The sequence below is a fragment of the Buteo buteo genome, chromosome 8, assembly GCF_964188355.1.
Source record: "Buteo buteo chromosome 8, bButBut1.hap1.1, whole genome shotgun sequence".
In the NCBI taxonomy this organism is placed as follows: domain Eukaryota; kingdom Metazoa; phylum Chordata; class Aves; order Accipitriformes; family Accipitridae; genus Buteo; species Buteo buteo.
This window is the reverse complement of record NC_134178.1, coordinates 2164016-2308194: the sequence shown is the minus strand read 5'-3', so window position 1 is coordinate 2308194 and position 144179 is coordinate 2164016. Positions and strand designations below refer to the sequence as shown.

Below are 144179 nucleotides of genomic sequence, written 5' to 3'. Positions count from 1 at the left end.
AAACTCTGTTCCTCCGACTTTTCTGCTAACGAGGAAAAGCAGTTTTGGCCGCAGCGTGCCAGCTGCGGTGAAACAGGCACCGCGGCACCCAGCCCTCTGCCCGGTGCCTGCAACACCAGATACCTGGTGCGGTGGCTGTGAACTCAACGGGGCTTCGATGTTAAGTGCTGCTGCTCTGAATATCGCATTACTTCGTTCCTGCTTTGGGGACGCGTATCTGAAAGTGATGAAATTTCCCTTCTGCGGTCTAGAGGGCAAGGCACAGGTCATTGTCACCTCCTCTTCGCCGTGACTGAACAGGGGGAGAAGGCTCCGGTAATGGACGTTTACACTGACCCAGTGATGCCCTCGTAGCTTGTGAAAGGGTTTTGCAGTGAGCTGTATGAAGATTTTTTTTGCTTAAATTCTGCTAGTGCCGAAGAAGCAGCTGTAAACCGGCATCTTTCTCTATAAGTACTCTGCATCAGTTGAGCCAATTTGCAAATCGAAGTATCCTGGTTTGTCCCCACTGCCACTTCTGCTAGTTTAGCTGCGGATCTGAATATCAAGCAGAGTTATTTTGTTCCTTGTGGACTCATCGTCAGTAATACCGGTTCTCCATTAGCGAGTTTGTTAACAGAGCTGTCAGCGAGTATGAGTCAGTACAGTCATCAGTTCTTTCCCAATTAGCTGATTTGTTCCATAGGTTTTATAGAAAAAGGGGCGAGGGGTTGAACAAAAGGTTAGTAATAAACTGAAACAACAGGACACGGGCACTAAGCAGCAGGGGCACCGAGGCAGAAGGAGTTCTGCAACCCTGAATCCCAGACAAAACTCCCCAAAGTGCCCCAGGCTCAGAAAGGTGCTGTGGCAGGTTACAAAGCCGCCGTGCACCCCACTGTCCCCAGGCAGGGCTGCCCCTGTCCGGCAGCGATGGGTTTATCACCGAGTGTCAAAGCCTTCAGCAGGGAACAGATACAGCCCTAACCCTCAGCTGGAACCCAACGGCGTATGCACGTACTGATGGTAAACCTGAAGAGCCCGTTTGTAATTTATTCCGTTTTCTGAGAAAACAAATTTTCTCATGTGCATTTAAGTACATTAAATATCTATTTATTTGACCCTAACAAATTTTAGACTTGGGACAATATCCCTATTTAACATAAGGACAACTCTAGAAAAAAAGATGTGTTTTTCCCTGAAATGTCCCGAAAATCAGCGGCTGGCTCAGGGAGAGAGATGCTCTAAATGACTCCCTGGATGAAAAGGCTGCGGTGTGCAGCACCCGCTGACTACGTAGCAGAGGAACCAAAATAGAGAGACGTGCTTGGAGGGCGCCAGTTGCCTCCAAACACACAAGGCCTCGTTCTGCTCTCAGCCCCTATTAAATATTTGGGCATTGGACTGCAGATGCAAAGCCGAGGAAACCCAGGCTATATCACTGCTGCTGCTCATGGAAGTAGGTGCTAACTTTTGTGGTTATGAAAGAAGTCTTGAAAAACCTGGAGCAAAACACCTGAGACGTGTGACTTTTCCCATTCATCTCCATCAACTATTAATCCTGAAATCTAGAAGTGACAATTTAATTACCAATGTTCATGATTTCACTGCAAACAGTTTTCATCAAAACGTACAGTGATTTGCTCGTCTGAAAATCTTCACCTGTTCTATCCTTCCGCAAATCTTATTTTTGCCAAAATCCCTTTAACTGCTAGTTCCCCCATCCTCCATAACCCACAGCCTACTTGATTCTGAAAGGAAAGGTTAAAATATTTCAAATTTTAAATCAATATGAATAGCCTAGGGTGACTGGGATGACTTACCGCATTCATTGGCTTTTTGGTCTGCCACAGCAGAACGTTGTCCCCACCAAGGGCTGCAGAAAACTCTGGCTTCGAGATGCTTCTCAAGGCAGTCTGGTGAGTACTTTTTGCTGTCTTGCATGCAGCAGGCCTATTTTAACCAGTACAGGATTTATAGTCTATTAGTAATTTGCCTTTTTTTTTTTTTAATCCAAAATTGCTCTTTCTACACACATATAAACACACATGTACTCCGATACATGCCTGATTAATTCTGATATATTGTTCTCACCATGAAGAACTGTTTACTGGGAAAGATTTGGGGGAAAAAATTGCAATAGTATTCCCAGGATTCTGTATTGCCAGCTATGGCTAGAATGGGAATCCATCAAATAGATGCATCATTTTCCCCAAACACTATCAAGTATGATCATCACATCAGCCTTTCATTTATCATCACTCAGAAACAAAGATTTACTCCTAAACCCAACCTTTTATCATAAAAAATGAGTTATTTGCCCCTGTCAAATTGAGTATGGGAACATTAAAGCCATTAGTATTTTCCTCCCTTAAACTCAATGCGTGTGACTTTACTTGAGGATATGATCCAGTATCTCAGACAGAAATATGTTTCATCTTCATTGAGAAGAAATTAGTTAAGTTCAAAGTTAAACCAGTGGTTTCTTCAGCATAATTCTCTGATGACGTTAATTTTGGCTTGAATGAAATGTCATTTATCACCATTAAAGCAGAAAGTGGAAAACACACAAGCTAATTAGATAGTTTTCTGTAAAAATATTGCTATTGAACAAGTAAAGTTAAAATGTTTTACTGTCATAGTATGCCCATTTAAAATTAAGGTGAAATCAATGTTTACCATAACTCGAAGAACGTTATGATTGTATTTGGAGCTTTTGGGAAATCATCCAAAAAGTCTTGTTTTGGAATATTTCTTCAATGTGTTCTTGTTAATGCAGAAATAGTTGAGTGTCCTGGAGTTATGGGATGTCAAGGAGTAACAGGGTGATATGCTCCTTTCTGATCAATAAATCGCAGCTTTGTCTATTAAGAACAGAATAAAACCAATAAATTCAACACACATTCCTGTGAATGAATGGGTTTCACCCTGGATTGAGACTTTTCCTCACATTCAGACAAATTCAGATGATACACTGCCCCATTGCTTTCAGTTATATGTCTCGACACCCTCAGGTCACAAAGGACTGGGAATTTCAGAAGCAAGCCAGTCAGGATTTCTGCTGCAGAAAAGCAGCTCAGATCATTCACTCTAATCTAAACAAAATCTCCAACCTCAATTTACGACCGCTTCTGTTCGTTTGCCATTTAACACTCTTGGCAGAGCTCCACCGAAGCCAGCATCCTACCACATCCTAAGGTCAGACCTCATATATAGTTGATGATAACCCCCCTGAACAAACTGACGGCTGCACGGGTCTCCTCCCTTGTCAGAAAATAGCAGTTACAACGATCAGTCTGTACAATTATCCGTATAGTTATTTTATCTCTTTATACAACCGCAGTCACTAGCCCTGCTTCTTACATCCCTGGGTGACCCAGGCAGGCGAACTCAGGAGAACTCCACCAGAGCTCTCTCCAAGCCAGTAGAGTCACGCTGAGTCACGCCAACTGCTGACCTCACTTGTCTCCCTTTCTCTTTCTCCCCCTTTCCTTCACGTGTGCATCCACCGGACGACAGAAACTCATTTCTCGTTGCGTCTGCTCTTACGCACTAAATCCGACAAAGCTCAGCCCTTCCTCAGGAAACTTTGCTACCGGTAATCCACAGTTCCTGTCCTTCTCTCAGGTCTGTAGTAGCCAGCCAGAGGAGACAGTAACAGTCAAAGGGATTTGCCCTTCAGCTGCTCACATTTCCCTATTAAGTTGTTTTATTCAAGTATGATTTTACTGTCTGTTACAAGTGTGAAAACCTATCTATCTTCCCAAAGGCTGGATGCAGCCTATGCCTTCATTACAAATGACCCACACCATGTCACTTTTGGTTTGTGCGTGTCTCCCCCGGTCCCCTTCTTATTACTGTCTTCTGAACATTTGCTATTTATGACTATTTTCCCTAAACCAGGGATTGCTGGAAGCTGAGAAAATACATCGTGTAAAATTCTCACAGTATATTTCTCATTTCTTGCAGCCTTTTCTGGGGCATATTCAGAAAGAGCTGAATGGTCTTTCGGTCTTACCCAGCATGTCCATTCTCACATCACTGAAGTATGTGTTAGCCTGTAGCCCACAAAAGGTCTTTTCTATCTGTAACAAGGGAAGAGTTCCTCATTCCCTGCTCTAGAGGTGTTACTGTCTATGTGTCATGTAGTATGTAACACCTCTTTGGGCAAAAATGGCAAGCTGGTGTCAGAAGAGCATTTTGCCGCTGATCCGTATGACCTGCATGTGTTGGGAAAACGATATGATAAACATGAGTGATATTTTGAATGATCGATTTGTTTCACGTCAGGAAGTGAACAAATGGAGTAACTATGAAACTGGCACTTTGGCAGCAATGACAGATTAAACTGGGTGCGCCAATTTGTATGACAAGAAACATCACTAGATGCAGGTCAAGGCATCGAGTAACAGGAGAAACTTTTGGAATTGGGAGAGCAAAGTGACAAACATCCTTCCAAAGAGGGCATGGCAAAACGCTGCAGACAGCCTTAGCCTGTCAGAGTTATTATAGGAAAGAAGAGATGACCTGACAAACGCTTATAATTTTGCTGGCAAGCAGAGCTCCCATACTGCTCTGCTGTGCTACCTTGTGTAAAGTTACAGAATGAAGTGAAAGAGAAACCTCATTACCGCTCTCAATAGCACAGTTGCTAGAGTGGGTCTGTGCTGGTTTATACCAGCAAAGTCTCGCTGTGGAGCTCTTTGAGGGCTCCTTTTTTAAGTGCTTCCCTAGAAAGGGAATTCTCACCATCACCGCGTTTGGATAGTAACTGCTGAAAGGTAAATGACCTTCACAAGCACAAAGGACTCTCCACTGATGCCTGTGCTACTTACAGCTAAACTCACTGCCCATATATTTAGAGGGTCCGTTTGTTCCTGTGGGGGTTTCAGGACCTCCCAGGCAATCCAGAGCTGGACCCATTCAACCGGGTCTTTATTGCAAAGACTGAGTCTGGAGGTGAAAGGGAGTTCCTTAGAAGGAGCCATATGTGCCAATATGGATAGCACGGACTATTCATATTGCAGTTTCTGTCTTTATTTTAACCTTAATAGGTGCTGGTGGATCCCTGCTTCCCACGGTGGGCTCAGATGTGAGTTGTGCAGGTAGGAAGGTAGAATCACTTGAAGAAATCTCCTCTTGAGACTTCACCTCCTCAGAGCGTCTACACCACTCATTGCTAAGTCAGTCCATAGCCTGAAGATCATCTCTGACTGCCTAACATACCCAGGACCACAGTGTGAAATTGTAATTATGGCAAAAATAGTTTTTTAAAAAAATCCAAGCATCCCTCTGAAGTCCAAGAGGTCAAGACTCTTGGAATAATAGGAGCAATTATAGGACAAGTTCATAATATCATACTGTCACTTGCATTTGTATTCAAGGCGAATGATACAGTTTGACAGGAGCAATTGGTGGCCTTGGAAGAGGACCCCAGTTCTAGTGCAGAGAAAGCTCTGGCTGGATTTTGGCTCTGATACCAGCACAGAGATCCCAAGGAGCATAACCCCAACGCAGTGCACCTTGGACTAGAACACTTGCAGTGATTACCCACTGCAGTCAAAGAGCTTTGCTCTCCTGCAGGGAAATGACACCATCAGACTCAGGAAACAATAGATAAATAAACCCACATAGTTGGGTGAATAATCTCCCTATTGTATTTAGCACTGGGAAGATCTTGGCTGGAGTAAGTGGGACCGATATCCAGCATACATCAGTAAACCTGTGGGCTCTCTTGGGAGAATTTATTGAGCACTGGATGCAGATGCTGTACACGAGATGCTTGGGTTTATTTTTTTCAAAAAGGAGAAGGCTGAAAAGAGAGTTGATAATTATTTTTGGCTATATGATCAAGATATAGAATCAAAGCAAAAAGGAATTTTTTTCCCATCCCTAACAGGGCTAGGACAAGCAGCAGTGAGCTTAAACAGCAGCAGAGGAAATTTAGGATAGACGTGGGGTAATGTTTCCTGATGAAAAGGGCAGCTAACCATTCCACCACTGGAGGACTGTAAAGAGTAAATTAACAACCATGAAAGATCCAAGATCTTGCCAGGAAAAAAGACAGAGAGGGTAGGTAGTCTCTTCTGGCTCTGTTTTTTAAATTTCTAAGGGGTTTTGTGAAACTCTGTTGGACTGGCTTTGCCTGCTTGAAAATGTCTTCCTTAGTGAGCCACAAAGCAAAATTCTAGTGGAAGTGTCAACCAGAAAGCAGAGACTATTTACATGGCTGCAGAATACAGACATAGTGCTAGAAAATGCCAAAGTCTTTAGGATTTACAGCAAAGGAATGATCAACAAAATGGGTCCTAGGATTTAAAAATGTCACTTCTGAGCCTCAATTTTTCTAAATAGTACCTCAATCTTTCATTTTCTATTACATGTGTGTACAACTATTACACCTAAAAAAAATGAACAAGCAAACAAAAAAAGTGCTTCTGAGCAGCAAAGAGAAATGCACTTTATAGCATTATTGTGTTTGCACTCATGGGAAATGCAGAGATGCTACAGTGATTGCAGTGCAGGATGGAAAAGGGCATTTATTCTGAAAGTACGAGACTCACCTGTCCTTGACCCTCTCTTTCCAGGAAATCAATATCGTAGCTGGCATTATGCATACCACTAGATTTTTAGCTAGCTTTGACATCTAGTTATTTTCAGCTTGAATGGATGTCCTTCATTCACTAGTTCCAGTTTTCCCCAGGTTTTTGTACAGAACCTTTTTTTTCCCCAGGTTTTCTCATAATGAAAATTGTTTGCTGATTCACCAGGTAGCTTTCTGACAGCTATTGTGAAAGAACAAAAGGTGGCTTATCTCTTCCTCATTGACAATATCACCTCGACTTCAACATGTTTCCAAAGTGTTGTGCTTTGTTTTCTGTACGCTTTTAATTACAGCTCTTGTTCCTTTGGAAGAGTGGGGTTTGCTTCCCTCCCTCCCAGGGGCTGTCCTGTTTCCCCTAAAGCTTCTCTCTTCTCTTCTCTTCTCTTCTCTTCTCTTCTCTTCTCTTCTCTTCTCTTCTCTTCTCTTCTCTTCTCTTCTCTTCTCTTCTCTTCTCTTCTCCTCTCTTCTCTTCTCCTCTCTTCTCTTTTGTCTCTTCTCTTTTGTCTCTTCTCTTTTCTTGTCTCTTCTCCCCTTGCTATCTCGGTATTAACAGGATCTTCATTACTCTCTGATTATGTCATCTCTCATTCATTAAGGATGCTCTCTATCTGTCTCAGAAAAGCGTTTTAGGATTAGGGCTATCTCTCAGTAGGCGTTTTGGAGCAGGGTCGGTGCCATCCTCAGACCCCCACTCGCTGTGCCCTCACCGTGGTGCAGGTAAGTCCATCGTAGCCTCACTCCACATGTCAGGTGCCTCTAGAGCTGCACCAAAGACAAAGACAAGTTTGGATAACCTTAATTTAGCAATTAGTGTAGTAGTAAGGGCCAGGACCATTCCAAGGTCCTTCAGCAGCTCTCGCTGTTAGTAAGTGATATGCCTTAACTGCCAGGAGAGCAAGGACGGGCTGGAGGGTGGGGGCTTTGTCTCCCCTCATCCCCTTCCTTCTAGAAGCATTTTCTTGCCGTACTTCCTCAGAGCCAAAGTTAATATGTCCTTATTAAACATACAGCTACCACAGGATGATGTTTCCTAGGCAACATTCCTATGGAAAAGCAGGCTACTGACCATTCTCACCTCGCTCTTGTGAAGTCAAGCAATAATTTCATTTATTATTTTTCAAAAATGTGGTGGCCACTTTGGAGGTGAAAAAGAAGAAAAAGTAGCCACTGGTATTTAAGAAGAACCACAAGCTGGTCTTTACAGACTGCTCTTCAAGGCAGCACAGCTGGCAAAGTCCTCTGTAGGCTCATAATCATTCCTATGAAAATTAGCATCAGCTATCAGATCTAGGTGCTCCACAACTGAATAAACTACAACTAGTCTTCTTATCGAAACTAGCCGTAAACCCCACGTCAGCAGCCCCAGATGGAGGTGACGATAGTCTCCAAGCTCTGTTGCAGGAGGCTTGTGCTGACCGCTGAGGTCAAGGTAACGCACTTCAAACGCGCACAGCACCGCACGAATGCTAAGCGCTCTTACTGCAGTGCTCCCCTTTTCACCGCATCTGTCTCTAGGGCACCGTGAAATTCCTATTTATTTTTGTAAGCTAATTCAACCCTGCCTCCCTGATAAGCATGGCTTTAAACTTAGGGGTTTTTTTCTTTTTCGAGGAGGAGGAAGGAAGGAAGGAAGGAGCGAAGGAAGCATCGCGCACTGATGTAATCAAGCACGGGAGAGAAAAACAAAACCTCTCCAGCAACTGGTGGCACCTAAATGAATGGTGAACAAGGCAGTTAGTCGATACGCTGGTCCTGTGCTTCCTGGGCTGTCTTTCTCTCCTCAGATTCTTAACTTGATGGACCGTTGATTGCCAGTTTTTTCTCGAGAGACAGCACTAAAGCCTGTCAGAGGAACTTGCCGTGTCTATTCTTAGCCTCCAGATCTATTGCGGGAGAAGAGAGGTGGGGTTCTTCTGCTAGCTGAGACAAAAAAGATCCAGCTGCCTGCAGGCTGATAAAAGCAAAGCTGCAATTTCCATTTATTTTTCAGTTTCATATATATGGTGTTGGGCTGCTTCAGCTCCCTGTCCCTGCAAGATTGGGCTTATATTAGCAAAGCTCACACTGGGGGAAGCAGCAGTAGGTAACAGGAGAGCTACTGCCACTTTCTTTTTAGAAAAATCACTCCTAACCAAGAAATAACGCTCTCCCCGCAATCACAGCAATTGTATGCCAGAAGCATACAAAAGAATAAAACAAGTGACATGTTTTAGATGGTTCAGACACGGACGTGACACTAAACCGAGGTTGTTATTTTATACTGGGGAGATGGGGATTCCTGCTGTTCTACTTTATCCTGAACAAGCCATGGGAGAACACGGGCTGCAGAGGGCAAGGTGCTGGCCATCTGCCATCCCCAGGGGATTTTCTGCTCCGGCTCCCCCAGCCTGGCAGCATTTACCAGCACTGTAAAATCACACAGCTGGCTCTAGAGCGGAGTAGATCCATGCAACCCAGAGGCACTGACGGTGCGATCCTGAGTACTTGCATGAGGGAACTTGTGGACCTCATGCAGAATGTGAGACAAAATATCGTTGTCCTTATGGGTCTTGCCTATGACCCTATGCATTCAACAATGAGGAGGAAAAACTCCCTCCCCTCCACGGTCCCGGAGGGCTGATGCAGGTCACACGTGAATGAAGGCAGCTATTTCACACTTGGCTTGCGGAGGGCACGGTGTGCATGTCTGGGGGGAGGAGGGACCAGGGGAAGGAGGAGGAGGAGGAGGAGGAAGGAAAGCGGCGCGGTGGGACTTGAATCTGTCCTTGAATCAGACACAACACTGCTGGATCTAAATGCAGTTCACTGAAGAGGCTTTGTTTGGGTTGTTTGTTTGTTTTTATCTTTATAACTTGTCAAAGAAAGATTGGAGCTTTTATTACTTTGGGGTTTTTTTGGAGTTCTTACCTCATCTTTGGTCTCTCTCTCTGGCTCGGTGTTGTTTGAGATGACTGCTGAATTTATCTCCCAGTCCTAGGAAATCCCACAGGCTGCCCTCCCAGTGCCTTTTAAAGTTTTGAGGCCACTCATTAGATACGCTGGAAAGAAGCAAACTAGATTCATTTATTGATGACCATGCAAAACATACCTGGCAGATTGAACCCAGCGCAGATTTTGAAAAGATACGCCTACTTCAGCTTATGCATGCTATCCCTGATTCTGCTTTACACATCTTTAGGCCAGTAAAAGCCTAAAATTTATCCCAAGATCATCTCAGATAGCGGGGTAGTGATGAGGATAATTTTTCATGCCTCTTGGTAAGCGTGATTACAAGCCATGATGCTTGCATGAGACCAGAGAGATGCAAAGCAGGCTGAGTAAGTGAAAACTGCCTGCCAGAGGTACTATATTTAGATACATTTGCAGCTCAGGTTCTTAAAAAATTCCAGCAAGAAACAGAAACAATGTTCAAGTCTTGCTGAGGGAACAAGTTTTGAATCAAATAATCTAAAAAAATTTCCCCCTCATATTTTTCTGAGGAAAAAATACATTTGGAGAGGTGGAAGAATGTTCTTTAAAAGTGAGCAAGGGCAGCAAATGGATGCAGATGCATCGGTTTATTCCTTTTCTGCTTTGGGCTCAAACGCAGGGTTTGATATGAGTGTACTCGATAGAGAAAGGTCCCTGAATGCAGCTTTTTAAACAGGTTATGGTCACTGTCTTGAGAATTGGTCACAGAATGGTTTCCCTCACACTTTGGCACAGGAAGGACAGCTTGGGGGTGGTGAAGTTGTTGGCGCATATTTGGTATGGGTGGCACTAGGTGGGCTGATGGGTTTCTTCTTCTCAGGACCCATCTTACACTCCTTGCAGAGGCCGGCATCGCTGCTTATATCAAGCACACCCTGACTGGGACGTGTCCCTGCAATGCTGTACTTACAGCTTAATGTATCAAAGCCAGCGCACATTAATTTTAATTCCTGTGACTATGCCAAGCTGTAAATTGAGGTGGTTCATGAATCATTCAGCTGGGGAGGCAGCTTCCAGGACAGAGGCAAGGCAGACGGTTGTGACAGCTAAACCTCCCCAGCTATCCCAGGTCTAACTTACCCCTCTAGGGCAGTATTCTTATTATTTACTCTGCCTGCTGCAGTCCTGCAAAGACAAAATATTACCGCTCCCCTGCAGCTTGTTCAGCTTTCCTCCTCCCAGGAGTTACTCAGAGCTGTCAGCTCACCCCTGTTTGTCCCTAACCAGCTCCAGACGAAATGAGAAAGGAAAGCCAAGCAGCTTCAGCGGTAGCTTGCCGGTAAGAAAGCCCTGTTTGGACTGCAAGGGAGCTGAGCTTGTCTCAGCACCTCGGGCAATAATTCAGAGGGACGGGGACAAGCAAGGGCAGGGCACAGGCAGCTGAGTTTTCCCTGGGAAACCTGGCCAGAGTGGTATCAGCCAGACATTATCCCAGAAGCTGGGGAGGAAGGTGTTTTCTCTCCCTTTCTCAGTCAAGGAGCAGCGTACAGAAGAACTAGAACGCTCCTGGAGCCCGGAGAAACATGGGCCAAAGAGGGGATGTTGCCTCATCGTTGTATGGTGTGGCTCACACGCTAGCTCCTTGCCCCTGCAAGGGAGCAGTCCTGATCTGCCTTGTAAAGATTTTCTATTTAAGAAAACTCCCTTGAGGAGTCACCCCCGCCTCATCTCTCCATCTCCCAAATACAAAGCTCTCCGTCTCCGAGAGAAGGAGGGCAGCTTTTCCCCAGGCTGTGATGCACGGTGGATGAGAATTCAGGCAGGGCTCTTGGGGACCCCCCTGCTCCCCGGGTAAGGCAGCCCTCGCCTGGCTCCTGATCCCCGAGGGGTAAAGCACAGACACCCACACAGCTACAGCTCTGGGAAACGCTTTCCCTCTAGGGGATCCAAAATCTCGTCAGCGGTGCCAGGGTCCAGCTCTCTGGTAGTTGTCTGAAGCTCAGTAACCCAGGGCTCTCCTTGGACTTTCCTAAGGTTCAGCAAAAAGTGAGGCAGAGGTACGTACCCAAGGAGTGCCCCAAAGTGAGTGTCCGAGGAGGACGTGCTACTTCTGAATCAGCTCTGCGGTGTGGCAGGAGTCTTTAAAACCAGTTAACTGAAAAGCTGAGGGAAGCCTCAGAATTTACTTAATTTGCATTGTATCAGTTTTGTAAATACCTCAGAAGGGATACAGCCAGAAATACTGTTTCTACCATTAGATAGCACTGGCTTTGCATAGTAATGAGCAAAAAGTGAAGGAAAGGAGCAAACAATGTTCTACAGTTGTGTTATGTCTCCTGCAATTCAACCAAACAACTCCCTGTTTTGAGCTCATGAACATTTACTGTGCGTATATTTTATGGGCTTTGGGTAACTCTTCTCTGTCAAAGGATCTTTTTCAGCACATATGGGCTTCCAAATGTAGTGAAACCAATTTGCTTTGAAAAGCAATATATCTGGTAAAGGGCAGTTTTATTTTCCTTTAGGTAATGCACATCTTTTATGCACAGCAGGATCCTGAAATACAAAGCCCACTAATTGGGGGCACGGAGAGACAGCATACTAAAACTAGTTAAAAACTTGGTGACATATTTTAAAATCTCAGAGGATCCTGACCTCAAACTTTTTATAGCAGCTATTCCCAACTATTCGAGCTCCTGCCAGCACTTAAGCAAGAATGAGCAATCACTATTTTACTAGCTGTGTCTATTAAACAACAACAAAAAAATTTTTATACACTTGAAGGATCATTTGTAGATATTTCACTGAGAACACTTTTGACAGTGATTAAAGCCAAGCAGGTCTCCCAGGAGGTCTGCTTAGTAAAACAACAAGACCTCTTCTGCCACAGCTTATGCACTGCCCCATTCATCCCTGCCTGCCCCACACTTCAAGCTCTGCTCTCGTGAAGAGCAGAAGCTTCATTTTTAATCTTGCTGCCGTAACTCCATGAGTAAAAGCCAAAACCTGGAGTTCAGAGATATCTGGGGGTCTAGGTGCTGTGTCCGGCAAGCTGAGGACAGCAGTAACCAAAACCCTACAGTCTGAGAAGGAAGTTGCCAAGAGTTTGCCAGTGGGAAACCCTAGCAGTGAGATCTCGCTGGCAGGGTGTGATACCTAAAGCTAAGCGTGGTATGTTAAGTGTCAAGATGTGAACAACATGCCCAGACCCCGACTGTAAGCAGTGGGGCGTCAGGTCCCAGTCCAGGTCCCCAGCATCACCTCCTGGTGCCATCTGAGACACCAAAGGTGGCCGAGACACCCACACAGGGCTGGCTGATGTGATGTGGAGCTTAAGGAAGAGCTCAGCCTCCTGGAGGGAGGCAGGGCAACCCCAGAATAATGCTGCGTTTAAGCAACTGAACCTTGCCCCTACTCAGTCCACTTGGCAGGGTCAAGGGGGTTCACCTACAACAGATGCCAACTTTTGGCCTGGTCAAGAGTTCTCCTGGCTCAATTAACTCTATTGACAGTATGGTCCACTGACCATAATGGGAGCACGGCCGCCAGGTTCTTGTGTAGACAGCTACATTTCGGTGTGTTAAATTGCAGCTGAATCTCACTCTAAACATAGTAATGCATCCGAATTCCTACTCACCTCTGGAGCGTACATGCCTCCATCCACACGGGAACAGAGCGGGTGTCCTCTGCAGGAGGTAGGTATGGAGCTGAATGAGGTCCAGTCTCCTTAAACAGCTGGTGAGGCTGTAAAAGTGCTCTTCTTCTCCAAAGCGCTTGCCATGCACAGCCAAACGTGGAAAGGTCATGGGACGGAAGGGTCCTGACGGTAGATGAATGCGGTGAGCACTGCCATGGGAAAAAGGAGCTGGTTCCTGATCCTGGACTGTGGGGCTTGGGGTTTTTTTTTGAGTTAGTTTGTTCATTTTGCAGGGGGGGGGGCAGTTAGCTGTGGGACTGCAAAAATGCATCATCCATCCCTGTAACTGGAAGCAATGTCTGCCTCTTTTTCTCCCCAGGTGACTGACTGAGTAAATCAGAGGGCTAGAGAGCTCAGTTCCCACTTGCCTGCCCTTACCCTCTGTCATTAGTATCCCTGGCTTCATTATGCTGCAGCAGAAAAAGAAGTTTTGGAGGCTACTCCTTTCCTGGCCGTGCTGCAACCTGGTCTCATGAGTCTCACATTCACAGTAACACAGTGAGGAGGAAAAACTGAGAGAGCTCTTTGCTGCATAAGTATCCCTGTTTGAAGAGACTACCAGGGTAGAGAAGACATATATTTGCTGGTGAAGGGATTCCCCAGCCAAGAAGCATGAGCAGTGCCCTAGTCCATAGGCAGACACAATACTCACTATTATAAATACAGCACAACGTGCAAACAGGGTCCATGGAGTAATATTACACCAAAATAATATCCTGCAGGGATATTCGAATATTTAAATTATTATATCCTGAGGACCTCTCTATAGGATCTGCAGAAGCTTCTTCTCCAAATAATGCATCATTCTAGGCCCCAGAGACAGCTTTTATAGCTGTGTCAAGTGCTGACAAAATGGCACACACACACACACACACACACACACCCCCCAGTGGCTCCACAGCCAGGGCTTGTGCCACCTCCAGCCGGGACAGGTCCACCTGAATTGCTTCCAGAACATTAAAAAGCTGTTAAATTTCAGCAACAGCTCTTGTCTTCCACAGCATTTTGACCTCAGCTCATTGTGGGAGAAAAGGTATTTTATTACTATTCAATAGCTGCCACAGTAAATCAAACTCCATGTATTAACAGGAGGCTCAGAGTAAGTTAAATATCAATGTATTAATAAAATATGATGGATAAAGATTTCTAGCTAACACAGGCATTTGTAATTTTATTGCATGTTTTAATAAACAGTCCTCGAATTCGTTTCTGAGGTCGGTGGGTACTCTGAACGCATTCTTTCTGCCTTCCCTCGCCTGCCCCGCTGCAAAACGCATTATCTGCTGCTGGTGTGTGGTGGCGAGCAGCTCTGCATATGGAAGCAAGTGCTCCCCGGTTATCACAGACTGACATTCAGCAGCGTCGCTGATGTGTAGATAATGTCAGCCTGGAAAGGTGGCAGGCAGCATCTTGTCCAGCCTTCCCTGTGGTAAGGAAAGATAAGCATCTCCAGCTGTCAAAAACCTTCTCCTTCCTTCTGTATGCAAAACTTACATCCCATTTGTGGCAGCTGAGAATGAGAGATATGCCCTTGGTTTAACATGCTTTGCAGTTAATCCTCTCCAAAGTGTATTCTAAAGCCAACTGCAGTAACTCAGTATATTAAGGGATTTGGTCAGTGACCATATTTTAATGGCCATCAGATTGATGGTGCCCCTCTTTATATTGTAATTCTCTTGTGATACTTATGTATGCATTGCATGTACAAGCAAAAAGGGAGGAGGGAATTTAATAAATCCTGGGGCCTGAGAGAAATGCAACCCTGGCCAGGAACGAAATGTGCAGCATTTCATTAATTTTTGTATCATTACCTATCTCGATTTGCAGAAACAAGCTGCTTATAATTGTAATGAAAAGACTGATGTATGGTGGTTAATATTTTAAGCACTTTAAATAGCACATGATGATATAAGCTGGAACTACTGTACTTGCTCTAGACAGCAGCCTGACACAATGTGATGACACGGGGTATTGCAAATCTCACAAAAAAACCCAAACAGGCATAGGTACTATAAGATAAACTATTTTGATACTGCAAAGAAACGTTTTCAATCCTCGTTTCTTGAGGTTTATGTGATTGCACTGAGTGTGCCTTTGTCTCTATGTGTCTGAAACCTGTTGAGTCAGTAGCCAATTTCAACCAACTTTGACGGAGCTTCCAAGGGCATCATCCTGCTCTGGCCATCTCTGTGAACGCTGGGTGTCTGGGTACAGTTAAGAGAGACCCATTTAATACCCTGATGAGGGAAGAGAAGGAAATAAAAAAGGAAGGGAAAACCAAAAAGGGAAAAGGAGAAAAAGTTCTTGTCTTACTAGACATCAGCACGCTTGCTGCCGGACGCAGACCTTGGGGTATTCGCCGCTTGCCTTGCCCCGACACCCAGCACCGCATAACCCAGCTACAAAACCCAGCACCACATAACCCAGCTACAAAACCCAGCACCACATAACCCAGGTAAAAAGCAGCAGCTGGACTTTAAACCTGCCAAGCCCAGTTATGTTCAACGGCAGGAGCACACCTGGAGGTTCTGCTCCGGGATTCCCTGGGCTCTGCTCTGCTGCATGGGCCTCCGTGGGCTGGGGGAGAGGCAAATCCATGGAAAATGAGGGAGCTGGAAGAAAACGCATCCACCTTCCCCATCTAAGAGCTGATTACTTTTGGCCGCTACTATAGCTTGAGACTGGTCTCTCCTGAGTACTTGAGTGCAGTTGGGCTACGACCAAGAGGCCCCTGAGCAGCCCTCACTCGCACCCCCAGGCTATAAATCCCTTGGTGCCGAGGGAGGGACAGATCCAAATCTCCCACAGCCTGGCGGAGAGCTTTCACTGCTGAGTTATTACACAGCAGGACAAGCACCTGAAGGAAAATCTGCGGAACTCTGGAGTATGTTTTGCATCCCTCTTGGAGGCAGGCGTTTGGCAGCAACCAAAACCCACAAAGGGCCAAGTTTTAATATCCACAGTCATCCGCGTTCTGTACAGACTACCTGTGGTAGCTCTGTTTTTGGCACTTAGGTGCCACGGATCCTTTCTGTCGTACCTTACCTCGCCTGTGCGCTTCACGAAGGACCCAGGTACCACCCGCGGATTCCTCCTGCGAGTAGTGCCCGCGTGTCTCACCAGGGCTGAGCCACATCCCTCGGTCTGCTGGTGACGCTGGTGACATGGGTGCCCCGTGCAGCCCAGGGCGCTGTTGGTTTTCTCTGCAGGTAGGGCACAGCTCATGTCCAACCTGGTGTCCACCAGGACCCCCTCATCCTCCTCCGCAAAGCTGCTTCTGAGCCAGTCGGCTCCCAGCATGTACTGGTGCCTGGGGCACCCAGAGGCCAGGGCAGGAATCTGGTCTATTTACTACCCTAAAAGCAAACTTACGGCTCTAGACAATTTGCAGATGAACACCCAAGGTCTGAAAAGCCTCAGGTGTGCAAGCACGGAGACCATGCCCTGAGCCTTCTTTATGTAGCTCACCTTAAACTGTTAATATCTGCTTTGCAACTCCTTGTCTGAAACTGTATTTCAGCTGAACTAACTGCTGTGCAGGACCTAACCAATATTTTGTAGAGACGCATGCTTCATGCAGCAGAAACCACATTTCTACCTCCAACACAAACGCTTGCCTCCCCCATCCTTATGTTCGCTCAGGCCCAACAATAAGTCATCTGTCTTACATTGCTTTTTCTACTGGTAGCCACCAAAAATCAGTAGGAAAAAAAGACAAACGTGGGAAAACCTCAGAACCTGAGAATTTTAGGACAGTGCTGCTAGAAATATGGGTGTATTTTTAAGGCAGCTACATTTGGCTAGGTTCATGTAACCAAAAAGGAAGGTAAATGAAAATATAGTTGTTTTGTCAGCATTGTGACTGTCTGTTTTACCTTTCCACAAGCAATACCAGGTTCTAGAATGTTTTTTTGCCTGAACACATAGGATTTCAAATGTACTTTTACTGCAGGTGGAATAAACAGAAATAATGGCAGGTAAACAAAATTGCAAATGTGTCTGGGGGAAAGGTAAGGAGGCTGCCGAATAAATACTCACACCTCTATCAGCCTGGCCGCTCACAGCTCGGATGGCAGGATGGTGCTCTCTAGGTATAATGGAGATCTATAAATAGCTGCATCATTATATAACCCAGCGGCAGTCTCATTCCCTTGCTAAATATAGGCTGTGCAGCAAAGGACAGTCTGGTGATGTGTTGCTACTGATAGCGATTAATAGCATGACTCACACTGCCCAGCTAATAAAAATGAAATGTGTGCCTTGGAGGTACCGCACTGGGTAGGGTATATTTATAGGAGAAAAAAAAACCCACAAAAAAAACCACATTAGGTTTGGTTTTGTAACCAGTGGAGGAGAAACTGAAATCTAAGCAATTTCATAATGCAGGGCAATATTACATTATGATTCTCTAGTCATAATGCCTTCAAAGAAATGTGAAGCTGTCATTAATGAAATGTTTTATGTCTTGTGTTCTGTTCATAAAAACTTGTTTATTGCCTTTGAGTAATTACAGCAACCGCATTTCGGGGGTTTAATAACCTCACATTTCCTAGGTTAAGCTGGTTGGCGTGCATGGGACAGGAGTTCAAAGGTGGGTCACGTTCACCCAGGACACACGTGCAGAGCTCCCACTATCGACCAGGGCTGCACGTGCAGAAGTGAGGGACGGTTTTCTGTAATGCGCAAATAAAGAGCTTTGAGATCAATGCAGCAAATTGCAGCTAACACACACTTTGCCCTTCAGACTTTAATTATCATAAATAGTGGGGCGCGTATACACTTGTTCAGTCACGCTGCCTGTGTGCTCCCTCACACCCAGTCCGTGCAATCAACATTGCCGTTTCACACACAAGGATTTTACACCTACCTACCTTTTTGTATTTCCAGGTAGGGCGCTGCCTCTGGTGAAGCCCCTGCTGATGTCTCTAGTTCATTATTTGGGGACGGTGAATGTCTCACCCTAAGCTGTGAATTTAACTTGGAAAGTGCTGGAGTGGAGCCCCCTTATAGTTCAGGACGTTGGTCGCTGCTCAGGAGTGAGAAACAGCCTTCTGCAGCGAAGTGCGGCATCCTTTTGTACCACTGTCTCCACCAATTTATCCAGACTGGTTAGAAACACTTTGCCTGTCTTCCAGGGGCCTCCTTGTGCAGTAAAGCACCTCTCAAGGGGAGTAAAGGTCCCGAATCGATGTAACGTCTGTTACTAGAAAGAAATTACTTGGGGAATTGAAGTAACCCCCTCCCTTTGCACCCTTAGCTTGGGACGCAGTGCGAGGAGCTCGGGTCTCCCGTTTCTGTCAGTTAGGAGGTGGACGGACAGACCCCTTGGTACCCGATGTCGGGAAAGACGTCAGGTCTGGCTAAGGCACCGGTTCGGGATACCTCTGCACCCTGACACGGACACGCTCCAGCCCGGAGCCTTCTCGGCGTCCTTGGGCAAGCGGGGTATTTCTCGCTCACCTCCGGGACAGATGCTGCTGCGGCGGGAGGCTGAGGTTTCGTGGCTGGGAGGGCACGGGAGCACCGAACGACGCCGCCTGAAACTTGGGTCTCGACTTCCTTCTCGGATATATTCCACCCACCGCTTCTTCAGGCTCCAGCCCACGGTTCAACAGTAGATCGGCCATTTCCCCACAGCACCGCGTGGTATTCTGATGAGGAGAACCTTATTAGGTTAGCAAGCACCAGAGAAGAGGGAGTGTTAGGATCTGTTTTGCACAACTTCTCTGACTTTTCCTAGTCTCTTGTTTCAAGCAGCCAGGTGTTCAGTTTGCACCTCCAGCAGCCACAGTGTCAGTAATTCCTAATTTAAACGATTTAGCCGAGTTTCCCACCAAAACAATATTTTTTCCTCTTTCCCCTCAGGGTGTAGAGCTTTGCTCCAGCTGCTTCTCTTTGACAGATTTACAGTAATAAAAAATAAAATAAAAAAACCCCTTACTTTTGCTTTCAAACACAAATCTTTTGTGACAGATTAGACATGGAGGGATAACCTACCCAGCTGGAGGAGTCAGGTCTTTATCTGCAGGAGCCCACAGCAATATTCAGCAGTGACACGGTACCAGCAGCTCGATCTCGGTCACGTGAATAACCTTAAAACCTTCAAAACCCAGGGAAATGCTAAAGAGATGCTCAAAGGGAACTTGCACAGAAGTGACAAGCCTTGTCCCTCAGGAAGGTTTCTGCACCCAAAGCTTTGCTTCTGCTGCACAGCCCGTGCCGTCCCCACCACTTCCAGCAGCCAGCCCACGGCTGCTCCGTGCCCTGAGGGATGACTCAAATCACCAAAATACAACCCTGGGGGGGCTTCCAAGCCCACGAACTATCGTGAAACCAAAAGCTACTGTAACGTGAGGAAGAGCCAGACCCAAAGAGGAAAGCTGCTGCTCTGCTGAAAAGTCAGGTACGTAAAGATTTGCAGTGTTCCTGGGTATTTCTGTCAGGCTTGAATGGGGCCGGAGAGGTGCTAACCCCGATGGACATTCAGGCAGAAGATGGCTTCCCACCAGACCCTGCTGTAAGTCTTGATCTGTAAGGCACTTTTAGAGCAAACATAAAATGTATGGACACTTCGGGGTTTATGGTAAAGTACAGCAGCGCACTGCTGCTTGCATTTAAAGTAGGAGGAGGCAAAGGACCACATTTTAGATACTCTGTTGGAACATGAACTTTCCATGGAAAGCCAGACTGCTTCTTCAGGAGAGCGCAGATCCCATGGGAAGGCTCTGGGACAGGCATTCCCCAACACACCGGGCGCATGGCACCCCACGCAGCGAGGAAATCCAGAGTAAATAGGTCTGAAGGCACACGCAAAAGGTAGCCAGACGGCAACACGGTAATTAAGTCACCGTGCAAGCGCCAGGAGAGCGGGGATGCTATCCTCTGCTCTGCCCTCCGCCAGAAAACGCTTGCAGGTTCTCCGTCACTGGACACGAGCGTGGGCAGGCTGCCTCGCAGGCAGGATTTAAAACTCGCCCGGCTCTGGCATTTCCCCGGCGGCTGGGCACCGAGCCGGCTGCGGCGACGGCCAGCACCCTGCCCAGGCTCCTCTCTTGATCCTCCTGAAGGCTCTCGGGCTCCCCTCGCCCTGCCTGCAAAACTCCCAGCCGCCTGCACCCGCAGCTCGGCGAAGCCACTGTCGCTAATTTACAGTCTCTTCCCCGATTAATTATTTTGGAGTGAGTAACAAATCATTAAAGCCCAGGCCTTTTATTGATAATTTGCGAACGGGAGCGATGGTTCGGTTCTTGGAACTGATCATTCGTCACAGCCGCTTCCCCACGACTATGCAAAACATGGCATTTGTTGCTTGGATCATGTAGGTTAAAACTGCATCTAGGAAGAAAATATGCCTCCCTGTGGCATGCTGCAAAGGCATCTTGTCTTTTACAAAACAGCTGCAGGAGGAAAGGAAAAGAAGCAGTATGCTGCCTAAAAATAATGTGCTCCTGCTCCTGTGGAGAACAGATAGGTCCTCCTTTATTAGCTGCAAGAAAAAAGGTTAAGGTGCAGGACGGCATGGTGATTCAAAGCTTACAAGCATGGGCTGGAATTTGTTGAATCTTCCAAGCTAAGACACAAACAGCCAGGCCAAAGTAAAAAGACCTACAAAGCTAAAAAAACATTTGGGGCTTAATAAGAGCTAATTTACTAAAGCCGGGAATACCCATCCCGCCCATCCCTCTGTCCTGCCGAAAGAACCGCAGCGGCCCTGCCTGTGTCCACATCTGTCTCCAGGACCCCTCCAGATGTGAGACCCTCTCCCATCCCCTCCACTATTTTCGGCAAGATGCATCACGAGCCTGCCTGACCCAGAGAAGCCCAGACCACGGAGGGGTTTAATATGACGAAGCGGCAGACACCACAATCAGGTTACCCTTTCCTGTGGCAGAAATCCCTGACAGAGCATCTGACTGAGCAGCGGAGCAGGAAAGCGTGGAAGGAAAGCAGTCAAGGGGGAAAACAAACGAGGGAGCTGCTTGTGAAGGCGTCTGAAAGGCTCTGGAAGATGGCAGGCGACGTGACACTTCGAAAACACGTTGCCTGCGTAACGTAAGCAGGTCAAAGAGTTGTCATAAGCTCTCCCTCCTGCACGCATCCTGCTGGGGTCCACTGCACCCCCCTGCTGCCGCCTCTCACCTCTTACTGCTGCTGCCACGTCCCCGCGGGGGCACCGGCTGCACCGCCGCTCGCTCTGCACCCCCCTCAATTTACACTTTTGTGCATTTCTGGCTTTCTGCCTTACTTCTTCTTCTTCGGATGTTTTCACGCTGCAGACCAGCTGCCCTTCTCCCAGCATGTCCCCCTGTAACCCGCTAGCGGAGGAAAATCCCCGCCACGATCCCGGTTCCAGTGGGGTGGCAAATGGTGCTAAACACGAGGGAGACATCACATTTTCTTTCTGTGCTTAGAAATGGAATTTCTCTTTTTTGGCAATGAAAAACACCCTCCACGCTTTGCGTAGCCAAAAGTCATGCAGCAGAGACCACGTGCTAAACTGCACTAACCAAGCAAGCAACCTTTAGAAAGGTAAAACTTGAACATTGTACCCTTCATGAGCAAAATGCCATCACAGTTCAGTCAAATGTTGGAATTATTTAAAAGGTGATGTACATTAATCCACAAGTAACTCTAAATAGATGGCTCACTTAGCAGCTATATTCTGTGTTGAAGCCCCTGCTAAATCTAAAATAGGGTTTATTTTATTACAGTAATAACAACAAAATCAGACGCTTTAGCTTACATTTGGTGTTTGAATGTACTAATGCTATAGAAATAATACACTCTAAGATGGTCCTACGCTGTGCAGACCATGCCTTGAAGAGACAAGAAAAAAGAAACAGTTGTTAGGCAAAGAATTATCACCTTTATTACAGAGCTGAGGAACAGGGGCACTGAGTGATTAGCTGTCTTGCTCATAACACCATAGGAAGGCTACAGCTGCGCCTAACCAGACCTAACAGGGTCTGGTTGCCCCAGCCAGTATGTTCTCACTACGCTGCCATCTTTCTTCACTGATGTAAATGGCTTATTTTAAAAGTAGATTTTCATTGCCATCAACTTGGTTAACAGACACCCAAGTTCTCATGGCTGAATCATACATGAAAGCTGAATAACCCTTCTGCCACAGATGACTACTATGGACAGCTATAGTTATAGGCACTCTAGCTCTACAGTATAAGAAATACATTAAATTTAGTAAAAAAAAAAAAAATCATTGAGGCTTCAGGACTTGAAAAGAACATTAAGAAAAGATCTTATCATCATTAACTCTACGTGTTCTTATACTGTCAGGTGACAGGTATGTGAGTCTGTACAATACTGCTGTAAAAAGCACAAGATTAAAAGCATCAGCAATCTCCCTAACATACAACAGAAATATAATAACCCAGGGCACACTGTTCAAAGTCCATCTGAGTCCAGGCAACTGCGGTTAGAAGCGCACACTGTGTAAAGAGGTTGTTGTATGTTGCATTTGTTCCTTGGTGTTTTCCCTTTGCTGAGGAATTTTCTTTCATTGATGTGGACAGAGCTCTCACTGCGTGCTCAATTTAATTGAGCAAAATCCCTGTGATAACAGACTATAGCAGGATAAATCTTCCTTTATGCCAGCTGCTTTGTTTACATAGCCTTGTGCTAATGTTTCTGACACTTATGTATTTTATCAGAATATTTAATTGGAAATGTAACATTGGGTGAAGAGATTACAGACAAAGTAATGGTGCATTAATTATAATGTTTTTGCCTAAGTTGCATCCGGGCTTCTAAATGATAATCTAACTAAATTGAGAGGGAGACAAGAAAATGTGACTCACTGGAGTCTTATGAGCAGCTGTTAAGGAGAGCGATGGCTGGGCACTAAGACCAAAGTGGTGGAGGAGCAGACCCGATGCTCCAGGTGGTCTGTGTTCCTACAAACCACCAAAAAGGGCAAAGCAATCGCATCTCTGCAGCTCCCCGGGAACCGACCCAGAAACACATGCACTCAGACCCCATTTTTTTGTTGCAAAATATTTCCACCTGGAAAATGGCTCTCCCTGAGATTTCCCACTCTCTAAAGCCCATCCCCAGAGACTCCACGAACCACGGCTGACACCAAAGTTAGTGTCAAGACTCTGCTGCTTTTCCTCGGTGCCAGGTTTTCCTCCTGTGCTGCTGCTTTTGCCCCCGACGTGCTCAGAAGCTGCAGGAGCTGTATCTCGTGTTGGTGCCTCACTGTTGACTGACAGCAGGTGGGCACAGTAATGGTCTCTCCTCTTCCCATTTTCACCCAACCTTTACTTTCTCACGTTAGCTAGCTACTTTACTTGTGAAATAAAATTAACGGCCAGGGTGCAATCTATTCCAAGTGTTACCCAGGCAGCACTCAATCTGAGCGTCAGGGGCCCTGCTAACCAGTTTTCAGGTTCTGGTCCTCGCCAGGAGGAGCTGAGCCACTGCTGTCTTATTGTACATAGACATTGCTTCCATATTTGTTGGCAGCTAGAGACCCCAGTCAGGCAAAAAGGCATCACCTCAGAGAGAATACGGCTATGCATTCAGCAAAAAGGCACGAGTGATAGATGAAACAAATGTGGAGAGGATGAAGACAAGGCAAAGTGACAGCAGAACTCATCATTTCTTCCATTTTCCAAGCAGCTCCGAGAGCCGGCTGTGACCTCTTTGCAGCACCCATCACACTGCAAGCAGTGACTTCACTTGTGTTTAAAATAAATATTATTCAGACGAGAAAGGGTGTCATTCTTGTTCTAACTTTCCCAGCCAATCTACCTTTTGCAGCAGACATCTATGCTTTCATGAAATTGCTTTTCTTTTTCCTCTCTTACTAGTCATAACTGTAGATAAATCTTTATCACAGAAGTTTGCGACTCTAGTGAGACCACTTTCTGCAATTTAAAGAGCTGAGAAGCACATTACATTGTTAGTCAAAAGGGCAGGAGAAAAAAGATTTTAGATTTCTAACTTAATTTGAGTTGTTCTGTGCTTGTGTTGTGCGATAACGTTAAAAGTAAAGTGTGGGCGGACACTGGTTTTATAGTGCATGAACCTCCTCAGGCCCTCTTCCCAACAACACCGCAATAATTCACTTGCTGTACAAGCTACCGCGCAGAGAATGACGTTATGTTCCAAACCTGTGGAAGAAAATCTAAGCATAGTCAATAAGGAAATATGTTTTCTTCTGCGTGTGTCAAGGCTTGAAGGAAAACTGATTTTTCAGAGAAGTCAAAAGTAATATGTATCTCTCCAGTGTTTTGAAATCCAGGTCCGCTGACACTTTTTCCTTGTAACTGTGGCAAAAAGGCTGCTTTCAGGGTTTCCAGGACATTTTTCTCCTAGTGCAAGTCAGGTTGCTTCAATGTTTCTAATGGGGAAAAAATGATTTCTGGGGGAGTTGGGCAACTGGAGAAAGATCAGATGGCAGCATTTCTCTAAGTACAACATAAGAAACACTCTGAGTGTTCACATTTACAGAAGGCTGGATTTTTAGATTAACACGGACATTTGGAGAGGAACACAGTGATCTTGTAGTAGGAGGGTAGAGCAGCTCCTTACAAGGTAACACAGATGAAATAGAGACAAAAACTTCCTACCCAAGCTTCTCCCCTTCAGATCTAATTTGGATTCCCCATGGTACCCGAGTCTTGCCTTTCTGTAACATACTCTAAAGCTTGGGCCAAAGCCATGGTGTCTGGGTCTCTGCTAGGATAAAGCTAATGCAGATTTTTCAAGCTAGAATTCCCCGCGCGGGCAGTTTGCCGTCTGCCTTTGCAGACTGCTGCCACTTTAGATCAGACTGTCAGAAGGGAGCGTGTGTGAATTTTAGTCGTAGCTAAACCAGAAAATCACCTACTCGCTCTTTCAGGTGTCATGTGCATTGGACGAGTGCGCTCTGGATTTCAGAGCCTTCTGAAAGGGTGCGAATTTGGGGTGATACTTTGGATTATCCATTTGCTCTTTAATTCTTTTCCTCTTTTCTAGCTATGTGGCATGCCAGGGCCCATAAACCTCTTAATATTCTAGCTTTACCACACAGCTTTTACAAACAAGGTCATACAGAACAGAGGAAAAACATATAATTAATAATTATCAAGACCTACTGCTGTGTGGGCTGCAAGTCCCTGCTCAGAAATTAGAACCAAATTATTTCAGACTTTAAAAAAGGTAGTTAAAATATCCAGCATATTCAAATTAACTCCTCGGAGAGAGGTACACCAGCTCCATTAGCTCCCTGCCTGTGTTTTGCTCCACGCTAACACGTACCACACCTCAAATCACAGCAGCCGAGTTCCTTCCCACGGCGCTTGCCTCGCTCCCCACGCTCCCTGAAACATCGCTCCGGTTCCTCGTGCCTTGTCTCCCTCACTCCCCCTGCGTTAATGTCGGCTGATCTGGAACAAACGCATCTATTATTAGGCAAAGCAAGTCAAAAAAGGGAAAAGGTTTCAGGCAACTAACTGCAAAAATAAGTAGCGCAATCCTAGTCCCTTTAGGAGTCCTCCAGGTTTGTTTCAGTCCCTGGTGGAATGAAAGGGGAACTGCCAGGCAATGCAAACCCTTATCTAGGGTATTTCTGTACAACTTGATTTAAACAGTATATGGGGGCATTCATTACCAGGGTCTGAAAGTTAGCCAGTGAATTGTTAAGGATGTCTAGATTTTAAGACTAGGAGGCACCAGCAGGTTAACTAATCTGACCTTGCGCATAATCCTGGATGTTGAATTTGTCCCCTGTTCCCCTGGGAAATCCAGCAGTTTATTATTCTGTAAGGAATTATCTTCTAGGCAAAAGTGTTTATATAACAATTTAAGACTCGTTAATTTACCGGTGACTTCCAGAAAGAAATTTACTTTGGGTTTGGAAACTTGAAAAATTGAGTATACATCCCCATAAGGGCCATTTGGAAGGGGTGGACCAACACCCCCCTGGAGAACTACTCCCTGAGAAGGTCTGTCCTCTTCATGGAAAGAAGCCCCCATGTCTCCAAAGTTGTACATTCCCTCACCAAACACCGTGCTTGTCCTTCGCCCAGAGACAAGCTCTGTGGTTAGTCAAATAGTACTTCAAGGGCATCTGCTTCCTCCTAGTAAAATAATAAATTAGTGACTCTTAAATTGTGATATAAACACTTTCACCTAGAAAATAGTCACTTATGTTCTTCTGACAAATACTAAAAGGAACTCAGATTAAGAGCATTTATTCCATAAATAAAAAGTAAGATTGTATCCAAACATCTGTCACCAAACGAAATGTTTCTGCAGCTCAAATCCATTTGTTAATTGTCTCCTCTCTGCCTGGAATGCAGCTGTTTAAGTAATTTCTGAAGTAGCATCTCTGTCATTGACAGACATCTGTGCAGGATCAGTGATGTGCAGAAAATATTCTATTTATAGAGAGGCAATCATCTCTTTCTCTTCTTCCCTCCTCCCAGCCACAGCTCTTTGCAGTGATATCAGGGGAGTCCCAATCCTGGTATTAATTTCTTTTTAGCTGAAATGCACCCATAAACTTTAGTCAAGAACAAGTAAGATCTTTTTTTTTATGCTGAGAAATATTTTTAGATGCCAGACATGGAGATTTCCTAATGCTAGAAAAGGGCAGGATTTGCTGAAAGAGAAAGAACAGAAAAATAGCATTTTAACAAATAGTATAGTATCTATTATTTATCATAGCACTCTGTGGGTAAAGACCCAAAGTAAAATATGTGACTTTGAGGATGGAAGAAAAAGAGGTGCCAATTATTACAAAAACTTTTTGCATTTTCTTTGTGAAAATGTTTTATTGAAATATAGCCTTTACCTAAAACAATCTTGCTGAAAAGATGCTTTATTTCTTTCCAAATGCTAAGGCTTTTAAAAAAAAAAATATCTGTGTAATGTCTCATAGGTGAAAAGTATTTTGTGAAGAGACCAGTTCTACTTACCTACCTGTGGCTTTCTGTGGAGCTGGGATGCTCCCGTTCCAGCACGAACACACTGCCTCAGAATCTTATCCCACAGCAGTTCTCGTGTTCCAGCCCCAGAATAGCTGGATTTGATTGAGTACTCCTCAGGAAAAAGAATAGGAAAGCTCTTGAGAAACTTTGTAATGAAACATAGGCTAATAATACTATTATTTAAGACTAAAACATTTCAAAGTATACTTTACAGTTTGAGGCACTATTCAAATATTAAAGATCATATATTATTCACTTTTGAAGGAAATGAGTTATTACTCTAAAATGGAACTTACACAGCAGGGCAGACAACTCTGTCATGACAGACTTCTCTATCACCTGCTCTCACCCCCAGGAGAATGAGTTGTGAATTTGGAGGCATTCTAGCTAGTAATTGTTCCGTTTCCAAGAAACCTGTGCTCAACAATAGGGAATGTTTCAGTAAAAAAACCTCCTATGAAATGTTTTTAACACCAAACAAATGACTGCTCAGGTCCAATGTGAAGGGAAGTTACTTGGGTTTCTGCTTGCCATTGTCTTCAGAATACTGGTTTTGCTCAACTTTCTGCATTGCCTGAAATAAGCAAATCCCATACTCTGGCTTTCACCTCTCTGGTCAGAATAGCAAAGGATCTTAGGATGACTTTGTGGAAATCAGGGTAACTCGGTATAGCACATGGGTTCTCGTGGCTTTCCTGGGCCTCAGCAAAGGACATTGCACAAAATTAGCCAATCGTTCCATGATTCAACAATTTAATTTATATCTATGTTGTTATATGCAAATTTTTCATATGTACATTCTATGCTAACAACCACAACTTCCATTAGAAAAATTTCTAAATAATATGAGAAATTTGCAGTGATCAAGATATAACTGCTATTTGTAAACACCTATTCTATCTTACGTCAGTTCCTATCAAGGATAGTGTTAGCAGTATGCATAATGTAGGCTGCTAATTGGAATGAGTATCCTCTGCAATTAGCTGAAGACCTTTCTGCAGCATGGGTGGGGTGATCTGTTGGGTTTTCCTTGCCTAAGAATGATATCACAACATTTGAAAATCCTCTCCATGGCACCAGCTTGCCATTCAAGCTACACTAACAGACAGCACCGCAACCAGCTCTTCTGTCGACTCCCCTCTTGTTATCCACGTCAAATGTTTTTGCGTCTCATGCAAACAGTCAGGCTTGGCTCTACTACTGCTTCTGATCAACAAAACATCCGAACTAGGCTTGCATTGCTAATTCCACCAAGACCCTACATAAATCCACGAAAGAGAGTGCTTCATTTTTGCAGCCCTGACAAGCCATCCAGCAGACGGATCTGTTTTCCCCCAAGCTAAAAAGTTCAAGAGCCCAAAGTGACTTCTTGGATGTCATATAGGCTAAGTACTACACAGTTTAGGCGCAGCTTTGCAAAGTCTAAAGCGAAACCCTGACAAGTGCGCTGTTCACGAGGACTAGTCCTCACGGGAGAGACAAGCGGAGAGCCCGACCAGACACCCACCGATCTGAGAGCCCACCTGGCAGAGCAGAGCACGTCACGTCACAGAGACGGTCCTGACTCCCAAAGCTGCCCCAGCAGAAAGGCTGCCAGGAAAACATCTAGCGGAGAACAGCTGGAGGCTAAACTCTTGGTTAATTTGCTTCCCTACCGCAATCTTTCCCTTTTACTGAAGGCTTTTGCAACCCCTGCGTTTGTCAATGCCAGACAGATAAAACGCAAGGCAGCCAGGATGGAGACAGTGGAAAACCCGCCAAGGGTTGCTCCCTAGATTCAGTCAAGTCCTCGCGTCTTGGAGCACGACAGCTTAAATTTTTAAAAGCAGTTATGTAAAACTGAGACCGCATCCCTGTCGCCTGCAGCAGCGGGTCACTCTGCCCTCTGCCCTGGCCAGGAGGGCTCAACTTTCTGGCAGGGAGCAGAGAACATCATTTAAATGAGCTCCTTGCCTGCCCGTCAAGATCTGCTCCACAGCAGGCTGGGAAAGTGCCACGCCACTTCCGAAGGCAACCCCACCTGCTCATGATGAAGGACAAAAAGTCCAGTTTAATGCATTGTCCGTGTGTGTGGCTCGCTCTGGGCTTCACGTCTTTCCTCCTAAATGATGAGGCCACAGGTGTATTTGAAAGCCAGGAGGTAGAAAAATGAATTTGCTGTCTCCCTTTTTTTAAGTTTGTGTCAATTTTACTTTATTTTGCCAACAATCCCAAGAAGCAGTTCACTAGATGACCTTTCTTAGATGTGTTGTTACATGTCTGGAAATAAATTACTAGACTTATCTGTTGTCTTCTTTTTTTTGTTCCTGTAGCGCTTTGAAATGTGGGGGCTGGAAAGAGATAAGTGATGCAGGTTTGCTGGACTGGCAGAAACATAACAGGGTCACAATTTATGACTCAGCTCATTCATGGTAAATTGTACGCTCTTGAGATGCTCAATGATTTATAGCTGATGTAAATTGTGATACTTACTGTGCCATTAGCAAAGTCATTATCTCTGTCGTGAGAACTTAAGATCAATATATGTCAGCAGAGACAGAAACAGTATTGTGAGCTTGCCGATACAAATGGGTTTGTGGAGAAGCATTCTAGGATGCCATTTGACACAGTCCTTTGAGAATTTTGAGAATAGCAATTTTATTAATGAAAATCCTGAAGTCAGGTAGCTATGTCCTTTCCAATTATTAGGTATGTAATAATGGCCAGAGTGCACTAGCACACTCCCTCAAAAAAGAATTTTGCAAGTTGCAACAAATCCGTTTACTTAAAAAACTAGCCTGTAATGTGATGCTGGCAGCCATTTTCTAGACAATAACTAAGAATATGTTGAGATATTATTTGTGATCATGAATATTAGTTCCCAGAATTAATTAATTTTATTCTGCCATTAAAGAAAATGCATTGTGGAGAAATGCAGTACTGATTAGAGCCTCCTACCAAAGAGGAGGATCAGCACCATACATTCAGGCCACTGAACACAGACTGGGTGTCATACTGGACAGCCACATGTCTGAGCTAAAGCTATGGTGAGCAAGCCACTGACTACAGTCAGCCCACAATAAATAGCTACACAAACTATTTACTCAGGGTCAGCTTAAAAATCATTATACTTCAAGTGACAAGTCTGAAGATGAACTTCACTAAATAAACCATGTTTTAAGGTTGTTCACCTTGCTATTTTCTCAGGAAGGACTATTTGTACAAGAGCCCACCCGAAAGCACCACCTGCCCTTTCTCAAAGGTGTTGGTTGGGTCTAGAGTTGAACTTCCTTCAAAGCTCTGGAGCGTTTGATATGGCATTTTGGTCCAGCCCACTCTGAAAACAGTTATCGACCTTGAAGTGCTGATCTCTCTAACGAAGGGTGCTCAGATTGGTAATTCGTAATTTTATGTGCACGGCATTCACAAGCGTGCAACTATTCAGGATTCTCCAGGGGGCTCTTAACAGCACCACAGTCACTGTGTTTGGCCCCCGCTTCAGTTCCTTCCCCTACCTCTTGCAGGACTGGCTCGCCTCATCAAACAAATCCCAAAGTGCTCTCTTGCATCTACCCTTGCAATTAAAAAGTTCTCAGCATCCCCATACCTGAACTGTCTAATCAAAGCAGTTGGTCTGATGGTGGTCTCTAATCCACCAGCTTCTAGTTCCACGCAGTGTTCCTGTTAGAGGACTAACACTGTCCGAGAATCACGGAGTAATTCAGGTTGGAAGAGGCCTCTGGCAGTCTCCAGTCCACCTCCTACACAAAGCAGGACCAGCTCGAGCAGGTTGCCTGTGTTGCCTCCAGTCAAGGTTTGAGTATTTCCTAGGATTAGGTTCACAGTTTCTTTAGTTTTCCTTTTGCAATTCTGTTATATAAGCCCTTCTTCTCGTCCTTCACATCCCTTGCCAATTTAAACTCCAGCTGCTCTTCTGGTATCTCTATGTTTTCTTATATTACAGTAAATTAGTTGAATTCATCCCATTGGTAGGAAGAAAAACTCGAAGGAAGAACTCACTGGAGCCATTTACACAAGGGAACTAGCCAAATGCATCTAAAGTTTTCAAGACTTGGAAGCAGCATCCACATGGAAATGGATAATTTCCAGATGTCAACCCTCCATGGAAGATTTCAAGTCCTCAAAGAAAACAGCTCATAGAAAATTTATCTTATAAGAGACATCAGAGAGACAGAAAATTCATTGTTCTGTTTTGCTACCGTGCATCTCGAATCCTTTCCCAAACTCTGACTCTTGCTCTATATTTTTTTATCTCACAATGCACATTAATTACTAATTGTATTTTAACATTCTGCCAGCACATTATATCTATTTTCACTTGGAAAACTTTTGTTTTTTCCCCATGGGGCATTAAGATAAGCACTTTATTAATTAAGCTGCCCAGGATTGGATTCAGATGATTGGGAGTGCTACCACTTCCATCAAGTGTGAAACATCATTGCAAGGAAAGATGAAAGACAGCTCTGGGGGAAAAAAAAAAAAGAAAATGAAAAAATCCATAGTTGAGCAGACACTCAGGGGACAAAGCACTGTGTCCTTCAAATCTGTGCTCCCTAATGCCTTCCTAGGAGAATCTTGGTGCAAACAAAATTTTGGAAAACAATAAGGGTTATATTCCCATTCATCTTCACCATGAAAGATGACAGTGTTTCCAACACGTAGATACAGAAAGAGGAGAAGATAAAATATGTTCTTGATCTTTCCTTTAAAGATTCTAGTTCGCTGCTAGGCATTAATCTTCATATTTTGTGTGAACTACACTGTAGCTCATAGAGGGTTCAACACATTCACTGTCTTCACTACTGGAAATTTGTGACATTTTCTCACGAAACACATCAGGTGTGAAAATGGCAGGAAGAGAAAACAGTGACTATCAAAGGAGGTGCTGCCTGGACTCCTGTCTTTTTTTCCAAGTAGCTTTCCAGCCTGAGGTTGCCACTGTAAAGCTAAGAGAAGAGCTCGTATCAGGGGTTCATTTTAGATCTTCCTGTATTCTTGCTGCATATTTTGACCCAAATCCCACCCAGAATCTGCTTTCTTAACCTTCTCTCCTTTTGTCCAGCTTGCAAGAACAGCTTTTAAGTCCTTGCTTTTAACTATTCACGAGCTCTGTCATAGATTCACATCTCTGTTGTGCCACGCTAAAATCATACCGCTTGTGTGTCATCTTGACATGGAGAGCAGGGGTCTTCCAGTTCCTGTACTGCATAATCATAGTTAGTTAATTCCTGCCAGAATCATCTGAAAATTATTTTTTTAAATCGCATATATCAAACCCAACTATTTTCAGGACTTACGTGCCTTCTGAATAGCTGCAGTTGTTGGTGATATCCATCCTCTGCACGAGCAGAACCAAGCAAGTCTTGGGCACTCTTCAGGTGCCCTCTGAACTCCTGGGAAATTTTGGATGAGGAGACATTCTGTGTTTCTGTTCTTTCATTCGGGTTCTCTCCCGAGGATGTTTCACTCGATCACCCCGAGAGAAGGACCTGGACAGAGACCTGTCACCTTCAATTCCACCTGATCTGTCTTTGTATCCTGAGCTGTTGCCCGATATAGGCAACCGGTCCAACAAACCGGTGTGGAAATGCCTTAAAATGAAAGTTTCCCCCAGCAGGCATCACGCCCAGATCAGCCCACGTCTCCCGTGTGAAATGGTCTCTGTTCAGCTAAAACATCCCTCGTCCTGCCAGCTGGTTAGCAGTTAGGTGCTTTGGTGCTCCTGTACCTGGTGCGGGTGCCCCGGCGGCAGAGCGGGGCCGGGCGGAGGATGAACGGGACGCCCGTGGTCCCCAAGCCGGCGTAGGTCTGCCCCTTGCCAAGTTAAACGGTCCTCTTTGGGCTTCCCCGGGCTTTTAGCAATGTAAGCACTTGAATAACATTGCAGGCACCGGTCTTCTGAAAGTGGGGCTCTGAAAAGTTTTGACACTGGGGGAGTGCTAAAAAAAAGCACTGAATTTTCTAAAAATTCCTGGCTCCATGTCGTTTTGGTGGAAATGTTATTCCCTGTAGAAAACAGAAAATCTGATTTTTTTCAGAGGCATAGAATTTCATAAACAAAACGATTGCCCAAAGGATAGGAGAAGGCACAACAGGAATTATGCTTTGATTCATTGATTTCAAGGTCATAAGGGACCATTATGAATAACAAGTCTGAGCATCTGAATAAGGCAGGCCACAGAATTTTCCACATTAATTCCTCCATTAAGGCCATACTTTGTAGTTGAACAAAGGAACAGGTTTTAGACTGGCATCCAATTAAAGCCATTAGCAAATGCCACTTTTCTCTCCAATTCCCCCAAGTAATTTTTTTTTTAATAGGTACACTTAAAGTAATTTGAAATATTTTTAAATGAATGTTCAACTTCCCATCAGAGCTGGACCATTTACACCTCCTGGAAGAGACCATTTGCTGTGAAGAACACAAGCTCCCAGACTTGGGAAGCGGGTAAGAGAGAGATGAGTCCTGCAGAGAAAAAAAAACACAACTCACTTCCAGCTGAACACAGGGCAACCTAGGAGAGCAGAAAATAAATTAAGGAACCATTGTTGTTTGCTCCTGTGGTGCACCACGGGGAGGTCACCCTGCGTTTGCACCGCGGCGAAAGCTCCTGCTTGCGGGTGGTCTGCGGGAGATGCCGCGGGATAACGCATGATTCAGGGCTGGAGGACGGGAGAGGAGGCGAGGCTCAGACACCCAGGTGGGATATGCAGAAGGTGGCTGCTGAGGCAGGGAAAACGCTGCTGGTGCTTTGCTTTTGGCAAAAAAAACCTCACGGCGTCAGGGAGAGGGTGGAGGCAGGAGCAGGATGTTGGACAAATCCATCTAAAAGCATTTAGGAGTGACAAGTGGCAAATTCCCACCTCGCACGCACGCATACGCTTTTCTTTTTTAAGGAATGGTGTAGGGTGGCCACCAGCTGCTCCCAGTGACACGGCGAGGTGGCCTTTCGCAGCAGCGCGGCTCCGCGCTCCTTCCCTTTGCTGTGCCCGCACAGCCCGGCTCAAAGGATGGCACCGGAGAGTTGCTTTGCAGCAGCGACAGTGAGTACACCAGAGCAAGACGAGAACATCAGACCCTGAAATTTAGGGGAAGACTGAAGCAGAGCTGCTAATCCCACTTGAAAGGATGGGCTCATGTCCAATTACGGGGTTTTTCCAATCCACTGGGAAAGCCATTACACTGATGGCAATCGGATCGGTGCAGCCGTGGCAATCTTGAAAGCATTTAGGATATCTTTGATTAAATGATATAGTGGGCAAAGACTGAAATTGCTTTTGTAGCAAAACCCCAGCATGGATAGTTTTTTAATTAAAATGAGCTAATATTTGTAAAATCGCATGGAAGGGGGACAATAAAACTGAGGGATACGAGAGAGGGAGAACACCCCTTTGTTTTCTCTGCTGGCTGATTATCACCACACTGTTTTAAAAATCCCTTTGCTTCCCTGTGTAATCAGGTTGATTAAAATCCTCTAAAGAAATAAAACAGCTGCACAGACTTCCAAAATCACACTCTTCTCTACTGTGTGTGCATTGTATTCTTTTCAACAGCTTTGTTTTCAAATTATTCTTCTCCCTTCATTGCCTCTGAAAGCCTATTACTGGATTTATTAAAACAAAGCCGAATAAGCACGCTGCATACAGACACAATGATTGCCTCAACACATGTTGTTCTTGCAAGGAGTACTGTGCTAGCAGGTCTGAACTGCTGGCTGTTGTGAACTGACTGCAGAACAAAGGAAAACCCAGCTGAAATAATGAAAGTGTTCACTAAAGGAAGGCTCCATATTTTGCCCTTCTGTCACATGCCAAAGAGCTGAAATAATAATTATGAAGCTGGAGACAGACCATGACGTTTTACTTCAGCCCGGGCTAGGAGGAGAAATGTTCCTCTATCGTCTCCAAGATGACCTGACACCGTTCCACCGTCTCAGGCTGGGACCGGGTGATGCTGCTCCCTGCAAGCTGTGCCTTCCACTGGGTTAGCCCGGCTGGGCCGGCTTGGGAAGCGGCCACGCTGCTCCCTTCCCGCTCCTGCTTCTCCTTGTTTGGCTGAGATGCAGGAGGGAGAGGGGATGGGGAGAAGCCGGCAGGCAGGCTGGAGGCAGAGCACACGTGCATTGCACATACCCACGCTGCACGTGTGCACGTTACGTATAGACGCACGTTGCACGTGTGCACGTTACGTATAGACGCACGTTGCACATCCCTTCCCCGTTGCCGCTGCTGATGGTGACAACGGGCCAGCCAGGGGACTGGCACCTGGCCGGGAAATTTTTGGGGAGGGGGGAGGAACGCATGAAGCCTGGCAGCTGGTTCGGTGGCACACCTGTGCTTGCACCAGTCCTTGCACCAGTCCTTGCACTGGTGCTCGTGTGAACCAAGGTGTGCCCGACTGCTAAGACAGATCTCTCCGGGCCGAGCCCCTTCCTCCTCCCCATTTCACTTGGGTTTTTTTGCACAGGCAGGATTCCCTAAGGAGGCAGGAGGTTTAACCGAACGGGCTTAAACCTGACTCTGTGAGGAGGTGCGTTGCACCCGCTGCTGAAGGGGGAACTGGTGCTGGTGGCTCCTGTCTGGGCAGCACCAGGATCCCCATTTTCTTACCGAGCCTCCTTCTGCACTGCTCTCCCACTGGTGGGGGATTTGTGGTTTTTTCCCTCGCTGTCGTGGTTTAACCCCAGCCAGCAACCAAGCACCAGGCAGCTGCTCACTCAGCACCCCTCCCACCTAGTGGGATGGGGGAGAGAATCAGAAGGAAAAAGGTAAAACTCATGAGCTAAGAACAGTTCAATAGAACAGAAAGGAAGAAAATAATAATGACAATAATAACAATAATATAATGACAATAATAACAATAATAAAATGTCAATAACAATAATAAAAGGATTGGAATATACAAGTGATGCACAATGCAATTGCTCACCACCCACCGACCGATGCCCAGTCAGTTCCTGAGCAGCGATCCTCTCTGGCCAACTCCCCCCACTTTATATACTGGGCATGACGTCACATGGTATGGAATACCCCTTTGGCCAGTTGGGGTCAGCTGCCCTGGCTGTGTCCCCTCCCAACTTCTTGTGCCCCTCCAGCCTTCTTGCTGGCTGGGCAGGAGAAGCTGAAAAATCCTTGACTTGGTCTAAACACAACTTGGCAACAACTGAAAACATCAGTGTGTTATCAACATTCTTCTCATACTGAACCCAAAACATAACACTATAGCAGCTACTAGGAAGAAAATTAACGCTCTGCCAGCCAAACCCAGGACACTTACCCAGCCCATCCAGCCTTTTGCACCATCTCAAAACGAAGGGAAAGCCACACTTGCAGGCAGCGGTGGTTCTGCAGATGCCCACGGCTGGAGCACGCATAAGCAAGACGCCGGTGCTTTTATTACCGGCCTCAGTCAGTAGGATACCTCGAGTTTTCCCACCCTTTTGATATTCCCAAGAAATCTACTTGAATTTCTTGGTCAGGACAATAGTTGTCTTTGTTTTGCTAGGCGGTATCATTTAAATGTCTTGGGTGTAGCGCAAGGGGCACAGGGCAAGCACTTGCCCCCTTCTTGCCGAGCAACTTTTCTTGCCGGCGATGGACCACCCACCTCCTCCCCGGCCACGGGCACCGCCGGCTTTCCCCATCACTCCAGTAACACAAAACTTTTCTGTCTCATCATGGAGACAAAACCGCCTCAGTGGCACCAGTAAGCCTACGCTTAGTTTGGTAGGACATCCTGCATTTACTTTAATGGTTGCTAGAGCCTCATCTGGGAAAGTCAAGTTGAAAAAACTACTTTGTGATTCTGAAACACCGATAAAGTAACTCTTAGAGTGTTTAAGAAAGATGAAAATACAATACCTGCTTGATAAGAGCAAACAGAGTCAGTCCTATGCAAATGACAGAGGAGAGGGCAGCTTTTGAAAACCCCAAAGGCTAGAAATTTTTTTCTGGCTGGAAAAAAATATGTGTCCCAAATAGTTTTAAATCAGTACAGTCTATTTGCGGTTATCCAGACAGAGTAAAATGCTGGCCCCACAGATGTTAATCACCCAAGGAAGTCAGCGAGGTCAGAGTTTTATCCTGAGACTCTATTTTTTTTTAATTAATTCATGTTTCTGACGTTTTTATATACACTTACATAGCACAGACTTACAGACTTCCTGTGCCGTGCCCCATATATATATATTATCTTTTATAGCACTGCTTGTACTAACACTTTTTAAAATCTTTAATGATTTACAACACTAAAGAGTTTCTAGTTTCTCTTTATCATCCTATTCAGAGGTCACTCTGCATGTTGCTCTCCTCTCTCCAGTGCAAACGGCTGAAGCCCCATTCCAGCAGAACGAAATGAAAGTATAAGCATTAAGTGTCTGGTTAAGAGCAGCCCTATTCCACAAATATGCGGGTGTTTTTAAGATGCAGTGACGCTATATTGTTTTGCAGTATGGACCTATGAAGGCACCATTTTTTTTCCTTTAAAAAGCCATGATGTGGAGATTGGTTGATTCATATGACTGTTCTGCGTGCTTGGGGGAAAAGAACAAAAAGAAGTGCATCCAACCAGAAGTCAGTGGCAGAATTGCAGGCACAGCCTTCCTGGGGGCCCTGGACACCCTAGAAAAGGCAGATAGCCCCTCCGGCCCCGACGGGGTGAGCTCTGATCGGTGCTGGGACCCCCCAAAGGACTGAGCTGTAACACCCACACATTCCCCAGTGAGTTACAAAGGCAGACGCGTCTCCTGCGCTCAGGTTTTTCTCCCAGCAGAAATGATCTGCCAAGTTTGTGAACCATTCCCCTGGCCCAGTCTGGCAACTGCATCTTCTACAACAGCATTTTTTTTTAATTGTGTATCATGGCATATATTCATGTTTCCCTAATTGTTGTATTAGAGAAGATAATTTTTTTTTCCTGGTTTTACCCAAATACTTTCCTGGTGTTGAAGTAAGAGGATGTGACCATATTTTTTCAGATTCATGTACTGAAGTCTCTGCTACTCACATTTCAGAAGGAAAGTATGTCATTGATATAAAATGACCAACACTGTCGTTGCTCACTGCACCGCTGGTACGTTAAATAAACTCTGTGGTAGAAAATGTTTTGAAATCCCTCTTGAAGCCTTTCCCCACGCTTTGTTAAACAGGTCACTTTTTCACCACTTGGAACAGTAGTTATGGATGTGAGAAGATTTTTAGAGACATTTTAAAAAATCTGCATCTAAGTTCACGCCCACATTTAATGTATTCATCTGTATATGTGTCTAACCTTGTACGTAAAGCTGTTTCAGCTGTGGTGCTTAGGGATGATTAAAATGATATCATTGTATCTCTTTCTTTGATCACAAATTAGTGCAACGCATTATCTTGATTCTCAGTAACTTCCAACTTTGATGTTATATTTAATAAAACATAATGCTGTGTTGGAGAATCCCTCAGGAATCTTTAATTTCTTTTCTTTTTTTAATATATATTACATTTTAAATGGGATTAAATTGTCTGATTAGCGAAGCAGGCTCTTGCTGTAGCAGATAAACCCTGAATTCCTCCGGGCGATCTCTAGCCATTGTTAAAGAATCTTTCCAAGATGCCAGCAAGCTCAGCAAACCCCGTGAGAGTTAAGCAAAAACATTTTCCTCGTGCCGAGGCTGGTTTCACGCTCCAACCCCAAACTTTGCTTTGTTCCTTCATCTTCCTCCACGCAAAACCTTTGCTTTTGCCCACACAAAGCGACGGGCTTTGGGAGGCCGTGTCACCGCAGAGCATCATTCCGAAGATGCGGCAAGGCCATCTTCGGCCGTCGTCCCCACCGGGTACAACTGCTCCTCGCCGCTCACGGGCTTCGTGCTGCCTTGAGGTGGGCCAGCACCGCTCCTTACGGGCACCCCAGCAGTGCCAGGAGACTGGTCAGAGCCCAAGAAATCGGGCGCTTAGCCCCAAAGAGCCAAGTTGGTGATGCGTAAGGGCTCGGCACTAAGGTCCCCGTGCCCGAGCAGCCCTCGAACAAGCGCTCGGTCAGGCTCGTGAAGCCCCCGGTGAGGAAGAGCAGCAAGGTAAGCTACCTGCCGTCACCCCAGAGACTGGGAAGGCAGCAAAACCGGTTAGTCCTGCGTGCTGGCTGGGAAGAGACGCCGCTGGGCTGCCGCTCGCGCTCAGGCACGGGGCTAGGGTTATCCTGGTAAAAACGCTTCTGGAAAATGCTTAAACAGCAATGGAAAAGCGGGTGAGGCTACAAAGGATGGGCTGATGCAAGAACGGACCGGGGCAAGAGGAGAAGAGTGAGGCTGGTGGATCTTCTCCCACCCCTTCTCATGCTCCGGCGGCTTCTGGTTGGGACGGCTCTGCTGCCTGCCCTGCTGCAATTTCTGCGGCATCGAGCTCATCCTATGTTCATTTGAATTGTCTCCAGCAGATTAGTGGGGGCAAGCAGAGCTTGATAAACGCTGCCTGGAGGTGGCTAGACAACCCTCTGAGAGAGGAGGTCCTTCTTAGCCTGCCAAGCAGTAACGGTAGCCTTGAGAACCTGGGGCCATGTCATTACGCTCTTTATTACATTTTATAAAGACTATATATTACAGAAGTAACATTGTAGAGTTGGACAGCGACTGGCCAAGCAGCTTTTGCCATACTGCAAGCATAGGAAAATTCTTCATCACTTTGGCTTTTATTGGCTAACACAATTATCTTTAAAACAGTGAATCAACCTATTATGCAAGAAGAAAAATTAAAAAGTACAATAGACTGACTAGCGAAATAAAAATCTGGATTAAAAAGACATAGACACAAAACCCCTTTTAACTCACTATAGTTTGGCCTCTTGAGTTGCCAGGATTTTAATATTTCTTTGGAGACAGATATATATGTATATATATAACATTGCTGTGAGATATACCTCTAAGCCTGCAATTTGTTGAATAATACTCAATGAAAAGTTATACGTAAAACCACCTGATTATTTTATAAATATTTCAAACATTTAGCGTCATAATAGTGTTCCTACCTAAAGAATGCTGAAGTCCCCCTGCACAGGGCATGAGGCAGAGCTTTATAATGGCACTGGGTTTTTTGGTCCTTTGGCATCCAGACCCAGCTTGGACATCATTTACGTACCTAAGCAGTTTACACAGGTAAATAGCACAGCCACCTTTTCAGAGAGCTACTCGTGTGTAAAGCTAACTCTTTCACAATGTGATCAGCAGAACTACTACTCACAGTGTATAAGGTGGTGTTTTAGGGTTTTCAGGGTTGGGCCAGAAAAAGAAGGAATAGAATAGAATAGAATAGAATAGAATAGAATAGAATAGAATAGCATGTTTACATGTTTTCAGGACCCAAAGAAGGGGGCATGGGACAGGAGTAGAGGTTGTTTCTTTATGTCTACACAGTAGAAAAATATCTCTTCAAATTTAGACAGGTAAAAACGTTTCATTCATAGGTGATCCTTCTCCTCCTGATCACTAGAAGAGAAGATTACCAAGCCAACAGGAAGAAATATCTCACAATATTACTGGCAGTTAAAAAAACCCAACAATTTAAAAGCTGTGGGAGAAGAATATATATAATGAAGGATCTGTTTGCATAGATGCAATAAGTGAGCCTGATAGCAGCAGAGACAGGCATTACCAGCATAGACCCAGGAGGCACAACGTGAAAACGAAGCAGGGCCAGGGAGTCTGATAAAAGAGGCAACGGGAAGAAAACCTCAGAAACCATCACCATGTTTTGGCTATCTTTGGTGACCGAGTGTCAAGAACGCGTTTGATTACCTTCTGCTTTGCTTTCCAGCTGGTACCTAAATACCTGGCTCCAAAGTGAACTGTAAATCGCGTCATCAGCTGTTCGGTTTGAGGTGGAAAGCAGGCGGGTGAGGCAGGCCAGGATCCTCCCGCGGGCACGTACGAGACCAAGGCACTGAAAACCCGAATCGGCAGCAAGGCTTCGCCGAACAGGGATGCTACCAATGAAAGTGCCAGTCAGCAGCAAGGACTTCTGGCTTTTCTGGCAGCACGTAGGTCCCCTCTCAACTGGTAAAATCAGGTACAAAACCTGGTGATGCCCTCTCTTCCTCCCTCCCAGTGCCCCCCTCCCGGCTGCAGGAGATGCCCCAGCACGGATGAAACAGTTTTGCAGTGGTTCCTGTGCTGTTGGGAATATGCATACCACAGTTCAAATATCCTTGGTATTAAACACAAAGGGAGCAACAAGAGTGACATTTAAGGCAGCAGACATCAGGCATTTTAGAAGAAATTGCTATCCAGTACAGAGAAACAACCCCATAAACCAAAAAGTGACAGAATCTGTCCCACTGGAAAATAGCCATGAGAGAGGAGCTCTTGCAAATGCATCTCTGATCTGAGAGAGAAAATCAGAAAACTTAAAGATGACTGTTGTGAAACTGGCTTTGCATAGTCCAGTAATTTAGAAAGCTTAGGTAAGTGTTTGAGTTGATGTCCTGACTTTTCTGAGGACAACGACCCTATTGGTACTACCTGTAATGGGGCCAGGATGTCACCCCTGAACTTCGTGCTGTTGATCCAAAGCAGCCAACGTCAAGTCGTGTCAGTGCTCATAGGAGCACAGGAATGAATTCAGTACAGTATTCAGTTTGCTAAGGAACTATCCCATTAGCAGGCAAACGGTATCACTTTGCTCAAGACCCATACCTGCTTGTTTGAGGGAAGTGTCTGTGAAAATACTGCCATCACAGTTTATGTGAAAAGTATCTCCAGGAAAAAAATTTAGTAGTGGCAATTCAAATGACAAACTGTAATCCATGGAACTCAGGAATAGAGCTGGCTTGAAGGAAGCAAAAGTGCTTTTCCTCTTAAGAAAACTTTGACTTTTTCAGGGAAAAATTGAAAAAAGAAAGTCCTGGTCCCACAACATAATACTTTGTTTCTAAGAAGTGGCAACAGTGCCTTGAGTTCAGGAGTGTCTGCTTCCTTCTCTCTGGAAGGCAGCTTCAGGGCCTGTTTCCTTCCATAAATTATGTTTCCATGATGTCCCCCTTCTTTATAAAGAAGCATAGGAAACTACCCTCATTTGCAAAAACTTAGCTGCAGTTGAGCCTTCCTCCACCTTGACTACTGGACAATATTTGACCAATCCTTGTAACAAAAGTTTATCTTACTAACATTTCTATACTGATAAAATAAAATTTAAGCAAATAGAAGAATTCATATTTTTTTTGTGTATATCTATATATAAAAGTATATACACACAGAGACGTATATAGATTTGCACTAATTAAATCAGTCTAAAGAAACTCTCTCTCCAATTGAAACAATTCCACCATGTAAGAATGAATTAATGCACCAGGTATAAATAAATACCAGTTAAATATCTATCTTTCTGTTGGGGAAGAATGGGCTGGTCTCTTCTGCCCTCCCGCCCCCCAGTAATAGTTATGTGTTAAAGTTTTTCTGCTGCAATAAAATATGTTTTTTATGAATATTGTTAGAAACCAAATAAAAAACTCACCTGGCCTGCATGCATACTGTATTTAAAAGTCCTCTACTCTTGAATTGCTCTTTTTATCCAGACAAGTCAAATGCTGCTGGTACTCTGTTTTTCAGTCACACATTCTTCTTTCCTTAAAATCACAAGTCACCCTGCCCTGTCCAGAACGTGAGGACAAACATGCACACTACTTACATTCTCCTGTAAGACCCAGGCACTAAGAAATCCCTAAATTAAAATTGGTATAGTATTTCAGGCTTAAAAATAAAGGTAGGTGAAGCTACCTTCAGCACAAGGTAAAAATCACCCCTTGGGAAAAAAACTGCCCACACTGTAAACAGGAATAAGTGTCGTAATACTGTGGCTGCTGGGAATTCCCTCTGCAAGCCTCTGATTTTCACCATACATAGATTTTTATCATAAGCTGTTCTAAAATTAGAAGAGGCCATGATCTGACAAGTATCCTTTCTGTTTAGTCCTAGCAGATGGAAACCATGAGGTGCTTTCTCAGCTTGAAACTGTTCCAAAACCTGAGGCACTAATCTGACATATTAAACCGAATTTATATAAAGTCTTGTGTCTTTACATCATGGAACATCATTTACGGCATGCTGGGCAGTGACAGTTTAAGCTATGAAAAAGCTGTATCACACAGCAGATCAGAGCTGGCTTTATAGCAGGTGTCATGAATTTCTTCATCCAGAAAGAATAAATTTTGTGGGGGAGCATTCTGCATAGCACCCCTGCAGAGCAATAGATTAAAACTGGATTTTAGCATTTACCTCTTGCTCAACTATAAATCAGGAATTAGAATCGATAATGGCACGTATCCATCAACAGCAGTACAACTGCAGATGAGCAGGAGCAGTTCTATGGATAAAAGGAGTTCCTTTTCTGTTATTATTGTTAAAGAATATCTATTCTCCTCTATTTCAGATGTTTCTAGGCTCTGAATAGAGAGTGATTAGATCCATGCAGGTCATCAGCATGGGTAAGGAAGATGCATTTGAAGTGACACCCCTCCAGGTTGCAGACCGTTACTCCAAACTCTAGCAGTGGGCGTGCAGCAGTCCGTATCGCAGACCCCTCTGGACGGAAGACCTGGAAGGGACGTCTACCACAGCCGGCAGGATTCTGCCCCTCGGTTCATCGTCGTGTTCGTTGGGCAATTGAACGCTTTACGGAACTCTTCAAAGTTGCTCATGGCACCGATAACTCTGCAAAGAGAAAAGCGATCGACATGCAGCTTGTCTTCTGTTAAACGCTACAGACCTGTAAGCGTTTCGGTGTGTTCACTTCAGGTTGAGTTTTCAGGCTCTCCCTGTAATTTTTCCACAAATAAAACCAAAAAGTTCAGGATAACCGCTGCCATTTAAAGTTAATGTGAAGACAACCTTGTTTCATTCGGTGCTTTGAGAAGCATCTTTGCTAGTAACTCAGCGAAAACCCACTGCATTTTGTGGCTGCTATGTCATTTAGAACAACTTTCTAAACCGACCCTTGGCACCAAAGGGGGGAGATCAGCGGCAGCCTGGCGTGGTGGAATCCTTCTTCCAGCCCCTGCCAACCCGCTGCAGCCCATCCAGCGGTCGGGAGGATGGAGGAACCCACCCCGGCTGTGCTGGGAGTGGGTTGTTTTGGCTCATTCCAGCCAGGTTCTTCGAACACCCCCCTCTGCCCACCCACATACACACACACGTGTGCAAGTTGGCTCCTGGGGGCTTCGCAGCCTGAAGCAGGGGGAGGACCCCAGGCAGAGCTTCTCTCACTGGCCACCTCAGCCTTGCATCTGCGAGCATCTCATCTCCTCTGATCTGTTGGAAATAGCTCGCTCTTTGTATGCAGTCATCCTTGGCTCCTGCTTCCATGTCTGTATTATTTCACGTTGTCAGAAATTATTATTTTACCATTGCTAGACTGGGATTGTGTTGTTTGCTGATTTTTTCTTATGCTTTTAAGCATCTTGGAATTTACTAACCTAAAATTTGCAATGGTATTGAAGTAAACAGCATCCTGAGTTAAAAGCAGAAAAGTATCTACTGATACATTAACTGTATGCCTTTCCTCCTTTGTTATGCCGTGGGAAGGCATTTTTCTCCATTACAGACAATCAGCTTCTCAGCATAGCTCAGCGTGGTAGAAAACATTCTTATTACATTGATTAGACTTTCTGTGGGTAAGGAAATTTGCACTCAGCTGGCACAAAAATGTCTAAAGGTCAGTTTTGTAGGGAGAATTACAAAATGAGGTTAGGCTTCAAGTAAGATATACAGCCTTACTCTAAAAACATTGCAAATATATATTCAGGGACTGAACAGCAAGAGCTGGTCATGCAGAACTGCTGCTGAAGTTGGTGGGAGTTCTGCCTGCCACGCCAGGGATTTCACTCTGAAACCAGCATTCAGAAATAGCAAAGACACATGCTAATACTGAAAATCTGCCAATTAAAAGTAAATAAAACCAGAATCTAGCCAGTGAAAGATCTTTATGTGTCCATGCACGTGACTTTTCTACGCATGGTTTGATATTGCCACACATTAACTGTGGAATCAGAGTGGGCTGTCTGGATTTCATCCCATTGAACTACAGGAGAGACACCTTCGTCTGAACAGGTCACTCTGGGCTCCCTTGGCAGTCAATAGAAAGATGTATTTGCAGAATCTAAGTCATCTAAATTTATTATTTACAGAAGGATATTACACACACACACACACACACACACTCTCTTACTTTCAAAATGCCTATTTTTCTTTGTGAAGAGAACCTGAGGTGACTAACTCAGATACATGCACCTATGCTCAGGATGTGTGTTGCTCATTTCTATCTTCTTTTATAGTTACTTTTTATAATTACTTTAAAAAAGGCTGTTTTGGCTTTTTGGATAGCAAGAGCTGTCAATGTTGAAACTAGCTGTACTGCTGTTATACTCATAATGGTCTTGGGACATAAAGGAAGCAAAGTTGGGAGAAATAGATAATATAATTTGTTAGCCCAGTTGATATGATTTGCAAGAAGAGATAAGCACCACAGTTTCTCTTTAGGTCTGAAACAGATGCCTGTTCTGAATATCTCAGATAAAAGCTAAGAAAAAGTTTTGTCTGTATTTTCTAGACCCCAAATTCCTCTAATCTTCTCTGGATTTTTCTTTCTTAGCCTGATTCCTTCATGAGTTTTCCTCATGAATACACTATCTCCAGGCTTCCCTGTACATTTTGGGATTTGCACCATCTCATGGGAATGTAGCTATGTAATGATTCAGAATATATAAATATACATATAGGTATATAAATATACATATAAGTATATAAATCTGAGGACTTTAAAAGTCAAGAGATGGTTATTTTACCAAAATCTTAACAAGGGTAGGAGTTATAAAAAAATTTCACTCTGCAGGCTGAAGATCAGCCTGATAGTCCTGTCCTCATCGCCGTGATGTATTTTCAATCGTTAAAAGGCGTGCAGATTTGCATGCTGCACCAGTTTTACCCTCACTAGCTGGTGCAACAGGTATTGCAAAGGTCAACTAGCGCAGATTTCAATCCAGAGTATAGAAGCCTACCAAGACCAAGCACACGCATCTGCAACGCTAGCTTATATTCAGTTTGTGTCATCCTGTTTCCAGCTCCATTATTTCTTAACCCATTCTGGTTATAAGTAGCCCAAGGTGTGTTAATGCATGCCGTGTTTGTATCTCCAGCTTTGGCGTGGCTGTGTCCAGGGAACACATCCGAGTGCCTGTGAAGGAACATCACAGCTCCCCTGGGAAGCCAGCGTTGCTATTTTTCACTTTACCCAGAGAGAACTGAGGCAAAGGGGGCTCATATCACCTCAGTTTGGCCATGGAGAAGGTGATGACCCAGCTCCCTCTTTAGCCAAAAGAAAGACGTAGGAATCTCCAGAAGGCAACTAATCCAGTGTATCGGAGTCACCTCCATTATGGATCAGCTTGTGGAGTTAACGTCCTTCCCCCAAATATAGGGGTAATGTAGCACTTGACTGAGGACAAACACACAATTCTTAGCAAAGTAAATGCAACCGACGTGAATCCCAACAGAAACAACTTGCTCTTCGTCACACAAACTCTGTAGAGAAGCAGAGAAATAAACTCTGGCTTCCTAATTCTTATGTAGTCTTTAAACTTTCCCCTTCTCCAGCCTCTCCTTCTTGGGGTTCATCGGTGGCTGTGGTTAGGGGAGCCTGGGGGATGCCTTTTGGGCAAAGACACAAACACTCTGTTACGGCAGGACTACCACAGCTCCTTCGAGCAAAGCGTTTCTTGAAGGCCAACTGTAGAGTTTAATCTCAAACTGAACCTACAGGGCATGTTTTGCTTTGTATTATCAATATAATTCATGGTACTCACTTTAAAGCTTTTAATGAACTCAGGAAGATTAAATCAAGGACCCTCCTAATAGTCACTGTTTTCTAAACTAGAATTGCATAGGGGTAAAAAAAAAGTGATAGATGAGGCATTTTAGATACTCAGGCCATGATTACAGGACTTCACAGGGATCAGAGTGTGTTCTGGTTCAACCGCTTTTGAAGGTAGAGGCAAACCCCTCGTTTTTACAGAAGAGCATTTGTAATAGCGAAAGGTAAGCTAATAAAAACAGTTCAATTTCAATCCAAGCCAAGAGCACAGTCCAATTTTCTGTTTGCTCTTAAACCCCTCTTAACATGCTAAATTTCTGCACTTGTGTGCTGCAGTGATTGATGTATACTGAGTAAATACATTATTTGCACTACCTGAACTGAGGAGGGCTGTGAGCTCCAACATATATTTGCTCTCTCGCAGATTCTGGTCTAAAGGAGTTGCATCTTACCTAATAAAAGATAAAAAGCACGTTATCTGGGATGACTTCATAAGTAAAGCAGCATGTAATGTCACTGTTCTTAGGAAGCCTATTACTTACAGAATTCACAAAATGGAAAGACGCAGCAAACTCCTATTTTGTTTCACCTTTGCTAACTTGCAGGTTTTTCTTGGTATATTCTCTTGTTTTTCAAATGCCTTAATGGATCCAGTCTCCACCCACTGTTACTGTCCACCCACTTGTTCCCATCATCTAATCATAACCACTTTACTAGGTCTTTTTTTGAAGTTCTCTACAATGGTAGCTTGCTTTTCAGCTTGTGCTGCAGCATCTCATGCCTTAATAATTACCAAGCATACTTCTTGGTTTCAAAGCTATGTAATGTGTATAAAAGGTACACATAATGATACTTATCATCTGTAGAATTGCAGCTATATTACCTGACATATTTTTTCCACATTGGAATGATTATTTCTTTTGAAATGACACAATTTTCAAGTTTCCATCAGTGGTCCCCAATTCACTATTCCTAATATGATACTCAACCCAATTGTAACTGACCACAAAACAGGGTAGAGAAAAATATTTGCACAGCTGAATAATCCCTCTTATGCTGCATCCATTGCATGAAAAATCTCATTTAAGCAGCCTCTACCTTGCCTAAACTCCTGTGTTGAATGTTTCCTATTGACAAAATCCTTTAAGCCAGACTGCCCATAGGACATGTGGACTTCAGTGCAAGTTTGTCTGGCTGAAGACAGCCCTGGCAGTTTGAATGAGTCTGTTGAGTGTCTTGAGCTCTGTGGAAACAGGCTGAACTCAGGGGTACCTGGCATACACTGCTCTCACTGTGCCTGTGCCTCCCCTCAGAGGGTCCACTGGACACACCATTCCTGCAGCGGTCCTGTAAGACCCCCAGATCTTCCCTAGGGCTTCAAAGCTTTCTGGGAGAAAAACTGGCACAGCGTGAAACTCAGCATAAATGACCAAAGTGGAGTCTTTTCCTTGGTCAATACTGTCAAACTGAAATGGCCATTGACCCATACGCTGCTACACCGATTCTCAGTAGAGAAATGATTTTCAGCCAGGGTTGGTTGCATTGGATCCTGTTTCTTCAGTTTTAGATGATTCATTCCTTCAACTGGTGGGCAAAGTTTTATAGCCCAACTTCTACTTCTCATATAGGGAGTTTGTCCCAACTCTTTTAACCAAATAAATAATTTCTGATTCTCTCCCTCTTTCTACATGTTTTTCTAAAAAACTCACATCCCCTAACAAAGTTTTGCTACAGCTTATTTAGTGTACAGCAAAGAAAGATAGGAAAAAATAAACAAAGATTTTCTTCACTGCTGCCTGGTTTCCTTGAACACGCTTGGTAACAAATTGTGGCGGTACCTTTGCAACAGGAATCTGTGGTGGAAGCAGTCAGAAACTGCTGCGTATTGCAAGGACCAGAAACCTGGGAAGCTAAAATGGAAAGAAGCTAAGGAATCAATACATGCAAGAAGACCCTTGTAGTGGAGGGAAGCAGCAAGAGGAAAGTAAGCTGCTGTGACAACACTGCAGAACCAAGAATAATTTCAGCAGTTCTGGCACCATGGATAGATGAGGACAAAGAGGAAAACAGAAAAAAAATTAATAGTCCTGGGAGAAGAAGTCTCTGCTTATACCCTGAAAAGTCTGGGTTTGGCTGGTGTAGATTGTTGAAACAAAGCAGTCTCATCTCTGCACCGCACGTTGTGCAGGTTAACAGATGTGGGCTTGAAACACATTTGTACTACTCACGTGGGCATAACTCAGAAAGAAAAGCTGGTTGTGTGTGAAATCAAGGCCTGGCAGTAAAGGCTCTTCTTCTCCTCCCCTCTTTTCTGTAATCCATCTCCTGTATGCCTGATAAGAAAGAGATACTAAGTGCCTTTCAGCAACACGGAGCCTGATCACAGCTATTTCTTTTCTTTTTTTTTTTTTTTTTAAAATAATACTACATTTCAGATATTTTTCATCTACTTACCCTGAAAGCCTCTCGCAAACCTCCATTATCTGCAATGTTTTCTGCCAAAGTCCTCTTGCCTTTCACCTGGCAGAATGAAAGAACATCAGTCATTTGATCCATTTCTGAACTTCCTTCTTGATCAACTTCAAGAAACAGTGGAAAAAACAAAGCAAGGTGACAATGACCTCAGCCAATTTCAAGCATCATATCTCTGGTTAAGAAAACTGTTTTTCAATGTGAAAACTTTCAGTAAACAATTCTCCGTGATAAGTTATCCTGGCTCTTGTCCTAGATCTCTGTAGCACAAAATATAGTAGATAAAATGCACTCAAGAATCCAGTCCCTGATCTTTGATCTAAGCCTCAATAATTTTCCCCTGAAGACTGTTTTTATCTGGTTACATGTGAGATCCAGTAGCCTCTTTCTTAAACTTTTATCTAAAAGGTTACATTTGTTTCTGTACATAACTCTTAATATACTCGTGGGATGCAAAAATAACTTTTAAGTGATAACATAAACCAGCGTAATTAGAAACAACTGTCAGAGACAGAATTGAAATTGATAGTATATTCAGTGCTCTAAAAATACCTGCAAAGGAGATTCACGTTGCTTTTCCCCAGTATCGATTCCAAGAGCAAGAGCAACAAGAACATATTGCGAGAAGCAGCGCTATCTAAACTTTGTGAAAAAGCCAGTCTCCTGGTATTACCAAGTGCAATATCATTGTGAAGAAATCCTCATTTCTGCAAGTGCAGCATTATCGCTGATCGCCCAGCCTGCTAAGGTCTTAGTGTTCCCAAACTGTATTTGTAATTAAGCGGTTTTGCTTTCTACGCCTCGAATAAGCAAGGTAATCGAGGACAGTTTTGAGCAGAGCCCTGAAGGTCAATGCTGACCTGCGGATCCTCCAGCGATGGGCTCTCCCGTGCCGCAGGGATGAGTGCGTCACTTCACCTTCTTTTCAGGATGGTAAAAGAGGGGGAAATGGGGGAGAAGAGGTAAAAGGACCTTGGGGACACCCAGGTACCTGTAGACAGCCCCACTACTCAGTGCAGACGAGCACCCGACTGGACTCGGGGCATCTTGCTTGATGCCTTGGGTCCAGTGTTACACCCGAGGGTGTAAAAAAGGAGAAACGGGAGCAGCAGAGGAAGGTGCACCCCTTTCCTTCCAGCCCTCCCTCCCCTCTGGAGGCTGGAGACAGAGGTGGGAGAGAGGTTTTTAGGAGAAAAGGTGCTGGGACGCCAGGGAACATACACACACACCGGCTGCCTGGTTTTTCTGGTCTACCTACTCATACATTTTTATTGCAGTGGGCTGGCGAAGTAGACTGATTTAGAGCATAAGATGAGAGTAACCTAGCAGGGCACTTGGGCCATAGGTCATTTTAATAAGTGGAAGAAGTCTTTCCACTGATCGCGGGCAGCTCTGGTCAGGGATCTGAGACTACTCTGTGCAGACAGTTCGTGACGGCGCTCAGGGACCACAATAAGCCCTTTATTTGATCAGATGACTTTATCTGATTACCACACTTTGAAGCTACTTCTCTATCCACTTTTTCTTTCATTACACTTCTTTTCTGGAGATATTTTTATTGTAAACCAGACGAGAAAGAAGAAGAGTAAATAGGCTTCTCGATCCACAAAAAATATTCATACAGGGTAAAAACCTGCAGAATATTGATGTAAATGAGAGGCAAAATAAAGCTCTTTGCATGCATAGCTCTTCATACATAGGCTATAAAATATGGCAGAAAATACGAAGATTCTTCTTCTATCATCTAAAAAGTGCTTTAAGTTATCCCACAGAAATCGGAGGAAAAAGCCTTGTGGATGACAAGGCTGTGAGCACCAGGATCTCTCTAGTAAGCCCATCCACAGACTTCAAAGGCAGTAGTTACACCAGAGGGAAAATTTCAGCTCTACCCCACGTCAAGAGACACCACAGAAGATAAAAGGGATGGCCGAGACAATGGCAGGAGCATGGGAAGGGCACAGCCACATCCTTGGGGAAGGTTTTAATGACCTTCTTTAAGAGTTATTTTTGTATTGACAGTTTTTGTCCTACAGATATTCAGGAATGAGCCTGAGAATTTTTATTTGTAAAATAGCCTAGATGAAGGACTTCAAGTCTGAGTTGTTGGACTTCAGACTGGCCCACAATATGGCTTTTTTATCTCTGAGACAAATACAAACAGCCTGGGGAAAGTGTTAAAATTATTTCTAAGCATTCAATGTGACCTCTCTGTTCTTAAAAGACAAAGACATAATTGCATTTCTGATTCTAAAATGTAAGTAGAGGTGCTAGAATTGAGTAGGGGCTGGGGTATGTATTTTATCCTGAAAATTAAGATTAAAAGCATGTCCCAGCCAACGTTACCGGAATTTTAGCTATTGATTTCTGAAGGTCTGGGATTTATCCTATTTATCCTTCATTTTGGACACTTACATAATGTGCACGTTTTCAGGGAAGCTCATAGCTCTGATAAACAACGAAACAGAAACCATTCCCTTGCACTTTCTTTCTCAATCCTTTTCCATGAGCTACTGCTATCATACTCCCTTCATTTGAGATACAAATTGGGTCTGCGTGCACACATGGAAGAAATAGCAAGAGTTGAATCTGAAATAAAGTAGGGTTTATGCATCCATTTTATAGCTGTAATAAATAACAGGCGGAATTGCTAAAGGAATCCATAAAACATGCTATTATAGTCTTCTTTTTAAAAAGAGTGACTGCTCAGTTTTCATTACGGACCTCATCTTCAGAAGACATTTAACATGCTCACAGTAATTAGACCAGCCCTGCTGTGTGGCTTCATCCTCTTCCCCTGATTCCAAAATGATGTGATGAGGAGAAGTAGTTTAACCCCATCACCAAGGTGTGGGTAGTGGTATTTGACTGGACTAATCAAATCTGACAGACAATTTTTATCACAATTATTCACTTCAAAAAATGATTTGTTGTGAGAAATGAAGTTGGTAGCCTAATATCCCAATATGTTGGGATTTATAAAAAGACAACTCTAAAAAAAAAACCCCAAACTCCTAATGCACCACTGCTTTCAATCACTGGTGATTTACATACATGTAAGCCAGCTCTCTTCCAGTAGTAATTGCTGTATTGATTAATCATGCATTTTGTTTTCTCTTTAAATTTTTCTTCAGAGTCAGTTGTCCACCAAGGGTCTAAATTTCCATTTTTGTCATATTTCCGACCTTAAAAAAGAAAGAAAACAAATATTTATGTAGGAGAAAACCCCACACTTTCTCAGTTTTGGAATCTATCACCTGCACAGAAATGAGAGGTGAATGTGCTCATACAAGTGTGTGTATAAAATGGATAAGATCAGTGAGCGAAATCTTGACCCCGCTCAAGTCAGTGGTGAAAAGCTGGCATTCTATTTATTGTCATAATTTCCATTTTCAGAAAAAAATAGTAATGACTAATGAGTTCTATAGTACATTTTATAATTACGTAGTGCAAGAGGCATATGAGATTTCTTGTAAGAATAATTGTGAGTATTTTTCATCCTCAGCCCATATGTCTTTGATTCTGCAGACATGGTGGTAACTAATTTATTATTAATTAATTATACGCTTGACCAGAAAGAAAAAAAAAAATCCATTTCATGGAAACTTCTGAAGTTTCCATTTTTCACCTTGGAGCAAAACCAGAACATTTGAACCCTATTCATGGAAGCAAGGAGAATACACTCATCCCATTCCCCAGGCTGACGGTTACAGCAATGGCTGGTGGAAGATTCAGCCTCAGGTCCCTGCTCCACCTCATCTGTAGGAGAGCATCTAATCTCCACCACGTCTCCAGCCAGTCAGACACAAGACGCGTTCGGGCTTTTTTTGAGAGCAGGTTTAGCTGCCCGTGGGGATGCAGCCTTGCTCTGTGATTTGATTCTTCATTATGACTGCAGGAAAGAGACCTAGGGAGCAACCAGGAGACACAATACCAAGTACTGCAGATGCTTTCTTTCATCTTTTTATTTCTTTATATTTTCCCTGTGTGTTGTCTTGTTCAAGATGACAAATTCCCTGGAGAGGTACTGATTTCTATATTTGGAAGGTAAGAGCCTGGGCAAGAGGTAGTGGTCTGCTTCAGGAATGAAATCTTAGGCTCCTCTCTGACTGCCTGGAGACATGATGGAGATTAGATACTCTCCTAAAAATGAGATGGGAGTTTGTGAAGGAAAGCTTCTCCATTCCGGAGTGTTTGCTGACACAAAATGTTGCAGAGCGGTGCCAACAGAATACAAGGTTTTCCTTTTATTTTTTAAAAGGTATTCAAAGTAACGCAACATAAGCAACCTAACTTCAGTCAGGCAGTGAGCCAGAAGCTTGCTTTTCCTTCAACATTCTGTATTTTCAGTGGAAAGAGGTTTCTCTAGACAGTAAGTCAGAGCGGGAGGTCAGTCAGATACTCAGAATTGCTCCCTGGAGGAGGAGTTTCATGTTTCTCACTGTCTTCCCCCTCACCGCCTTTCTCTCTCAGAAGCCTGATTTTAAAAAGCACTTTACTGAGATGGCCAAGTGAGATGGTGGTAATGCCCAACTCCACCCAGTTTTTCAGGACAGTTGGTTTGACATTCTCAGACCATTTCTTTTTTTTTGATATTTTGCAGTAAGTTTTCTGTTCCACTTCTGTTCCAGTGTTGTATTTTAGTATTTGTAAGTAATTGTCTTTTGAAAAAAGTCAAAACTGAAATGAAAAGTTTTCTTGGAAGTCATTTTTGTCAATCAGAAGTTATCCCTTTGCCCTTCCCACTCCCTCCCTGCCAGGACTTTCTAAGTCTGTTGCTGATTTAGTTTCCATTCAAAAAATAGAAAGCGTCAAACTTGTGGCATCCCTTACCAAACAAATTCTGGTTCAGACAAGCAAGATTGCATGTAAATAAATTAAAAAATGCAATTCAGCATTGTTAAAACCCAAACCAATAGAAAAGCTAAAGCGTATACAAGTCAGCTTTCTAATCTGTCAACTCTGTTAAAAAAAGAAAAGTTATCAACCTATAGAAGCATACTCACCATTGCTATCAAATCCATGAGTAAACTCATGGCCAACAATTACTCCTATGGCACCGTAGCTTAATGACCTGCAACACAAAGAAGCAGTTTCCTTAGAAAGTCTCCACACTCATGAACATTAAAGGACTGAAGACCTCAAGAAAGATCATTATTTATTTAAACTGGGGAAGAATGGGTCTAAAAATCATACCTGCACAATTTTGACTTAAAGTTGTTGGAAGTCTGAATGTTAAACTCCTACTTGTTTAAAAGCAACCTTTCATATAAAACTTTAGAAAGCATTGTGATGGTTCACTCTTCTAACCAAATCCCTTATTAGCACAGGAGCTCCAGAATGTCTCCTTCAGCTGACTGCGTTGTGTATATTCTAACTGCAAACGGGACAAAGTTATAGGTGAAATTATTCTCTTAGCGGCGTCATGAAAAAAGGATAGATCAAAGGTTGCAGTGGGCTTCCGTAATGCCAGCTTCAATCATTCTTCACTGGCGTGCAACAAACAGACTTGCAAATGACTGACTCTCGTTTGAAAAGCATTAAACAGATCTCCCTTCTGTTTAAAAAAAGAGGTCATACAATTGCCTTGCACTTGCCCAGGCATAGGACATGACCTACAGTCAGATCTAATGCACTGGAGAAACAGATTAGAAAGAAATATTTCATATTCCTGATTGACAACTAATTGTATTTTCCTCATTATATCCAAATAAACAAAATGCATCTGGGAGAAATAGGGATGAAAGAGGAAAAGGTTCAGGGCTTTTTATATCAAATGCAGTGGATATCGGGGGGGGGGGGTGATCTACTAAATGCATCTTTCATTCATTAAATTGTTCTTTGTGATTTTAATTATTTCAGTTATTGAGATGCCATACTTCAAAGTAGCTTATAGTATTTCTAACACACTGTATTGAAATAGGAGAAAGGCAGAGGTTTGAAGTAACATGTTATTACTGGACCTAATGATCCATAGCACACTAATTGCTCATCTCAGTTATGCCCAAAAAGTATTATATCATTTAATTCCCCCTGCTCCCATGACAATTCTTCACTTTGTTTTTTTCTTTCCTGAAAGGTAATTTGCATATGATAAAATCTTCCCTACTGTTTTTTCCCCCCAAGTACTATTGCAAACCTTCACTAAAAAACACTGGTTAAAATTATACATTTCAGCAATGGAAATATCATCCTTTGGTGTGACAAATTTGTAATCTTGTGTAGCACACAGTGATAATTACCCATACTAAATGTACTATATTAGACTTGTTTTCCACATCTGAAGTAAAGGGGTTATACAGGATTTTTTTTACAGCTGGAGAAGTATAAAAAGAATGGCACAAAACATGTAAAGAGATCAAGAGGAACCAATAAGCCCTATTACTAAATACATCTTATTTTTCCTCTAAGGGTCGTGATCACCATGAATGGCAGGGACATGGTACCTGGGCACTCCTAGGGCCTTCCCCAGCTCCAAAAGAGGGGATGAAGTTTGGGGTGAATTTTGGCCTTTGCTTCTGTAAACCCCCCTCAGCATTTTGTCCAGCTCAACAACAATTTTGCCAGAAATGCTCCCAGCTCTTCACTTCTGGGGCACAGCTGGATGGAGATGGAGGGCATTAGGTGCAGCCCAACGGGTACCAGATTAAAGGGGAACATTCTGGGACTGGGGAGGCTCAGAGGACTATAAGGAAGCCACCAACTCAGGTAGTCTGAAGTCTCTATTTCAACATATCTGGCACTGAAGACTCATAACAATGAATGGTGCCATTTGAATGGTATTTTACTTCTCGCACTGAGATGTGAAGCAATAATTTAGCTTCCCTTTAGGCAAATAGATGCAACTGTTCTATAGTGGTTATGCTGGAACTGGACACTAAAACGCCACTAAAAGTTAAATATTTGCTAAATCAGTTTTCCAGCAAGTGCTGATGACTTTTTGATGATTTTTCTGTTCCAGTGCCATGTACTGTTTCTTTTAAGCAGACAGAAGACAGATCCAGAATATTTCAAGGACAAAAGCAATCTGTTGTCTGATATAAACCAGCTACATTTGTTTACTAAATTTCATTTTGATACGTACTCAAGCAAAACCAATTTAAGCTAAGGTAACCTTTAAAGAAGAGAAATGAGCAAAGTATAATTCTTTGAAAGAACCACAATTTTATCGCTATGGCAGAAGGTCAGGGTACAGAGAAATCTCTTCAGAAAGCAAAGCTGGAAACAGGTCTGCAATAACCACAGCAGAAAATAAGTTCACCTTAACAAGAAAGGACTTTCTTCTATCCCCAATTACCACTTAGAAAGTCACTTGGCTCATAAGAATTCTCTTTGAATGCAAATTTATTTGTTCCTAAATTGAATGTGTCTCTCTACATATATTGCCAAATTTCCTGTTACAAGGACATATCCAGATTGGAAGATGGCAAACCCAAAATATTCAAAAAGTTTGATTTTTTTTTTTTAAACAAAGATTTATTAAGGATACTTTCACCAGTAACTGGCTTTATATAACTGCAAAATAACTTTCAGAAACTGCTGTCAGAAACTTTTCACGGTCTTACCCTGCCCTAAAATAGAAAGATATTGAATTGCACAAAAGCAGTGATTTTTATGTGACCTATAATTACTCTTCCTCAGCTACAGCAGCACATGGGCCTGCTCAGGCAATCATTTATGCATATGGAGATACTCTCAAGCACCTCAACAGGCACAGGCAAAGGCCCACTGTTAATCTTAGATATTAGCAGAAAGTGAACAATAAACTGATAATAAATGGCTTCTCAGGGTATTCACTTCTGTTCAGGAAGTGTTAGCTACCTGATTTACAATTCCTTTTAATACCTGCCATGTGCACACTGCTGCATCTGCATGCTACAGCATTGAAACTCTTCCACTCAGGTGCACTTAATTAGCAATTCCTGTGAGAGATCAGTCATCAGTTTAAGATGAAAGCAACACATACAGCTCCCAGGGGTAAGAAAAGTTATTGCACAAAGCAGCACTTTTCAAAGTCTGTTTTTTCAATAGTAAAAGCAGGACGCAGCAGAGAACACACAACCCAAGGGCCAAGGTTTCCCTACAGAAGGACAACACAGTATTCCTCTGCACTACCTGTTGGTCATCTTCAGCAGCGTAGACTTCTTCTCCATGCCCTCATCTTTGTCTATATGTCTTTCCAATACCTTTCCCTGTCATTCCTCACTCCCAGGTGCACGGGGTTCCCTGGTGCAGTACTTACCTAGGATACTCTGCTCCCCAAAAGAAAGGCTTTTGCAGTTCTCCTGCTGGGAATCCTGCAAAAGCAGAAACAGTGGTAGTGAGGTTCCTAGCTCACTGCAGCTGAATAAAGATCACAAGGCCCAAGGGTTTGGATTTTATGACCTTTTTTGTTTAGTTTCAGAAGATTTTTGCTAAAGGAGCTTTCCCTCAGGTGGTAGTTTCAGAATGCAGTAGAGGATCTTTGGAGAAGCAGAGATCCTCCCTCCTTCAGGACCACAATGGCAACAAGACGCTCCACTGCAAGAACTTCATTTCATTCCGTGGCTACACACATGTCTGTGTGTGTAAGTGCACGTGCTCCTGTGAAAAAATGCCTCGTGTTTCCTGTGAAGAAAACTACTGGATTGCCCTCAGATGTGTTGACAGATCAACAGACAATATACAGGTAAGATGCAACAAGGACTCAGAAGGTGTTAGCTTAGTGAGGCTTCAGTGCAGCAAAAGGCATGTGAAAGTGCTAAAATGTAAGCCTAATTCTATATAGTGTCTGAAAATCAAAGGTAAACAAACATTCTTAGGCACTTTGGTAACGGAGAGCTGTAGACTATTAAGGCTGTAGAGTCAGTCTAGCTACAGGCATTACCTGGCTCCTTCTGGTAGACTAACTGGTCACCAAAACCCTGTCAATGGAGACACTCTAGTGAGTGATCATCTACTGAAGTTGCACATAGGAACCAAAACTGTTCCTCAAATTCAAAGTCACAGGTCTATTTCTAGTTCCTGGATGACCTTTCAGTGCCACAATTCTGAAGACAGTGGGGCTGAACATGGTAACAGGTTAACAACCCAAAGAACTGCTAAATAAAGCAGATGTCTATGGTCAAAGTTTTTCTATGCTGGTGAAGTGTCAACCTTCCAGGCCCAAATGTGGAATTTGCTGTCTCATGTCAGGAATTCCCGTCTATGAAGCAGGGGCTTGCACCTACTTTGAAGATTGCCCCACATGGACATCACCTTGTCAAGGAAGAACCAGTTTCCTCAGGTGATTCTCTTCCTTTCCCAGGAACCTCTGCTGCAGCTTATGGGTCTCTCTTCAAGAAATCACCTGGCCACTCACATCAAAACAAAAACCACATTCACTTGATTCTAACCTTATTCAGTTTTTTGTTAATGTATAGGACATGGATTTCTTTATATCTGAGCTAAATCGTCAGGCAAAATTTTTGTCCTTTCCTTACAAAGTCTTTAAAGACAATATGCTGAGTTTATTTCATGTCGAATGACGTGCTAAGTGGCATGTCCTCATGGCCTGCCCATCTGCTTTTTTCTGCTGCTCCTCCTTGGCTGCCTTGACTGCCTATTTGCAATCAGTTTACAAAAAGTGTGTTTTTCAAACTTATTTTCTAAGTGCTTTTTCTCTTACTTCTCCAGATGCTGTTTTGTTGTTTCAAGCATGTTATCATTTGCTTTTCCAGTACTACAAAACACAATTGTACCAATGTCAAGGACAAAGTTTTCCTGATCTAACTCTCTTTGCCTCCCAGCGCACACGGAAGAGTATTTACCCTGTATGTTTTTAAACATCTCACAGCAATGGTACGCTCACGCAACCTGATGGAAATTGCTTGCTAGTACACTAAATTAAGAGCTGGAAATCTAGTCCGAACTACATTGCCTGGTTCATTCCAAATACTGAACCTCAGGAAAGGGTTTTGGACATGCCAAAGAGACCATTTAATAAAGGAATCATTAAGGTCCACTCACCCTGACTGATCCTCTCCCCACAACAGCAGACGAGAGGAACTGTGGCCAAAAAGAACAAACGAGCCCATACTGAAGGCAGCACAGTCACCCCACAAATCACGTTTAGGGATCACACCGTCCTGTGCGTTGTCACCACACCAAGATGCTATCAAGATCTCGTAAAGAGCTGCAATTATTTTGTCCATGTATAGACTTGTGTAGCGAATTTGCACTTGTCTGTGTGCCAGGTAGAGGTAATATATGTTATTTACAGTAAACTAGGTGCAAACCTTCACTCAGGCTCATCCATCTAAGAAATATAATCTAAAGGTGTCTTCACAACACGTTGCTGAAACAGTCAGATGTGAGTTAAGCCATGAGATAAAGTTTTCACTGAACAAGGCGTGTGAATGAACGGGAAGAAGCTCCAATCCTGAATCCATACAACAGGTTGATAATTATTTTACTCCAAGGCAGGATCCATTTTAGGTAAGACATGCCCGAGCATAGAGCTTGTTGAAGGAGTGATTTCTGCTTCTGGGCAGCTGTGTGAAACACCTTTGTAGTTTGATTGCACTAAAGGAAGCTTAGGAAGTATTTTCAGGCCAAAGCAGAGTCAGAGGCCACTAGAATGTAATACACTTTTAAGAAAAACTCAGGAAACTGGAATGTATTACCTACAATAGGAGTTTTTTTCTTTTTTAAGAAAAAAAATTATCTAGTTTTGAAAGTGATTCTTGGGCAGCTAGTAAAGCAAAGGTGTCCTGTTCTCCAGAGATTAGTAGCACTAAATGAGGGAGAGTGCTTGTCTACTATTGCAACACTACAAGGAACAGATTCAGACTTGGCAACACAGGGAATCCCTCTGTATGCAATGTGTCCCTCAGGCAAGCATCAACCAGATCATCCTTGGAGGGAACAAGGGTAACAATGTCCTAGGCCTAGAATCTCCTTTAAATTATAACAGGAGATGGATCACCTGACAGTTTCTTATTTTGTGCTGTTCAGAATGCCTCAGTTTAGGCAATTCCCTTGTGAAGACCGTTTCTTGCTTGCTTGGCATATTGTACCTAAAAGAATTAATGACAAAACTCAGAGAGCTCATAGTAGGCTGTAGAAGCAATAAATGTTAATGGGATTATTTATATGCCACTGGAGTTCAAGCAAGCAAAGGACTGATCTGGAGGAGTAAGTCAGCCAGACTTCAGAGAATTTCACATCTTAAGGAATGGATACGGGCACTGGGAAGATACTTTAAGCTAACACTTCCCCATAAATTTAGCCTGTAGTGCAGCTTTTCATGCTTCCTTCCTCCACACAGCCCCAGAAGAGGGATATGGGCAGAAAGCCTCTCTCTCTGTACACTTTATTGCTAGTGCAGGCTCAGAGCCTGTGCTCAAGGCCATTACTCACCAACAGCACACAGAAAGAAAACTGGGTTGCCTTAGTGCAGACCCCACACAAACCTATCTGCCACATGTAGGACCTGGACTTGCAGAATCTGCCTTGCCTACCTTCCTACAACCTACCGACTTCTGGAGCAACGTCGTAGGACCGCAGCATCGTTCTGAGACAGACGCTCACGGCTCACATGCCGTGAGAGCACTGGAGGTCTGTGGACAGCTGAGTTCAAGCTGTCCCAGGACAGCACTGATGCCCTGTGCCCATGCATCTTAGAGATGGCAAGGTGGGACAGCCAGGCTAGATTGTCCTCCAGACGGACTTTGTGCCACTGATCACAAGACTTTAGAGCCCAGCAGTTCCGATCAGAGCCCTTTAAGCCCAGCAGTTCAACCAGTTTTCAGTCCACCTGGCTATCCGCTTGTCTAGCCCATTCTCAGCACCTTGTATTTGTGAATGTTAGGGGAGACAGTGCTGAAAATCTTGCTAAAGTCAAGATGAATCGTATTCACGGCTCTCCCCTCATCCACCGAGCTAGTCATCTCATCATAGAAGGCTGGTCAAGGAAACTGTTTCCAGGATTTACTCCACCATGTACGCAGGGACTGATGCGAGGCTGACCAGCTTGTAGTCCCCTGGATCCTCCTTCTTGAAGGTAGGAGTGACATTTGCTTTCTTCTAGTTCTCAGGAACCTCCCCCAGTGACCACAACCTTTCAAAAGATAATCAAGAGTGGCCTCACAAGGACATCAGCCAGCTCCTTCAGCACTCGTAGGTGTGCCCCGTCAGAGCCCACACTGTGTCTGCCCACTCTGTTCAAATATTCCCTAACCTTCTCCTCCTCCACTGAGGGTAAGCCTTGCTCCAGACTCCCCTCTGGTCTCAAAGGCCTGGGATTCCTGAAAGCCAGTCTTACCAGTAAGGACCGAGGCAATGAAGGCACTGAGTACCTCGGCCTTTTCCATGTCATTTGTCACCAGGTCCCTGCCACCGTTCCGCAGTGGGACCACATTTTCCCTAGACTTTCTGCTGCTGCCACTACGCTTGCGGAAAGGTTTCTGGTTGCCCTTCACATCCCTCGCCAGATCCATCTCCAGGTAGGCTTTGGCTTCCCTAGCCCCTGTGTCGGGACCCTTGGGCAGTGACTCTTTGCTGAACTTTCCTCTTACTCCCCTTACTGCTCCGGTCAGTCCTGTGCAGGTAAAGACTGCTGTCAGAGCTTCAAGATCAGCGTAAATTCAGAGTGATATATTTGAAGTAAACCAGACGTACTCCACTGCTTGAAATGCCCCTGCGTTCCGGACAAAGAGGATAGAAAACATAAATTGTGTAAGGATAGAAAAAATAAACTGTGCAAGGCACAGTAGCTGTTTCCTGCTATGCATGCATACAAAGCTTAACTTTCCAAGGAGGAGTGAATAAATACACTAACAGATAAAGAGAAGCAATGGTCTTAATGCAGAGGACTCAGCAGCCTCTGGTTCAATTCTTGGCTCAGTCTCTGCTTCACCTGACAAGAGGCTCTTCGCTGCTCGTGAAAAGAGAGAAGTCAGAATTTCCCAACCTCAGTGAGGCAACATGAGGAGAACTGTGAGATGGTTTGCGAGGGAACAAGGAATACTGTGTCCTAAGGGACTAGGAAACCTGTGGAAATACCTGTTTTTACAAGGAACTTTAATCTTTATTGTCTAAAGGAAAAAAACTCACTAAATTCCCCAGAAAAAAAGAACAAAGAAAAAGTTATCGTATTTTATACATTTATAGATAAAAATTTTAGGAAGAAGAAATAAAGAATGGATGTAAGGATCATGCATCATCTCACCTGTGACCGTAGTTAAATAAAAGAGAATACTAGTCATTAGTAAACAGGAAAAATTGAAAATGAGGGCTCACTTAAGAACACTTAAAGCTTACTTAATAACAGGGCTCAGAAAGTGTTCAGTCCAAATCTGTTATGATCGTTAACCTCCTGGAAACTAATGGCGCACTTGAAACTACTTCATCAATAACCTTCTAATTAGTCTCGTTCTTAAGGGAAGAGAAAGTGCCCCTACGCACAGCCCACTCGCCCTCCCCTGGCTGCAGCACCGCGTGCCGTTTGCCGGCACTTCCCCGGCTCCTGCCAAGGGAAGAATTCTCCCGTGCAGCTCACAGCACCAGCGAGCCGCCAGAATCAATACCCACATGCCGCTTTCTATAAAGATGATACTCGTTGGGTAATAGGAGTTCTCATCTGTGGTTTTCTCTATGGATGCTAATTCGAATACAATTTTAAAATTCTGGCTTAGATTGTATCTTCTTCCTGTAACATGTAATGAAGCCGCTCTCTAAAGAGGCCTCTTGACTTTCACTAGAGAACTGCAGTACAAGCACGAATGACTTGGAAGAAGCATGGGTATAAACTTACAGAGATAATATCAACAGTAGTTAATTATCCAATACGTCTATTCAAGCTTACGCCTCATGAGTGTGTTGCTTATATTTGCCTCAGTTCACTGTAAATCTCCCTTTCATTACTGTTCACAACCCACAAACGTTACTTTTTTTGATATATTCTAGAGGCACATATATTTACACTTGGAAAGAAAATTAAATACACCAAATGTCTAATGAGCAGCTCCCCTCTGTCCTTAACATATTCAAGGGCCGATATTTTAGTGCTCTAAAGACATAAAATCTTTTCTGCAATAGAAGTAGGCTAGCATACTTTGATCACCGCTTGTATCTATTTTCAGCACATATTTGTTGACTGCTCTAGGGCTCATTAAAATAAACAGAGCCTTTCGGAAAGTGTTTTTGTGTTCCAATGATGATAATTAAAAAGATAGTATTCATGCTGCTTAGATTATATGAAGTGTACTTAGACACCTTTTCAGAATCTAAAGGCAATGACATGTACCTGTTGTCCTCGTTAAGTACCTATAATCGAGGGGAAATTGATGAGCAAATGCAAAGAAAATTGAAAAATGATCCACACTAGGACGGAAGAATGATTAACAACCTTTATAAACATGCATGGTTGCTAATCTAAGGCACTTTGAGTTACAGAAAAAGAGGAAATAAATAAATAGAACTCATGCAAAGACAACATCAGGAGTAAACTTCTATAATACTTTACTCTCATGTAAAGAGAACATCAGGAGTAAACTTGTATAATAGTAAGATAAATTATTTGTACCACATTTTTTTAAGTCTGCTCTTTGCAGCACATCTTACCTTGATACATCTACTTATTTCTCCTTTGGAGATATTAGCAGAATTGTTGGCCATTCAAGTTATCAATAGTTTAGTAATGAAAATGAAATGAAGCAATAGCAAACATAAGGATGTTTGTACTGAAGTGCAGCAAAATTTGTTACAATCTACTGCATATGCAAGTTTTGCTGTATTCTCCCAAATCTAATAATTTTCTAAATCATCTAGTTTCTACTCTCTATTAATTTTCATTTTTAGTGAAGAAAGACCTTTTCTTTCAAGTAATTGAGTAGTCAAGTAGTCAAGTTAGAAACACTAACAGCTTGCCCGTGTATGAAGATTGCATGGACTTGTATGGAGATTGCAGTGATTTCTTGTTTAATGCCTATGTCAGTGATAAAGGCTACGGAGACAGAAGAATTTGTAATCCTTCCATCAGGAGTGTGCCAGAGACCTCCCTGTGCTCTGAGCACAGAAAGCAGAAGCATCTTCCTAAAGTTCAGAAGAGATCAGGACCTTCAAGTTCTCCTCCACTTCTGCAGGTATTCGATCACAGCTGCTTTTCAGAAACCATGGCTCAAGGCACTGATGTTGCTTTTTCTCTGAAGTCTTTCACGAAGCCTTCAGTGACTAATCAAGTTTGGGGATGCTGTGGTTATGTTGATAACATCACACAGTAAATTTCCATTTCCAAACTGAACGGTCTTAATTTTTAGAATCAACTTTGGAACTAAGTATTTTCCTGTTAATGTAGAGGCTGCTTTCCAGAAGCAATTTCTATTATGCATTTTAAAATTCTCATTTCTTAAATTCTCCTTCTTAGTAAACTCATTTACCAAAAGCAAAAATAGATGGGCCTTGAACACACTAAAATCCAGTTTGCTCACTGAAGACCCGGCGCACTCAAGCAGATGAAGAGCCTGTCTGGTTCATTCTCTGATTTCCAGCAGTAATCAGCAGTAGATGTGTAGGGAAAGAGCATTGGGCACCTATCTGTGAGGTAATTCTTCTATTAGTACATCTTTCTACCTTCCAGCAATCAGTAGCAGAGGGACCTGTCCTCCTGGACTGAGTTTCTATCTGTCTGTTCTTTTGTTCAGAACAGAACACCCTCTTTTCCAGATCATCTGCTAATACAGTGACCAGCACAGATCCTCCTAACACACCCCTCCCACTATTTTGAAAACAAGTCATTTGTTCCTACCTCCTTTTCTTATCTCTAATCAGTCATTAATTTATGAAAGAACCTTCTGTCTTGTCCCATGACAACTTCCAGTTAATAGCATTGGGAAAGAAACTCATCAAAAGTGTTCTATGGAAATGAACATAGTATATCAAGGATACTTACTTGCTTCTGAATTTCAAAAAAAATCTAACGGACTAAGAAAGCATGATTTTTTTCTAAAAGAAAAAGCAAAAGCCAAGTCACGTTGACTCTTCCCCATTATATCATATGCTTATTCTTTATCTCTTATTCATTCATGTTGTGGTCATGAACAGTTTCCTTCACATAGGGGCTAGAATGACTTTTTATGCAGATCCCTCTGGATTCTCTTTTGAGAAAAAAAAAAAAAAAAGGATCTGACACTTGCCACACCTATTCTTCCTGTGCTAAGGCCACTATAAGTGATAAGCTATACATCAAAGCTGGTTGTTTGGCAATTTCTTTTCTAAGCTCCTTTGAAATACCTGGGAGAATATTATCTGGTCCTTATATTTGTCACAGTTCATTTTATGAATTTCTTCTAAAGTACCTTCTGTTGACACTAAATTTGAAAGACTTCCTGGGGCTTACCTCCCATAAGAAAAAGCTCCAGGATAAGAACTTCCCAAACTCTTCCAATGCAAAGAATCATCTTATTTTTATGCCTTAGAGACTCTCCTCTTTCAGTGTATTCGAAAAAAGGTTTTATTATTAGTTCTTATGCTCTTAGAAAGTTGGTCCTCAAAATCTTTGTGGGCTTGCTATATCACAACTTTACATTTAACTTGCTGGAGTTCATGCTTATTTCTTATTCTCAAATAACTCTCATTTGTAGAACTTTTTTTCTGTTGTTTAACTAGGCCTTTAAAAAGGCCACAGTTTTTGTAGCGTATCAGCAGCCCCTACAGAACTTTGAATGGATAACTACTGAAAACAGCTGCAAAGCAGTAAGGTAATAACTGTGGGGCACAGATTTGCGCAGCAGACACATCACACAGTACGAGTACACATAGGCTCGCAGGCTTCAGCCTCCCGCAGGGCAGCTTTCCCAGCAGCATTAATGGGAACTCAGTAGTGATGTGTCAAATATTTATATCAGCAACTTTGGACCTGAACATGTTCCTCCCACATCTCGTGGGGCCTCTTCCCCTGCAAATCACACCAGCCAGCAGTGGAAGGCTGTTTGCACTGCGCCTTTCTTTGAATCTTCCCTCCTATTGCGCATCGTTTTTAGGGCACGATTACATTTCTACCTCTCTCTCAGGTAGGAGAGGTTCAGAAAGAGCCACCTGAATCCTGTTCCTCTTAGGAACAGCCCTAAAAGGACAGTGAGCAGCACTACCCGAACTTCAAGGTCAGATGCCAGCAGCACAAGAAGGTCAGCCGTTGTGATAGAAAATACAATTGCCTTTACACCCATGACTGATTATTTACGTCTGACAGCTCTCTGCTTCGTGACACCGTTAGACACAGCCAGTGTGAAATTTAGCTTCAGTGACTCCAGCCTCTCAGTAGAGCTTTCTCTAACGTGCCACGGCAGAGAGACCGAGAGCTGGGTGCCCCTGAAACTGGAAAGGACCCGATATTAAAGAAGACGTAACAGCGATGGTTCTTGTTTCGTTAAGCAGCAGTGGTGGCCGGTGCTGAGCTCAGCAGCAGAGCGGCTCCACAGGTACCTCAGCGCCGGGACGGGCTCGGGGCAGTCTGCCTTCACCGCTCCCTCAGATGGTCAACAGAAACGTCGAAAATGCTTAATGATGGCAGCCCTCTAATAAAGGGACAGCCGTCTAGGCCTAGAACTGATTTTAATCAACTGTCTAATTATCACACACGACTTTACAAATGAGCTCGCTTAAACAGAAAAGAATTTAAGTGAGTGGTTTGAAGGCAAAAACTGTTTACAGAAATTGGTAGAACAGATACCAGCAGACCCAGACTGCCAGCCCTCTGCTGTAACCTCTTTGGTGTGATACATTCCTTTTGTGCCTTTCAAAACCTGCTTCTCTCTGTGACCAAAAGAGATTCAGGAGAAAAAGGGGGAGTCACTCGGGGATTTTTGATGTGCCTGGCCTTGAGGACTGAGACCACAGAGGTTATGGCAGCCACCTTCCAGACCCTGAGGGCACAGAACAAGAAGGCTGATTTAACTTGCGAAACTAATAAGAGCGAAGAGAAGTGTCAGGGTAAAGATCACACTGTTGTACGCAGAAACGCTGGTATGGATTTTTAAAGCCAGTGAGAAATTTTCTACGCAAAGTCCCATTAAAGCAAATGGAAATGAACATCCAATTCTATACACGTCTTTAGAAAGACTCAGCTCTTTTACCCATATGCTTCCAAACCAGGATTTACGCTCTCTAAAAACAACCAGTAACTAAAATTAGCATAAGACAGGTTGTCCTGTACGTACAAGATAATTACATCAAACTATACAGGTAAGAATTTTAAGTTAACTACAGGTACTACTCCTTGTCCTTGAAGGTATTGAACAAATCCGCTGGACACCACTTCTTAGGTTTTCTGGTCTGTATCACAGTCTACTCTAGTCACATTCATTGCTAAATATTTATAAATGCTAGAGGACTGAGTTGCTACCACTTAAAGAGTTACTGTATATTTATGGAGGTATGTGTACACAGGGGTTTGCTACAGAAAACAGAAGACAGAAACATAAAGCTTTAATAAAAGTGGTTTAGCTAACATTTGCAAAGGCAGAGTAGACACACACACAGTCACTGCAACTCAGCTGACACAGGGTAACTCATTAAGCACCAGTAATCCAAATTTGTGGGAGCCATTGGTTTTCCAGAACTGTCCTCTCACTTAAGCCATCTCTCAGCTGGATTACCAGGTTTGAGCTTTTGATTTTCAGCCACAAACGCACAAACTGTACAGATATTATCTGAAGCTCAATACATACGTTTCCCAAACAGGCACTTTATAAGGAGGCTCAGAAGTCAGATACTCACTGATCTGGTTGGTAGATGCACTATAAAAGGCGTTTACAGTAGTTGGGCTTGTAAACCACCTGTAGTAAGAGCAAAAGAGAGCGGCTGTCAGTACACTTGCACATCTTTATGAATAGAATGAGCAAAGACAAAAAGTGAACGCAGTGGAAGGAAGCACAAATGTTAAAGACCTAGGATACATTAAATATTTCTCCATTTCAACACATGCTGCCTACGCTTTCCAGAACACTGAAATCTGTTGTTTAACGGCTTTAAGTGCATACAGTCAACAAATGTTCAACAGGAGCGATTGTTAAGGTTCCTGTTACCTCATCTCTTTTATTTCTAAGTGACTGTTGTGAGGTCTGCCGTGCTGACAAGGTGAAGTTCACCCCACAGAGGCTGCAGCACTGACACAGCTGTGAAAACTCTCTTAGGTGTCTTTCAACCACGTGTGGAGAAACTCCCTCTTGAAATGAGAGGAGAGCATTTCGAAACGTGTGCAGTGGCTTCAGATGCTCTGCTGAACAACTACTTGAACAATTAGGATGATGCCAGCAACAGGAGCAGGTGCTTTCTGGGAGCCTAAATTCAAAATAAACAGCTTCACATTCTGTAGCCTACACAATGAACGTGGCCATCAGTGTGCTCATAAACAAACAGACCTCTTGCAAGGCAAAACAAATTTAAAAAGGAATATTAGTATTTCTTCTCATAGTTAGATTTCTCATACATACTGGAGGGAAACCTAGATTTGAATAGCAAATAGGATTTATGAATCTCCTTAGCCTAAGCTCATCTATATTGACAGTGGTTTCACCCATGTGCGTGGAAAATCTCAACTGGCTTCAGCAAGATCCAAATCCCCTCTGATGAAACTCTGAGTTCAGCGAGTCCAAGTTTTCACTTTATGATTTTATAAGGAAGAACAGAGATAAGAGAAAAGTAATAAAGATGATGAAAATTAGTATTTAATTCATTATAAATTAGAAGCAACTCTAGTAAATGTCCAAACAGGAACATCCTGATGTCTTTAGCAATGCATTACTCAGAAATTTTGTAAAGCCAAATGAACGCAATGCAATTGCTTTGGAAAATTTCTTTCAAAGAGGAGAGACGGGAGCTGCAAAACAAAGAGTAAGACAAAGGAAGATCTATCAGAACATGGAAAATGTGTGATGCGTGTCAGTGACGTTCGCATACACTATCTGTGCTTTAAAATAGCACCATCAAATGAATGAGTTATCTGCAGATCCTGACTGTTTTTCTGGCGACTGATGTCCTCACATAAACCATGCAACAAAGGGGAGTTTTAGAATGGCAGCGTTCTGTCTTTTACCAATAAATTTATCTGCTTCTCTCATCTTCAAAGCTGAGCAGCTTATTCTACAATGCAGCAATTAGAAAAACTAACCAATGAAAGCACAGGGTGATGTCACGTAAATATCTTCACCATCCATTACATTATGGGCTCTAATTGCCATAGATAACTGTGCCTGGTTTGTTTACTAGGAGATTCTGAAGGGGAGGAGCAGGGGGAGGTTGTTTTCTGGTGTGTTTTCTGTTTCCTCTATAATAAAGAAATTAAATTTTAAAGGTAATGTAGTGAGCTAATGGAAAATAGGAGAAAGATTGCTTACAGTGAGGGGATAAAGAAAAAATTAGGGGGCTTAATTAACTACATTTCAATGTCATGTTTGTTCACAGCAGCAATCAGTCAAACTGTTTTGAAGGATGCAAGCCAGCCACTTGCTCTCCAGGCTTAGCAGTAGCTCTGGAGGACTCTGTCCCTTTTTTGACAAGGAGACGACCCACCTGAAAGGGACCCATCCGAAACACTCAGGACTTTAATTTCGATGTCACTGTAAGTTTGAACAAAGACACACAGCGTTGTGGCTTCCACCTCACCCTGTTGGCTTGTTCTCCTTCCAGCAGCCTTTCTGTTCTCCCAAACAGCAACTTTTAAGCATGAAAAAGGCTTCCAGGACAACAAATCCTCCCTTCTCGCAAATCCTTCTTAGAGAGAGTGTCTTACAGGGCCTCTCATTTCTAGTCACAGGATCAAGGGCCCGAGACAGATAACAGCTACTTCAGAACAGACTGATGTGCTTTGCGCTTCTCCCCGTCCTCTCCGCCGCCGCAGCCCAAGGCCGTGCTTTCGTACCCATGAGCTCACACACCAGCTGCTAAGGCTCATCGCAACGTCCCCATCCGGAGACGGATTCTTCCCTCACCGCCTCCCACCGCAATAACAGGGCCCATCCCGTTTCCTGAGCTTAGGATGAGCCAAGGATGGAGAGCAGCCTCGATTTTCTCCCTGTAAAACTGAACTGAGTTATCTCCAAGTCGCTCTTTCATAATGAGCCCTCAGGAATGACCTCGTATGGCATTTGTTACGTTTTTAAGCAGCTAGGAACAGGAGACTTAGCAGCTGTACCGAGGAGTCAGGAAGAACAAGAGTTCTCTAGTGACAAGCAGAGTATACTGCCGAATTTCATACTTGATGTTCAGACACTCGGCAAGGAGCATATTTACACTCCAGCATTTTGTTGTACCATTCTGAGCCACTCGCAGAAAGATTTAGGAAGCGTTTTCCACAAAAGAGCGGAAATAACCGAGACTGCTTCCATTCAGACTAGCAGACCTTCACCTCTCATGTGTCATCCTCTTTCAGTAAGCTCCTGGAAATGACTGAACCTTCAGTGACAGACCTTAACTAATAACACATCAAATTACTATATGAAGGTCTGTAATAAATAGCTGTCGCTGATAAATTTTAAGGCAAAGCAAAATTTGAAATAGGTCTCTCATTCCTGTTTGAAGTCAGGTTGCCTGGGCATTTGCTCTAGGTCTGGTTACAATTTCAGTGCATTTGATCTGTTAGCTAAAGGATAGGAAAAAAAAAAAAAAGACAGGCATAACAAACTCTAAGCTCTTACTAATTACAAACTAAACAACAACAACAAAATCCAGAATTGTTTACACTGTTTCCATTTGCTATTAGCATGTGGAAAAGGGACAGCTTTGAATGATGTCCTGTAACATTACCTACCAACTCCTGCAGCAGCCAAAACCCAATGCTGCAGACTTGACACTTGTATGTTTGAGATTTCTGTTGCAGAAATAAAATCTGACACCTGCACTGAGATAGCAAGTGGGGCAGACACTCTCTTAGGTCTGTGTTTCTTTAGGCTACAGTTTTCTCCATGATATCTTCCTTTCTGAGTTAAGAGTATAGTGTGCTGCATTGCCAGTCATGAAGAGGGGTGACTGGAACATTCGCAATACAGGGAAAACTTATTAATTAATTTAATTCTCTGTAAAGCACAAACTGAATTTGCAATTTGTTCTCTCAACTTTTTGAGTTAGAAGAAATCACTCAGGTGGAGCAGAATTTGGTGTTCAACATCGCAAGTAAGAATTTAAAAAAAACCCCAAACATATAAGTAAATGAACTTGTGAATGTAAAACACACTTAAGCTGGTTAGAAGTGAAAGGCTGTACAAACCTGCTAATGAAGCTGGAATCTGGAAAATCTCTTCCCAAGAAAGGACTATAAAGAAAGACTTCTAAGGGGAGGCAATCTTCAAGGTGACTTTCCAAAGAGTATTTCCTATTCTCATTGTTAGTCTGTTTTATACATTTTCTCATGTAGAAAACAGAGGATTAGCCTCCCAGGTCAGGCTGCCACCTGTGTTCCCTGGGGCTGGGCAAGAAATTGGGATAGTAAGGCTGTGCCCAGCCTCCAGTGCCACATCGCTGCTTAAAATGAGTTTCAAAGAGCAGGAGAAGGCTCCAGGAGGCTCCTTCCCAGCCTCTCCTCTCCAGGGCAGGTCCACCCACAGGATTTCTGAGCTCTCCAGCAGCATCCCTCCAACAAACCACAGCCTGCCCGGTGTCTTTCACAGCTGCTTTTCCCTGTTTGCAGGAGCTTCTACACTGTCCTTAAGGGCATCCAACCTCTCAGAGCTGCCCTCCCCTGCGGTGAACCAAGAGCCAGGGCTTATGAACAACAGTGTGTGGTCAAGAAACGGTAATAGGTCCTGGAGGAGACTCGAGAATCTTCTCGTAGTACACCTCCTCTGCGTCCTCTTGTAGGGATACTAGACACCTGCATCTCCAGCACTGAGAGTTGAGTGAAAAGTGAAGAGAGATTTGGCCAGGTCTAAAAATCTTAGAGGAGGTGTCCTGATTTCAAAGGAGAAAGATGAGTAATAATGAAGTGGTACGCCAAAGAAGTCCTCTGGTGCCTTGCTACTTGCAAGTATGGTATCAGGGTTAATGAGGATAGATTCAATCACTGTTAAAAAGGCGTGGGCGTGTGTTTATATATACATACACATGCGTATGCATATTTGTATGTATGAATGTATACGGCTCCATGGATGAATAAGCAAACGCCACTAAACCCCTGATTCTCCTTTATCTCTCCCTTCCCCATGGCTATCACTTCCCCACGCGCTGCCTTTCACCTCCCTCTGCCCTAGTCATCTCTCACCTGGGTTATTATAAGTGTCTTCACGCCTGGTCCCCTTCCTCCCACGCTCACCCTCCAGGCTCACCTCCTCCATCCAGCCCCCTCGATCCCACCCGCGCCGTTTCGTGCACCACGTTCCTCAGCTCCTGCCACAAATCCCTCGCGTACGTCTCCCTCCTGATACCCGAGCACTTCTCGGTCGATAGAGCCAGCTGTGACGACGACAGCCATCTCCCCAGCCAGCTGTGAGGATTGCAGCTGGCATCCAAAGCGGGTGCTGAGGACAGCAAGCTGGGGTGAAGACACCCCAACGCCTTGTCACATCCTCTGGGTGCCGGTTGGGTACATCCCCTCGTCCTGGCACCAGCTGGGCCGGGTGCCTCTCCCCATCCATGCCCTGAGCAATGCCTCCCCTGACTCGCTCCCTGCTCCTTTTCCCCATAAGGCAGATAACTGCTAGGGAGGGAGGGAGCAGAAGAGAGGACAGAGATCCTGATAACTACTTCTGCTTTGGGGGATTTTTTTCCTCTTTTTAGACTTCAAAACTGTTGATTTTCCCGAATAACTTATTTCCCCTTTGATATCCATGTTCCTCCTTGCTTTATCAAACTCCTTTGTCAAACTCCCAGCTCCTCTGTCTGTGCCCTGCTGGTGTTTCCCTGATGCTTTGAGTAAGCCATTATTTTGATTTTTCTGTTCAGTTAACTACACTGAGGAAAGTGCGTCCAGTCTGAAATAATATTGCTGAGAAATCTGCACTGTCTGCTAAATGAATATAGCATTTTACCTTTTGGAGGTAATTTTACTAGCTAGTAACCTATTTCCTTAAACACTGATTTTCTTATTTATCTTTTTCAGTCCACAACTTGGACCATCTTATAATGTCTATCTCTAAATATAAATGCTATGCTAAAAGCTACCGAACTAGGGAAAAGAAGAAATGAAGCACACAGAAACAAAACCCCAAGAGTAATTCTCTATTAACACAGTGCCAAGCTTCAGTGTAGACCAAAGATCTGTGGACTTCTATGAAATATAAAAGCTTAAAGAAACAAAAACAGAAAAAGAAAAGAAAGAAAAAAGAGAAGTAAAAGCATCAGAAAGCAGTAGAGTCCAATAGTTAAAATGTGGCAAGTACTGATATTTTTTAAGGCCAGATTTGACATGCCTCAGACTGGTGGGTGGGCGTTATTGGTTATTTACAATAAATTAAATTTATTGTAAATAAATTATTAATTTATAAAATAAATAAAAAAAAAATTACTGGAGGTGGCAATGACTCTCTGTGCCTTGGTAGCCCTCAGCAGACACAGCAAAAGCGGACAGCGTGACACTGCTTTCAGAGCCCTTCTCCATCACCAAGCAGGTGCAAAGGCAGAATAATTTCCCAGCGGTAATCCAGGGGGATTACCCCCAGCCCCGCAGAAGGCAGAGCATATCGCTGTGCTGGTAAAGGTGAGACCCCCAAAATCAAACTGGGATCCTCCAGGCCAGAGTGTGCCCCGCGGGATGACAAGAAAAGCAAGACAAAGGTGATGAGGGGGCTGCTGTTAGCTGCTCCTTGAAATAAGGTGGTAAAGGCAAGCATGAGAAAGTGTTCGACCTTGTAGTGGGCAATCGGGTAAAAACTTCATTTTTTTAAGCATGCCCATGAGACAGTTCTCAGGCCACAACCCTTGAAGTGTACAGACGGGGATTACCTGCCGATGAATTTCCTTACAGGGGCGATTTTCCCATCGTGCCAAGAACCTACGTGCTCTGCGTTAGTGCTGCCCCGATGCTGGCGATGAGGAGGAGGTTGCTAATCACCATTGCTATGGAGAGGCAAGAGTTATTTCCCTGCTCGCATGGAAGCTGTAGGTCTGAAGAGAACACGCTGTCGTGATCTAGCCCTGGCAGCCGGGGCTGCAGGAAAGCCCGTAAAATCATCCCCCGAGATTAACCATCGCAATGTCAGAGAAAGGTGGGACAAGAAGGTAAAATTCGAATTAAAATTAAGCTATAAACAACCCCTGGAAAATATGGGGTGAAATCACAACACTCTAGCGAGGAAGAGCCCGTGCTTGTCCTGCCGACAGCCTCTACCTGCCTCACAGGCAGCATAGAGCCACCCCCGAAACAAGATACGGTGCCGTTTGAGTAGGAATTTCTGGAGCCCTAAGGAAGTACCACTACAGGAGCCAAGCAGCAGCAGTGATTTCAAAGTCGCTGCGAAGAAGGAGTCATTTTTAAGTAGCATGATTAGGCTAATTAAGTTCTGTTTAGGTTTTAATTTGCATTTTAAGGATTTGATTACCCACCAGTAAGAAAAGAGACTGATTCTCTCATGTATTTTATGACAGTATGTGACACATTCTGCACTCTCTTGTTTACAAATAAATAAAAATAATCTATGTAAATTAAATTATGTTTTATTCCATATCATTGCTATCAACGGCAGGTAACTAACAATGCTGATTGCTATTACTAATAATAACATTATCTCTTACTAATGGTTCCATTCTTAGAAAAATTATTTCTTAAATCCCTGCTGTACCATTCCAAATTCTAACTGTGACCAAGAGACATAATCCATTTTTAATTGCGATTCAATTACCCCTTTTTTCATTAAACTAAGTTTAAGCTGCAAGCATATGACTACTGTGCATTAGAACAGGGATACCTAACACTTACAAAAAAAATATCCACAGGAGTTTCTGAATAACTGGGGGGTTTACCCATAGGCTTTTTGTATCATAATACGTAGCTGTGTATATAATTCTATTAAAACATAAATTGTATAAATTAAATAATAGAAATTAAAATATTCTTAGAACATTGTGTGTGTTTCCCTTTGGTCTACTCACTCTGTTTTTGGAACTTCTTTTCTAAGCCAGTAGAAATCAGACTGGGCTGCGTATTTGCGAGTTTGCAACACGTTGCCAAAATAGTCACTTTCTGTAAACTTCAGCTGTACGGACAAAACACAGATATTTTTAAAGCATGTCCAAGGAAACAGAAGATGACATAAAACAATCAGAACTTTTATTTTAACAAGATAATCACCTAATTTTTTAGCCATTATCAAAGCAAGTAACACCTTCACACTTGGCAGGAAGAACAAGTATTTTGTGAGCTTAGTTAAAAACCAGTGGCTGGACAGATCTACGCAGGGGACTGGAACGTGGGAAAAGCTCTTCCCTGCGCAGAGAGGAGCTGAGGAAATCTGAAGTACCCAGGGAAGAATTGCAGACTGCACATTCCTACAGCTATGATTAAGACAGCCTCTTTTCCAGAAGGAAATAGGTCTACTTTTATTTTTAGAAGTGCATTTCAAAACCACTTTCAAAAACATAACAAAGCCCTCCCTTTTCAGTTTGTTTTGCATTTTATTACAAATACTTCATGCTATGTGCCCTACAAGGGTTCTGCTGCTGCTTTCTTACTGTTTCTCACATTAAATGTTTACAGACATAGGGCTCCATGCTTCCATAAACCTCCAAATCTAATAGCAACTAACCATGCAAGAAAAAGTTAATATTTTATAACTCCAGATGATATCCCTGTCGCCAGTTTCAAGCAATCCTAAGACTTGTGAGGAAGTTGCACTTCAGGTGTAAACTATGGTTTTGCAACTGTGATTAGCAAATGTTTTTCTCTAGACATTACCACTTCTCTGGGCAAATAATTCCATATGCTGAGTGATAAAGTTGGTTCCATCCTCCGTTTCATTACACTGCCTTCACAGCACCATCGCATCCTACTCGTTCCAGGAACAAGGACTAGGCCGGCAGAGTTGGTTCTTCAAAGTTTTCCCAAGAAATTATGCCTATGTTTAGTGTTTGTTCATGTTCCCTGGCAAAGATGACTATCACTCTTGTATTTTACTGGTTCAGGATTGAATTTGTGGTTGTACTTTGCCTGTGACTTTCAGTAATACAATTCATCGCATGCATGCCACACTTTGGAAAATGGTAAAATCTATTATTCTTCATCATCTGCCTTCCTGCCTTAGTTAGGCTGAACAGATCCTGGGTCAGGAAGGAGTGCCCCCCCAGTATCCTTGTCCAGCAGCCAGCACAGTAGGCCTATACATTGGTTATATGTGATTATAAGCAACAATCATAAATAAAATTCATAGCCTGGAGAGATGAGGAGAGCCTATATAGGGCATCATAAATTTTGATATTCTGAGGAAAAATGCATTAGTATTTTTGAAGACCATTACGTTGAGGAGAAATGCTTTTGTTTTGTTTCATTTTTATAACTAAATGCAATGACAGTGTATGTTTAACCTTTAATATCCTTAATAGCAGGAAGGTTCTTGGCACCCAGGAACATTTTACTCCCAGCAGGCCTCATGGTCATCTCGCTTAGCCACACCGGCATTGACAATTTAGACATGAGAGCTAGCATACTTAATTCAACATCTAAAAATAACCAGGCAAGCAGAACTCCAGATGCGTGCCAAACAAAAGAGGAGCTTTGATTTTAGACAGCAGCAAAACAGAGCAAAGAATGGCTGCAATATGTAAAAGAAGAAAGCTGCAAGTCTGACACTTACTGTTTTGATGTCTTCATTAATATATGTGTCATTCATTATAAACTGAGGGTAACCCACTTTTGCCATAACTGCTTTTGCCTTTGAAAAAGAAAAAAAGAAATAAAGCGTTGGCAGATATAACCATTTCTCAGCGTGTGGCTTCCCCACCCCCACCCATTTTATTTCCACTTTTTGTCATTATTCCTCTCTGAAGGCATCCTAATTTAACTTCAAACCAACTTGCCTACAAGGTAAACTCAGTGCCGCAAATGAGCTTCGCATCACGACGTGGAGGGTCCACGTTCTGTTGTCAGATTATCACAGTGGGTCTGTTGTTGCCTGTAGAGCTTTTGCAGACTTACAGCAATGTGTTTGAATGCAAAATCTTAACAGCTGATTTCTCCTACTGGTTTTTTTGTGTTAATCAGATGGTCGAATGCCTGTTTTTACAGTGTTTTCCAAAAGACCCCAGGAAACGGCCCGTTTCACTATAGCACAGTAGCTGGTACACATCCAACTATTACAATGGATTTGATACACAGATATGGAAGAATCTGGGTCCCAGCAAGTGCGGACTGGTGTGTTTCCACCGAGGGTCACTTCCATTTACACCTGAGGATGGGTGCACACTTTTCTGAAGGACACTGTACTTTCCTAAAACCGCAGGGCTAATCTTTGTTCTGTTCTCCACTTTCGTCCCTCTACTTTGCAGTCTTTGCCCTCTCCCTAATGTCAAGAAAGGTGTTAAAATAAGATGCTTCACTTTTTGTTAACTTCGGGGTTTTCCCTCTTTCTGTCATGACTTGATCCCAGTGTTTATGCACAATCTGTGTAAACACTCTTGTGTGAAGTGATAGTAGCTGTAGATGAGTATTCCCATTTGGTAAATCATGTTGTAAGTATATAAACAACCTTAGTAATGTCCTCATAAAAACACAAGCAGGCCACCCAACATCTCTGTGGAAACAACACGTTTCCAGAAGAAAAGCAGAAGGATACAAATGGATAAGGTGGCATACCAAGAAGTGAAATATGACAAGTCCACAGAATGAATTAAAGCCATAGTGGACTAGGGTTTCACTTTGTATATTTTCAGAATGCTGAACATAATTTCTCCTTAAGTCTTTGGAATTCCCTCCACCCCTCAAAAAACGCTCTTCTGGAAATTGGTCTTCGAACTCAGATGTCTAAACTCAAATGAATATTGCAAGATATGAAGTGCAATAAATGGATTGGCCTTTAAACCAACTGCAGCCATACCAACCCTGCATTCTGCTCTCTGCGAGCAGAGCCGGGACCTCTCTGGGGTCCACCGACCTCGATTTCCCTCTTGCTGCAGCGGGTGACTGTTCAAGGGAAGATTCCACCTCCTCCCCAATGAAATCCTTGCCCCCTTCTCCCCCTCCACAGTGTCTCAATACAACAGGGCCTCCTATAAGAGTAAGGATTAGAAACATCTGTTCCACGACTGTAAGAAGGAAGCTGATGGAGGACTGCCCCCGTTTAACCAAAATTATTTTGTGTGCTCTTCCACTTTTCAAGAAGAAAGGCCTCTTTGCTTCTTCAAATTCCTTCCATTTCTCAATCTCATTTCCAACCCAAAGTCATAATCCTCCATTTGTGACATCACATTTAATTGTGTTTGAGATAATTAAGATGTCACAAACAGAAGATTACAACTTCAGGTAGGAAATTAGCAGCAGGAGCAGATGATCTCTTAAGCAAGAAAGATCCCATTGTCATGCAAATATACCTAGTGATAAAAAAAAAAAAAAAAATCAATGGAAGACAAATGCTGAAGAGGAAATATGAAATGAGCCAAATTAACTCTTAGCAGAATGTCTTCTCAGTTTTCCAGAAGGTAGAGCAGCCTTTCAAGATATTATAAATGCCTAGAGGGGGATAAAAAGCGGGGGGGGGGGGGGGGGGGGGGGCACAATTCATCTGCAAGTTTGTATATAATCAAGAGCATCTTTGTTTTTTTCCTGGTGGTGTTGTCAGGTCCAGCTGACTGAACTTTGCAAGGAACTGGAAAATTTTCTTTTCCATGTCCAATGTTTTAATCCTAGTTGAAACTAGTCTAGAGAAAGCAGAGAGCAAAACTCATCAGTTTTAGTTTCTACTATGTCAGCTGCTTAAACAAGTTCAGTGATTCTCAAATGTTCTGCACGTGTTCCAGAGTACCCATCTGAATCACTCACAATAGCCTCTGTCTTGGATCTACTTAATTGAGCCCCTGAGTGTTTTGATTAAAGAGATTTAATTTAAAAACTAACTTATATGATGAAGAGTAAACCCTTTAAGAACAATTTATAGTGCAACCTGCAAAAAATCAAGTGGCTTTTAAAGAAAAAGTAAGGATTAACTGTGTCAGTACAATGGAATTTCACTAATGATTTAGCCAGTACAATGTTGATCAAAATTTGTTGATCTTGTTTTGGCACATAAAAGAACATTTTTGGGTTTGAGCTATATTATATCCTTTAAAAACACTCTTAATTTCTAGACCGTCTTCCAAATAAAAGCAAACAAATTCACGCCTTATTGGCTGTAAACGCAGAGGACTATGACACCAGCCTAATCTAGGAGCACTTTGCTGAAAGAAGCAGAGATGGGCCCTGCCCTCAAACCCATGGCGCTAGTTGTCTGGTTGTGACCACAGTATGTCCATCTCCACTTCACCGCATGGACATTCTGGGGTCTTTGTGGAATATCTGCCACATCCGCCTCAGCCTCTTCTTCCAGAGGAGCCCACTGAGAGCAGCGGCTTGGAACTGCCAGGGTTTGGCCCTATTAGACCCCACTCCTTAACCGAACATCTCTAAGGGTGAGGATGATTCCTCCAGGCTCCTTAATAGCAGGTCTGACGTAGGCCACCAAATATTGGAGATAATCATATAATATCATAAATAATAATATAATTAATATTTAACATTAATTTTTTATTTTAGAGACACTTAAACCCTTTGCTCTTGTCATGGCCCTGCTGCATTAGCAGAGGAAGATGGGAAGAGTTCTCTCAACCAGACCACCTCAGGAGGGCTGGGCTCACTTGTCAGGTCACACGTACTCTTGCTTTGTGACTTTCACGATTGATGTCGTGAGATTAAGATTTCCAAGCACAAGGAAAAAATGGTCAGACACTACTGAGATATATAAAACCCTGGTAAATAACAGAGTTTGTCTCAAAGAGATTTTTGAAAGTAAACTCAAAGGTAATGCTGTTCCTAGTACTTTGATGTTTTATCAATGGCTAAAGCTGTCTGTATTTTGTGAGATAGATACATATATATAAGGGGAAAAGGTTATTTTATTGCATTTGTTACCGAAAAGTTCTTACCACAATACGTGTGGTTTAGAAGACTGAGCAAATAAGACAGACAACTATATACTACTCTGTAATGACTAGACTCAAAGGTAGACCTTACTAGCACTGTAATTCTGATGCCTTCTTAAATGTTCCACCAGTCACGTAGGATAACAAAAATTCAGAAAAGTACACACATTGTTACTACACCACCAAGTTACTTTGCTATTAGAAAATGTAAGTACATGTTTAAACCACATTACAAAGCTTCTAGACCAGCTAAAATGACCAATGAACAACATCCTTTAGGAGCCTTTTTGAGAACATCTAGAGCAAGAGCTGATGGAGAGCAAACAGGTACAAGGTTGCCACATGCAATCCATGCCTCGCTATACAGGTTCTCCCAGAAAAGGGATGTGTCTCAAATTGGTTCTAATGGTATCTATAGGTTCCCTGATGCCGCCAGTGAAGGACACGTGGCTTGGTTTCCTGTAGCCAAAGCAAAACCCGTGAGAGGACATATCAGAAGCCCTCTCAAGTCCCTGGGAGTCCCTCCAGCTGGGATTCCTCCCAGGGGCTCTGCATCAGGTCCAAGCCTGTCCAGCTGAGCCCAGCACACAGCCCAGCTTATTTACACAACAGGCAAGTTAGAAAGCAGGTTTCTGAATTTCAGTTTTGGAATTCTCTTGCTTCCTCGGCTTTCTTTTCTGTTCACTTGAGTAATATTTAACAGCAGTTTGAAGACTCCTTATTCATACAGCACAGGAAAGTGGAAAACTCTTCTGTGACTGGTTTGCTCTTTGATAATGAAGTCAGTATTTTCCCCTTGATAAGATTAAAAGTATGTTTAAGAGACCAGCCTTCCAGGAGGCATGCACACACATACGGGGAAAGCAAATTAAATGTGACAAATGTACAGGAACCAGCCATGTGGTAATTGCACATGAATCCGCGGTAAACGCACCATGCACAACTTTTTATGGTTTAAAAGCTCATCTAATTCCTTTCTCTAATTTGCATATTAAATAACCACGTGCACAGGAAGAAAAGGGGCAACGGGGTATTTCCCCCAGCTATTGTTAAGTACTCAGCCTACCTTAGGCTGTTCGGTAAATTAAGAAAAGTCATCACCGCAGGCTCCCTCTCCTGCCACTGAAAGCAAGAGGCTGTTGCAGGGGGTGACGCAGAGAAGCAGCAGGCTTTAGAGTAAATCGTGATGACTGTTTTCTATCCCAGCAGGCTCTGAGGCAGAGGACCCGGGCTGGGACTGCTCCCTCCGCCACCAGTTACACATGGAAGTTTCCCCACTGACTTCAACGCAGTCGGGATTTTATCATCGGTGTGTCTTTCTGTCACGATGAGAGCGTTGTAACTTAGTTTACTACAGAGACAAAATAATAAACGATCTTTCACTCTTGACTTAACAACTTGCCAACGTGGGAACGCGCACACGTGTTTCAGTGCTACAAAGCATCCCAGTTTCCAGCCTAGTCAAATTCTCACCTGACAACCAAACTTGCCACATGAAGCTTCTGAGAGCCTTTTTTGCCCATCAGAGTACGCTTTGGATATTTTGTAGGCCTGCTAGCAACACCAAGTACTGACATATTGTACTTACTGTAAAAAAAAACAAAACAAAACACATATCTCACCCTTGACAAAGTTTTATGAGTCTGACACAGATCTGTATAGCAACTTGACTCACAACAACTTTGTGGAGATCATTTTCAAGCTTCTAAAAATATAAAAAATTAATACAATTACAGTTCACTGAAAAATTAGCATGAAATACATTCTGAAAGCTAAAATCATTCACGGCAAAGTAATGTTCCATTTAATTAAAAAGATTAATTCAGCTTTTATGTACGTGTCTGGTCTTTTCATTTTTCATTGAAAACAGATGATTCAGGAGCCATCTGGTAAAACTGCTGCATAAATATCACTGCACCTCTCCAGGTTTTGCGTATAGAAAAACTAGGAAAAATAGAGTGATGGATCTTGGTAAAACACAGAAAAGTTCCATCACAGGGCTAAAGCCCAATCCTACAGATATCAGTAGGAAGCAATCCACTGATTTGAGTGGGAGATGGACTGGGCCCACCTTAATGATGTATATTATTTATTGTGCAGGGGTCACATGAAATGTCCAGGATTTGCACATCATCAACTGCAATCAAAAGCAAAGTGGCAACTCAAACACAATCACTTGGCCTGAAACAATAATTTTTCAGAGTACTTGATCTGCAGTGAACTGGCTGTAATCCACACTCCAGAATGTAGCTAATCACCAAACTATTTATTTTTAAACTTTGGCTTTAACTTTCCTCTTATATTTGCATATCACAACAATACAAACTGTGTAGACTTTTCAAGATTTTCAGAGCTAGTGTTTCATATAATAACAACTCACATACCACCACCTCACACTGCACCATAACCCTCCGCTCCATATTTCAAGAATTGTTTTTAATGATCTAAATTAATTGATTATGAAATGGAAAATACAGTTATTGTTCCATTCTTGTAATAGCTTGAGGACAGGGGGGGTAAAAAAAAAAAGTGACTTAGGTGAATAATCACACCCATCAAGTACACATAAAATTTTTGCCCACACCCGCAGCCACCAAAGGTGGCCTCAGCTCCTTGCCGCATCTTTCTGGGACACTGCTTCGCTCACTAACATAGCAGAAATCTATCCAAGTTTTTCCCCACCTAATTTTCCACCAGATCAGTGAGCTGAACCACTCACTACACAGAGGGACCCAGCAAGCGCTGGAATTAGCACAAGACAAGTGCTGGGAACACATAATGTGGCAAAGCGGAGAAGGAACAGCGAACGGGTTAGGTGTTACATCGGTTGACCTCTTCCTCTGAATCGTCTTTTGAACCCAAAGCCTCACTCAAAGAAAACATCCTGACGAGAAAACATTACCTAGTACACTTAGAAATACCACGCCATACATTACCATCCTAGGAAATGGAGGGGAAAAGGGACACAAAATTTTCTAAGCAAACTGTTGGTTTGTATTATACATTCAGTCTTAATATCCACCATCTAGCAAGACAATATCATTATTACTAATCATAAAGTTGCAGTCACCCAAAAGTTTAGTAGGATTGCCATGCACAGAAGAGTCAGAAAAAACAACAATGTACATGAGAGTGTCACTCTTTCCTGTCCCAAATCCCTTTTGCTTCTGGCTCTCTGGAAGACAAAGACTCAGTCATTGGTTCAAAGCACTGTGATGATGATTTCACTGGAATTAAATTTTTGGTTTTAACTAATCCTGCATTAAATTTATTTATTTATTTAGCAATAGAACGGAACTAAATCACAGAAAACATGAAAGAGTTTTACTTCTATAAAAATACAAATTCACTGTGATATTTTCACAAGCCTAACTCCTTAGTTCAATGCAGCAGTATAATTAATAGACCTACTCATATTTTCTCCTACCAGCTTGGTTCCAAACTCATTCTGCTGCCAGCTTTGCTTTAATTTTGCTAAGAAAAAGAATTCCTTTGTCCATTTTATTTTAATTCCATTTTCCATTTGTAGCCTCTGTGTGACAAGTACCACGATTCCATTATTTTATACATAGAATATTATAGATGACAGACATAAATGCTGTCTTTCATGAACAGAACCACAGCTCTGTAAATTAAATACATTTCTTTGTGGCACACAGTAAATATCTTCCTCTCTGATTATTCAATACATAAATGCACTTATACAGCAGACCAGCACAACTGAGTACCTGGCAAAAGAGAAGCGAGAAGCAAGTGTTGTGGTCTGAAGGCTCAGACCGTCATTAGCATCATGCCGGTACATACGTGCCCCATGGTATATGCTGCTAAGCTGCCTTTCACTGGGCTCTAATAACTCATGCACCTGAGTTAAGCTTGGACACATCCTTAGCACTGTAGAAGACTGTACCTCCTCATGCCTTTATTTTCAGACAATGCTCTATGTTTTCCAATACAACTGTCTCTTAAAACAAACAAACAAAAAAACCCCAAACCCCAAACACACACCCCCCAATTCAAAATTCTGTTTATCTGTCTTTCTGAAATTACATCAGATGCCCTGACCAAACAAATTTTGCATGAGAATCCTAAGGATTTGCAATGACACAAAGAAAAAAACAGCTTTGACCAGGCTTTGGCACGTTAGTGAGCTGCAGAAATTATTACATTGCATTTTTTGTAGAAACCCCTTCCTGGACTCATTTCGCTGCTCACCGCCGGAGCTCCTCATCAGTCAACCCGTGCTTACAGTGCCATGCCGCCTCTTGCTAGAAACACACCCACCTTGCTGCAAAATCTTTTCTGCTGTTTTTAGTTTAGCTCTGGGAAAACAGCAGGTTTAACAAAACCACTGCGCTGACAAAATAAAAGCCCCCAAGGACCCAAAAAGCCCAGTGTGCCGAAGAGATCTCGGGCATCGACCACTGGGAGCGGGGCAGCCCCCGGGACCGGGAGGGGGCAAAGAAGCTCTGTCCCCATCACAGCTGGATGGGATCTGAGTTACCACAGCATTTCTTTTGGCAGTTTTATGCAAAACTCTGAATAACCTGTTCCAGAGAGGGACAACTTCTGACCTTAGCCTCTGCTTGCATCAGTTTATATTCATTTAACATTTTCAAGGTTATCTTTGCTTCAGCAAAGGTTGCAGAGCAACTTTTTTTTTTTTTTTTTATGAATAGGATGTGAAAATTCTCTTTTCATTTCTAGCCACAAGTGAGCACCAGACCCAGTCAAGATACAGCAGAGACCAGACATGGCAGAGACTTGTTCTTGCACTACTCTAAAACTGAAATGGGACTGAGGACTAAACACTAGCATCACTCAGCTCAGGACTTCTCTGGGGAGAAATTCCTTTTGCTTGAACAGGGACCCCGACCAGCAGTGTACCAGTAAGCATGTCACCGTCAGTTGTCCCATAATATATGGGAGGAAAGCAGATGCATACACAGACAAAAAAATAGGCTGCAGAATATAGAAAAACCATATGCAGGAAACACTCTATTCTCTGCTCAAGACCAAATCCCTCTCTTTTCTAAATATTTACATATTTTCATTTTAAAATACATTTTATGTACACATTTATTTTTGCATTGATGGAACTCACCACTTACCCAGAAAACTGAGCGCAAGAGACCTCACAGCTCCCTCGTGAAGGAGGGCAGCTGAGGAAGCCTTTACCCTTAGGCATAGCGTCCCACCTTCTGAAAGGCCACCAAATTAGCAAATTCCCGAGTCTGACGACCTCCCTGTGGCAAAGCTCCTCTAAAAGTAAACTCCAGCAATACCAGTAGCTGAAGCCATTTGAATATTTCACAACTTTGCTTCGGGCCTCCGTGACTAGAACAATACCTGCGCAAGTAGATGCCTGCGGATGCCCACGCAGAGAGTGGGTGTCCCGTACCGCAATATCTGTTACCGTCGAGCTGGGGGACCACAACCTCTTTGTAACCGTGCCTCTACAGAAGGCAGTTTTACTTGGTAAAACAGCAAAGATAAAGAAAGTTAAAGCTGAAACTGTCTGAGGCTTCCAAGGGTGGTGGAGGACTTCCTGCCCTTTGGAAGAATTAATCTGTCTTTTAGCATACCAACGCTTCCATGCTGCATTTCTGCCACAAAAGCTTCAGACTGACCCTGGGCCCTGAGCATCTGCAGGTGTGTCCATCCATCTGTCTCCCTCTTTCTATTTGAAGCATGAGATTTGTCACAAATGTTTTGATGTCACGCACCCATTCTGGCCTTATGGATTCATGGTGGAGCCTGAAAAATGACAGCTGTGAGATCAGGGTTAAATACAATTTCCTCTCCCTTCACCTGTTTCCCACTATCTGTTTGCACGGTGCTCAGGTTATTAATGGAACTGACATCCCTGCACAACTGAGTGAGCAGTAGCAGCAGCCAGATAACAAGGGAGAGGCTGACAGCAGCGATCTAACCCCAGAGATAAGAGATAAGCAAACATGCCATGGCTATTAGTTTCAACTCTGGCCAATGGAGAAGAACATCTCCTGTATTTACCGAACAGGAAAGCCCAGTCCTCCTAAGAAGGTTAAATTAAATTCAGGATGTGAGAGAGATTACTCTTTGAGTTCAAAAATTAAAGTTTGTGATGAGAAATAAACATTTGACTTTAACAACACTTTTTCTTTTTTTTTTACCTGAGGGAAAGTGAAGACCTATTTTTATTCAGAAGAAAGCGTGGAACACTTCTACACTAGAAGGAGAGTACCTTGCATTTTCTCTGCCTTCCAGGTGAAAAACATTACTCTAAACATCGGCATTTTCCAAACAGCTATATCAGGGATGGTGCGGGAGTGGTAGCCTCAATGTCCTGACCAAATTCCAAACTAGGTAAGTAGAGCAGACTTTTCAAATCCCCTACATCATTTCGGAGCTGCGCAGCATCTACTTCACTTGGCGCTTCCTACCAAGTTCTCTTCACATGTCCACACACACGGTAGGATAAAGATGAGTTACACCACAAAGATAAGCTCCTGGTGATATATTTAATGCCCGTGGGAACTGTAGACATGTTGGGAAAGAGTTAAAACATGACTCTTCTGAAGTCCAACCCATGTTTCAACTTTATCAGGAGACTTGCTCATTGCTCCTTGCAATGCAACTGCTGCAATACAGGCCAGACCTGAAATTTTTGCATCCAGAGACCACCCTCATTTCAGAAAGTTTACTTCCACAAAGGAAAAGTGTGGCCAAGGTTCAATTGGCACTAAGCAGAAGTACGCTTTCCAGTTTAGAAACAACAAGGTTGTTTCAAGAAGATCTGAAGCAAACTTTCTAGTAGAATCAGTAAATTTGGAAGTCTGCAGTCACGCCATTGGCTTTTGAACAGGAATGAAGTGCCTAAAGGCAATTAGAGCCTTTGGAAATTCCTTCCTCTTTTCCTAGTTCTTCTGAAGGGAGGATGGCAGCTTCTGTTAGTGCTCTGAAGCAGTCTTAACACTTTGTGAAGTTCTCCAAGATCCTCAAAACAAAGATATCAAGTCATCTTAAAAGAACCTGTAAAAGGTGTCTGGGGACCTTTGGTTTTGAAACTCCATCCCCCTCTTTTACCAAGTGTTGTTCTGTCAGCCTTGTACTGGCCTTAATTCCAGAAAAAGCCCACTTGAGGTACAGGAGGTCCTGAGACTCACGGCTGGTTCCTCTGTCATATTTTTGCATTATTTTACATAGGATGGGTCCACAGGCCCCACGAGGCACAAAAGGCATTTTTTCTTTTTGCAGAGCGCCCAGTGACCACTCTCAAGATTGGATGATTTGTCATCTTTGTGCAAAATTAGCATGGCATTAAGCAAGATTAATTTCAGCTCCTGAAGCTGTAGCATCTGGCCTTTTTGTCTGGGAATGCCTCAGACCTCAATAAAAAGTTATTTTTCAGAACTCTGTCTAGTGCACACCCTGGACCGCCTATGTGAACGAACTCAGGAGGCTCCATACTCCCTGGTGTATTGCTGTGCCAGGGTTATACAGAAGAAGAGCGGGCAGAAGAAAAGAACAGGCAAGGACGATTCGGTGGTTTCCCCACTACAATAACGCAGGGGGAGAAGTGACATCTTCCGGACAAGCAAAAGGAGATGCTTTCTCACGCAGAGGACAGGGAGGCAGTGGAACTCACTGCCTCGCGAAGTTGCCGATGATAAAAATTGTCGTGGCTTCAAAAAGTCATTAGACAAACTCACAGCAGAAAAATAGGAATAAACGCAAAGACACCGCTTCTGGCTCTGGAAGGGACTGAGCTGCAGGCTGTCAGAGGCCAGGAGAGGATAGTGGGAACGCATCCCTTTATGCTTGCCCTGTCCTTCTGCTCGCCTCTAAACATCTGCTACTGTTTGGCCACTGTCCGAGCCAGACATTGGACCTCTGGTCTGAGCAGTGTGGCTGTCATGTTCGTAGTGAAATCACCCAAATGTGAAGAGAGAGGGACCACAGAGAACCAGGAAAGGCGGCAGGGGCTCAGCTAATGGACTGGAGAGCTGGGTACAGCCAGTAAGTTCCAGCTGAGGAGCGAATGGCTTCAGTGGGATAACCCATGGACACCTACCTCATCTAAAGTACCTATAATTTGTTAAATCGGGGCTTGTACAGATGGCTCTTGATTTCCTAAGGGCTATTGGCCTAAATTCCACTGCGTTATCGAGGGAGGTTTGCTGCAGCTCTCTGAAGCAGCGGAACAAACCCTGTAGGCTAAACGAAAGTACCTAACACTGTCTGAGAGAGACACCTATAGCTAGGCACTGGCCTTATATTTTTCCTGCGGTCCTCTCGCCTCAGCCTTCAGACTCAGGGATCTGCGAAGAAAACAAATGTTGCGTATACAACTTCCTTAGAGAGAAATAAAGCCAAGCAGCAGGCAAGTTCAGTAGGCAAAAAATGATTGCACAGTGACCTTGGGATTTGTGCTCCATGACCTAAAGAGGTTAATAATGTTACAGAAAAATCTTATTAGAGGAAAACCAAGCTTTTTTTGGCTTATCATCCATGCTTTAAAAACAGTATTGCAAAGCAAAAAAATAACTTCCTAAAACACAGGCTATTTTACAGGAGATTTGCAAACTTTCAGAGAACAGGCTTTTGTGTAAAACTCTCTTTTTCAAGCCTCCAGTTAAACCCAAGCACAAAGGGAATTTCTGGAAGGAAAAATAGTGATTACTAAAATAATGGCTCCTGCCCAGGAAGGGGAATAATTTTACATCTCGGTGATGATCTTCCACAGAATTATCCTTTGAAGAGCAGCAGCAATAAATTACCATTTTAAAAATGAGAGCCCCAATCACACAAGTCAAGCCAACGGAGTTCCAGTGGCGGGTTCTCCCCTTCCCCTGTGGCCCACCGTTCCAAAACACAGCCGTCCACACCATTCGGCTGCCGTAGCGGGCTGCGATCTGCACCTTCGTTGTAAGGGAAACAGAAGGCTCTCCTCTCTCCCCCTCTCCTCATCTGCCATCCTTCTCAGAGGCTGCAAGGAGGCCCAGAGCTCACCAGGTGCCTGGGCAGCCGATGAGGGATTTTTCGGCACGGCTTCTGGAACTCGCGGACCACGTACGTGAAGACTGTTGCCAGACACACCCCTGGAGCTGCAGCCATTTGACTAATTTCTCTGTTATTCAAATGAGGGCAAAATTTAATGGCCCTTACAAAAGGGAGAGGCTAAAAGGGAAGAAGAGGAACGTTTTGCCTTTTTTTTTTTTTTTGCCTTTTTTTTTTTTTGTAAATCAGAAACCTCCATTGAAAATTCGGGAGGTTAACAGGCATAGTTTAAGCAAATTTCAGATGATAGTCAAAATAGAGCAATAAAGCAAGGCTTGCATAAAGCAGAGGAGGAAGGACAGGGCAGAAAACAGAGAGCATCACCGCACAGAGCTGAATGCTTCTCTGGGATTCGGAGCTCCTTTGGAAGCAGCGTGAGCTCCATCCAGAGAGCTAGGCGAGAACTGCGGGTGGAGGCAGAGCGAGTCACGAACCCTCTTTAAAATCTTTCTTTGCAACATTGGCTCTCAGATGGTCTGGTTTAAATCCATGTTTCGATCACAGAAAGAGAGGAATGGAGGGAGGATAGAAGGAAATTATTAGATGTTATCTCGTTATATTGTTTTGTTACAGAGGGAAAGTCAAACCTCAACTCCGAAGTATACGAGGGCTAAAAGGGTGATTCTCAGAAATCAAGGCTGCAAGACCATTGCTCCCTATGTCACATGGACTAGTTGATTTGATCCTTTTAATACGATTTGGGCTCATCAAATTAGTCGTGTCCCCTCTGAGTGACTTAAAACAAAACAGACACAAAGAGAGTCACAGACGGAGAAACATTTCAGTGATTAGATGAAGCTGACAGGCTGCCTAAAGCAAAATTCAAGTATTGATTCTACCAGAGGGCCTTTTGTAAGTCCTTCAGAGGTCGATGGCCCCTTTGATTGCAAAGCATCAGGCTGACAGCAAGGTATACAAGTTTGGCTTCAGCCAAGTGCACAAGAAAGGTGGGCATCGCTCAGAAAAGGGGCAGCAGAAAACATGTAAAACAGCGAGCACCCGAATCACAGAGAGGATTTGCAGTTAATTCTCTTCAAAGCCTGCCAAGTTATTTGCACTACAGTCTTGTCATTTAAAGATACAATCACCAGAAGGAACAGAAGAGTAGTCTAAGATGTTTTTCTAGGAAGGCTTTCCACGCTCACAGTCCAGACATCCAGATGCCACATCGACCTTATTCTTCTTTCAGGAAATGATTAAAAATTTTGTTAAAGACCCAAATATGCCTGAAGTTAAAGAAAAGGCTAAGGACAAATTGAATGGATCACATGGGAGCAGGCCCAGTAAACGAAAACTACCAGGTTTCTACAGTTCCTTTTCTTCCAGAGCGTTCAAAGAATTCAAGAACACAATAAGATTAAAAATACAGAGGAGAGCAAAATATATGAATCACAGTCATTTCCATGTAGCATATGATTCTGCCATAGAACTTCAGGCAGGAGCTCTACTCTGCATTGCTATAAGGGACAATGTGACAGCTACTGATGAAAACATAAAGACCAAGACACTCTTTACTTAACTAATAACTTCCTTTCTTTACTTAATTGATAACAAAAATAGAATAGAATATATAATATTTGAGTTGGAAGGGACCTACAATGATCATCCAGTCCAACTGCCTGACCAATTTAGGGCTGACCAAAAGTTAAAGCACATTATTAAGGGCTTTGTCCAAATGCCTCTTAATCACTGACAGGCTTGGGGCATCGACCACCTCCCCAGGAAGCCTGTTCCAGTGTTTGACCACCCTCTCGGTAAAGAAATGCTTCCTCATGTCCAGTCTGAACCTCCCCTGGTGCAGCTTTGAACCATTCCCTCGCATCCTGTCGCTGGATCCCAGGGAGAAGAGCTCAGCACCTCCGTCTCCACGTCCCCTCCTCAGGAAGCTGCAGAGAGCCACGAGGTCAACCTTCAGCCTCCTTCTCTCCAACCTAGACAAGCCCAAAGTCCCCAGCCGCTCCTCAGAGGACATGCCTTCCAGCCCTGTCACCAGCTCTGTCGCCGCCTTCTGGATGCATCCAGGGACCTTCACGTCCTTCTGCAGCGGCGGGGCCCCGAACTGCACACACCGGCTGGCCGTGCGGTGTTTGATGCCCCCCAGGATGGGGTTTGCCCTCCGGGCTGCCAGGGCACACGGCCGACTCGTAGGGAGCCTGCTGTTGGCCAGCCCCAGCAAATTCCTTTCTGCAGGGCTGCTCGCCAGCCACTCCTCTCCCCCTTTATGCTCGTGCCCGGCGTTACTCCGTCCCAGGTGCAGCATCTGGCACTTCAACTTGTTAAATTTCATCCCATTAATCATCGCCCAATGCTCCAACCTATCTAGATCCCTCTGCAAGGCATCTTGTCCCTTCAGAGAGTCAACCGCACCTCCCAGCTTGGTATTGTCAGCAAATTTGTTAATAGTGCATTCAACTCCTGCATGCAGATCGTTGATAAATATATTGAACAGAACTGGCCCTCAGATTGAGCCCTGAGGCACAGTCAGAATATCCTACCCTAATAAATAAATTCCACCAAGGTGTTAGTAACCACAGAGAACTAGAACAGTTGTTTTAGGTGTTATTTGGCTCAGCCCAGCAATAATTGGCTAAAACACTACACTTTGCCTATACAGAAGATCAAAGCAGAGAGTTCTTTCTGGCCTTCATCTGAAGGAAGGTACCTTCAGCATCCCAGCACTCTGTCATAACACTAGTCCATTTTGATAGTGGTCCAAAATGAAGAGTAAACCTGAGAAGACCCCCAGGACAATACAACTTGCTCTTCAATTCAAGAACAAACAAAGCTCCTTCCTGAATTGTGAAATCCACAGCACTTGCACTATCCTCACAGATGTGGGTGACACTTATTGATGAAGAAATGTCACTTTTACAGAACTATATAATAAAGTAATAACGTAATATTCTTTTTTTTTTTTAACAACCAAACAATCCCTACTCTAGAATTCCTGTTGTCTGTACTGCTTTATTAAAGTGTAAATATTAAAAAAGTGACAGCATAATGTGCTGGGCTCATGAGATTTAACTGGAACAGGGTAACAGATTTTGAAGGTTCTGTTCCATTATGAATCTTATATTTCCCCAGTGAATTATCTGTCCATACATGTAATGAAGCTGTTTCTTGAATTAAAAACATGCCCATCCAAATGTCCCAAGACAAATCCAATCTCTATCATTAGCAATAAATAGTAATTAAAAAACACACACAACCTCCATCTCTGGAAAGCTACCAAAATGTCTCTCTAGACTCTTTCCTTCTAGCCAAGTAGCCATTTCTGTGAATCTGAACTTAAACTTACAGTCGTAAGTCCTACTGCATAATTGTTGCTGCAATTTCTAAGTCACTACATAATACTTGTGTCTTACAAGCTTGACCTTGTTCCTATATCTGTAAACTGTAAAATTGTTGTTCAAGTCAGTGAGAATGGATTTAAACCATTTGCTATTCGTAGTACTATGGCTTGTAGCATTCTTTTTATTGTACTGCTTGAATTTAGTTTGTCATGCATTGTTTGGCCCAGGCTCGCCCCATTAACTTCAGAAACTTAAATGAGATGCCTAAATTGGGAGCAAAGTGCCATAAGCTTCCTAAGTGTGTCAACAGAGGGAAACAGGCAACTCTACCTATGAAAGATCTAACCTACCTTCTGAACAAAACTCTCCCTAAATTGGAAAAGGGAGAGCTTTTTAGGGAGTTTATTAGTTTGCGGCAATGCTTGTACTGTTTCTCTGCTGAAAGGCAGGTCGCAAATTTGGAACAAAATGGTTAAGCAGGTTGTTTGCTAGAAAAATCAACATCAGACTTGCATACCCCTGTAAAGGTATATAGAAATATCTCTATTAAGGAAATAATTAGAAAACCTTATTTTGCACCAAATTTGTCAAATATCTAAATTACAGATCATTATAGTTCTAATGGTATTGCTAGTAAAAAACCAAGCATAACAGCCAGTAAGAGGCAAGACTGCAGTCCATTTACCATCAGGTTAGCAGGAAATAAATGGCATCTTACTATTGTTCTCTTGCATTTATGCAGCTCTATTTCATTTGCACATCTGTGAAGAGCACTGCTGTATAAAATGTAAATGAGCTGTATAAAGAATTTAAAACTTTCCAATGATAAAATGTCTCAACAGCCTTTTCATCAGATTTACCAACAAACTTTGAAGTCCGTGTTTGTTTTTAAATCAAAACACCACTATTCTTATTTAAGCAAAGCGAGCAGGAACAGTTCAGCTGCACTTGCATGTCAGTTTATTCAGAGAGGGTATTTACTAATTCACTGATATCCCATTGCCTCAACAAATAAGGAGACAGTCCTACACGTCGCCCTCCACTCCTCTTTGTTCATGCCTCTTCCAACTGCTGCTCTGGGGGCAGAGCCCTGCAGTTGGACGAGCTCCCTCTCCACTTATCACTTGCTCTAAACATGGGAACGGAGTGGAAAGGGAGCTTTGAGTACCTCTTCCCTCCTTCACCTTTACCTCCTGCATTTTATTGTCACTCCATCTGAGAGGAACCAGGACCAGTAATGCCATCCTTGTTCATAACACTTCATAACCGGCATTATTCTACTGGGAGATGGGCGTTCAGCTGAGATAGTCATTGCACTTCTGGAAGATGGCTTTCAAGACGGGCCTCCCACCATGACATTGGAGAAGGTATGAGAACTGGACTATTCTCATATCCCCTTCCAGGCTGGATCTTCCATCCTCACACCAAACACCTTCAGCTGTCCCAGATGTTTTAGACACCGTTTTCTGTTTGTAGGCTGGCATGACCCTGACATCCCCATCAAGATGAAGACCTTGTCAAGAAAAGCCACTGTACAAGCAAATCTGAAATAAACTCACAGCCTACATCAGCCAGAGCCAGACGGGGAAAAGTGGAGGCAAGGGATGAAGACCAGGGTAACAAAAATAACTTCAGCAGAGAAGCAGGAGCTCAGATGGCTCAGCTTCTAGCAAAACAAATGTGGCACATGTCCCTTCACAAACAAAACGATGGGTAAGTAACTGGAACTGCGAGCACAGTCCATGACATTCTGTTCTCACTCAAGTCAAATCTTCACCGTAACAGGATTTTACCCATTCAACATTTATATTTGTTACCTTCTCATAAGCTTTTCTTTTTGTTTCGGAGTCCATCCAGTCATTTTCCTTTTCCAACATGTCAATAAAAGCCCAGCGAATTCCTTCAGTCAACTCCTCCATCTGCAAAACATTTAGCAAACCCCTCCCCAGTAAAACATGTCATGGCAGAATCATTATAAGACAAGGTTTGGTGCATGCGGGAGCGATGGATTTGGGTAGACCATGAATGATTCCAAATCAGACAGTATCTGCTGTTCTTTCTTGAAGGCTAATGTCTTCTGTCTCCAGTCCTCAGACACTTCTTCTGAAAATAAGTTTCTTTCCATTTTCTTTTCCTTCGGGTGTACCACACAACCTGCTCATTGCTGACCCTTTCACATCACAATTGTGAGAATGTCTGTCTTGAAATCATAAAAAATACTGGGAGATTTTCAGTGACCCGGGGAGGTTTCTGACACTTTGGTTCTAGATCACTAGCCCATGCAGAAGAAGGAGCCAGCTGCAAGGCATTTGCACAAATAAAGCCCCTTCTGCAGAGAGAGCATCCGTAGCCTCGTTTGGTTTATGTCAGACTGCGACATGCCTTGTTGGTACTGCCAAAGGACTGAGGTGGGGCTGACAGCATCATGATCCAAATACAAAGCAGTATCCAAATATTTAGCCTGCATTTAGCTGTATTTGTGAAGTCCTCCTACCCTTTACTTCCTGCAGGGATAGAGGCCATGGCTCACAACGCTGGGCAGCCCTACCTGCTTCTGGGGTCTCGGACCACCAGTGAGAGCGTGCATCTGTGCAAAGCTAGGAAAACCCACCACCGTTGTAGCTTGGCTGCTTCTTCAGACACCTATACAAAGCCACGTGTATGACACAAGCAAGTAAAAATAAAATATAGGAGCGTTTAGTCAGTAGCACACTAAGAAAACCCTGAAACGACAGAAAACAAGAACTCTAATGGCTAAGAGAGGCACTGTATCAGTCTAAAGATCAGACATGTCCTCATGCCTATGCATGCATCTGGCAGCACAGCCCAGAGGTGTACGCCGTCACTGCTTCTGTTTACGTCAATAGATGAACCTCATGACAGATAGACACTGAGAATACTGCAAGAGTGAGGCAATTCGGGGGATCCAGCCATTGCTTGAGTCCTTTAGCACAGACCAAACCAGAGTTGAGATAGCACAAGACATGACAGATAATCATTACAGGAAGACTTACTGGATCTTTGTGGTATCAGTTATGTTACATTTAAAAATAATGAAAATGTCAGTACCAGAGACTTATACAATTTTATTCTGTAGATCTAGTAGCTCTGAAATGTCATTAAAAGTGGGGACTAAACTCTGGAAAGTAACGTTACCTTTAGCTAAATTGTCATTTATGTATCAGATGTATATTTTAATCTGGAACTGTTCTTTATTTGTGGTGGAGCCAGACAAAACATAGCAAAGCTCCTTTGATTATTCATTTTTTCCTACCCTTTTCAAAAAACGTTTTCTTCTTTTTAGAGACAATATGGGACAACTGGAACAGGTCTAGCATTAAATATGACTAAACAGTCAACATTCACCGTAAACTGCATCCCAGGGAATAGGGTAACTTAAAGATATTGATGACAGAGCACTGACTCAATTAACTTGGTGCACTAATGAGGTGAACTCCCTGTATTTGGAGGTTAGGAGTTCAAACTCAAGCTCTGCAGCTGGGCCCTGGTGTATACTTAGGCTTTATGCACCAGCTGTAGCTGCAGGGGGCAGGGGGAGAAACCTATTCCTGCTATCAAAGTTATTACTGAAACTGCTCAGGCATAGCTGTAAGAAACACTGCAGGCACTCTGGCTTAGAAACAGTGCTATATTTAGACACAAATAATGTCTGTCTTGATAAAAGGAGAGAAGTATCTAAGGTATGAAACATCAGTGACAAAACATGGGGGAAAAAGAATCCGTATTATCCATAACTCAGGATTTGCTTATCATAGACAGATATATGCCATGAGCCAGGAAAAAAAAAAAAATAAAAAAATCTGTGCAAACAAGAGTGCTTTTCTCAAGTACTTTCTTACTGCTTAAGAAAGAGAAATAGAACTGAAAACCAGTGAAATGAAAATTATAACACCACAAATTATTAAGTTGAAAAGCACACTTCTAAATGGATTGCAACAAATTTCACCTGTATCTAATTTTATCTCCATGGGCAGTTCACTATAAGTCTGAATCTTGTGATCTACACTATACACTTTATATGCATTTCTTACTATGGATGCTACTGTGAATTCAGACTTGATAATTTTTCAAAGATTTGGTCTGAAAGGAATGTACATGCTAAGAAATATTTTAATTAGCTCACATTTCACCAGAAAACCATTCTCTATCAGCTTCCCATAATTTTCCCTCACATATACAAACATGAAAAAGTGTCCATCCCCTCCCTAAAGTGTACAATTCTTATAGTCCTTCTCTTCCCGTTTATCCTGCGCAGAGGTCACACTGTGTATCCCTGAAGTATTTTTGCCACTTTACTGCCAAATGGCACATTACAAACTCGATCAAGAAGCAGGGGAGTGAAAAGCTGGATCTCAGGGAGGAAAGTCCAGCTGAAGGCAAGCGGCAAAAGAAAAGCAGAACCTGAGAGGGAAACACACATCATAATGATTTGGACAAGCCAAATCAGAGTGTTGGTCTGTCTAAAATGGAGTCCTTCCCTGAGAAAACAGTCAAACTAGATAAAGTCAAAGTGACAAACTCAGGCTACTGAGCCAAGCAGCGCAGGACTATCGCAGAGCGGTCGCTCCCAGCGCAGGATGCTGTTTCACAGGTTTCCTAAACGGTTGTGCCTCTCCTGCACCGAGAGCTACGTTCCATGACTAAATTAGTTAATTTAAAACTGATTATTGTTGGAAAATCAGTGGCTGGAAAAGCAGATATTGGAATGCCTTATGAGAAAAATATGAACTGAAAATAAGTCATAGATTATTGTGAAGGGTAATCAATCATTTTAATATGTTTTTAAGAGAAGTGATAATATAGCTATGTTTGAAGTGTTAGAATGAGGATGAACATCCAGCTAAAAGCTATTCTCTGGACTCAACAGCGTGGAAGAGTACTTTCCTTCTCCGTTGAGCAAAAAAGATTTGAATCACAAATACAAATTCTCATTATGTGGCTCTAAGTTTCCCTTAATTTGGGCCAGACAGCAGTTATACTTTTCTTACTTAGATTGCAGGCGTGGCACAGTCAGCTTTAAAAGGGCCACCCTGAAGCAGAGAAATCTTGACCGGTCTTAACTACTCAGTAAAAACTTTACTATAATGAGTTACACTAGCTACACTAAGCCACTTCTCATCAATACCCCTCACTCTGTTCCTGCACAGCCTGGCTGTCATTATTTACACAGATTAATGGTGTTCAGCACGGTTTTGATCTGGCTACATATTTGTCTGAAGGGCTGCAGATGGAAAGAACGGGCAGTGCCCAGATGGACAGAAAGGTGATGTTTCTTCAAATTTGTTCCATTTTCTCCTTGCCTTTTTTTTTTTTTTTTTTTAATTAAAGCATTTTTAAGAATCGCATCTCTTTTGGTCTAACATCAGAGGCAATTTGTAAGGAGGAAGCCACTAATTAAAAGTTTCTAGACAGAGATCTTGGAGGACTCACCATCTCTTTCTTGTCTTCTTGAAAATGGGCATTCACAAACATTTTACCCACAACGTAAGGGAGCGCGCTTTCAACGAGGTCCACACATTTATCCCACTGAGGCAGCAAAGTTGTGGTTCCGTGGATCACCTGTTGGCAGGTGCATGTAGTAGGTTATAACATCATACCGTTTAAGAAGAACAAGTCTGCATCCACATACAGCATAGTCTAAAGTATATTTGTCAAATAGCTACCAAAAGGAAACAACAATGAAACTTTATAGTTACTTCTGTTTTCATCAAGTGCTATGACAAATCTTTTGAACTCCCCAAAACATCTGTAGGATTTTACACTTAGAAACAGTACAACGGTAATGACTTAGAGAGGCTAGGCTTACAGGGTTAGTTATGGGAAGACATTCCCAAGTGCCAACTTTAGGCTAATCTTGGTAGTCTTTCTGTGTTAAGTGGAGAGACACTTTCCCTTAGAAAATCCCTGCTCTGAGATATCACTTGAAAAAGTTTCTCTCTCTCCATTGACTAGGTGAGAAGCCCAGGGAGATCATTCTCATGAAATTGAGGTCAGTCCTTATGAAACACCTCCTACAGAGCCCTCCACTGCCATGAACTTATCTGTGCTAACTAATGATGTCTAACATTGGTAGGTACGTGTCCACACCTTTTTGCCATTTACCTGTCCAGCTACTCTTCCCACAGCCTGTGTAAAATAAATAGTTGCTTTCAGCCCCTTTCCCAAACAGAGTATTTTCAGGAGAAAACAGGTTTGAATCATCAAGAACACTGAATACATGTTTGTCCGCCCAACATCTCACTCCTTGTTGTGGTAGAAAGATGTTGGTAGAACAGCTTGCATATTTTACTGAAGGAATGGTGGGTAAATACACACTTCCAGGCTCTGACGATGTCCCTGCAACACCATACATGACCCTCAAAAGACACATAGTCAAGAATGGTCAACACACCAATGAACAAGGCAAAATAGAGCTCAAGCTCATGGTTGCCTTGGTTTCGGTCTCTCATGGGAAGCATGTTGTTACTGTGGATGCTTACCTAGTTAACATTACATTTCCTCATCAAGGTAGAAGTTCATTTTAAAAAAGTACATACAACAAAATATGAGATGGGTCCACGTAAGCAGTAGCAGCACTGATTTAAGAAACTTTTATGTTTTCAAGGTTCAAAGATTTCCCTTTTACTTAAGGAACTACTTAAGCTTTTCCACAGAGAACAAGCAAAATCCCAGTCCAGTAGTTAACACTGAAAAAAGCAGAGTACAGTCAACACCAGACCAGGTCAGGGGGGTAGGGATTTTGGCCTCTCACAGATTATACAAGCCTCTTAAGCACTGATCTAGCAGTGTCTGAGCCTCTTCTTTTCCCCGTCTTTTCCTTCTTTGAGCCCAAGATTAAATTTCTAGCAAAACTGAAGGGTTCGGATTTCTTTTTTTCCAATAGGAAAAGATTTCATTGGAAAATTCCAGAGTAGCATAACCCTCAGCTATTGAAGGTCAGATATTTTGGTAGTTCAAAGACTGATTTTCTCCATCATGTTGTCTGTAATTAAGCTTAATCAATGACTCAAATACACCAGTGAATTGCATTTTCAAACGCTTTTTATTAATACTGTATGTGTACTAATAGATTTTCAATGACAGAGAGAACACTGCTCCTATAAGAAAGCCACATTAGCCAAACCAATACATAAGGTAATAGTTTCCTAAACAGAGCCAAATTTGAAAATAAACTCCGTTTCCAAATTCTTCAACCCTCATATATAACAGAGCACTCAAGAAAAAAAAAAAAAAAAACAAACAAAAAACAGAAGAGAAAAAAAAAAATAGAGAAGAAAATTTCTCTCCAGGGTGCAAGCATAACCACAATGGAGCTTTTTCCTGATGCAGGGGAAGAAGGGGAGTCATGGCATTAGTCATCAGAGCTTGACATTCTTTCCAAAAACTCTAACTACACATCAGCCACAGAAGGAGTCAGGAGGCAGAGCTGGCTTTTAGACTGTGACATATTATTATTACAACATAATAATTATCATTATTTTGAGGGAGGCTTGACTGTAAGGAGGACAGAAAGGCAGGCCGTGAGACCAATAAAAATAGAGCTGAGAGGAATACATTATATCCCACAGCTGGTTTATTGATATTTATGTTACAACAGCCAACTACAACTCCCTCAAAATGGTCCTCCTAATATTAATGGACCACTCTAAACCACGGTACTCCAGGTAGTAACAGGGACTATAAATAGCAGGTTTCCAGCCCTCCCAGTCAATTCCAAGCTCCACAAGACGATTAACCGATCTCTTCCCCGGGTGCCACTGCACATTTGCGAGGGCTCGAAGCACCACTGCAGAGGAACTGCTGATAGTTGCTGACATGGCAATCCCAGCACTTTCTCTAGAGTCAGCAGGTTTGTGCTATTTCTCAACCTGAAGTACTTTGAAGTGTCATCGTGTCTTTCTCCCTCTCTTTGCAAAGAGTTTAAGTGTCGTGATGCCAAGATTTCTACGTGTAAGATGTAAAAGCCACCAACAGAAAATGAGAACCCGGTGGAAAAAAATACTATGCTTATGGTGGGTGAGGATGACAGACTGACTGACTAAGAGATATCTTTTGCTTTAAGGGTCACTGGTTCATCTCATGGTCACGTCTTTTTAGCAGTCATTCAATGTTTTCTTCACTTACCCAGCAAGGGGTTGGTGGGTCCTTTTTAAGATCCCAGAGGGCCTGTGTGCCTTTACCCCTGCAGCCTCCGACTGGAGAAATGTTCAACAAAGCCTTTGCCTTGGACTCCATTTCTCATGTCCTTCCTGCTGACCTGTGAAGTCTGTTCCCCTGAGCTGTTTACTGCGCTTAACTTTAGCTATTAACTATTAGCTATTGCTGTTTACTCCACTTAACTAACTCTCCACCTCCGAGTCCCAGGGGCAGGTAATGGGAATGAGCCGCTGACTCACTGCCCTTACTGTGCTGTTCTGAAGTTTTCACAACCACTTACATGAAACCCTTGATAACGTTGTTAATAAGCATTGAATCAACTTGAATGAGATTTCTCCCTAAACTTCTGGAGAAAATACCCAGAGAAGTGACAGCAGCTAGTTACTATTTCAAAACACACAGTATCCACAGCTTAAAGTTTCCTTCCAGGATTTTTTCTGGCCATAATATAACTCAATATAACTCAGTATTATGTTGCAGACTGGCTGATGGCCAGCATTAATCTATTTTACCTGGCTAGCAAGGAATGTCCCAGGAGGGGACACACTAACAAACTTGTTGCTGTGGTTCTGACAGCCAATTTCTCACATTTTTGCATGAAGAAAAATGGCATCTTTAACAAGACTGATTTGAATATGATTTCAGAAGTATAAGAGATGGCCTTTCCTGTGTAGTTTCCATCAAGCTATTGGAGTTTATTTTTAGGTATTTGATCAACTCAGAACTATTCCAGTACTACTCAAGGAAAGACATTATGGGTGCTTCAATTAGCCACCCACATGCCTCACCGGGGAGAACAGAGCACCCACGCCTCCTGTACCACACCACTGCCAGTATTATGCCAGCCTCCTGTCATCATGATGTCACCAAGCAGCTAATTTTCTTAATGACAAACAAAAAGTTCACCATCTACGCTAAAGTGACATGGAAACAAGGCAAAGCACCTTTCCACTTCAGTTTCACCCTTGGTTTTCTTGAAGAGCCCTCACACTGCCCACAGGATTATCAGGGTGGCTTTCTATTCGGGGTTCACTTAATAAAATATATGTGTTTTACATAACTGCCCATATTACTTGATAGATAATTAGCTCTGCTCTCGTAGCTTGGGGCAGCAATTAACACCTTCTGGGGCTCCTGCAAACCCAAGCTGGAAGGCACCTGATTGACTTCTCTGTGGAAATGGCTGGTGTATGGATGTGCTAGAGCTCATGTAAAGCTGGCACTAGAGCATGAGAGAGGTTTAGGCAAGCGTAGAAAAGCTGAAATCTTAGACTTCTGTTTCACCAGAGCTATATTCACACATGCATAAACAGTAAGGTTTTTTTCAAAAGCTTAGGTATTGTGGCCAAACAGGTTTGGCCTGCAAGAATAGCACAGGTCACAGCCCTGGTACGTTACTCAAAAACTTTCCAGCTGTCAAGTTTCTGCATAAGACTAAGGTTTTTAAAGGGGAGGTCTCAAAAACTCCTTAAGATAATCTAAAAGACATTTTTCTTTAGTGTCATATACAAGAATATGTGCGCCTTAATTGTTTTAGAGGGAGTCTTCAACAAAAAAAGTTTATTCAATAAATTTATCCTGCATGGAAAACATTTCATGTTTTGCAAAGGTATAAGCAACCATAAGGGAAATCAATAACGTCAATGCTAGTACCATTGTAAATGCTATAAAAACCTCTAACTTACCCTAGAAAATTCCAGCCACCGATACTGAAAACGTCTACTGAGGTTAAATAACCTTGAATAAACCATCCTCCACACCAGATAGTTGGCAAGAGTCCTGTTAAATCAGACATATTTTTATCAGACGTCGAAATGCATATGATGCACCACAAAGCACTTATAGAAATAGCTCTACAAACATCTCAACCGAATGGTGGAAATTTCACCTTGAAAATTAATGAGTGATGACCAAATTGATAAATCCCTATTACACAGAAGAATCTGTGTGATTGCAGCCAGTTAATATGTAATTGCACTGTGATAACCATCTTCCAGGGGATATTTATAATGAGTCCATCTCCTAGCATGTCACTTTTAGGTAACGCTTTTTTCAAAAGGCAGTTTTCATTTTCCATAGAAGTGGCAAGAACCATGTCGTAATAATAGCTGCATAAAAGTTCTATCCGGAGATAAGAAAATAACTGATTTTTCTTTTGTAAATCAAAGTGAATGTTATCTCTCTGCCTTAGTAGGGCACATAAATCATAACTATGAAACAGAATAGATAACAGTTCATCCCATATATACTATCATTATCTCATATTTGTATCTTTCATTAGAAGTTATCAATATGCTTTTAAAAGTTCTTACTACCCACAGAGTTATTAAAGTATTACCACTCTTATTTTGCAGATGGGTAATTGAAATGCCAAAAAGGAGAAGTCTCAGTAACAAGAATCTCGTAAGAACCGAGGCTGAGACACCCAGGAAGAAATTGTTTAAAATACCCAGGAGATCTGACATCCATGCCCCTTTTCTAAAACTTCAAGCACTTGACTGGAGGATTTATCTAGTCTAGACTGAGCTCTCTCCACGCTCAGCAGTGGCTGTATGAGGTAAAGGTGCAACGTGAAATATGCAATTCAACTTCAAACAGCCTCAAAACAAGTCCAATAACGGCCTACACGTATTATTCTCATCTTGTCTTATAAATGACGTATTTTTCAAGGATAGTTATTACTCTAAAGCTATGGGTAGCCAAATGTTTGGTCTTCACTGGGATATACATAACATTTTGGGCAGGCCCCAGACTTCTCCATAGGGAGGAAAATTGCTCCTCTGCAACCTCAGATGCTGTTATGGACCAACTGAACAACTCTCCCATCTCTAACATTCCCATCTCTGCCATCTCCCGTTGCCATAGGCGTGGAGTGGCATAGGTGTTGCAACAGCATCACTCCATCAGCTTCATTCATGGAAACATCCCAGACTGTCCCCTCCCCTGAATCATAACGGGTTATAAACACACTTTGTGGGCACGTTGCCTTCGCAGCAGCATTCGCCTGAGCCGTAACTTGAGTTTTGCCTCTAAGCAAGCTCCAGTCCACCCACACAAAGCCTCCAGCTCAAGATACGTTGCTGCTGGAGGCTTACACTCGTGGTCACTCGGCTGGAGAGGTGATAAAGAGGTGAGAACGGAGAACCCGTTGTACTCATCAGTTCAGTCTGCAGATGCTCATAGGTCAGAAATAGGGTCAACTCGTTTCACGCAGGAAAACTTGAGGGTGCGATCTCAAGGCAATGCTCACCTCAAAGGCCTGATGCTCACTAGTCTTTGTGGCCAGTGGCAGCTTCTACAGGGGAGCAGAGGGTTGCTGGGATACGTAAGTCCTGCCTTTTATACTTCTCATCTCTCACACTGGGCATATTCCCTCCTTTAGCATACAGATATATAGCACACATAGATCCCCACAATAATTGTAAAACCTATCTGAAAAATCTCTTTAGCATGAATAATGTACATTTATAACACAACACATGTTACAAAAGCCAAAACAGGTAGCTCTGCTTAGATAATCAAACCATTTTGAGATGATGCTTAGGGTCATTAAAAATTCATTCCAACCTATGAAATACCAGACAGTATATAGTTTCTCCTTAACACTTTTCTGACAATGTGGAATTTCCTCACTCAATGGCAACTGAAGCACCCGAAAACTGCTCAGCTCTCACTGGTTTTGTAAATGACTCGAACTCCACAAGCCTCACAACTATCTGCCTCAGGTATTTCAGCAGAGCTGAACGGCATCCATGCTCCAGCAGTAACTACTCTGTGGATCTAAGACAGCATTTATGCAAGTCCTACATTTTATGGTACAAATTTCTTAGGGTAAGACTGAGCAGAAAATGCCTAAACCATTACCAGCTATAAGATATGTAGCACGAATATACTGGAAATTAGACACTGCTTTGGGCTGGGGGGGTCAGGAAGCTGGTCTCAGGCTCTGCTGAAGATGGGCATTGAAATTCTTTCTGGTCATTACTCCGGCCTCCCTCTGCCATGACACACAGGCTGGCTTAACTCTTCTTGAATACTCTGATTTTCCTTGAATAAGACCCTAATGGAAAAAGTCTCCAGGTATTTACTCTGCGGTTATAGAATGTATTTGTGTGTAAGTGCATCTGTACACAGCGAATAACTAATTCTCTGTTGTCTTGCTACATGTGCATCCTCTAAATCACTGCTTTATCCCCACTGACATGACTATCTTTGAGATACAAAGCATGGACAGCCCAAACAGTTTAGAAGACTTTCTTCAGTAGGTTAAGATTGGTGGTACGCTAACGATATTTCTCTGAATTTTGTCAAGAAAGGATGTTTGATGATCTGTAGGCAGATCAATCATTTTTATTTTTCTTATTGTTTGATCTGTGTGTTATTTTTACAGGTACTATGAATTAATGTAAGCATTCTGTCACTGGAGACATAGACCAACAATGTAAGAATAATGCTTCTGAATTAGCCTTTTTTTCTGAAATGTAAATTTAGTTGTAGCCATACTGTACAATCAGCAAAGAATGATTTTTGGAGATGACAGCCTGACAATATTTTTTTAAAAGTTCAGCAACATGCCTCAGCAGAGAGCAAATTATCACAGAAATCACTTAAATGTCATCAATAATGTTTCAAAATGGGATGTCATCTTCACAAACTTTTTCATCACACTGCCCAAAGCTGTCTTGCTTCCCTGTGCAAAGCACATCTACTGTGTTTAATATGAGCTACCTGCATTTTACAACTATATTCTACAGGTATAAATGATTTCACAAGATGCAAGACCCTATACAAGTAAGAGATGTTGAATGCATCTGGAAAGAGAAACTTCACTGCAACCTGTGTTTTCCATAAAAAAAAAGAAAGGTGTTGAAACTGCAAATTCTCCTGCTACACACAAGCTGATATCTATATCCTCATTCAGACAAAACCACACAGACCTTTTGCCTAGAGGCTTGATTCCAAGAATATCTGAAACATCTGAAAAACCCAGGAAAAGCCCAGCATTTGATGTCCCTTCATAAGTGTGAGTGAAACCATCATAGGATCCTTACTTTTTCCTTTCATTTTCTAGTATCCTGAATAAATCTTTGAAGTATTGGGGAACACGGACAATCACATTTTCTGAAGGACCTATATCTTTGAGCTCAGGATAGAGTCTGGTGTCAATCACCTTCTTGATGTATCCCAGCCAGTCAAACTGCAATGACAAAGAGAAGGCTGGTTAAAGCAGATTATGAAGAGAGATGGTTTATTAACTAAGTTGCACCTGTGAGACTAATGGTTTCAAAGATTTACTTACTAAAAATTCAGAAATTATTGCACTTTGTCATCACATGTGTTTTCAAACCTCAGTAAAGTCGTAACTATATTTAAAAGAACATACATTGTAATTGAGTATGCACATCCCTAGTGATATTCCTTTAACATGCTGCTCTGTGTACTAAAGGAAATTTTAATTATATAGGTCAGACACTAAAAGAATAATTTTGCAATTATCCTCAACCAACCTGTGGAATCATGGCACTAAGCTCCGATATGTTCATTTTATTGTACATCACCTCACTTGTGCGATTTTCATATGGAATCATGATCTGGGAAAAAAAAAAAACCAAACATCAAAACAAGGATTATCTTGCAGGGACCTGCTCTTACATCATTACTGTCCATCATAATCCCAGTGCAGAAATATCTCACCACCTGTTTTCCAAGCATTCATGGCATTAACTTCCCTCTCTGAGGATGGCATTTAACCAGGAGAAATGGAACACAGTTCATTGTCAGTTTAACTCATTACTGGGGAATTTAATGAGCTGCATGTCTTCTTTGAACATATTGGACCAATTTTTACTCTGATTATACTAAGGAAATGCATGTTGATTCATAAGAGATAAAAGCACACCTAGTCCATTAATACTTACTCATCCCATCATGTCAGATAGAAGCCAGCTCCAAACTATATGTCTTAAAAGGTCATATCTGAAATAGGTATGCTGGAAGTGCATCTCGTCTCTTGGATTTGAACATGTTCTTGCTATGGCCTGACTCCGTGTGAGGGAAGAGCCAGATGCACACAAGTTTCTCCTTATTTTACCCCACCATCCTGATTTCCATAGCAGGAAACCTGGGTATATAGGCCAGACATGAATTAAAGCATTCTCCAGCCAGGACTCTCATCCGGGTGACCCAGAGGAGCCAGACCTCAGGATCCTCTGCAGTGTCACAGTCGAAGGACATAGCAAAAGAATTCCTAAATAGAAAACATGTCCTTTTATAACTGACAAGGGACATTCAGATTCCAGGATGGCAGTATGGTTCATAACAGAAAAACAAACCAAGTACAAGATATAGTTCAACATTTTTTCAGGGTTCAAGAGGAACAAGAATTCCTGATGGCAGTTCCAGCCCTGCTCTAAGGTAAATCCTATATAACAGGCTGTATGCTGTGCAATTTAAAGAGGACAGAGATTGACGCCAGACTAACCAGACAGCTGGCGGTTCTCCAATCAAAATTCTCCAGTAAGGGTCTGCGGTTTTACTATTGCTCAAGCCACACAGAAAAAAAATTACTTTCTTCTCCCTTTCTGCAAATTTCATTTATCTGACAAATCTTTAAACTCTTCTTGAACCCGTTTGCTCCCTTCCTCTCAAAACTTTCCCTCTTCCTCCAGTAATTCAAACCTAATTGAAATCTTCCTTGTACACAAGCAGCTCTCTCGAAGCATGTCACTCCTTCCTATATCCAAAGTATCCTCCCTTTATTCTCGCTGTCTCCCCCTGAGTGCACAAGTTCTCGGTTATATACTTTCACTTAAAATGAATGCAGAGGAACACAGGATACAGTAAAAGCCTGAGTAACAAACAGGACTATCTCCTTTTGAAATCATGGTAAAATGTTTACATAAATCATTGTGCTCGTTAGGAATTATGCAACAATCCATGTCCCTGGACTCATGCCTAATATCTGGATACCTTTTAGGAGGATTGTTCACACTAAAGGGAAATTAGGTAACCACGAGCAAATATGGCTTGTTGCACTATGGAATGCATTACTGATCCTGAGGGTTGTTACATGATCCATGTCATCTTCTACGGCAACTTCACCTATGTACTTTGTGGATTAAAGCTCTGCAAGACATTCATTAAATAAAGCATTAGAGCTACCAGAGGTAGCGATGCTGCTTCTTATCACACCACTGATAAACAGAAGAAATATTTTCTGTTTTTCAAGTCTACTGGGTCACAATGAAGTATCTGCTCATTAGTCCACCCACATTAAGTATCTGAAGCTGAATATTGGGCTTTATTTAGAGGTTTGACAAAATTTCATCTCTTCCAGCAGAGAGATGGAAGCACTGGTTTACTACTATTGTGGATGGCCCTCAGTTCTCCACACAGACCCCGTTAAGAAGCATCACTGCCTTTCCTCCTGTAGACTGCAACAGGGAAAAGTCACCTGCTGCATCACCTGCCCCATGCAACAGGCTTCTCTGTTAACAGGAGACCCAGCATTTCCTAGGGGACAGCTGCTTTCCTTGGCGATAGGAAGAAATACTCAGCTCAGCTGGCAGTTCTGCAAACCAGGGTCAAGTTTGTAGCCCTAACTTTTGCTGTTTTCCAACATCAAGGCTAACTCTTCTCTCTAGCTTTAGAAGAAGTGGAAACGATAATGGACTTGCAGCTCCCGGGAGCAGGATTCCTGTGCTAGCCGTACTGAAACAGGGATACGGGGAAGCAGAAACACTCCTTCAGCTTGTAACAGTCCTAATGCATAAATTAAACTCCACAAGAGGGGAAAAATGTCAACAAGTAAATCAGTCAGAATCAAGTACCAGATTTAAATCTGCTTAGCTTTCCTAAATTCACTGGGTCCCCTAAATTAAAACTCATGGAATTTCTCATCCCCTCTCCCAGCGTGCCCCATGAAAGCAGCTCAGGAGCTAACGGCGGTGCTGCCGTAACCAGCACCCTCTCACTACCAAACGCCAATATCCCACCTCAGTCTTGCACTGCTTTTAGACTGGTCTGCAGAGCACCAGCCTAGTCTGCTTCCTGAATACATGGTAATGTATTCTCAACATAGCTGCACAACAGGGACTCAAATTCTGCCCAAGTTCAAAATTACAGAATCACAGAATCAAAGAATCATTTAGGTTGGAAGAGACCTTTAAGATCATTGAGTCCAACCATAAACCTAAAGCTGCCAAGTCCACCACTAAACCGTGTCCCTAAGTGCCACATCTACACGTCCTTTAAATACCCCCAGGGATGGTGACTCCACCACTTCCCTGGGCAGCCTGTTCCAATGCCTGACAACCCTTTTGGTGAAGAAATTGTTCCTAACATCCAATCTAAACCTTCCCCGGAGCAACTTGAGGCCATTTCCTCTCATCCCATGACTTGTTCCTTGGGAGAAGAGACCGATTCCCACCTCACTACAACCTCCTTTCAGGTAGTTGCAGAGAGCAATAAGGTCTCCCCTCAGCCTCCTTTTCTCCAGACTGAACAACCCCAGTTCCCTCAGCCGTTCCTCATAGGACTTGTGCTCCAGACCCTTCACCAGCTTGGTTGCCCTTCTCTTGGACACGCTCCAGCACCTCAAGGTCTTTCTTGTAGTGAGGGGCCCAAAACTGAACACAGGATTCGAGGTGCAGCCTCACCAGTGCTGAGTACAGGTCACTTCCCTGCTCCTGCTGGCCATGCTACTTCTGATACAGGCCAGGGTTTTTTTGTAAAAGCTAGCTTCAACCCCACATCAGATTACCAACCTCAGCTATTTTAACTTCCAGTCTTAGAACCGACTTCATATCAGATTCAGCTCGTGAAGCGTTTGCGCCCAGCAGCACAGCTGTATCAACCATGAACTGCAAAAAGGCATCTCGGTACTGTAAACAAACAAAAAGAGTGAAATCACATCTGGATTTGCTCTTGAGCACAGCTGTAGCAGTATACCAGAAATGCCCAGTTATAGCAAGGAGTATAATACTTTGTACTTTCATGCCCTAGCAACCAAAATTGTGCCTTCCTTACCTTGAATGCCTGCTGTCATCAAGGAAAAAAAGGATAACACTGTAAACGTACTGTGCTTGACAGACAGAGATACCTGCTGTGGTTCACAAAGTATAAATCTCAGGAAATGCAAGTGACACTTCTGGATTAGACTGACAACACTTACAGCTCTTACAATGGGATTAGACAATGTGTGCGAGTGTACACCAATATTTTACGCCAATTCATACAGTAATCAGAGTAGGACTGAAGAAGTACTTGTATACAAGTGCAAGTTTAGCAGCTGAGAATATAGGGAGATAAAAGGATGCTCCACTGAGCTCTCTCCTCTATTCCTGCCATGGCACTGCAATACATGTACCTGCCACAGTGTTATCCTCTGCTCTCCCCAGGCTATCCTAATAAAGCACATTTTAGTCTCAGTGTGTATACACAAATTTTAGCAAAATACACTGTATGTAATGATACTGCAGTGATTTCTATGCTACATCCCCCCCAGCATAATCCTTCAGAGATTTTGGAAGGATCAGATTGCTCCTCATCAACTCGTACTGACCTGCAGTCCAAGAAAGGCAAAAACATACCCCAACGCATTTCCACCTTAAATCTTTCAGTAGATACAAGCCTTTGTATCCTGGCATCATCTAGTCTGATAGATATGGTTAAAATACTGACTAACTTCTCAGGGAACTCAAAAGGAAAGCTTGTGGTAGTGGTGCTTGCAGTGGTGGTGTTTTCTGATAGAAGATACCCTGAAAAATCCAAATCCAAGCAAACCACAACCTTTTCTTAGTTTGGAACTCAACAAAACAAAACAAACAATGAAAAAAACTGAGGGGAAAAATGGTCACTCTGATTTCCAGTTAATAATACTTACAGATTTGGCTTCTGTGGTGTTTTCTAGGTAATCCTCTCGAGATGCAAGAGAGAGGCTTGCTTGGTCGAGCTGTTAAAAGTAACAAGCAGCAGCATTTAATAGGCAAATTCATCAGAATGCAAAGGCAGCCCTATAAGCAACCTTTGAACGGTTCAAGTTTTTCTGGCCATTATGGTAGACGTGTGTAAATATCTAATACATAATACCCTGCACCAGCCTGAGTTCCACAGGATTTCAAAACCACAGAAAAATGCTATACTGTGCTGACAGACATTACCTAAATCACATTACTGTGATCTAGGGAGCCTCAGATGCCCCCTGCAATATCTGAGCCACCTACTACAGCAAAGAATCACCTACATGATTTCTGTGTTTCTGGCTCCATTAGCGAGTAGGTAATGCAATAGGACTGGGTCTACAGGACCAAACAGTCGGTGCTGACGCCCAGTCCAAGCATATTTCAGGGGCACAAGAGTCGGCTTGAGAGAAACGCTAGTCTAGTCTGCGGACCAAATGCCCATTAGGTGCTGGAGCACGTTAGCTGCTGTGTATCTGGAAAGCATTGCTAGCTGCCTTTGACTGAAATTGAGGTTACATTTTTAACCTTCACCCTAGACCAGCACCGAGTGCTGTATTTGTCTTTTTGAACAGATGTACTGAAGCAGCTGGATACCAGCCGCAGAAATGATTGCATGCATGCACGGGAAATTGTTATGCCTCCAGTCCATCAGCTAAAGATGTCTGGTAGGTTCAGGTGGATCTTTGACTTTCACTTATCTTTTTGATCTAAACATGGATCAAATTTGTTGGCCTACATTCACTCTAATATTGGAATAAGGTCCTCAAAGTAATTTCTAAACCAGTCCTGAAATTTCATTGAGACCTGCGCTTAGTCTTTTGAGTGAAAGGACTACATGGGAGTATTTGCATACAGTTTCAAGTTCCTAGCCAGAAAAAAACTCACAGTGCAGTATAGATCTTAAAATTACTACTGGAAACTGAGATTTCCCAAAACACTTAACGTGATCAGGTTAGGTTAGGGTATGGAAGCCGAAGCTGAAAACATGATTCAGCCAGGTTCTAAACTGAGTAAGATACTGACTGGAGCAGAAACAACAGTTTTGATATTCCAAAATTATTATTCTGATGCTGTATTTGTTTTTAAAAAGCAAGTCTAGTGAAGAGAGATTGTATTTATTCACACAACTTCACTTAAGTCTTTTTTAATCTAAGTCCCACACCACTGATATTTCACATTTTGTACATTTATAAAAATGACCTAAATAAATACAACTTAGAATCCAAAATGAATGATTAAATGTCATCTTTTCCTCTACTGGCTGATGTTCTCAACCTTTAAAATATACCATAAACAAATAAAGCAAACCATCCACTAAAAGGAGAGTAGCTGTAATGCTTAGTGCAACTCTGATTCTTTGAAAAACAGTATCACTTTCTTTTTTCAGCATATTGAAGCAAAAAGAATATACTCTTATGCTTTGCATATGTGTGTCCTGGTAATAGTTAACTTCAGATGATTTGGCCTATTTAAATTATGTGACTGTTGTGTGAATTGCTCATCCAAATTTTCCTGGCTTAAGAGTTAGATTTGACAACCCATTAAAACCAAGAAAGCACAAATATGAGAAACAAACAAAAAAACCTAACTTCTTCAGCCCTCAAGAAAAAAAGATCATGTTGAATGTTGAAAAAAGTTTCTACTTTTTTCTGATCCATTCATGATTTTGCAATGCTGAACAAAAAGAATTTTGCAATAGAGCCGTTCTCACAAGCAGATTGAAATACTCCATGATACATCTGCACCCCTGGGAATTTGTTAAAATATGGACAAAGTAGAATACTGGCTGATGTATTCTGCAGATCAAGTTCTTAATCAAATTAAAACCAACAGAATACCCTATGGAATAATATGTTATTCATAGTCTGTAGTGCTTCAGTTATTTAGATACCTAATTCTTAGGTGCCACTAAGCATACTGAGTGAAGACACTGCTAGGCATAATTCGTTGCCAGAGGCCAGCAATAAGGACGTAACTGCCCAGCCCTTTGCTGACAGGTGACTTGCACTGAAATATTATGACAGGAAATATCTAAATATCTCTCCTGATTCTACTGTTTCAGTTCTTTTAAACAAATCTCCAGACACAGCAATCCTGACAGGGTCTGAACAGCATCTTAGCAGAATGACATCTTTAATAGAGCAAACTGTTGATCTGCTGTTGACTATTCAGGAAAATGTCCTCGAGATGGGGAAAAGCTACCCTTCAATTTTACACCAGTTAAATGCCTCAGTCAAAAGACATTTTAAAGAACTGTCTCAGAATCCACATCCACTCCAGTACGACCACAGTTAACTGTTGTTTGATCCCTAAATACAGGGTATTCTTGGCTACAATCCTATAGCTGACCAAGATGCTAGCAACGTAAGGATCATAGATCCTATTTTGCTGTGATGAATGGCATCATAACTTTCTTCTTTGTCCCTTTTCTCTTGCCTTCATAAACTATTTTCTTGTAGCTGGGGAGAGCTGGTCTACGCTGGCTCCTCATCTCTACTTCTTAAACAACAATGCATTTGGCCCAGACACTCAGTCTTGCCATGGTGACATCTCACAGTAATACAATTCTCTCTGGAGTTCTTCAGACCACAGTGAGGCAACATTTCTTGGGTCTTTTTCTCACTAATCTAAATTGTTGTGTAATGCCATGCACTGTTAACAAACTGGTAACGCTTTGGTCCAAAAGCAATAGCATTTCAGTAAAAAGGTAAATTCTGTGCTTCAGGCTTAGAAGTGTTTGGGATACATCTGTGTTGTAAGGTGCTGTATAAGCACAAGATAATGTGTTGCCATCTCAAGAAAAATAGCTCAAGTTCAAAATATCTGCTACTGATGCACCACTTCTTATCTTCACACACAAAAAACATTCTTCGTGCAACTGATGAGCCACAAGCAGCACCCAGAACACCCCTAGGACTAGATATCCACCTCTCATTGTCATGCACATAGACCCTGGACATTGCTCCACTGGGAACATATTTTACCTTTTTTTGCCATTTGAAAGGAGAAAATATCCTGTACAGAAATACTTTTCAATAGCATGTGGTTCCTAGTGGCTTCTACATTCCTATAAATTGGCACCTACGTACATCTGTAAGTCAGTAGATGATAGCAACAATAATCAAGTGCAAACGTGTGGTGTGTAAACATGTTTTCAAAAAAATGAGACCACAAAATACCATGCAAAGTAACCCATTAGATATGCTATATGGTACCTTCATGATATACCGATTGGAGATTTTGTCATCAGCAGCCACATATAAACGGATGAAGACAGAGTTACTGTATTGACCACGAAGAGTTGCCAAGGTTTGGACTAAGCTAAACCTCCTTTCTGACCACAGCCCTTCAGGTCCAATGTTGGATTCCAGCACAGGCCAGCGGAAAGGTGAATGCCTCAGTATACTTAACAGGGGTTTCACGTCGGCTTTTTCGATTTTATCTGAAACGTCAAAGTATGACAACAATTACATTCCAGAGAATTCAAATCCAGCAGCAGCCATGTGAGACACAAAGATTTATTGGCGTTGACCAGTTTCTAGGCAAGACAAAACACAATAGTTGAAACCCAAAGCCTCTGCTCTGCCTGTGAGCACAGGAGCGCGGGAGTCCAGCCTAGTTTATCTGCATCAAGAATAAGAGAGGTAAATCAATGCCTTTCGAAAAAGGCAAGGGCTGGAATCAAGTCAATTAAAAAAACATTCCTCGCTTAGGAACTAGCATAGAAACTTCACTGTTTCGGGGCGGGGGGGTATTGTACATAAACAAAGGCAGAGGGGTCAGCATCTTGGCACGGAGGCTGCAGGGCAGGCTGTCTCAGTTCCTGACAGTCAGTCTCAGGCCATGCTGGAAGAAAAGTGCACAGGAAAAAAAGCCTGAAAGAGCCAGAAGGACAAAGGGCACTTTGAAGGACAAAGTCACAAAGTCCACTCCCTCCCAACTCATCTTTCACCCATGCAGCTACGTACAGCTAGAGATGTGTCCCAACCCAGCGTACATCACCTTACAGCAACATTTAGAAGCTCAGAAAAAGCACTCCGCAAAGGTGGCTATAGGGCTCCGCATCCAAACTTGCTTGACGTGCAGATAACTCGAAGCTAAAGAGTCCAGGGCTGTCTATATCCAGCCCTGTGGAAGTGTTTTGATTAAATGGATTTAGAGAAAGGTAGAAGGTGCTGAGCAAAAGGCTCTTGAAAGTGTCAGTATGAGAATTTCATCAGAGGGCTCCTCTCATTTCCCAGGCACTACCCCCACACCCCTGGGGCATGGTTTTGGCATCCTTTTGCACCAATAAATATCCCTTCACAGTTCCCTGACAAGCAGAGAGGTCTCTAAGACTGACTTCTTGTGCCTTGGTGTACCTTAGTCTTAATAGCCAGCTTCAGAAATGTGCAGATGACCCTCTGCATTCAGTTGAATCCAAATCAGCGAAACCTGTGCGTCCACACAAAGCTTCACAGAGCTCAGCACTCGGCAAAAAAGCCTGCCATGTTAAACATAGGTAACACATATGTGTCCCTCTCAAATCAGGCCACTTACTTACTCTCATTCATGCAGGATGCATAAAGGGTCTTGGCTTTCTGTACAGCTTCACTGTCTCGTCTTTTGCTGATGGGTTTCTCAAGCAATACTGAAAAGACAAATGAAATTTTTTTTCAATACATCAGAAAATGTAGGAACTGTCTGTTTGCCTGTCTCAGCACTTGCTTTAATCATAGCGTTTGTTTAATTAAGGATGAGGTTCCACATGTATTTTCTTAAGCACTAACACAGACATAATTGCACTTTTTTCAATCCGCAACAGAGAAGGATTTTTTTTTTTAATTTATTTTTAAGAGGACTGATTTAAAGCCAGTTGACAGATGCTGCTTATTACTCGTCCTCACAAACAGCCACCCTCAGCAAACTGAGGGGACAGGGAATCGCGGGGCGAGGGTGGGAACCAGCGCACAGGGCAGGGAGTCAGGAATTCCTTCAAGTGGCTCAGCCTCTGGTGCTGGTACATGGTGAAACTGGGGTATAACGGAGGAGGTGGCAGGATCCCAGGAGCAAGACTGCTGGTGTTCACTCTTGCCAGCTCTGCTGCTGAAAGCAAGCAGCAGAGAGCTGTTCCGTTGTCTGTCAAATGCACACAATCTCAGTCTTGTAAATGACACGGAAGGCCAAGCGTCCAACTACTATGTGAGAAGCTGCACTATATAGCTCCCTCATACTATAGGTGTCAACCTCCTTGGTGCCTGAAAGCCAAACCGGTTTTTCTAAGCTGTCATCTCTCTACATTCCTGGCATTCCTCACATTATGTCCTGGAAGTGAACTAGCATGAAAAGCGCATCTGAATCTCAGCAGTCCACTCTCAGCTGCCTCGAGCCGTTTTATCCAAGTTGTAAATCAGCCGTGATGCAGCCGCAGATGCACACACTACGGCTAAATGCAGAGGCAGCTTAGCTTCAGGGAGATCTGTCAGCTCAGGTGCAGCACAGCACGAGCACTTCCACAGCCGAGAGAAGCAGGGTAGTACTTGAGCACAGCACAGAAGCGGGGCTAGCAAACCCTGCTGGACCTCACCCGGTTTTGTAAGACCCAAACAGGTCCTGCACAGCATTACCTAATTGTTACTGGGACCACTGGAGAGAGTGGCTTTGCTGGAACTACCCCAAGTCCCTCCTGTTGTATGCTCAGCCAGAGCTAAAAAGCCTTGAAAAATTCAAGAGTGCCTCCTCTGTACCATACTCCCCAGTGCTCTGGGTTTCAAACGAGCAAAGGCCCTGCGCTAAGAAGCACGTCCTGCACAAAAGGGGGAACAAACTGCAACACAAGAGTCCAAGTGACCTGCCAAAGCAGAAGGCCACTGGGACTTCATAACACCGGCCATGGCAAAGCCAAACCGCTTCCACCCGGGACTGAATCAGGAGTCGATGCAACGTTATTCTCCTCTGCCAGCGCCGGTGGGGTGAGGCAGAGGACCAAAGAGGTGGTGGTGCTGCCATCCAAAATAGCACCCTCCTGCAAACGGGCGGCAGCGGCTCGCTTTCCAGCCCCTGCCCTTTCCAGCAGCTCGCCAGAGTCCCCTCGCCAGCGTCCCCTCTCCTGGGAGGCTGAAGTCCAGCTGGGTGGTACGACTGGATTCTGTAGCTGAGAACAGTCTGGTCTGTGCTGCGCCGCTCCGTTTGAGGGGCTTACGGCCGGAGGTAGGGTTCAAAGACACTGATATCCCGGGATTTCCCTAGCACCCTGAAGAACCTGCCATGCCGCACCTCTCAGATATACCGTACTGCTGACCTCAAACTCTTTAGTAGTCAAAGAATACCCTAGTGATGAGTAAATGCCACTTGTTCTCTCCCTCCAATCCCTATTCTCCTTAAAATACAACAAAAAAAACAAAAAAACCCCAACCCATTTGCTTGGATCCTTGAGAGATCTAATGAGATCATTCCCTTTTAGTTATAAATAAGATTTTCCCTAAAAGTACGGCTGGACAGGACTGCCAATAGCTTTGGTTTCAAATCCTCAAATTGTTAATATTTCTTGTCTTGTTAAATAGAATATAATGCCAATCATTGCCACGTATCTTCAGTGTGCACAGTTCTTAGCAGAATAATCAGACCTGTTCATGTTTTAAGAATGGCATTTTTGGATAACCCCCCCCCACACACAACTATAAATGAAACCTCCATAAAAGTAAGGATGAAAAAATACACTCCTATTAAAGCCATTGCAATAACTTCTGTTCCTTGCCAGTGAGCTGCACAGCCATGAAATTTTGAAGCTAATAAAATTCAATGGCTAAAGCCCAGCTAAAGCTCAGGAGAGATACAGAGGATGAGAGCCAATAAAATAAAATCAACTCTAGGAATACACCTGCATAAAACCCTGTTAAAATCAGACTTGGTGTTTTCCCATCAAACCATCTCGTTATGCGGCAGAACGAAGCTGTAACGCTCCCTGCACTATTGCAAAGAATGAGTTGGGGTAGATGCTACCGATTTGCTCAGCATTCATTTATGAAGAAAATTCTTGGTTCTGATGTAAAATCCAGTGATCAAACATGAAAGCCTTAATAAGATGGTTGAATCCTGTGGACACTGAAATAGGGGACGTGATCCATGAGTGCTCTTTAGGCTACAGAGGTTCCTCAGCCTTAGCCTTAAGCTTTCAGAAAGATTTAGAAGCTCAAAGCTGGAGCACTGACCACATCCACTTGATTTCTGCATTAGCTATTGTAAAATCCAAACACAAGGTTTAGAAATTTGCTTCTTATTTAACTCACAAATATGTATGGATTTTACATGTCCTTGAATATTTAAATTCTTCTTAAAGAAGAGTGAGAAAAGGCAAGAAGCCATGCATACTAATCAAAAATATGGGTAATCAATTAGTCTATCTACGGGTTGCTGTATCCATGGAAAGAAAGTCACTACGGTGATTGAAATCAATGCAGACACATCAAGCTATTTTTTAAATTAGCGATGGCAGGTACTGCGAGTAGCCTGGCCACAGCAGCAGGCTGCGACAGCCCCCCTCCTACCCGGGCACATCCAGTTGTGGGGGTTGGTGCTGAGCTCCGCAGCGCAGCGGCACTCCATCTCGTGACGTGCGACATGGCATTTCGGGCTCTCCTCCGTGCTAAGGGAAATGCCAGCCGGTGACCCACGGAGAGCAAATCCAGCCCCTTTGAAAAAATTCAATTCCCAACTATAGCTGGCTGGGAAGACTGTCTTTCCACCTTGAAAAATTGTAATGGTTCCAGGCATTTTTTGTTTGGACACCAGGACGAAAGCAAAACCTGTAAGGTCTTCCAAGGAGTAGGAAGAGAAGGAGCACCGCCGGTCTGTTGGTGTTCAGCCTCAGGAGATGCCCACGGACCTGCTGTGCAGTTCCTGCTCTGCCTTTCCAAGGACCTGCTCTGCCTTTCCAAGGACCTGCTCTCACCCCGCACGAGGGGATTGTGAGTATTTGTACCAGTCCACCGAGAAGTCCAGTCTAGGAGGCTTTTCTGAAGTCCGGTAGCTGGAATTAAAAACTGTGGCCAAGTTAGGGAGACCAGGGTTACCAGCATTTTGATTAAAGCAGCTCGCTCAGCACTGAGAAGGACATTGAGTTTGTTCTTGCAGCTTTCTTGGTTTTTTTAAACACAGTTTTCTTGTTTCAAAATTAAAAGCTCCAATTCCCTAAAGCAATCTTTCATTTTAGGACTCCAAACATTAACTGAATTCAACTTGAATCTATAGACAGTTTCAATAGACCAAAAAAATAATCCTTTATCACATTCATTAACTGTGAAAGATATTTTATCCATCTTTGATCAGCACCTTTTAGCTTCATCTTTAAATAAGAATTTTTAGGAACAAATAGCTTTAACCAGACTAGGAAACACACAGCACTCCAATGATATTGAAAAAACCAACCCTTGAAACAATAGTTCATTTGTTAGCTCCCAGTTAAATGTTACAGTGCTAGAGATGGAAGACGGATCTAGCTGCTGAGATTAAAAAACCCCTACAATATAAGCTGATTTACAACCGTCTGAAAGAGCACAGAAACATTATTAACAGCAACCACAATTTAACACCTTATTGCTACTACTGACTTACAACAGTAGGCTGCCGCAAATGCAAAAATCACCGCGACAAGCAAAGTGAACCAGCATAGCTTAAGCCACCTTGAATATGAAGTCTGCGATCATGTTTCCCCAGCCAAATATAAATACATGTTTGAATGGCTGTTCTAGCAAAGCAGTTCTTCAGTCACGTCTTTTACTTCCTTCACTTTCAAATTAATTCCAAAGTCATTTTCTTCAGGATAAAAGGGATCTTGGCCTGCACTCCTGATCTCAGCACCTCTTTGTTCCTGTTTCTGTCTGCATGGGAAGCCCAGATGCACGATTTATGTTTCCCTTCATACAAAACTTACTTAAGGCAAGTGTCAAAACCTAACGGTAATTCTGCTCTGCAGCGCCGAAATAACGTAACTCATCTCAATTAGCAACTACCACTTGCACAGTCAGAAACTGGCTAAAGGCGTTCACGATACCCTAAACTTTCGGAGGCTGCAGATTGCTTCATCGTTCATTTTCCTCTACCAAGGGGCCGAGGGCGGGGAGGTTCCCATTGCAAATCAAAGTTCTTGTACTTCTGGCAGCCCGGGTCGGGCGGGTTTGCATCATTGCTCTCCCTGGCTCTTGTACAAAACACAAAAGGCTCAGCACAGCCAACAAAAACCACTCCATAGCTGGGAACGATCCTCGGTTGTCCGAATTGCAGATGCTCGGATAGATGGTCAAGGAAAAAAAGCCACAGCTGGGGGCGGGGGGGGGGGAACTGGGGTTGGGAAGGGAAGGAAGGAGGTTTGTACCGAGTCGCCTTCAGACAGTTCTTTTCCAGGGCAAGAGGGCTAAAAAAGGCCAGCTTCCTGTGGTTGACTGCCCTGCAGTAAACAGCAATCATCTGCTGTTAAAAGTGAGAGCAAGGCGCTTTACAAAGTAAGCTCTGCTAGGGTGTCTGCATGTTTATTTAACTGCGTGCTATTCTGAAGCTGCTAAGGATAGTCTTGTGGCTAAGTGTTACCTTTAATCTTACTTTCCATTTCTAGCCCTTGTTGATTTTCCAGCCTACTGTCTTAGACAGCTTCACGTTGGTTTTCAACCACCGTATTTTATTTATGGCACTGAGAAATCCTGTACCTTTCCCTCTTCTGACTCGGAGTGCATGAAAAAGGGATTGCACAGCCAGATTTGCAGAGAAAAGAAACATGCATACCATTTATTCCGATTAGAGATACTGATTCAATTTATCAGTGTCCTGATCTACAGACTGTATATATTCTGTATGCTATCAGACAGTTTTCTACATATACAGTTGAGTTGTGTTCCTGAGAGACACTATGTGATTTGCTAAGCTTATTTCTTATTCTAGAGAGAAAAATATAAGTTTTCTCTGTACTTTCCACCCTAGATATGGAGAATACATTGTGCTAGTAAAGATAGTAGCAAATTTTGTCCATTCATTTTTGTCCTTATCCTTTTACAAACATTTGCTGTATGTGGAAAACACAAACTGAAGTGTTTGCACAGTGATATCTGATGATGATCTGAAATATATTATAATGCTTTGTATCTTGAAGAAAAACAACTGCATGTGCAAATATCCCAGTGGGAATATGCTTGGACTTTAAACTAAAAAAAAAGCTATACAATGACCCCAAGGGGACATCCCATTTCCTGGAAAGTTGTAACCCTGGAAGAGTGAAAATCTAGAAGCAGACAAGTAATTCAGCATGAACTCCCAGGGCCATGCTAGAGCAAGCAGCAGTCTTGGACTGCAAAACCAGAGGTGTATCAAAGCGGGGAGATGATCTTACTGTTGTACACAGGCTGGTAAGACAGACTGGAACATTACCTGCCCTTCAGCTCTCCATATTTTAAAAACAACATTGGACAGCTGGACAGGGTGCAGAAAAACATCACAACCATTTGGGTTTTTCTCTGGGTGGAGTGGCTTGAGAAATAGAAGCGGGGGGGAAGCAATGCAGTGAAGGAGCATGATTTGCCTCACAAGAGATGGTGGAAGGGTGATGGGATTACAGCATGAAAGTACTCCACCGTTAGAAAACGCTTGGTGCCAAAGAGGTCCTTAGTCTTTTGAAAAAAGGCACAAAGAAAGCCAACAGTTGGAAGATGAAGACAAATTCAGCAGTGACAGTGATTAACCACTGGAGCCAAGCAACCAGAGGAGATAGTGGCTTCTCTGCCCCTTAACATCTTCAAGACTTGATGCTTTTTGGGAAGATAAGCTTTAGCCCAATGTGAATTTTGTTTTATCCCAGTGGAAGCTATTGAGCTGCATTACATGGGTAATGTAATTGTCTGCGGTACAAGAAAGGTCATAGGAGATAATCTAATGGTTACTCCTGGCATTGCACTCTATACATTTAGGATAAGGATCTCAAAGCACTCTTAGACATGCCGGACCAAGGAGATATGGCCATTATCCATTGTTGCAGATAAGGAAAGTGAGCCACAGAGGACTAATTCCTCCTTATCTAACTCATGTCAGGGTCCTACTGATGGGAACAGTGCTCCTTTATGAGCATAAACTTGCTGAACTTGATCCAAACACTCAAAGAGCGTGATCCTTTGGAGATGGCAAATGGCCCTCAGTCCCTTTAACGTCAGTGACGGTGGGAGTTGCTCAGCGTTGCCCAGATGATGCTCCGTACTACAACTGAAAGCAATTTGTAATGCACTGTTTTCAGGAGCAGATCCAGAAAGCAGCCCAAGGGCTTCTCAGAAACCCATGCCTACTCGTTCATTGGGCCAAAGGCAGAAGACGCGCTCTCCTCAGCCATGTCCACAGTACGGCCCTATCAAAGCCTCACGCAACAGCGTGCTCTCCCTTTGGTTTGGGTAGAAGGAGCTACCAACCAGATATTTGTTCCATATTGCATGTTTACGAGCTTTAGTTTCTTAGACCAAAATGCAGGAACTCTGCTTGTGGAAAGGGAGCTTCTCTGCAAATACCTGGTGACAGAGAAGGTAGATTTCTCTTTCAATTCTTGAGCTACAGAGGACAGGTTTCTAAACTGATGAGAAGAATAATTGAAAGAGCTGTTCACCCATCTCCAGCTATCAGTCACAAGCTTTGTTTCCTTCCCAGGTTAGCACTACTATGTGCTACCTCTGTGAAGAAGCAAAACCCAAGTTATCTTTTGGAAATTTGCAGGAGATCCTGTGATGCCAGCAGCAGGATGTTTTAAGGATGTCCTGACAGAAATTTCAGCTTAAAAGTAGAGAAAAATGTACTCAAACCTTGGTTTGAGTTTGGCAATCAAACCAAACCAAACACACAACGCTTGTATGCAGAACACCATTGCCTGAGGTCCCTGAGCCATAAGATAATTGTAATTAATCCAGTCCTCAAGAACGTCTAACCTTTAAAATCCCATATTTTCTTCACAGTAAAGAGCTATGGCAAAAGAGGTCCTGAAAAGCAACCATAAGCCCTAAAAAACAGGTAGCCACCTGCACTTGTACCACTAAGGGTATCTAAGGACTCCAACTGTGTCATGAAGGCACCGCCCTTTCTTCAAACTCCCAGTGTGCTGGATTTAAGAAGTCAAGTTCAGTACAGTTCACGGAGCAATGATTTGGCCAGGATGCCAAAGGGCACAGAAAAAAACTTCAGGACCATGTTGCTGTTACGGAAATCACAGCTAGACAAATGTACAGTCTTAATTACAGTAATGTGAGCTTACATGTTCCAAAAATGATTATTTCAGAATGGTTTGGGGTCAGCTGACATTCATTTAGAGTATCTGGTTTCCAATTCCATTTTTTCAGAGCCTGAAGTTAAGCAAAGGAGTTCTGGCAGTGGTAAGTTTTATGGATGAAGGCCTGTGAGGGGCACAATGTTCCACCTCAAAATAAAAGCACTGGCCACAGCATCTAAAATTATACACAAGACTCTTGTGATCACTTGACCAACGGTAACTTCCCTGTCTTGCTATGTGGAAAATCTCAATTTAACAGACTGCAACACAACCAGCCTGGGTTGCAAGATCGTCAAAGACGAAAATCTGATATATATGTTTTTATTCTCATCAGTTTGGAAATCTGACCCCTACAGCTGGAGAGGGGTATAGAGGGGAGGGTGAAGAATTTATGTATATATATGTGTGTGTATATATATATATTTATGTATGTTCAAAAAGGAAGTGACAGACTTAACTGACATATTTCAAAGCTATACATGTTTCTTGGTAACAAGACAAGTACAAGTCAAGCCAAGATTATTCTTAGAATTAAATCTGTTCTCTCAGAGCACTGTCCTGAAAATGAGATGGACATGGCTTGCTGTAGGATACAACATTTAATGTCTCAGTACAACTTTATCCCTCTTAGCAGGTTTATTAGCACAGGTCAAACTCCCACACTAATGCTCCTGCCCAGCTTCTGTTTCCGAGCTGCTTTCCATCTGGAAGTGTCGGAAAAAGAGCAGAGCAAGGTCTCGCCCGCCTGGAAAACACCACGGAGACAAACCTCAGTGGAGGGTGCAGAAGCCTACTTACAGCTCTCTTCTGACACCAGTGTAAGCCAACTTCAAATGTATACTTTCAAGGCCTGATTAAATTCCGCTAAGCCTTTAAAACACAAGTTCTTCTGAGAATTTCTCTTGCTATGCAACTTTAGTGTACAGTACAACCCATTTCCTCTATTAACAATTGATAGCAATATTTGGTTTTTGAGGCTTCCCTAAAATATCAACTAACCTAAATTTATTTATTTTCATAAACTACCAGTTCTGCTAATTGTTCTGCAGTGCTTCTTGCTAGTTCAGGTGTCTGGTGCACAGTCCAAAATGTCCAGTCTGCAGTCTTTATCCCCACCAGACACTTTACAAAAAGTGAGCTGCAAATGATTGGTTTTTAAATAAAAGGTTGTTTCCAGGATTCCAAAATAAGAAAATACACTGTTTAAAGATGCCATTTTCACTCCCTTGCAACTAAAAAGACAAACAATGAAAACTTCTCACCACTGCAGTTAAATAATTTTTTAAAATACCAGCACCTTACTGACATTAAGGCTTTTCTTCCCTTTTTTTTTTTTTTGGTGGCTGTAAATATTGCTCAGTTTCAGAGGACTGGAAGGGAAGCAGTCAGAGCCTAATGCACTATAAAAATTATTTAAATGCATTTTATAAACACCTATTTTGAATTTCTAATGCATTATGGTCCAGATCTCTCTACTGTTTGCTAAATATATATATGGAAAAACAAACTAGCATCAAAGGCTTGCAAAAAATCTTTCTCCATATACTTAAAACTATCCTTGCCTAAATAAAGCTTTTCCCTTTGAGTCCAAAATAAAATAAAATAGCAAATCAATACACTTTTCTGGTGCTTATAATGTAGCTTTTAAATTTTACCAAAGCATATATTAATTCCACTTTCACGTATTTTGTGTTCCCTCCTTAATCAGCCTTCTACTGCTTCCTTACCTTTTCTCTCAGTTCCCCATTGTAAATAGTCAGATCACCAGAATTATCGTACTGGAGTACTTGACTCGAAATAATCACTCCAAGCAACTTTCACAAAGGCAAACTCCTTGTTCACGCAGGAATATGAAATAATGCAAGTACAAGACAGAACTCAGATTGTCCTACCACCTGCAATATTGTATATTCCCACCTCTTTGGAAGGCAGAAGCATCCAGGATGCTGGTGAGGAGGTATTGGTCCCTTTTGCATGGCCTTACGTTGGTTTACACAGTCTCAGATATACCTTAAATATAACAGTTTCTGTATTTTCAAACAATTAACTTAAAAAAAAAAAAACAAACCTACCAGCGTATTCTACAGCTGCAGGAGCTCATTCCTCAGAATTATCTTTGTGGAGCTGATGCCTTAATCTAGGCCTGCCTTGTTTTGATAAACTGTGTCTCCCCCACCCCTAGTTTTATTTTGTGGGTTTGGGGGGAGAAGGCAGTTTGGTTGGTTGGTTGGGTTTTTTTAAAAAGGCATTTAATGATGATCAACACAGCATTAATCAATTCAGGCAAACGTGTTTCGTATTTGATACAATTAATGCCCATCAGCCTACATAGTGTCCATCTCACCACGGTTAGACTAGTGACTCTTGAAAATAACCAGCCCATCATTATTAATTCTTCTGACATTCTGATAGAACATTTAATCATTATAAATTAATTTTGCATTAATGAGGCTGTAATTAATATGCATTTCCACAGGAATTCATGAAGATTTAGTAATTAATTAATCCATATAGGTTCTAATTCCCAAGGAACATAAATCAAGTAAATCGAACAAATATTCCCAAACACCAATTTTGTTGTGTGAAAGGATGCTGTATTTACACAAATAAACCCAACTAACATACTGACATTTTAGGGTTCCCCCTCACCCCTTGGAAGAAATTCCCCAACCCTTTTTTTGAATATCCATTTTGGCAATTTGGGAGTTCTCATGGAAATGGCATTCAAACAGCTGTGCTTACATAAATGCTTCCTAATTCTGCTCAGTGCCCCGATATACAGCACATTTCCTAAATGACAGTGCTGTTTGTTTCCAGTTTCAGCATTTTATAAATTCTCTGAGTTTGTATATGAAAAGATAAGCACATCATGTGAGTTCCTCCAAAAGTCAACTAACACAACTGTACGCAAACTGCAACAAAACCAAAAATCATCTTATGGAATGTGAGAGCCTCTGTTCATAAATCTAATTTCAATAATAAATCTTAATCTTTTAAGCAATAATCCCCCCTCCCCTGCCCCTCTAGCCTCCCAGTATTATGCTGCAGGGGATAACACATTTCATTATATTTGGCACAAGAGTTTAAACTGCATTTAAACCAGAAGACTGCAAGATCCCCAACTGTTCCAGTGATGGTGGAGCTCCATACTAACTGGCAGCATTAAGCTTTACTCCATTATATTAATACTTTCAACACATACTTGCATAATTTTTTTTGTTAGTGCTATGGGTTTGTGTGGCGTGGGTTTTTTTGGTAGGGGCTGCAGGGCCGGACCCTGTGAGAAGCTGCTAGAAGCTTCCTCAGCTCCAAGCCAGGCCCGCCTCTGGCCCAGGCCGAGCCCGTCAGGGACAGTGGTAACACCTGTGGAGAACAGATTTAAGAGGGGAAACCTGCAGTGGGTAGGGGACTGGGATGTGAGAGGAACCCCTCTGTGGGTACCGAGGTCAGGGAGGGAGGTGGGGAGGAGGTGTGCTGGAGGAAGGGATGCCCCCCCAGCCCGTGAGGGGAGCAGAGGACCCCAAGATGGCCGCGACTCTGTGGGAAAGCCCGCGGTGGAGCAGTCCGTGCCTGAAGGACTGCAGCCTACGGGGAGGACTCACGCTGGGGAAGTTTGTGAAGGGCTGTCTCCCGCAGGAGGGACCCCACGGTGGAGCAGGGGATGAGTGGGGAGGAGTCCTCCTCCCCTGAGGAGGACGGAGCAGCAGAGACGAGGTGTGAGGAACCGACCCCAGCCCCCGTCCCCTGTTCCTCTGGGGAGAGAGAACGGGGAGTGGGGCTGAGGCAGGAGGGCTGGCTGTTCTCGGGTTTGGTTTTACTTCCTAATATCCTCGTTTTGATTTGATCGGTAGTAAGTTAAATCGATTTTGTTTCTTCCCCGAGTTGAGCCTGTCTTTTGCCTGTGACCACAAGTGGGGAGTGATCCCTCCCTGTCCTTGTCCCGACCCATGAGCCTGCCTTTATATTTTCTCCTCATCCCACCGTGTTCGAGGGTGTCAGTGAGCGAGCGGTTGCGTGGTGCTTTGTTACCGGCTGGGCTGAAACCACACCAGTCAGAAAATGGGAAATCAGATGTCACGGATTGCTATGCCTTCCAAGGTATGAATCCTCTTTCTGCAAAATTACCAGTCCAAAGTACAGTCATATGGCAATTTTGAAATTCAGTATCTGCAGATATGAACATATCATCCTTCTACAGGCAACAGCCAAAACAGAGGCTCACCGTATACCCAGAGGGAATAGTGTGCCGCGTGTGGAACGGCAGCATGCCATAAGCCCCACTCCCGTTCCAGCGCAGGCCTCGCAGGATGATGCCACTCTGCTCTCCCAGACAGGGAGATGCTGTGGGAATCCTGTGGCTCAGTTACTGTGCTGTCTTAAAACCTCATTTAGGAACCAAAATTATCTCCTTTCTGTACTCATGGTTTCCCAAAATCACCCATTACAAATACAGCTTCCATTTTGAGCAGCCACAAAGCCTGGAAAAAGTCCCAGCTTTTCCACCTTTGACCCCAGGTACTTCATTATACCAAAAAGCTATTAACTCGTTGCCCATAGAGATTTTATCTGACTTGTGCCACTTAAGTGTTTTCTTACATTTAGATGGATAAGCCGTTACAGGAAAGATCTGGACCACTGGAAAAAAAAAAATCTCTGCATCATTGAAAAGAGATCCATTTATAGTAGAAAAGACCAAGGAAAACAACGTTAAGCGCTGTTGCCGTTTGCTGCTATCTTGTTATCCAACAAGAAGATATTGGAGGCAATAACATAAATACCCTCCCGGGTTGTTTTTTTTTAAATTACTGCTGGTGTTCTCCCTCTTACTTGGGACAGCTCTCAGCCAGCTACCTCCGAAGGAAGAAATCACAAAAAACGGGTCAGCTAATACAGAAACCTAGGGATGAGTGTCAGCACCTACAGTATGGATTTCACAGGCCACATCCAAGGCATCCCAGTGGTCCCAGCTGAGCACCTGCTGAATGGTGGGAGAAGAGAATCCAGCCCCAAAGAGCCCTGTGGCACAGGGTCCTCAACACCGACAGAACTGTCCTATGGTTAAATAGTATAAGTTTCCATACTGAGATATTTTTACCTTACTGGTTTTACATAAAAAACAATTTATTTTCTAAAGAAAGCCATTGAAGATTATCTTGGGAAAAGTTGCCTACGCTGCCAAGTTATTTTGTTTGCTGTCTGTCTCGTGTTCTTTAAAAACCCACACACCATACCCTCCTAAAAGGCCTCAATTTCTTTCTCTTTGCCACATTGGAAATTCCTCACTTCAAATTCACTGGCATTCAGAAAATAGCCACACTAGAAAGCTTAGTGCAGCAAATTAGTCTGAAGTAGCTGCCTCACTGGGCCAGGAGCAGTATGGAGACTTAATCTGTAAGTTGGTTTCCACTGACATAAATTAAATTTAAAAGGCCTGGAAGACATGTTCACAAATTATTCACATAATTTAAATCACTCCTTTACAGTGCTGAGATTTAGGAATATTTGCGTAGTTTTGTTTTGGGGTGGGTTTTTGTTTTTTTTTTTTTTTAATTTATTGCTTCCTGCATAGTCACTTGGAAAAAAAACCCACAAAACAACCCAGCTGTATATCATTGTTCTGCAGACTTAAGAGAAAGGAAAAGAAACTGCTTGGTTCACGATCAGCATTCACCACAGGTAATAGGCACTGATTTATTTGCCTCAGACTTCCAGTTCTGAATTATTCACAAAAAGCCACTTGCCATTTCAATGGTAAGACAATAGTGCTCCTAAAATCTTAATTAAGGTCACCAATCAAAATGGAAAAATTCAGCAGGAACACAAATAGCTTTGCAGAAAATGTTATGGTAAGTGAAAAACATTTATTAACTCACAGAGACATTACAATCTTGACCTGACATAAGGCTGAAACAGTTGCGGTTTGAGACAGCTTTTGTTCATACAACAGGTGCCACAACCGAACCAGTTTTTCCATTTTGAAGGACTCCAAGAGCTTCCTCAGAGGCCCATTGGCACTAAAAGTGTTTGTTCTTAACCAACGAGAGACACTTTTTAACATGCCTGCAGTGTATCTGCAAATGAAACGCTAGCTTTGAGTCAGCGACAGTCTGGTCCAGCCAGGAATAGGTAACTGGAAGTAGGAGGACCTTGGTCCTCCCCAGGACAGCTCTACAGGGAACCAAGAAATTTTAACCCAAATATTAGATGTCCATTACCTGGATCTAGGTCATAACCAAACCCACGAGTCTCTGCTTTTGACATAACTTTGGCTGTCTACGATTGTCTTCTGTACCTTCCTCCACAATGCACGAAATCCTGCTGTTGCTGACATCCAAGGAAAGACCTACCCCTGCTTTCACCAGGCTAGGATTTTATCCCTTTTGTATAGCCAGGAGATCAAAGTGAGTTCCACATGTGGTTTGTGGATTCCTCTGAGAGCGGAAAAAGAAATCCAAGTGACCCTCAAACAAAGGATGGAAAAGAAATTAAAGGGGAAATATGATGATATAATTTTAGTTTGAATCCATCCTAAGACAGCTAGAGAAAGCCATGGGAACATTTTATATATATATATATACACACACACACGCGCACATATATATTCCTACCCCATTATAAATCCAAAGCTTACAAAAAATAGAATTTTTAACTACCACATTAAGTAAGTTTTGCAAATCTGGAAGAACCCTGAAATGAATGTTTCTTGTCCTGTTCCTTCAATCAACCAGAGATATGTAGGCAAAAAAATCTACCACCCAGTAGTTCTCAGCTATTTTCCATTGGCCCATTGCCATTCCTCTCCTTGGAATTCCCCATTAAAGCACCAAACCCCTTCATCAATACAGAAAATGATCTACCCTTTTTGAAGCTGACACCTGCAAAGTCATATGCTCTTGTGTGTCTGCAACCTCAAAAAAAAAAAAATAAAAAGGAAAAAAAACCCCCAAGCTTTGCTCTCAAACCCAGTAATACTTAATGCAGGGTTCAGTACATTATACAGCTACACCTACCACTTTTTGGTAAGGCAAAACTAATTCTTACACTTGCTACCCATTATCAACTGGAATGTCTTCTTCCATAGCAATTGCCCCAAACAAAAAATGAACCTTCCAGGAGACTGAAGATACCCTTGTATAACCAAGGCCATACACAGATCTTTGCACAAATACCCAAACCCCCTTTCTGCCTAAGGCTCAGGAACATTCAGGCACCAGAAAACAGATTAGATGTTCAAATAATTTATTTTAAGTAACATCATTTTTTAATATATTGCCTGAATAAATACTTCCATTTATATCACACCATCAAAGAATATCAAATATGAAAAATGTGGCTTTCTGGCCAAGCCATGTTATCACTTTAAGATTAATAGTTTTCTTTAATATGATAAATGTTTCAGAACATAGAACTTGCATAATAATGAGCTCTTTAAAGACTGGGGCTTTTTTAATCTACTGAGTGTCAAACAGGGACATTTACAATGAAGTACAAAGTTCTACCAAGAGTTCTTTAGGAAGGAGAGCTTAAATTGGCTTCTGAGGTCTGGTCAGCCACATATATATATATATATATATATGTTTCTCTATGCAAGAGTTCTTCATCTTGCTAAAACTTGTGATAGCAAGGTTGTGGTCATCCACAAATGAATAACTCAGTTTTGAGCTAATTTATTGAAGTAACTCGAGTTAAAACGCAAACATACATAGAGGCTGACGTTATGCCTTGTTATTTCAGCTACCAACGCTGACATCCAACACCTTTTTTTTTTCCTTTTCCTTTTTTAATTGCCAAGAGTATTTTGGAAAGCCTATTAAGTAGACAGTTAAGAAGTTAAGGAGGAGATGACAGATGTTGTATTAAATCAGCTCCTCTATACCACCCAATGTTTCACATCTTTGTCCCTGTACCGTGCCAAGGAGCAGTTTAGGCCTCCTATTAAAGTAGTTATCAGGCACTTCATTACACCCTTTTTTTGATATGGAGTTTCCATTAAGCAAATACTTCTCACTTAGATGTTTCTTTATTTGTCTTGTATTTTCCTAGCTGTGGATTAGCAACTTCTAAAGGGACTGCAGTAAAAAAAACATTTAAAAATGTGGCTTAGCATGATGTCCTTGATTAGGCTTTGTAAAAAGAGGAAATTAGGGATGAGAGTCACAGCTTGCTACTCTATATTCAATTAGGACTGACTTCTTTGTGGCTGTGGTTCATGCAGGATGTGCAGTTATCTAATACAGTCCAATTCTGGCAGCAGAACAATTAGAATGCAAAGCATAACGTAAAACAGGCTCTGGCAATATTTTTTCCCTTTGGTTGTGACATCTTCAGCAGACTTAAACCATCAGTCATCAGATTGTGTCCTACGCTGAAATTCCAAACTCATATTCTGAAACCGAAGGCAGCTTTTAAAATACTTAACGATGCCAAAATTGAAGACGATAGGACTGAAGAAAGCAAGCGGAGAAGGGCTTTGATGCCTACGCACGCACATATGTACAAAATCTAAGAGAAAAATAAACGCTGTACTTAAGTGCATCCTAAAACTGACCTCTGTCCTGTGGTGAGCTCAGAGCAGGCTCTTACGTCGACTGAGAGATCAACAACGCGCTCAAGGTGTGCAATGCTCAAGCACACCGCCACCAATAACAAATCTTGCACATCTCCCTTCTTTTGCAGGACCCGCTTTTAGCGCAGATTCGAAGGCTCTGGCAGGGTTTTCCTGCCTGACAATAACCATCGCCCTTTCTCCCCAGCTGGTCTGCACAGCTTCCTGATGAGGTGGCCTTGCTGCAGAGTATAGCGCAAAGTCAAGTCGCAGGCAGACTAAAATACCTCTCTTCCTACACGTTTCCACCCCGGGGCTATTTTTGCCTCCAGACACACAATCTTAAGCAGCCTTCTGTTTCACTGATGATAGCTCAGGTACCTCAATGGCAGCTTGGACGGCAACGAGAAGGAAGCACAATAAATACCCAAACAACCTCCCCGTAAATTGCCTTCCGCCAAGAGCTGGGTAAGTCTACTGGAAAATATCACTCTGGTTTTGCCTTATTATGTCCTTTCCCAGCTATTGGTCACTGTTAGAGACAGAGTGCTGTCCTAGACTGATGTTTGTCTGGATCTGGGACATTCTTAAATGTGTGTGCTGTGCTCCTGCATGCTGGTCTACCCATCGACTGCGAGGGGGAAAGAGTTCAAATCCTCTCGCTTTTTCCTTTGGTATGAGGAATACACTTTGGTTCCTCCATTCTTAATCGGCAGAGTTCCCAGGAGTTGTATTCTTCCCAAATTCTGTTATAATTCACTATTTCTCAATGTTATTTTCAATAAAAACCAACAAAAATACACTTAAAAGGGAACATCAAGTTGGGCTGTTGGGTATTATCTAATGATCAGAAAGAAGCGTGGAATCTTTATTCATTTCAAAACCAGCCTATGAACAAGCTACCGTGACAAGCCACCCAAACACCTTCAGAAATGACATACTTACCCTTTAGTTTGAGGTCCACGTTGTGTCGCAGCCAAGGATAAACACCATAGTTTGACATGTCTTCAGGAATAGGGTGATTATATATCCAGCCATCACATGCAAATCGATAAAAGTTCTCACACGGATCTATGGATTGATTTATCTTGCTTAGGATGCCAGCAGCTGTAAAAAAGACACCACATAGATTTTGTGGAACACTTTTTCCTAAAGAGAGAATTACATGAGGCCACAGTCCAGAAATTATGATTAACTTTCACTGGTCTCTGCAACGTGAAGCTGGCCTCACTTGCAAGCTAAGCCTTGCTGTTCTAGGACTGATGTGTGCCCTGATCTCTGCCATTTTTAAAAAGCAGCAAGAATACCACCCAGCTTCTCTAGCATCTAACAGTGGCTACATAAGAAACAAAAACAAACAAACAAAAAAAAAACAAAAAAAAAAAGGCAAAATATCTGCAGTGAATGTTCTTGAGTGCTGTGCAGCAATGACCACTGAACCCAGCACTACAGCAACATGAACTGTTGGAGCCAGACACCCAAAGACAGGCTCTCCATTGTTGCCATGATAATAGAATTAAGTGCCTGAGGAATTTAGTAGCAATACATAGGAGCAGATTGTAATTAGCATTCCAGAAATTACGCACTGTTTACCTTCAGCTGAATAGCTGCACAGGAAAACAAATCAAGTTCAGATCTACCATTCATTGGAAAAGGTAATTGTATTATTTTCAGCTCCGTTTTGTGACTGCATCCCCCCAGCTGCTATTGTGGGTGAGACTGGTAAGAGAGAGATCAGTCTGACAAGCCAGAGACTTAATAGCTTTTGAGTATCTAATCACAGAATCATAGAATCACAGAATAGTTTGTGTTGGAAGGGACCTTTAAAGGTCATCTAGTCCAACCCCCCTGCCATGAGCAAGGACACTTTCAACCGGATCAGGTTGCTCAGAGCCCCGTCCAACCTGACCATGAATGTTTCCAGCGATGGGGCATCGACCACCTCTCTGGGCAACCTGGGCCAGGGTTTCACCACCCTCATCATAAAAAAGTTCTTCCTTAGATCTAGTGTGAATCTGCCCTCTTTTAGTTTAAAACCATTACCCATTTCATGCATTATAGTGATGGTAGCATAAATCTACATAGGTGAAGTAACACAGAATATGTGGATACTGGACATTTTTTGGCTAAATGATCATGTGTTTTGAGGCTTATCCAAATAACTGATTAAAAATCCCAGCAGGAAATCTGATAATTTTACAGACTTTATGATACTATTTCTAGCATCCAGTAACTCTTCTTCATCCACTTAGAAATGTCATAGGAAGAGTCACTCCGTGTCTCGGCCGTAATTCTCTCTCTCACATTAGAAACTCTCAAACCGACTACACTGAAGACATTTTGGTCCTTGGCAATTTTCTATCATTCCTGAAAAGCTGTTCAGCAAGGCAGGGCTCGGGTCTTGAGACATTACGTAGTCACTGCACAGAGCACTCTGAACTAAAACAGTCAGGTCATTTAGGTGTCCAAGTCTGCCTTGGTGCAAAATCCCAGCTTCTGCTGAGCTTGTCAAAAAATCCGTGTTATTTTGTGTGCATGTGAGAAGAAGAAAGCAAATTCAGATTCAAACTTCTTCAGTGACTTTTTTTTTGTTCTGAAGCTCAAAATGAAGCACCCACGCCTTTTTTTTTTTTTTTTTTTTTTTTGGTTGGGGTTTTGGGGGTGGTGGTGTTTTGTTTAGTTGTCCCACCCTGCTTACATATTTGCAGTCATTCAAGAATCAGCTCCGGAGGGTGATGCCCAGGGCGGCCAGGAGCACTGTCAGTGCCACGCAGGGCAGAAGCAGAATGGCAAGAAACGTCCTGGGAACGTTGAGATCTGCAAATTTTTCACTTTATGGAGCCCCACAGAATTTGTCAGTATTTCACACCACAAGCCAAACACCTCACAGTACCAGCTTAGCTTAATATGGTTCAGAATGGAAATAAATACTCTTATAAGTTCACACAATGTCCACTTTGTTTCCAGCAAAACAGCTCTAGGGGCAGATTTCCAGATGTGGGAACTATTGTTTGATCTTTGCTCTCGAGACACTCAATGACAAAACTCTCATTGACGTAGTGTGAGCAAAACTCTGTCAGAACTGACCAGTGCAAAACGGGTGTCTGTCCGGTCCCACCAAGCCCGGTCCCTTTAGCTCACATTTAATATTAATAGATGTTCCAGCTCTACAAGGGTTACCACATGTATCTCTGCATGGGGAAAAGGGCCTGCCAATATGGAAGTAGCTGCAGATTTTGAGTTTTAGTCACCACATTACCATTGTGCAAGCCTGTGCAAGATCTGGCCCTAAAGCATCTCTGTGCTTTAACAATTCACTTGCTGGTTTTCTGACTACTGGGAAGGAAACAACAAAATACACCTGAAGGTCAAGTCACCCAACATTTTGTTTCTTATTAAAAAAATAAACAAACCCTATGGGAAACTTTGAGTTAACCTGGGTAGAGTTAAACCTATTTAAAACATGATTTTTAATGGTAGAAAATACACAGATCTGCAGCAACTTAAACAGTGACTTTTAAAAAAGTTTGGGGTTTTTTTTCCCCTCGTTATTAATGAAGCTTTCTGACTAAATTGTATCATGGAAAAAATTTAAGCAGTATAAATAGCTCATTAACATACTATAATCACAATATAATAGAGAAGATAAAATTGTTGCTTACCAGCTTCAATACATTCTGAGGTCAAACAGTACCGTTGCTTTGGATGAAACTTTATAAGACCTTGGCTAACTGCAAAATGGAAAACCATAATGAGATCATTTGTAACGAATTTTGACCATTGCAGCCAAATGTCGCGTACTTGATCATTCAAATGTCAGCGCAAGCTCTGGCCCTAATGCATCTCTGCCGACATCGATTTAAACCGGTTAGAACGTGTATTAAGTAAACACCGCGGCTCGTAACAAATAATTTTCTCCTCCTGTGCCTGCTTTCTCCTTCCTCTGCCTTTGCTCGTAGCAGCGCGGAGCAAGGGCTGTCTCTCAGAGGACGTTTGCGCAGCGCCGGGAGTGCCACCGCTTCAGCCTGGCGGCGAGCATCACCGCCATCAGTTAATCGTCGTTGCCAGCATCCTCCAGAGACGCACCTTTCCCAGCCGGCAACGCACCGCGGAGCCACCCGGCCACCTTCGGCAGGGTTCCCCCAGCCCCTGCCCGGCCGCGGGGATGGCGCTGCCCTGCCGAACCCAGCGCCAACGGGACGCCTCCAGGTCCCCTCGTTCCAGCCTGGAATAAACCAGGGAGCAACAGGCACGGGGAGAGATGCGGTTTATAAGGCACAGCGCAGTTTCTGTCCGAACCGGCTTCCAAAAGCATTGCAATCGTATTTGGTTCTAAAAACCTTGGCGGCAAAAACGAGGCGATTGTCAGTTAATGCTGCTCGTCTTTTAAAAATGTGTATTACAGCTGCCACTGAAACTTAAGCGTAGGAATTGCTAATTTCAGATACTGCTGTCAGGCAGCAAATATGCAGATAATTGGTACTTGGGATGAGGATGGGAGAGTCCCAAGGGGTAGATGAAATAAGACTCAGTAGATGTGCTCAGTAGACATAAAGAAATGTCTCGTTATATCCATTATCTTAATAACTCAGTCCATGGCAAAAATAAAAAAGAAAAAAAACAAACAAAAAACCCCAACAATCGACTATATTAAGGTATCGTAGCTTTACCAGTACTGACAGTTATAAAGCAATTTCTCCTGTAGTTATATATTATTCAAAAGGGATAGAAAAATGTGAAATGGTATTTCAGCACAGGAAAAATTTACTATAAAAAACCTAAAGCCATAATTGAATATAAAGCTATTTCATCTCTTCCAACCTCATAGCTTTAATGACAATTAATGACAGAAATGGCTGGATTTCAAACAAATTTTCTTCAAAACTGAGAACGTGAAACTATTTCTCGACAACTTTACCAAAGCTTGCATTGACTCAGTGAAACACAACCCCTCAACAACCTTTGTAAATTAGCCAAGAACTACACAAGATTGAGGCATATAAAGATTGTAACTGAAATATTGAAGAACAGCAGAAAATAGAGAAGTGGAGGTCTCCAGAACATGATTTTGAGCCACATGAAATACAAATAATGGATAATCTGCCTATTAATTGAGTGTTGCACTGCTCCTGACTCACCTTTTCCCCCACTTTAAAGTTAGCTTTTTCAAACCTGTCCAGGTCTTAAAAGCTTGCTAGATTTTTTTTCTGAACAAATCAGAGAAAGGAGGGAAAATCCCAGACACCATTTAATTCTTTTGCACTTGATGGAAAATGAGGGAAAATGAAAAAGAATCAGTAAAGAATCTGAAATAGACCTCGTGGTTTTGATACTTATAAACAAAAGCACAACACCCTTTTGACTAGTTTTGTTCCGTTTACAACTTCATCATTAGAGCAAATGAAAAAAAATCTTTGGCGGTAACATTTCCCTTTTAATTAACAGCTAATTTTGATGGGAAAACTTTGCTTGGTTTTGTTCTCTTACCTTGTTGTTGTTGTTGTAAGAGAAGTAACCATGACATTATTACCTAGAGTTGTGGTTGTAACACTCAGTGTCCCAGCTTCTTCCTTTATAAGCCTGTTCCCAGATTCTTAAGCAAATAATACACACCGTAATTAAGGTCCCCGTAAAAATCCAAAAGGGGAAAAAGCCTACAAATATGCAGATGCAAATAATGCGGATGTTCCTCTAACCTGAGAAGTCCAAAGGGCTACCAAATTGCGGTTCAAGGCTGCCTGACTTCTTGCCCAAGGGAACTGGAGAGCCACCCGAGGTGATGCCAAGTGACTCCCCCGGTAGCTCCCTGCTGAAGTCACAGTGTGGCTACAGCCGGTACGGACAAGTAACGGTAAATAAAAATACGTGATTCTCCCAGATTCCTCTTAGCGTTGTAGGGGCTCTGAGAAGAAGGAACAAGAGAAGGAGGACAAGGCTACGTTTCACTCCTCAGGCTGGAAAATTGAAGGGAAATTGCTTCAGGTCTACCAGAAACTGCAAGTTTTGCAGATTAAATGAAGACTGAAGAAAAAAGGTCATCTTGAGGTGCCTGAAATGTTTCACACGACCAGAAAGAATGACCTCCTTTCCTACAGTTTAACAAAACTAAAGAGTTAAACTCAAACTTACAAACAAAACACAGTGTCACAATGAAATATAGAAACATTGCATTGACACAACACTAAACCCAAACAATTTAACTTTTTTCCTTCATTCTTTTAGTCAAAAACCTCAGACAATTTCCAAACAAATCCTAAAAACCTTTCAGTTGACCCAAGGCCAGCATTTTTATTTTCTTAGCAGTTATGCCAATGAAAATTTTGACACTGAATCCCTGGCTATGGAACAGGCCTCAGCACACTTAGAAAACTACCTCTAAGAGTTAATGTATTTGCTTGAATTTTCTCGTCTGGTCTATGGACAAAGCACTCCTACCTCCGACAAGCTATGGTGGTAAACATCTATTGCTTTTAACGAGCAATAAACAATCTAGTGCTAAAAAAAAAGAAATAAGATCTCTCCATTACTCCCTGGTGTTTGATAGTGTATCCTTTAAGTGAAAAACATTATTTTTCATCTAGAAACAGTATTTTGCACTAACAAGTTGAAGATTAAATCCTGCTCACGTTTATAAAGAGTTTTGTTGAACTGAGTGGGATTACTCACGTACACAAAAGTTACTTGCCTGCAAATGTTTGTAGAATTTGCTCTAGGGCAGAAAAACACTAGCCGAGTGCGAGCCTCATGCTTTAAATATTCTATAGAAAACCTGGCATAATTGTCTCTGTTGTGATTATAAACGAAGCAGACCTTTCAAACAAGATTGCAAGATCATAAATGATCGGAGGGAAGCAAGAGATATGCTTAGAGGCTAAGTTCCCTCCAGTCCAGGGAAATCTGTGTTGGTCTAAAGAAATGAAAAGTTGGGCTGAATCAGTCCAAAAGAGGATCTGTCGCTGCAAGTTCCTACAGGGTACAGCACTGCTTTCTCTTCTCTGCTTGGTGGTTCTGGGTACATTTATATTTCTTCACATCATTTTATAGGTGTAGGCATATGCTTCCACGCGATATTCCAAAAAAACCAATCTACAGATGATTCCAAACCCCAGAGAGATAAAACTAATTCCTCCTCTACTGTGTCCAGTTACAGCTTATAAATGTGATCAAAACATTTTAATTTCATCCCAGATGTGCTCTTTATGATTTTTGCAAAGATGACTTTGCAATTCATCGTAGAAGAACAGAAAGATCTAAAAAAATGTGCAAGCATATGCACTATTGAAGCCTTCTACAGGAATTCTAGTCAAGCCCTAAATGAAAACCAAATGAAGGAAAACCCAAAAGATTCCATAAAATGTGTGCACTACAGATTCATTTTTAGGAGACAGAAAATACCAGTCCACATCGGTGACAATCTGTGAGTTCGTAATCAGCATTAGTGACATGCATAATCTCACCCGTTTCTCCCCGTTCTGCAAAAGGACCCAGTTCTGGCTAGAACACGTTCAAATTAGCATCCAAATTCAAATTCAGCATTCAGAAAGTTACGCGAGCTCACGTTGCACCTTCCAGCTCTAGCGCTCCCGCAACAAATCCCTTTCCTGGCACATTTCCATTTCGGGATAAATACAAAACAGGGGGGGAAAGACGAAGAGACCGAGCTTTTCACCAAACCACGGGCAACAAACCACCCAGCAGACGGGCTGGGGAGGGCTGCGTTCGGGCGAGCCTCGACCTTTTCGCTTACCCAAGAAAAGCGCGGTGCCGAGCACGACGGTGCCGCTGACGAAGACGCCGAGGGCGATCCGCGTGGCTTTGCCGGCCGCTCTCCCGGCCTCGGGTCCCGTCTCTCCTTCCATCGGGATGGCTTGGGACGGGCTCGCTCCGGCAGAAGTCTGGTTTCCCTCTGCTGCGGTGGTGTCAGTATTTCAACTCTTCACGAGCTGCACCCATGAGCTCTCCTCCTCCTCCTCCTCCTCACAACTCCAGGTTTCTGTCGTGAACCATTGCCTAGGCGCCTCCTGCTCTCTCCCTCTCCAAGGAAAACCGTGCATAAAAGAGGAGCCGTCTCCCACGTTTTCCTCCGACCAGGAGGAGGAAAGGCGAGCAGTGACCGCTGTCTGCGCAGCCCTCGCTGCCGGTAGAGCCTCTCCGAGCCGAGAGCTCGGCAGTCCCCCTTATCAGGGGTTCCGAACACGAGGATTTCACAACGTTGCCGAACAGATGTTTTAGCTATCCAAACATATAGCCGTAAACCCTTTACAATCAAAGCAGGGCTGCTGACAACTTTTACACACACGAGACCGATGGAAGGTTTTCTTTTTTCTCCTTGCGCTTATTTAAAAAGACTAATTATCTGCTGACTAAAGTTTCCTCCTCTTAAACCATTCCTGCTGCATCATTTCGCTTCACCAGAAGAGATACCCACTCAGTGGACAAATCCCTTTTTAAAGCTTCCTAAGAGCTCTTAGAATATCATGTAGCATTTTATTTTGGGAATTTGGTATGTGACACTGCGTGCCAAAAATCACAGTCATGCAGCACAAAGCAATAATCAGCACAACCTACAGAATAGTGCTGCTTTAAAAGCTAGATTATTTTTTTTTTTTTTCCAGGCAAGGTATTTCAGTCCTTGTTGATATGCAATGAATCTTAGGAGATGATCCTATGCTTCTAAGTACTACTATGAGCTTAGTGGAAAGTATCTACTTGGGACCTCAAGTTGGTGGGGGATAAAAAAAAAAATTAGAAAGCCTTATTTATATGGATTTCTCAGTTTCTAGCTTAGACTTGATAATCCTCTCTCCAGGTGGCAAGGTTTCCCCATTCATCAAGTAACAAAATTAATCATTTCAGGGTGAATTCTCTGAGCTGCCTGTGACATTCAGCCCTCTGAGGAGCTCTCGCTTGCTCCAGAGCTGGACTGTCATGCAAAACCTAGGGATGCAGGGAGAGGCAGTGCCATGCTCGTGCTCCCAACAGAAGTTTATGTGTCTGAGTTACTTCTATGCGGATTTAGGAGTCCTTACCTCAGCCCCCACCCATCCTGATAAAAAAACTGCACAAGTAGAGAGAAGAAAGGCTTATGTCACAAGGTTAGGGCACATATATCACAACAGCAGTTATCAGTTTGGAGACTGAACGGTTTTTCCCTGTGAGCACCTGCACACAAGTTGTCCTGGATGCCAGATGGGCATAAAGGGAAAACCTGCTCCATCCAGAAGACGACTTAGGAGTTTGAAGGTCCAGAAACCCTCGCTCCTCAAGCCCCTCTACAGCCTGGCTGGGGTCCTCCAAACCAAATGCCTTCATTTCATATTCTTGTCCCTCTTTGCCAGCAAGCTCCAGGAGGGCATTCTCATCTCTGCTTGGCACGGAACAGGAAAAAAGCATTTGTTCCTTTTCACCCACCTACTTGTTCCACATTTAACCCGTGATTTTTAACATCCATCAGCTGAGGAAGAAGAGGGAGGAGATGCCACGGAACCAGGAGGACACGAACGTCCCAGACAAGTGTTCCCATTCACAGACGAATGGCTCCACAGGTGTGAGCAGATCCCTGGTTATAAACAATCCCCAGCACAAGCCTGGCAGCAGCACAGGTTTGAGAAGGTATTCAGGCGACGTTGGTGCTATTGAGTCCTCATATCAGAAATCACTAGGAGTCTCAAAGGGGCTGCCAAAAGGGCAGAAAACACATGGATGTGCTGTGATCTCAACACTTAAATCAACTTTGCCCATGATCCAAATGCTGAGTAAGTCTCATAAGGACCCTTTGACAAGCATTTGGTATTGGTTGCCTGATGGTTTTCCTTCTATGTCAGCATTGAACCACCAACAATACAAATGCTGAACAGTTATTAGACCTATGCATACTGTCCATCAGCTTTATATCCCACCAACCAACATTAAATGATCACATCTCTGCTCAAATTCCCCCATACTTTATAACTTTAAAGGTTTGCTCCCCAGAGAAGTACTAGCATGTACTAAATATCACACTCTATTAGTGTTTCTTTAACAGCATTTTGCCTTCAAGGTATGATCTCTTTCTAGGACAACATCAGGCCAGAAACCAAGAACAGCTTTCAACAGTGCAAAGCAGCAATCAGTTGTTCCCCTTAGGAAAATTGTGAGAGGAAGAGGGAAAAGGGAGATAGGGAAGCTGATAAGAGGGAGAGGCTGGACAATTCAGTCCACCCTACTGAACAGGCAAATAGGTGAGGGCCGTGGGAACATGCAGATATCCCAACAAGAACCAGCAAGCTCCAACTACAGGAGATCTCCTCTGGAGAGTCAGCCCCAAGCAGCACATGAACCTTCTGGCAAGAAAATCACAAATCAGCTGCCAGCAACAGAATGACTTCTCCAAGTCTGGGAGAAATTTGCAGGCTTATTTACACCGTGGCACTGTATGTGTCCTTCCCTCTGGCTGTAGAGCCTGGTTGTAGTCAGTAACTCGTCTTGGTCTCTCCAGCACGTACAGAACTATGAAATTAGGGCTAAACCACAAACAGCTGCAGGCAACAGCTGCAGAGGTCCATCTCTGGTGGTATTTGAAAAGGTGCATGGAGTACACGTGAATCAGCTTCTAGTACTGCTGATCAGTTACAGAAGTTCGTGGAATTTGATACGCGTTCCTGATGAGCGTGCTAGGAGTCGGTTGCCTTGCTCACCATAACTCCAGCAGCTCTTTGGCAGGTACGAGATAGAAGTTCCACGCTTACTGCTGGAACTGCTAACGCCACTCCTGGCTATTATAGCCCAATAAGGCACTTAATGAGGCTGTGCAAAGACTCTGTTAAACATTCATAAAACATTGAATAGACATCAGAGGGAAAAAAAGTAATAATTAAATGCAACATGCTCTAAATCACTCTTCATTCACTCAGAATTGCCTCCGCCCAAGATCCCAAACAATGGGATCGCTCTGGCACTTATAACAATGCCAGGACGAGGCACAAACGTTTCCACCCAAACCCATATGCAAGAGCTGGCAAACCCGCTGGAACACGCTCCGGGCTGAACCCCAGCAAGAGTGCCCCAGCTTCTAGAAAACGTCTGTCTACATACGCAAGCGTGCGTGCGTGTGAACGTACGCCCCCACATACAAGCACACGCGTGTTACCTTGCTCTTTCAAAGCAGACACAATTCTCACTTCCACCCGTTATGCCAGAGTCAGGCACGCGTGCTTGCTCAGAGCTAAAATCAATAGTACTATGTCAACTTCTCCCCACGTAGCTTAGTTCAAGGAAGTTGCCATTTCTTGAGGTTTGATTATTCGAAAGGCACACAAACCCCCACGTTTTGCCTAGTTTTTGCTGGCAACAGTCAAAACCAGTGACATAGGTGTCACTGGACGTCTGGAACAACAAAACCGCCTGAGGTCAGCACACGTTCAGCCCAAGCGTGCTGGAAGACCTGCCTGCAATGAGTCTGAGCCCTGCAAAGCCTTTTGTCTTTCTTGCGTTTAGGGAACTTTAAAATGTATTAAAACAATTACTGATACTTTTAACGCAGACAGAAACAACAGTTCAGCATTAAGCGTAAGAGCCAAAATAACGCACGTTAAACATACTAGGTGGCACCAATGCATTAGTTACAGAAGACGTTTCCTCAGAAGACGCTGTCCTCGTGGCGCACGGTAAAGACTTGCCTTATCGGGAGGCAACTGACAGGTTACCTTAGAGGAATGAGTTAAGCTTGACAGAAGCAGCTCTCGATCAAAGTGTCACAGCTTTGATGACGTCCTGTCGAGCATTTTTAGCTCATGGTGAAAGGAAGAACGTAGCCGCTACCACGCCGTTGGAGGCAGAGCCACCAGGTATAGCTTGAGTAGCTTCAGCACAAAAGCAGAGGTATACGCTGGCTTTGTTAAAAGGGAATAATTAGCGCGGGTCAGAGTAAAGGCCGTATTCCATTCCATTTCAAGTGTTCCACAACGGGGCCTTGAACTGTTTTTTCAAACTATGCAGCCGTTGTAGCCAGAACTGGCCAGCTGGGCTTTCCGTACACACGACGTGCTTGAGAAACACCCAACACGTTGCATTTGAAGACAGCTTGAATATTTGTCCTCAGATCTTGGAATCTTATAAGGGATACTCTCTTGGCTACAACACGCCACGCCCCCCCCCCCCCAAATTTCCATGCTGCAGCCAACAGCAACCACACTTTGGCAAAAATTCACCTCCTTTATTCATGTGACAGATACAGCTGGAACTAAATAACCCCATTGTTTTCCACTGGTACAGCCACATCACGGAAGGGCTTGGTGCAGCTGGGAGAATGTGGGTCAGTTATTAAGGGCCAATTCAGAGGCAACAGGCGTTGCAGGGCTCTGAACGTTGCTGGTGGCAAGCTTTTCCACTAACTATAACCACAACTGTGCAGAGAAGACCCTGCAAAGCAGAAAACTTTGTTCTC

The 144179-nt window shown here is 42.9% G+C and overlaps 1 protein-coding gene across 2 annotated transcripts; it reads right to left on the bottom strand.

Annotated features, from left to right (window-relative positions):
* Positions 1 to 39548: 39548 nt before the first annotated feature.
* PHEX (phosphate regulating endopeptidase X-linked) lies at positions 39549 to 140429 on the bottom strand. 2 transcript variants are annotated; one of them, XM_075033453.1, is made up of 22 exons: positions 139503 to 140429; positions 135418 to 135486; positions 132701 to 132862; positions 115489 to 115575; positions 114161 to 114387; positions 110867 to 110935; positions 109749 to 109865; positions 106491 to 106574; positions 106035 to 106180; positions 102669 to 102762; positions 98257 to 98385; positions 94623 to 94724; positions 77158 to 77235; positions 75461 to 75564; positions 68159 to 68217; positions 57666 to 57720; positions 54430 to 54497; positions 52478 to 52608; positions 49409 to 49474; positions 49183 to 49287; positions 47330 to 47406; positions 39549 to 43800 (listed from the first exon to the last, which is right to left on the bottom strand). In XM_075033453.1, the coding sequence occupies exons 1-22, from the start codon at positions 139612 to 139614 to the stop codon at positions 43698 to 43700; spliced, it is 2244 nt and encodes a 747-aa protein (XP_074889554.1). In that variant the 5' UTR covers positions 139615 to 140429; the 3' UTR covers positions 39549 to 43697. The 2 variants fall into 2 exon arrangements, with proteins under 2 accessions (XP_074889554.1, XP_074889555.1); XM_075033454.1 differs by lacking the exon at positions 139503 to 140429 and adding an exon at positions 139213 to 139352 and having other exon boundaries at positions 39550 to 43800.
* Between the last annotated feature and the right edge of the window lie 3750 nt (positions 140430 to 144179).

Coding starts and splice junctions, on each gene's coding strand:
- PHEX (XM_075033453.1), bottom strand. CDS start 139,614: ATGGAAGGAGAGACGGGACCCGAGGCCGGGAGAGCGGCCGGCAAAGCC. Junction 94,725..98,256: donor AAGAAGACAAGAAAGAGATG/GTGAGTCCTCCA, acceptor AATGTTTTGCAG/ATGGAGGAGTTGACTGAAGG. Junction 68,218..75,460: donor AAAGAAGTTCCAAAAACAGA/GTGAGTAGACCA, acceptor CTCTTACTACAG/GTGGTTTACAAGCCCAACTA.